Below are 144,179 nucleotides of genomic sequence, written 5' to 3' on the forward strand. Positions count from 1 at the left end.
AAGGCTCTGCTGGGGTCTTGTGAGAGCCACAGTGGTCAGGAGCCCTTGGGCAGAGGAATCCCCAAGGCCACACAAAAGGAAAATGGTCAGACCCACTTTCTGCTGCCTGACCCTGCCCTGCTCACACAAACATAAGAACCACCTCTTCCCCAGAGTAAAAATACCTAATATTTTCTGAGTGCCTGTTACATGTCAGGCACTGAGAAAAGCGTTTTCCATGGGTTATGTAAACGAATTTGTGTCTATGTGCACACACACGTATACATACACACACGTGTACACACACACACACACACCCTGAGGTGGGTACTGACAGTATCTCCTTTCACAGTTAAGAAAACTAAGACTCAGGAAATTTTAATAATTGGCCCAGGGTTACCTGGTCAAGGCAGGACACAAACCTAGGTAACCATCAGAAGGAAGTTTTAGACAAACACAGCAGTATCTTATTATCTACTTGGCTAAACGCAGTTATTTGAATAATGAACAAGAGAAGTACATGAAAAAATGTTTATTTCATTTAATTTGTTTCGTAGACAGTCCAGGTCTAATCCCAGAGACAGGAATACTGATCGATAACATTCCAGATGTCCTAGAAGCATTTTTTTTTACTAAAGTTTTTCTAAAAGGAGGGAATGGGGATGTGGTCATTGCAGAGCCAGTGGCTTGCTAATAAGGCAGCAGTGGGTACAAATCACAATTTATTATGTGAAACTCCTTCTTCCCCTACAAAACTTAAGAAAATTTAAAAGCCTCTACCTTCCCCTATGCAGTTTTAAAAATATATATTAGTTCCAATATATCAGAAACATATTTTCCCCTTCTGGAATTGACCACATTATCCTCCTACCCAGCTGGAATTACGCTAGGGAAAAAAATAAACGTTTGTCTCAATGGCATTTTCTTATTCAGCTAATTGATTTTTTAAAATAACAATAATGCTTGAACATCCAGCCGCCTAATTACTAGCAGCTTTTTATTTGCACTATCATTAACTTCACAGCTGCTTTGCCGGTGACAAGTGGGACCACAGAGATATCAGCTGCAACAGTTTGCTTCTGAAAGGAAGAATGCAGAAGCCCAGCTCCCCCTCTGCCAAGGTCAGTGAGGGCTTCAGGTACCCGACTTCAGATGGAGGAAACCACATGCAGAACCATGTTGGGTGGAAGGGACCTTGGAGGGCATCTGGCTCAGTCCTCTTCATTTATAGGTGAGGGGACCTGAGGTCCAGAGAGGTTAAGTGGCCTGCCTAGGATCACACAGCTAGTCACCTCCAGGCTGGAACTGAAGCCCAGGCCTCCTGACTCCTTAGATATTTTTTAAAAATTAACCTCAGGGACTTCCCTGGTGGTGCAGTGGTTAAGAATCTGCTTGCCAATGCAGGCAACATGTATTTGATCAGTAGGGGAAGATCCCATGTGCCACGGAGCAACTAAGTCCGTGAGACACAACTACTGAACCTTCACTCTAGAGCCCACGAGCCACAACTACTGAGCCCATGTGCTGCAAATACTGAAGCCCGCACACCTAGAGCCAGTGCTCCGCAACAAGAGAAGCCACTGCACTGAGAAGCCCACACACCACAACAAAGAGTGGCCACTGCTTGCCGCAACTAGAGAGAGCCCACATGCAGCAACAAAGACCCAATGCAGCCAAAAAAAAAAAAGTAACTTGAAGCCTACATACAGAAAAGTGTGCATATCCTAACTGTACAGCTTGAATAATTATCATTAAGTGAATACATCCATGCAACTGATGCCAAAAACTTGGCCTTTGTGCACTGGTGCTGAATCAAATCCCGGAAACAGAATTTTGCGTGAAGTAGGAAAGAATAGTTTAATTGCTTTGCCAGGCAAAGGGAGACACAGTGGGCTCCTGCCCTAGAAAACTGTGTGTCCCAACCTGGGAGGATTTGGTGAGGAGTTTTATAGCAATAGTTCAAGAGTGGGGTTGCTGATAAGATTAGGGTATGTGCAGAGCCTGCACTCCTTTAATCTGGTCTCAGGTAATATTTTGATGAGCTTCTCTGGTTCCTTTAATCTGGCCTCAGGTGGTCTTCAGAAAAATGCTGACATTTTCCATTTGTTGGGGGTTTAGTTCTAAGAGCTTAAAGATATGTGTAGCCCTTAAAGTGGGACCGTGACCCTGCCCCAAGGCTGCACACTTGTTTCTTGGCTGCTCCTCCCTTGTCTCTGCATCCCCTCCCTTCCCTGAGTAGCAACGGTTTGAATCTTCCCTTTTGAACTCAGGGAAGGTCATGGAGGCTGGGGTCTGTGCCCTATAAACAGGGAACAGAGGACACAGGAAGGCTTCCATGCCCAGGAGCCCCACAGGGTCCTGCCTGGGTTTCACAACTAGTACCCAGGTCAATAAACAGACCATTTCTAGCACCCCAGAACCGCCCCCCCCCCCACCATGCTCTCCCTCCATCCACTACAAACTCTCTCCTCCTCAAGGGTAACCACAGTCCTGACTTCTTACACAATAGCTTATTTTGGCTTGGCCCATGCTCTTTCAATAAAAAACTGTTTTATGTGGATTTTAGCTATTCAGAGCTAAAAAACAAATCTTCTGTTTTCTTGGAGTGCATTAAATGGTGTTTTAAGAAAGCATATCCTGGGACTTCTCTGGTGGTCCAGTGGTTAAGATTCTGAGCTTCCACTGAAGGGGGCATGGGTTCATCCCTGGTCAACGAAGTAAGATCCCACATGCTGTGTGGCCAAAAAAAAAAAAAAAAAAAAAAAAAAGGAGAAAGCATATCCCGAAAGGACACCCCCATACCCCTTAAGGAGTGTCTTCCTTGGGAATGAGGGGAATGCTAGGGAACTAGATAGAGGTAACGGTTGCACCACATTGGGGTATACTAAATGCTATTGAATTGTTCACTCTAAAATGGTTAACTTTATGTTGCGTGAATTTTACCTCAATAAAAGAAACTCATCACTTAAGTTATATGCATTTCATTGTATGCAAGATTAAGCTAAAAACAAACTATAAAAATATTCGACTCTTGGGGGAAAGAAAAAGGAGACAGCATATCCCTAACAAGCGCTTGTCAATACATTCTACGCGTCTAGAACTGGCCAGCGTGCCTTCGAGCACCACCTGGGTGTTTTCCTCTGGCTCTCTTTTCCTTGTTTTCATCCTTATCCCTGCACTGAGAGGTCCCTTATCAGGGTCATCTTGCCAAAGCCAACAGTCAGTTCTCTTTCCTCATTTTGCTCAACCTCTGGGCAGCATTCAACTTAAATGAGATCTGTCTTATTCTTCAAACACTTATCTAGACTCCTCAACATCGTGTTTGTCTGGCTTTCTTCTTACCTCACTGGCCCTTCTTCATGTTGATTTGCTCCTTATCTCCTCCTCTGAATGGTGCAGAGCCCAGGGCTCTGTTTTTTACCATCTCTCTTCTCTTCTTTAGTTGAGTGAACTCATCTAGTCCATCTATATGTCTATGACTTGCAGATAAGTATCTCTGACCTAAACATCTCCCCTGAATTCCAGATATGGCTAGCCAACTGCTCACTTGACATCTCTGCTTGGCTGTCTCACACAGTTGAGACAGAACTATGAACACATTCCTACCCCAAATCTGCTCCCCAACGTGGCTTTCTCATTTTGTAAATGGCACCATTATGCACTTAGCTGCTCAGGCTAAAACTTAGTCATCATGTTGAATCATCTCTTTTCCTTATAACTCACTTCTAACCCATTAGTGCACCGTATTGGCTCTGCCTCCAAAATATATCCTAAATACAACTAGCTTTATCCATTTCCATCTCTGCTGCTCCAACCCTAGTTCACAGCCCCTCTATCATGTTTTGCCTGGACCATTGCATTATTTCCTAATAGGTCCTTCTTACTTCCCTTCTGTCTTCCTTTAGACCAACCCTCACCCAACAATAAGAATAATGCTTTTAACTGGGACATTTTTAGAGACATGGATGGACCTAGAGACTGTCATACAGAGTGAAGTGAGTCAGAAAGAGAAAAACAAATGTCATATATTAACACATATATGTGGACTATAGAAAAATAGTACAATTCAACCAGTCTGCAAGGCAGAAATAGAGACACAGATGTAGAGAACAAACATATGGACACCAAGTGGGGAAAGCAGGGGGGAATGAATTGGGATATTTGGATACCAAATTGTACCCTCTAAATATATGCAGTTTATTGAAAAACCAAAAAATTAAAAATTAAAAAAAAAAGAATAATGCTTTTAAAAGGTAAGTCAGGCCCTGATAACGCTCCGGTAAGTTCCCATTGCATCCAGAATAAAACCCAAACTCTCACAAGGTCAAGGGGTCTGTGCCAAGCGGTCCCTTTCTAGTCTCATCTCGCTCCACTTGTCCCATCACTTGGGACATTCCAGCCACCTTCACCTTCTTTGCATCCCCTGAACAGGCCAGTTTTGTTCCTGTCTGAGGGCCTTTATATTTGCTCTTCTTTCTGCTGGGAGCGTTCTTCCCCAGTCTTTGAACAGCTGCCTCTTCTTAACACTATGACCTGAACTCAAATGTCACCTCCTCCGCCAAGAGACCTTCCCTGGCTACCCTCACTAAAAACAGCCTCTCCTACTCATGATCCTATTTAATCTTCTTGATAGCTCTTATCTATACCTAAACTTTTCTTATGTATTTATTGTTGACTTGTTTAATGGCTGTCTCCTCCTGCTAGAAGGTAAGTTTCTTGAGGGCAAGGACTCTATTTTATTCACAGCTGTATTCCTAGTACTCAGAACAGTATTTGGCAGTAGAAAGCACAACATAGGTTGACTCACTGGATTGCATCTGCTCATCTGAAAAGAAGGGAAAGCAAAATTATTTATCATAATATGGTCTCCATTATTTATCATTTCAGTGATAAATAATGACAAGTCACAAGCAACAGAAACCTAGTTCAGGATGTCTTAATAGTAACAGAAAAGGCTAGGTCTATATTCAGGCACAGCTGTTTCCAGAGACTCAAATTGTATTATCAGAATAATTGTCTTTCAATCTCTCTCTCTCTTTCAGCTCTGCTTTCCTCTGGATTGGTTCCATTTGCGGGCAAGTCCTCTTCACGCAGTGGTTCCTGCCAGCTCTTTGCTTACATTCTGCATTGTACAGCTCGTTAACCCCAGCAGAAAGAGAACTGCCCCTTCCCAGTAATTCCAGCAAAAATCTCAGAATTGACTTTCATTGAACCAACCTGGATCACATGCCTTCCCTAAACCAATCTCTGTGTCTATCCCTAAACCAATCTCTGTGTCTAGAGGGACGGAATATGCTAATTAGTCAACCAAGTCACTCACTCACTCCCATCCCTGGTGGGAGAGTGTGATTTGGAGTTGGCATCACCTGAGTCACTCGGTTTGAGGGCCAAGGAGGAGTGGTCTCCCAAAGGAAACTGCAACTCTATCACCAGGGGAAGAGATGCAAGTTGGGGGGCGGGGAATGTCCATTACAATGGTTTTTGTTTCAGGGAACTGAAATTTTTTGCCAGTTCTGGAAGAACCTTAGAACCTTAAGGATGAGGGACTGTCTGATTGCCGCCATATCACAGGGCAGCTTGGTGAGCTCATTCACCCACCGAACATTTACACAGCACTGACCATTAGCTTATCTCCAAGGTCTATGTGACACCTCCTACCCTGGCAGGGGTCATGCTTTGTCAGTCTCCTCTCTGTGAGATGGTGAGGAGTTTAATTACTAAGACTTGACCTCAGAACCATAGGGTCAATGTCCTTGACTCTTATTTCTCTGGTGTCAGGATTCAATGACACCTGCTCCCTGAAGCCCTCATCTCCCTAGGTCTAGAGTGTTTACCTTTGCTTTGCATCATCATTAATCTTTCCGATTTTGCCCATCAACTCATTTTATTGGATTGCTCCTTCCTACCCCACCTCTCTGGATTTGTTTTCTGACCAGCTGGCTGAATCATCAAGCCTGCTGCTGTCAAAAATCTGCCTTCACATCAGTCATTTCCCTCACCAGGTGGTCCCTTCTTTAATCTTCAGTGATGGCTGCAGTCACCCTCACCAGCGTTCACTACCCCAGAAAAGGAATGAGATCATCCTATTACATACACAAAGAGTACATCTAAGATGGTCTTAAATGAGAGTCTATCCTACACTAAAATATCTCTAAGGAAGCCCAACCCCCAGGTTAAGCTGGCACTGGACAGTCTCTAAGGGGAAGACATCCTCCATTTGCCTGCATTCATACAGAGGGAAGACCTGAAGATGAGCTGATTGCTACCTTTCACAGACTCATAGATTGACACTCACTAGGTCATTGGTTTTCCCTTCTCCGAATTCCATTCATTGATTAAAATCACATTTTCCTAACCCTTTCCAATTGTTACTCCCCATTTGGTATTCTGCAATTACCTGTCTTATGCTCTAGGGCTGAGGTATAGTAATAAGAGCTCTCTAGTTTTTCCTCTGAGTCATAAACTTGGGAATAAAGTATTCCGTATGATGCCACTGGTCATTTCCTTTTTCTTTAACTTCAGAAAGTTACTCTGGTGGTCAGGTGAATTCCTGAGCAGTGACCCTTGGGCACAAGTGTTCCTCTTCTAACTAAGATGGTTGAACCCACCTACTTACCCAAGCAGAAACGTAAAGCTTGTTTCTGCAGAGAAGCTGCTAACCTGACCCACATGTGCAGTTTTATTGCCACCAGGATATAAGATCCATGGTGACAGGGACTTTGTTTAGTTACTATATCTCCAGGGTGTGGCATATATAGGCACTCAAGTGTATTCATTCATTCATTCAGCACATGCTTATTGAGCATTTACTAAAGAGGGCATTGTGGCAGGTGACACCTGGGATTGAAGGAATAAAAGCAAGTATATCTGGGAGGATATTTCAGCCACAAGTAGCAGAACTGTTTTAAACAACTAGGTATTTATTGGTGCACGTACATGGAAGTCCAAATTTAGATCGACTCAGGTTTTTTGGACTTGCTATTAAGGATCCAACATTTTTCACAGTTTCATCCTAAACCTTTTTTCTCTGCTCTGGAAAAGGGGGAGAGGGGAGGGAGAGAGAGAGACCGTAGGGTGGATGCTGGTAACAGCTAAGGTAATAGCAGGAGGAAGAGGAAAGGGGAAGACCCTTCCCAGAAGTTTTTAGCACTCCTCTTGCTTCTCAGTGGCTAGAATTGGGCCACACACCCTTTCCTGAACCATGGATTTAGCCTCAGACCATTTAGTTCCTCACCTCACACTGAAGGTGGGGTGGGCTTCCCCTGAAGCAAGGGGACTGTGTTGAGGAGGGGTGGCCCTCTGGACATACAGAGGTTCTGTTAGAAAGGAAGGGAGTCGGAGCTAAGGGCTAAAGGTGGGGCTAGGGAGCCACCACTGTATTCACTTCAAGTCATAATTTACCATGAAAGTCTATAGTTTTTTTAAAAAAGTGCCTGTCAACATATTAGCTCATGTAATCCTTACAAGGATGGCAAATGGTAGTTCTCATTCCAGGGGTAAATCAGAATCACCTAAGCAGTGAGTTTGATTCAGAAACTCTGTGGTGAGATCTGGACATTTGTTAATTCCTAAAAGCTGCACAGGTGATTCTGATGCCCAGTCAGAGTTGCACACCAGCGTTACAAGCAAAGCACCAGCACCCCACAGGTGTGAGAATAAGAATTCAGCACCACCTCTACCCTGGAAATCAATCATATATCAATTAAGAGATTCTGACGTATGTGCCAGAGGAGTTTGGGGAAGGAAAAGCCCCCTCTAAGCCAGGAAGCTGGGGAAGGTTACTGGAAGAGAGTGGGACCTCCGAAGACAAATAAGACTTGAATAGAGAACTCCGGGAGCAAGGTAGCCAGAAGGGCAGGCACAGCATGAGCCGGGGTGGAAAAAGATGGAACACTTGTCAAATTCATGTGTCATGTTTGTCAGAGGACAGGCTGATCTCTGGTTTGTTGCTATATTAGTACATGACAAAGGGAAGTTTTCACATTTTTAGAGTTTTCTCATCTTGAACCAATGATTGAAGAAACTGAGGTTTGTTTCCAGAACTGGGTGAATCAGTGCTATCTGATATTCCTGACACTGTTGAAACTATTCACCAAACTTCCTCTTTGAGCACAAAGGGGATTTTAAGAGACAAAGATTGGGGCTTTCACATATTTGTGTTTTAAAAATCAGAATAATTGGGTGGAAAAACCCTATGAGATCACCTTTCTGCTCTACCCGACCTGTGGCAGGGGACGGGGCGGGAGATACACAGTGATCTCCTTAGAGAAAGAAGGAGGCATTTCAATTCCTTCTCAAAGCAAACTAAGATAAACCCAATAAAATCCAGCCATGCTGCAAAAGTGATTAGGAGGAAGGTTAGAAACAACCTGAACAGTATGGAGAAAGTTTGTAAATTGACTGGTAATCAGATTACATTTAAAGATTCAACTAATGACATATTCAGAATGCAGCTTCCTTTATTTAACTCCCAGGCAAGAAGCCTGGCAGTGTACTGATAGCACAGAAGGGGAGTCATGCAGCCCTGTCTCGCTCAGCCGGGCTTGGACAAATGTCACCCACTCACTTCGGTGGATGCACCACGTGCATAGACACATGTGGACAGATTTTTAAAAAAACGCTATCATCACTCACTGTTTTTAATAACTTATTTTCCCTCTTTGGTATACCTTTGTTGCTAGTACTTCTGCTGTATCTAAATTGTGTTTTAGTGAACTTTAAAGGGGTCTCTCTAAAGGAGTTTCTCAGAAATAGAGAGTTGGCAATGGACTTGCCATATGTGTCTTGGCTGGATGATCTTGAGGAAGATTGCCCCTCCCAGGTCTCAGAGGCCTTCCTATGTCATTATTAAATGGGTTCGGGGTGAGATCTCTGGGTAGGTCAAGAGGTAGTTACAGAATGTATTAGTGGTAATTAGCTTCGGCAATGAAAAACAAAATATATGCATATTTTTCAAGTAGAGTTCTTACTATAAACTTTACAAGAGAGTGGTTATTTTCTGGGAGCTCCTAGAAAGAGAACACCAGGTCACAGAGGAGAGGACTGGCAAAAGCCAGTGAGGGCAGAGGTAAGAGCTGGCTCACCTGGTTCCAGCTCTGTACCCAACCAGCTTTGGAAGATAGAAGATGCATTAGAAGCAAGAGCAGGATGTGCAAGAGGGCAGCTCAGGTGGGGGTGATGCTGTAGCAGAGGCATCCCTACAGAGATAAAGATGACTCACACCTGTTCAGCTGGGTGAGCCAAATCTTTCTGCAGGTTCTATCTTTCCTAGCTTGTGCTGGTCTCTAAGTTCAGGGAGAGTCATTTCCCTAGTATCAATTCTATAGTCTTCATGGTGGATCTGAAATCAATAATGCTGATGACCTGAAAATGATTGCAAGCAAAAGATAATATTTTGGAGAAATTTGGACCTTGTTTTGGCAAATGAATTGCTTAAACCCAGTCTAGATAGACCCATAAAGGGGCCCTACTGAATATAGATTAGAAGCAAAGACCCAAGGAATATGGATGGAAATGAATACTATTCCACAAAAGCAATATGAAAAGCAAATAAGGGAAGTCAATCACCTATAACCGGGGAGAATACAAAAACAATTTCACTGAAAAAGACCACTCTCCCAGTTTAAGTGCTAGTGATCATGCCAAGAGGTGATCACCTTAGGAGGTAAAATACTTAGCTCAAGTTTTCCTCTTGGTGGGAAAATAAGCCCAATATGCCTCAGTACCCTCAGGTCTCCTTACCTAAGCATGTGAATAAAGTTTCTCTCCTTGGGCTGATAAGAACTGGGGTTTAAAATAATGATTCTGGCAAATGAAAGAAGAAAGAGCAGGATGACAATGTAGGAGGCTTCCACGCTCTAAAAGGGATTGAACTAAGACAGCTGCTGTGAGGGGGAAAGAGATTTGGTATAACAAATGGAGTTGGTGTCTCACTGAGGTAGAGAAGAAAGGAAAGGATGAACTCAGGCTTCCCTCAGGAGAATGTGACAGGTGACATCATTTCTTGAAAAAGGAAATGCACGAAGTGAAGCTACGTTGGAGAAAAGAAGATAAACTCCATTTTAGATGTGTGTGATCTGTAGCTCATTTAGGTAATGGTCAGTTGATAGTTAAAAAATGTTTTCTCAGTAAAAAATGTATTGGCTGTGAGTAGAGGGACTGCAATTGTCTTGTGCGTTATTTTATCCCAGGGCCTAGCACAGAGTAGGTGCTCTGTATTTTTAAGAATCTTTTGCTCTTAGCAGTTTGAGTACTATGTATAGTTTGTTTTTTAAATTCACTTACTCTACTGGGCATTTAATAAGCTACCTGAAACTGTAATTTCAAGTCTTTCATCAAGTTTGGAAAAATTTTAGCCACTATTTTCTAAAACATTTTTTTTCTGAATTATTTCTCTCTCGTCTTCTTCGGGGGTAACAATTACAACTATGTTAGAACTTTCAATATTGGCACAGAGGTCACTGAGGCTCTATTAATTTTTTTCAACTTTTTTTTTTTCTCTCTTCAGTCTTTGATCACTTCTATTGACCTATTTTCAAGTTCAATGACTCCTTCATCTAACATCTCCAGTCACCTGTTAAGCTTTTTGAGTGAATTTTCATTTCAGATATTGTATTGTTCACTTCCAGAATTTCTGGTTCCTTTTTATAGTTTCTGTTCCTCTGCTGAGGTTTCCTGTCTATTCATTCATTATGAGTATATCTTTGTTTATGTCCTTGAACAGTTATAATAGCTAGTTTAAAATAATTGTCTCCTATCACAGACTTTTGCATCATTTTAGGATCAATCTCCATTGATTGTCTTTTCTTTTAAATATGGTTCCATTTTTATGTTTCTTTGATGGTCTCCAATTTTGGATTGTGCTTGCACATTGTGAGTGATACTTTGTGGAGACTATGGTTCCTGTTATGTTCCTCTGATGTAACATAACATATGGCACAGACATAGAAAACAAACTCATGGTTACCAAAGGGTAAAGAGGGTGGGGATGGGATAAATTAGGAGTTTGGGATTAGCAGATACAAATGACTATATATAAAATAAACAACAAGGTCCTACTGTATAGCACAGGGAATTTCATCCAATATCCCATAATAAACCATAATGGAAAAGAATATATTTATATTTATAACTGAATCACTTTGCTGTACACCAGAAACTAACACAATATTGTAAATCAAATATACTTCAGTAAAAAAGTTTTTAAGTCCCCCCCGCCCCCGAAAAAAGAGTTAACTTGATTAGACTATGTTTTTCTCCTCTGTGGTGGGCAAGGATTGAAATTTCTATTCAGTTCTTTCATCATTAGCTGGGCTGATTGAGGTCTGGCCCACATGAGTATTGTTCAGAGATCAGCCAGAGGTTTGGGAGAACAGTGCACAGAATATGAAGCTTCTCCTCTGTGGTTCTCTCCTTTCTAGGATACTTCCACCACCACTAACATTTTCTAGTTGCTGTGATAGCTTCACATTCTGTCTTCTAATTCCTCAAACTACTTCACCAAAACCTTAGGTTCTGTCCACATCCTAAAAGCGTCAACATGGAGTTGAATGGACATTGCCCTCAGGCAGAAAGTCATTTTTAAAAACAAACAGAAAACTCATATAGTGCCATTCCCTCCTTCTAAGTGTCAACTCTTCTCTAGTTTCTAGTTTGGTCACTCTTTAATGGTCACTCTTTAATGTCTTTAGGTAACCACCCCCCCCCCCCCCCGAGTTTATAATGATTATTTGCAGAAGGGTTAATCCAATATAAACTACCTCCTGTTAACAGAGATGGAATTCCAGGTGCCCAATAAATATTTGTTAAACAAATTCAAGCACCCACTTTATATTTCCATGCTAATCTCTAACGGATACCATACGCTTGACCTAGACCAAATTAACTAAACTCTTTTATTCCACCCCCCTCTCTCTCTTACTCCCACCACCAGCATACCTGCTCCTCCCCAAGTCTGCTTTATTTATTTCACATACATGAGATACATACATATCATATACACATAATATACACATGAATGAAATGACCATCACCCACAAAGTCACCAAGGCTCTTCTACTTCTCAAAGGCAGAGAGCCACTCTGCAGTTCTCACCTCACCTGATCTTTACAATATTTGACACCCTTTTATGGAAACTCCTCTTGCGGCTTTTGTGACATTAATCTCTCTTGAATTTCCTTCCTCTGGCTGCTGGGATCTTGGTCTATTTTACAGGATCTTGTTCTACCACCCGGTCTGTGAATGCTAGTGTTCTTCCCTCATCCATGTTTTCTTCTCACTCTCTTCTATTTAAGTAGCTTCAACATTCATTTAAATATTTATTAAACACCTTACTCCATGCCAGGCTCTTTTCTCAGTGCTAGGGATACAGCAGTGACAAGGCCTTGCCTTCATGCAGCTTACATTCTAGTGAGGGGAGATATCTATCCCTATATCATCTATATATCTATTCAGCTGCTTTCATGCCATTTCCACTGGGATGTATAACACACCCTTCAAACTCAACATGTCCCAAACTGGAACACTCCCACTTCAGAGTCTTTGCATTTGCTGTTCTCTCTGGATGGAATGATCCACCAGATGTTCACATGGCCCACAGTTCTTACTCCCTTCACATATCAGCCCCAAAGTCAGTTTTTCAGGGAGGCTTTCCTATTTGTTATAGAATGAACACAACCTATGCCCTCCTTCTGCACTACCCATGCCCTTACTCTCCTTTCTTTTTCTCCATAGAACTTATTACCATGTAAATATTACAGATCTGCTTTTTAAACTGTTGCTGTCAGTCTCCCCTCAGTAGATAAAGCCAACTTGCTCTGCAATGTGGATAAAACAATATGTGCTCCCATCAATTGTGCATGAGTGTTACCACTTTCTGGTGTTTTCTTTTCCAAATGCTTAAATTTTCTCCTATTTGGTAAGTTTTTGTTGACATATCCCTGATTATTCATTTTTTTAGATGGGACTTAAAAAAAGTAAAGTGACTTAACCCAGGGCACTTTACAAGTCACAGCAAAAATGAGAGTAAATAAACATGGGTTCTGTGTTCAATACTTTTCATAAAGCATAAGACAAATGGCCCCATCTATCTATATATTGTAGTCACTTTCTCGTCTCAGTTACATAAGTTTTGTTCTTCCACTGACTGACAGGTTAATTGGTTCTATTCACTCTGCCTGTGGAGAAAACATCAAACTAGGCACCTGATCAGCAGCACTGAAACACACAGACCCAGACACACACACACACACACACACACAGATACACTGATTGCTCATAATCAAGCAATTACAGTCATGTTTGTCCTATTTATATACTTACCAGCAAACACTAATGTAAAAATCACTTTCAACTGCTTGCAAAGAGACACATCATTAATTAGGATCAGTCAGAAGTTCCCTCCACTAAGAAAATGCTTCAAAACATTAACTCCTTATATCTTACTGTAGTAATAACCTTATGAGGCAACTGATAACCATGTGTCCACGTGTCAGAGAAAAATCATAATGCTAATTACAAGAAATCTTTAGGATATTCTTCAAAGTCAAATCTAACGTTCACTTCTATCAAAAGTTTGCTTTTGATAGCAAACTCCATGTTTCTCAAGGAGACGGAATTCTACTAGTGCCAGGCACAACTCAGCAAATGTTGATGCAAAAGAAGAACAAGATGCAGTCACCACCCCTTAGATATGATGCCTAGGGTAGCTCCATTCTAAATACCAATAGCCCAGGGTGTTCGTTACTAGATGTAAAATACTAAGGGAGCAGAAATGGCAAAGAGTTCTGTGAAAGCTGGTGAACAGTCACCAAAGTCCATCAGAAGTGGGACATTAAAGATATTCTTTCAGGCAGGAAAGTGGGGAAAGCATGTGACGTAGAACAGACACTAGGGGCAAAGCAGTCATGCATGAAAGAACAGGGTAGGTTCATACATGAAGAGTATGGCCAGTGCTCAGGATGAGAAGCAGGCTGTCGCCATGTCACCAATGGCCTTATACAGTGGCCTAACAAATGGGATTTTGTCTAGTAGGTATGCTTGGATTGGTGTTTCCAGAACTCAATCTGGTAGCCAAGTGTGGAAGAAGCATCTCAGGGAAGGATTCCCATTCTTAGGCTACTACATCAGGCTAGGTGAGAAATGCTGACAGCTTGGCCTGTAGTGCTGGGATGGAGAAGAGGGAATACATCCAAAAGACATTTAGTGGGCAGAATTAGTCAAATTACTATAAAGGGGAAAATTGATTCCTTTAGCTAAAACTGGAAAAAAAAAATTAAGAAGGGCATCTGTATCACAGAATACAAAAGAAAAGTCAGGCAAAAATAGAAAGTTTTAAAAACTTCTTTATAAATAGTTGATTATGTATTTTCTGCCTGCAAAGCGGCTATTTTCAGAACATATTTATTCCTCCTTTAAAAAAAAAACTCACCTTAATGGCTTTTCTTTTTATAAAATTGCCCTGTTGGCTTTTGATGTGCCAGAGTAAATAATCACCAATTGTGCCAAAAATTTTTGGAGCATCCTTCAACCATGGACACACTTAATCTTTGTACATGAGGTGCTTAAGCATAAGCAAGCTCACCTACAGCATAAAAAATATATATGTATATCAGAAATCGATTGGAAACAAACTACCTGCAGGAAGTGCCGAGGTATTTTTCCATTAGCTTTTAACACAAGGAAAACAAGATGAGAAGGTGACATTGTTTCATGGTTTCTAAAACGGGTAGCTTCTGCAAGAGAGGCAGCATCAGGGGTGCCAAAAATAGGGGTGCCTTCTTCCCTACTGTGGATGCTGGGTGCGCCGCCCGGGTTCCCTCTTCAGGACGGAGGTGCTTGTTCTCCCAGAGGCAGGGAGTGTTGGTGGCTCACAGTTTTCAGCTGAACTGCTCTTAGTCCCCTTCACAGGCGCAGCCCATATCTATTGGCTGATTATTTGGGATTAGGTGAGTATGAAGCCCTGGCTCCCTTGACTTAAGGTGGGGAGCATCTTTGAAAGGCCCTCCCAGCTACAGAGCTCCTACAGGACTGGTTGAGGACCTTGTTGCAACTGTGTTGCAGCTCCTTCTTTCTTCCTCTGCCCCATCCTGCTTCTGTTATCTCTCACAGGTGATGCTCCCAAGGGTACACCCCAATAAACCTCTTGCACAGAAATCTGAGTCCTTTACCCAAGGACCCAACCCAAGACACCTATCAGGACCACAAAGTGCCCTTTGTGATCACTAATTACAGAGAATGAAGGTGTCCCTATAAAAGCATGTATGTATTAAGTGTACTTGGTCTTGAACAAGATGAGCCACACTTCCTACTTATGTTTCAGCTTATGTTCTAAAACTGACAGCAGAGAGATGTTGTAAACAGCACACAAGTGCTCTAAAGGACTTTGCATATAAAGTTACTTTATTTTAAAAAATTATAGCAAGTACAAATAAAAATGTGTATATGAAAACCAAAAATAGGAGTTGAGTACAGATGACTAGCAGGCCTTCATGACTTGGATACTATAAATCATAGTTTTTTTAGCTGTTTGTTTTTGCCTGTCTCTTCCTCCACAAAGCTGTTCAGCAATGTTCCTTCCCTAAGGTTCCATCACTGGGAGCAGAGGCGGGAGTGGAATCGAACATCAAAAGATGCCTGTGTCCCTACTGCCACCTAGTGGTTCTTTGAGCATTAAGGTCTCCATTGTGTAGATCTTTTTTTCCAACTGCTGACACTATACCAATAAAATGGCTAAATGTGACCATATCAAACTATGGACCACTAGTCTTACTGTAGCAAAACTCTGGGGTTCATTCTGGCTTCTAGAAAAAGTCATGTTAACGGTCTCCTTTTTCCTCTTTACATTTGGAAATGTATATCCCCCTACCACCCATGGTTGTTTGGTATAAGTACCCTTTTAAAAAAAGATTGTTTTATTATCTATCCACTGTGCAATAAAAGTGATGTGGAATGCATTAGGCTTTTCCTGCTTTTTCAGTGATAAGCTTTTTCTAAGATAAATAAACAGGCAACATGAATATGGGGGTAGGAAACACCCAGATAAGGAGGGTAATTTCAGGGGCTGTGATGCAGATGAATCCAATTAAATCTGGGTTTAAAAGACCATCTTAAGACTACTGATGGAGGCTGTTATATGAGAAAGCCAAACAGAACCAAAAAAATGAAAAAAGCTCCTGTCACCACATCAGAGGGCAAGGCCCACTGGACTCTCTCCTGCATGTGGGGTAGTCAAAGTAATTTTTTCTCATGCTTTCCTTCCTGACCTTCAAAGAGCTCCTGTGACTGCTTCAGCCTCCACTGCCCACATCTTCCTGCTAAGCCTTGACCCATCCGGCTTTCTGCGGCCTTTCATTTCTGACAATCACATAAGCTCTTGTAATCTCCAATATTATTTCTGAGGTTGTTAAACTACTGCTAGCTTCTAGATTTCCCCTCAGCTATCTGCTGCTTTTCCCCGCCATTCCCCTCCAACACACACAACAACCGGCTAAAACTATTCTAACTAGTCTATGAACACTTTTCTCCATTTTTTCTTTTGAAAATTCTGAAACAATTTTTCAACAAAAAGTTGAAAGGCTAGCACAATGAACAAACACATACATTCTCCACAGTGACTGTTATTTTACCACATTTTCTTTCTCCCTCCATATATGTATGTGTGTATATACACACAATAAATTTTGCAAAATTTTATACAATTTTTTGGCAGATCTATTTGAAGGTAAGTCATAGATATAATGGCACTTCATCCCTAAATACCTGAATAGTACATTCTCCTAAGTAACTTAAGTAAATTTCATACCTAATAAAATTAACCATAATTCAGTATCATCTGACATTCAGTCTGTATTAAAATTTCCCAGTGTCCTCAAATTTTCTTTTATAGCTTTATTTTTCCAAATCAAAACCCAATCAAGATTTGCCCATTGCATTTAATTGTTACATATTTTGACTCATAATCTAGAACAGTACCCCACTCTTTTTAATGACACTAAATTCTGAAGAATTTAGGCCCACATTCTGGATCTGATTCTTCCCTCAGGGTCATTTTACTTGTTCCTCTATCCCTGTATTTCCTACAAACTAGAAGTTGGGTCAAAAGGCTTGATTATATTCAAGTTAAGCATCTTTGGCAAGGTTCCTTCATAGGTAATGCTGTTACTTCATGTTGCATCAAATCAAGAGGCCTCTAAAGTCAGGTTGTTCCACCATTAGTGGTGCTAAGTGTGATCACTAGGCTAAGTTAGTGACTATGGATTTCTTCATTGTAAGGTATATTTTCCCCTTTATAATTATTAAGTAATGTATGGAGTGATACTCTGACACTGTGCGAACATCCTCCTTTTCCCTACCTGCTTTTACCAGATGGGCTTTAGCTTCTCTTGATGATCTTTGCCTGAATTATTGGGGACTGCACAGGGTGGTTTTTCCAATTCCATAATTCCATCTCTGTTTATTGGCTGGCATTCATCTATAAAGAAAAAAAATCCCTTCCCCAACCCTTGATTTTGAATATCACTCTGGACTTATGGATTTATAAATGTATTTAATAATTTTATAATCTATCAGAGTCAATATTCTTTTTAGTGCCGTGATTGACTCATATTTGGCCAGTGGAGTCCCCTCAAGCTGGGTTCTGTGAGCTTTTGACTTGATCCTATTAGTTTTGGGGCATGTCCTTGTTTTCTGGCAAGATGTTCCAGGCTCACCTCTGTACTATTGCACTTTCCAGGCCTAAGAGCCCAAATCAACCATTTCCCTAAGAAATATTGTTTCTTTTCTGGAGAATGGTATTCAGATATAAAGATATGGGTACCTGCATCAGTCAGCATTCATTTAAGCTTGTTTTTCCATCAAACTTAAATGGATGATACCACCTAAGAGTCATCCCAGGATGTTTTCAATGCACTGTACCCCAAAACACTCAATAGGTGGAAAAAGCCAGTAGCTTGCCCTGCAACAAACCTCCATGCAAACATTCAAAACACCTATTATGACTAAAAAGGGCAAAGGGCATAGATAGTTATTATGACTATGTACACATCTCTAATTCATCACTTTAGGCATTTGTACAGATAGCAACAAAAGTAGGCAAATCTGGGACTACTTTTAGTCGAGAAGGGATACAATAACAGCTAAGCTAAAGAATGCAATCTCCCATTTAACCAACATGTATTAGTTTATTGCATACTTTTTTGCTCTGCAGTGAGTTGGTACATTTCCAAAGGCAGTGGCTATACTTTAATTTTCTTTAGTAGTGAAAGGAAATAGTTGTATATATGACAATGCGGATTCTTTAATTTTACTTACTTACCGAGTTCAATAAAATAAATACCAGGTTTAAAGAACTAGAGGTTTTAGATACTGTGCTTCTTTTTTTAAATATTTATTTTGGCTGCTCTGGGTCTTAGTTGCGGCTCGCAGGCTCCTTAGTTGTGGCATGCACGTGGGATCTAGTTCCCTGATCAGGGATCAAACCCAAGCCCCCTGCATTGGGAGCTTGGAGTCTTACCCACTGGACCACCAGGGAAGTCCCTAGTTACTATTCTTTTTGAAGAATAAACATGATTAAATGAGTGAGAATGTTTTAATATTTTGACACTTCGTGGTAAGTCAGAATGCCTATTTGAAATAACACTCAGTCAAAGCTTGTACTTGCTTCAGTTTTGTCTTTAAAAGCACACACTATCATACTGAAAAACAAATGAAAACATGTAAAGTGCTCATAATGGTGCCTGGTACACACAACTGTTACTTCTTTGTGAGAACGAATAACATTCAATATAATTTTTCTTTCCAAATATAATCTGTGCTGCACAGAGAGAGACATCAAAAGCAATTGTGAAAACAAAAGCTATCAGAAAACTACACTGAAGCTTATAAATATTTTCCTATTTTCTGATGTTGTGGGTTCATGAAGAGATCTTGAGAAATTTTTAAACAGCTGTAAAGTTTACTTTATATTCACAGACGATCCTCCTGGCGTTAGTTCTTAAAATACACAATTAAAATAAGAGCAGTTGTCAAATACCACATTGTGTTTTTAACAGATTTCTACTATATTAAGGAAAAGTACATCCTCTCTGGTTTGTCTTGCCTCTTAATTCTAGCTACACACTGCTGCCCTCTGCAGCATTTTCAGTTCTTGCAAGTTGACTGCCACTGTAAATCATCACAAACCCATCTGAGAGGAGGGCTTTCTTAAAGGTCCAGCAACAGACTGCAATCCTCAAAGGAACGTTCTTTCCTGGCATTCATATAGCCTCTTCGTGTCTCAGGCCTTTATCTTCTTTTTTAACTAGTTTTTTTTTTAATTGGAAAAAATTATATACGCATGGTTAAAAGAAAGGATAAAAAGTAAAAAGGATTATCAGTGAAAACATTTCGCTTCCACTCCAAATCTCTAGATTTGTGCACCCGTCCATAAACAGTATATATTATTGCAAACACAAACACTTAATACTCATTTATTTTTAAACATAAGTTGACGTATTCACACCACTCTGCTTATCATTCAAGATTATAACTTGGAGGTTGTCCCCTTCAGGCAGTATTAACATATATAACTTAATTAAAACCAGTAAGTGCTAACAAAATAGGTTTTTCTTTGCTTTTTTATCCCCGCCCCCTCCCTTTTTTTTTAACTGTACGAACGACCTTTATTGTTTGCAACGGGAAATGGAAGAGGCAGGGATACCACAGCTCCGACTCCTAGAGCGGCTCCACAGATTGGGTTATCGCCCTGGAAAAGTCAAATTAGGTTTTAAATAACCAATCTGCTCTCCAATAGGTTCTGCCGCAATCTAATCACTTCTTGCCGCCACTAAGACTTTTTATTATTCTATGAAGCGGTAGTTCTCAAACTTGACATCGGTATCACCTGGAAGACTTGTTGAAACAGGTTCCTGAGCCCATCCTCAGAGTTTCTCATTCAAAGGTCTGAGGTGGGTGTTGATAATTTGTATTTAAATTATTTTATTTATAGTAAATTATAAATTACTGTAAAAAAAAAACCAACAACCAGGCAATGCTGATAGTACCGGGACCACACTCTGAGAACAAACCGCTAGTATGAATGCTGTATGAAACCCCGTTCCTGCCACCACCCAGCACCCTGGGAACATCAGGAAGGGCCGAACACTACACACCCCTGAAATAACAACCCAGCGGATCCTCACTCGGAGCCGGAACTAAGATAAGACAAACCTACATCCGGCGCCTGGCGCATCCCATTACGTCATTTCCTCCTTACGAATCTCCCCCCGCCCCCACGCCACTTCACTCCCCTAACGTGATTAAGGGCCGGCGGCCTAGAGGGCGTACGAATCACGTGAGTCAAGCGACGTCTCGCGAGGATTTTTAACCTCTCGCGAGGCTTCAACCAGCCTCTTCTATTCCTCTTTCCAGTGCCCGGCTTTAGTCCTCTCCCGCTCACCGCCCAGTGAGGTGTTTTTTTCCCGAACCGAGTCGTCTAGTTGTCGCCGCGGAGATTTTTCCTGCTGTTGCCTCTGTCGCTCCCACCGCTGGGCTCATTTGCCCCGACCCCTTCCCGCCGCCACACCCCCAACCCCACACAAGGTAACAAACGCGATGAGGGTGAAAGGAAGGCCTCGCCGGGCCTCGGCCTCTCCCGAGTTGAAGTGGAGGCCTGAGGCCGAGGAGCGGGCCGCGCTGGAGAGGCCCGGGCGCTGGCCAGAGTGTTAGGCACGCCGGCCTTCTCTTCCACCTAGAGTTGAGCCATGAGCGGCCTCGGACGGGGTTGGGCTAGCCGCGGGAACCCAGCGAGAGGGATTGGGACGCGGGAGGCATCTTAAGGACGCTCTGGGCCTCTCCTTGCGGAGCCTGTTTGCAGGGGGAGCTCCGGCTCCAGGGTCCTCTGCTCCGTTCGTGTTTTCAGTTTCCTTGGAAGCTGTTTGAATTTCGACGTCTGAAATGGTCGAGCAAGTTGTGGCGGGCTTTGAGGTGTTGGGTGACTGAAGGAGAGCAGCCTGGCCGGCTCTAACCCTTTTGGAGTCCTTCCAGGCTCTTGGGCTGTGGTTGGACGGGGAGCGTAAGGCAGACGGGTCCTTGGAAACCCCGTGTGTGTGCTAATAAAGCGAGAAAGAATTCTCTCCTATCTTATTTTCGGGAGGAGAACCAGCCGGATTTGGTCAAAGGCACGTTCCTTAGCTTGCCTAAATAGGAGGATATCTGTACTGTGTCTTTTACTGTAGAAAATGCATCGGCAGTATTTAAGTGGGTGAAAGATTTTTGCTCTGGAGAAGTTTCTAAACACCCTCGTATTAATTGAATAGCTCTCGCGGAGAGAGTGTTTTTGTGTAGTTAATCCAAAAGCCACTTATGTTTGGTTTTGGAAGTATTTTTTTAGTGCTTAAAAATCGGAAGCCTCAACTGTTTGAGCAGTTTAGTGCCTTTTTTTTTGGTGAAGATTTAAGTCCTGCTAATTGAGCTTGTTTAACACAGTACCTTGCCTGTTACAGGAGTTTAAAGACAATTAGAAATTCTTTTTCCTCATAGCTCTTGTTTTCTGTTTCTATATGGAGTTTGTTTGACATGTTTATAATTATCAGAATACTTGAAGCTTGTGTTTGGCTCATAGCTTTTCTCTGAACTGAAAGTAAAGTAGTAGTGATAAATTACACCGCCACGGATTATGATAAGGAGTTGGGAGCAAAATCGGTAAGGGTTAATCCAGGCAGACAGGGAAAATTATTTTTTATGGTTTTTTTGGTTCCAGTTTTCATGACCTTACTCTTTTTATTTTCCTCAGATGTCAGAGGATCTAGCAAAGCAACTGGCAAGCTACAAAGCTCAACTCCAGCAAGTTGAAGCTGCACTGTCTGGAAATGGAGAAAATGAAGATTTGCTAAAATTAAAGAAAGATTTACAAGTAAGTATCAGGGGACACTTATAGTTACATTGCTTGAAAAGAATGTTTCTGTGTTTTGTAAATGATCTATTTAGAATCTTTGGATATCTAGAACACCTTTTAGAGGGAGTGCTTTTCCTCTTTACACCCCTTGTGTGTATAAGCGTGTGTGCACATAGATGTACATGGCTTCTAGGAGTAAGGTTGCTTTCTCAGTTTGTGTACATCAAAATGATTGAAGCATTGTTCCTTGTTAAGTCAACCTTGCATGCTCATATAATTTTTAAAAATAAGAGTTAATTTTAGAAGTCACTGTCAGATCTTCTAGAGAAAGAGGTACATATAACTTTACAATGAATAGCACTTTGTTTTTAAAGACCTGGAAAAGGAATTTTAGTTCAAAGGGTAACTAAAATTAAAGGAGGAAAATATAACCTGACTAAGATTCTTTTTAATGCCATAAGATTCTTTGAAAATGAAATAGAGCAGGCGCGCCAGAGATTGTGTGTGTGTGTGTGTGTAACAAAGCTAGCTTGTGTTGAAAACAAATAAAAATACCTGAAGAGATGCTTGTTGTTTGTGTAAATGTTACATAATATTTGAACTTAAGGTTAGGTTTTACATGTAGTTGTTGACAGTTGTTAGGAACTTGAAATTAAACCAAATCTATCTGAAAAGGAGATCTAATTTGTTCTTTTTGTCATGGAAGAGCAGTAAGTATGAAACCTGCTTTTTAAAACTTGCTCTGGAGTTTCAAGACAAACATAAAGCCATAATAGTAAATATCTGTTATTTCTCAGAACACTAAGTTGATTAATAAAAACACCATATGTGATATTTGTAAATATGTATGACTTTTCATCTTAGCAAATTTGTGAACTTAAAATTCTAAACCTGATTTTTTGGAAAGTTTTAAAAGGTGTTTTGATTAGATGGTCTGTGTTCATTGATTCAAGAGAAAACTTGAATCATCTTCATCCTAAGTAATCCTTTCCCTCCCTTTATATCATTCTCTTGCCCATTAAAATTATTAATATTTTAGGAATGTTAGAACTGCAAACAAATGAAATTTATTTGAAATGGGGTCCAGATTCAGGATTCCTAAAGAGCTCACCTGGGCATAATTAAGATGAGTTAACTATTTTCAGGTTCAAATTCTGGATTTAGGATAGACTTTCATGAAGTTGCAGTAGTATGTTATTTTTTAAAAAACACAAAAACCAGGGCTTCTCTTTAATATGTAAAAGTCAGGCCAGTGGATTTCAGGGAGCCAGTCGATAAGAAAAAGATGTTTTGGGAGCAGTTTCTCCCACTCTGAGGCCAACTTTCTGCTTGTCTCAGTGAGAGAGCCTGACATGCCCCATCTCTCGCTCCCTCTTTTTTTTTAAACCAACTTGAAAGCAGTCCTTTTTTTCTTTGAAGAAAATAAAACATCGTCTGCCAGTGTTGTATATATTGCTTCCTGGGCAGTAGGAGGGAGGAGTATCTGTGGAAGTGGTGGAGGACGGAGTTGGGAGTGAAGATTGAAAGCATTATTATGAGGTCTTTTTATTATAGTATTTATAGAATACATTGTCACACTCTGGGCAGAATTGTCTTATTAGGACATGATCTATAGTGGAAGTGCTACTGAGAGAGAGAGACCATTGTGGTAGGCATTGTAGTAACCAGGTAAATGGTTTACTTAGGGTTGGTTCAGTTAATAATGGCCTGGGGGTTGTTTATCTGTAAAATGTCCTCCTTTCTGTAACCATTTGGAAAAGCATTGCCCAGTAGAACTTTCTGTGGTGATGGAAATGTTCTGTATCTGCTGTGCAATATTATAGCCACTAGCCACATGTAGCTGTCAAATATTTGGAATAAGACTAGGATGGCCAAAGAACTGAATTTTTAATTTAATTAAGTAGCCATATGTGACTACCATATCAGATGCCATGGATTTAGAGGCATAAGTTCTAACACTTCAGTTAGCAATAATAGAGAATGTTTTTCCTGACCAGTCTTGACCTCGGATTCTTTTCCTCTTATTCTGTCATGGAAAAAAGGTCATTTTGGTTACTAGAAACAGGTTTGTTTTGAACTGAAAACTACTCAAAGATAGAAGGCATCATTTAAGTTTAGATAAAATTCTGGAAAGTATCTGCTTCCATCTAGTAATTATCTCCACTGACTACAGCTACAGCTTCTATTTTGTCATTAAGAAAAAATCCTTTTCCTTCTCTGCTTTCTGGGATATACCTTGTGCCATTGATATTTAATTCTGCCTTTTATATTTGCTGAAAAGTCTGTTCAGACTGATGATTGAGTTTATGGCCTCCTTTATTTTTTTGTGTTCCTTTTATGGAATATCCTCACTCTGGTTAAGAATTTGTTTGCCCTTTCATTTATGCAAAATGCTTTCTGCATTTTTTCCAGTGATTTTCATTTTGCCTGTAAGGCTTCACGTTTGTCTCTTTATGTACTGTCTTTCAATATAAAGTTACTCAACAGGCAGCAAATTAATCTACTGAAGTCCTAATTGCCTTTCTTTTTTCACTTAAAAGAAGTGGGTTTAGTAAAATCCAGGCTAGCCAGTTGACTAGCTCCCGAGGCAGTCTGTGATGATCACAAAAAATAATCAATTTATTAGGCTGTTTTGCTGAATAAACTGGTTCTAAAGGAGGCAGGGGTCAAGTCACTTGTCTCATATATTACAGTGGCTCTCTGCATCCCCGAAACACCTTCCTTCAGGAAGCAGAGTGCTTGAGTGCACCCCCTTTGACCTGCTGATAGTAGATCACAACATCTGATGCTTCCTGGAATTGCCGGTTACTGTAACTGCTGCCCATCTGTCAGTGAAGGAGCAGTTTCAGAACTCAGACTTGGGGGAGGAAAAGTAATTAATGGTATGTACCTTTAAGAACTCCCTCATACATAAAATAGTTTCTCTAATACTTTGGTCCATATACACATGTGAAGAAAAAGAAAACATTTAGAAGGGTCTTCATAGTTGTTGGGAGGGGTATGTAAAACATGGCAAAGTGAAAAGACAGCTAGAGATAAATGCTCCGGATTTTTTAAAGTATCATTTCAGTACAGGACTCTGGAAATTATAACATGCACAGCTTTTCAGGACCCTTTTCTTTGGTGAAAATGTATTTCCTTATGAAAATATAGTGGGAAGACGTTTTATTCTAAGAGAAGTAGAGTTCTAAATCTTGAGACTTACAAACGCAGACTTCATGTTTGTGCTTTAGCAGTTAAATAATCCCTAGTTATATGGAATTATTTAATGATAGGGATTGTATGGGCTCTTGAGTCAGGCTTATTGGATTACATTCCTGGCCCTAAAAGTGGTTAATTAAAAACGTGACTGGATAATTTACTCTCCTTCTTTGTGTAGTATATGATCTATTTATTTGGTGGTTCTTTGCTTATTTGCAAAGGATTGTTCTAATTAAAAAGTATTTAAATGGCTATTTGGCACCTAATAAAACTTCATTAAAGATATTAATCTACTGAATTTTTAACTTAAATCTTAGCCTTCTAGTTTTTGTAATTCATAAAATTGATCTTTCTCCAAGGGCTTTAATTTTTTTTTTTTTTTAAGGCTCAAATATATGTTTTTAAGAAATAGCCAGGAAGATTTAAAATCTTTAGGAGAGAAGTAATATTTAACTTTCTTGGCTATTGAATCAGAACTACTATTATAAAACCTCAGTGGGAGCCAGAAGAAACTCAATACAGAGTATAACTGCTAGTTTTCTCCCAAAACATACAGTGTGATGTTTAAGGTATTTTGTATGCAACAGCAGAGGAACAGGTATGCAGGTTCTTAAAATAAATCAGATAAGGTGATGCATAATATGAGTCTCCATCAAAGTAAAAATATAGCTGATCAGTAGTGGAATCTATCAATTTGTTCTATTTCTTAAGGTTTTTTTTTTTTTTCTTAAGTTTTTTAATCAACCCTACCAAACACCTTTGAATGAAGTCAGTAAGTGTAAGCCTGAGTTAGAAAATATATTTGCCACACAGAAAGGTTTTGTCTGTGTGTGTTACATTTATTTTACTTTTTCCTTTTAAATGAAGCTGTGCTAATGTGTTTAACATTAAGGTTTTGGAATATTTTAAATCTGACTTGGTAATTTGCTTACCCTTACCCAGATGGCATAAGTTTTATAATAAATGAATAGAAAAACTACTGGTTTTTTTTATATGCCTACAGTATTTTAGTAGAAATGTGTATAAGCAGGAATATATTAACAAGGCTGCTTCAAGTGTTTGGGGGGTTTTTTTGAGGGGTGAGCGCACCTGAGACAGTTGATACTACTGCCAGGCAATGTCCTGTAAAAAGTACAGTTGCATGAAATATATGTGACAATGCGAGATAAAAGTGATCTTGAATCTATTTTTTGACTTACAGTTGACTGTTTCTCTTCTATAGAGAGATCTATGCAGTTAAAATAGGTGCTTAAATATAATGTACAGTGTAAATTCAAGTCTACCCTATTTCTGTTATTATTTGAGGTTAATTAAATTGAAAGGCAACTGCTGGGGTGTAAATCCCAGCACCACTGTGTAAAATATTGTATCACAGTTTCTACATGGGGATAATCACAGTATCTACATCATTGTATTGTTATGAACTGCAAATAAATATGTGTAAAGTACTTAATGAGTGCTATATGGTATGAGAGCTGTTATCAAAAACTGAAAGAACTTGCTTGTTGAAAGTAAGTGACAATGTGAATTATAAAAATAATGTTAATGATTTTTGTTTTTCCTTTTTAGGAAGTTATAGAACTAACCAAAGACCTTCTGTCAACTCAGCCTTCTGAAACTCTGGCAAGTTCAGACAGTTTTGCTTGTACTCAGCCCACTCATTCATGGAAAGTAGGAGACAAGTGTATGGCAATCTGGAGTGAAGATGGACAGTAAGTGTAGAAAAAACTGTAACTATAACATGAAATAGTAAAGTACAATGGTAAGGTGATTTTATTCAGCTTGAACTACTGTATTTCAATCTTTCTATATAGCCAGTATGACTTACAGAACCAATTTGATTCTTGGGTGGTTACCTTTAATACAGTTTAGTTTTTAGCTTTAGGTTAAGTTTTAGGGCAGAAGAATGGCTTGGATCCTAGCGGAAATAAACATGAAAGTAGAGGAATATGAATGGATATTTTTTTAGAAGTCTAAATTCTTTTTTCCTTGAATTGAAAATTTAGTAATGGTTAGCTATCATATACTTCTGTGAAGCACATACACTGAAAGTATTCCTTATAAGAAGTATCTTTTCTCAAAGAGATTGACTAAAGCGCTTTTAGTAGACATGTAAGAGACTTCCCTGGCAGTATTTTGATTAGGACTTCCTTTTCTAAAAACAGATGGCTAACTCCAGCCACTCTTCTGTATTATCTTTGCCAAAAGGACATTTGATCATAGAAGTTTCATTTTAGACACATTTGATAGTTGAATCACTGCAGTATAAGTCTTGTAGGCTGAGTACTAAACCTTTACTCACCTGCTTACAGCCATGATATCTTTACAGGTGTTATGAAGCGGAGATTGAGGAGATAGATGAAGAAAACGGCACTGCTGCAATCACTTTTGCTGGCTATGGCAATGCTGAAGTGACTCCACTGTTGAACCTGAAGCCTGTAGAAGAAGGAAGGAAGGCAAAGGAGGACAGTGGCAACAAACCCATGTCAAAGTAAGTGACTGACTTTAGCATTTCAATTGTAATTTTCCCCATTTGAGTATTTGAGGTGTCTGCAGAATCTATGCAGGCTAGATTAGGGTAAGAAAGTTATACTGTTTACCATTATTTCGAAGATTAGCAATGTATGGTCAACATTGTCTATGTATGTATGCCTAGGTAAAGTGAAGACATTTATTAAATGCCCACTTAGGCATTTAATAAATATTTATTAAGAGGATACTGTGTATTGGGTTGGCCAGAAAGTTTGTAATATTCGTAATGTCTTACAGAAAAACCTGAACGAACTTTTTGGCCAACCCAGTACTCCTTACTAAACGAGGTTCTGGGTTCCACCACAGCAACGAACACCAAATTAGGCCTTGTCTTAACTGAGTTTATAGTCTAAAGAACAAACACATGTTTAAAGAAGAACTTTAATAATAAAGTGTAGAAGTAATGGAGGGAACATAGTGGGTACTTTTAGGGAACAAAGGAAAGGTTCCTAAACTGCATTTTAGTCCTCAGGGCAAATTTCTTTGAGGAAATGATGTGTAAACTGAGATTTGAAAAGAACAGGTGTTAGCCGTTAATGAGCTAGTAGGTTATGATCTTGGGCAAGCTGTATAACTTCTATTTCCTCATCTGTAAAACAGGAACAATAGTTATTTCCATTATGGGGTTGTAAGGATTAAATGATAGCATGAGTAAAACATGTAGCACAGTTCTTGACTTGTAGTAAGATTTCACTCAGTAAATATTTACATTTAAAAAAGAAAACAAGGTGGGAACATAGAGGTAACAAATTGCTTTGGTAAAAACTTGGGGCTGGAGGGTGAGTTGTTTGACAAGAGAAGAGGTTAGAGAGGTAGAGGCCAGATCATAAAGAGCTTGAAAGCCAGTGATACAGTTCAAGTAGAGAGGATTTGATGTGTTCAGATTTGAGCTTTTGAATGATTACTGGCAGCAGAGAGAAGGCAGCTACTGCTGTCATCTGGGTGTAAGATGATTGTGACCTGAACCCAGGGAATATCAGTAAGGATGGAGCCGTGTATAGTTTGAGAGGTATTTAAGAGATAGAGTTAACAATTTTTATTGTGTTGGCTAAAAAGTTTGTTCAGGTTTTTCCATAAGATGTTATGGGAAAACCGGAACAAATTTTTTGGCCAACCGAATAGTTAACTTCTGCGTATTTGCCACAGTTTGCTCTCCTTTGGATTTGTCAGGAGTCTTCAGACCTTTAAGTTGCTACATAAATATATTTGAATTGGGAAAATTATATCATCTATTAAAATAACATTTGATTTACACATCCTAATAAGGAAATCAGATTGTAAAATAACATAACGTTTCTATTTTTAGTCTCTGATATTTGTGTAATAAAAACCACACTTCATGGAAGTGATTATATGATACAGAGGAGTCTAGATCACATTGCCTCATTTTTAAAGACCTCTTTCTTCATCCTTTTGGTGAGAAGTCAGTGTTAACTGAGCAGAAATTATTGAGAGAGCTTTAGGCTCTGATTGGAAAACCTTAGTTGTTTTTGTTTTAAGAATTATTAGCTATGATTTCCCTTTGTGCTGCTGTGCTCTTCCAATCTAGATGAAATAGTTTTATGTGCATTGAATCTCTTCATACACTTTTTCCAAATGCAGCATATCACAACTTGCTAACTGCCCATTTAAAAACTGATAAATGTTGATAGCTTTTATTGTTGAAACTCATCTTATTTCTAAAACACAATTGACAAAAGCTATGTAAACGGCAAATTAAAAGTCATAGTTGAAGTATTTGATTTAAATGGGTAATAGATTACTACAGTTACTTTCAAAAGCTTCCAAGGATACTGTATATTTCAAATAACATTTATTTCTTAGTAGTTCTGAGTGATTGGCATTGATGTTAGTTCTTTTATTCGTGGGTGGAAGAGTGTGTAGGTTCATTAGGTTTGGGGTTTCTTTGTGTGTTGCGGGGGGGGGGGGGGGTTGCACTGCTAAATACTCTCCAAGGAAGTCATCTTTAAAATTTGAGTTAATATTTACCTGTTCTGTCTACACAGAAAAGAAATGATTGCCCAGCAGCGGGAATATAAAAAGAAGAAAGCTTTGAAAAAAGCACAGAGAATAAAAGAACTTGAGCAAGAAAGAGAGGACCAGAAGGTGAAATGGCAACAGTTTAACAACAGAGCCTATTCTAAAAACAAAAAAGGCCAGGTTAGTAAATCCTTTCATCATACTTTGTAAATTTGCAAAGTGCAACTGTCATTAAATAACTTTAAAATGTAAAAGGAGGTTCATAGATTTAAAAAAAAATAGTAACTGGATCCTGAATTCAGAATCCTCTTTAATCTTCATTTTGACTTATTGAAAAAATCTCCAGGGCTTCCCAGGTGGCGCAGTGGTTAAGAATCCGCCTGCCAATGCAGAGGTCATGGGTTCGATCCCAGCTCCAGGAAGATCCCACATGCCGCGGAGCAACTAAGCCCGTGTGCCAAAAAAGAAAAAAAAAAAAAAAGAAAAAAAAAAAGAAAAAATCTCCATTAGCCACTGTCTCTGCAGTTGAAGCACTATGAATGAGTTTATATCAGGAATTACAAAGGATCTAGGTTATTTCCTTTTATTAAACTAAAATTTGAAAACTTATTTGCTATCTTAAATATACTTAGAGTGTATTGAACCCTACCTGATTTGTTAACATATGCCTTATGTTGTGTATTACTAGTGGATTTTATGAGAACTCAAGTTCCCTTGATGTACTTTTCCTTACAGGTATATTTTGGAATTTTAATTTTTTCCAAAACTAATCAAGAATTGTTTGTTTCATTTCCCCTAGGTAAAGAGGAGTATTTTTGCTTCACCTGAGAGTGTAACTGGCAAAGTTGGAGTAGGAACTTGTGGAATTGCTGATAAACCTATGACACAGTATCAAGATACCTCCAAATACAATGTTAGGCATTTGATGCCTCAATAATCAGAAAAACTGTTGGATATCATCTCTGCAGGGCTTTACATTTACCTTTTTATCCTTATATTTTTCTAAAGGTAAATTATTTGTTAGATGAGTAAGGAAGATACCATTGTCATCATTGTTTGACTTCAATAGAATGAAACTTGAAGAAATTGCATTTGATAACTGCTATTCATTTAAACTTTTTCATTACTACTACCAGTTTCCTCAGAGTTTGTTGGATAAAGCAATTTTTCTAGATAGATGCTGAGTAAATACAGCATTTAGATGAATTATTGATCTTCCTAGTATCAGGCCCCCACCCAATGGATGGCATATACATTTTGTAAGGTTCTAACTGGGAATTTTCAGATGTTTTGAACTTGCCACATATTCTAGCAATTCACTGGAACATCAAGGCAAAACACCAACCTGCTAAAGAGAACTCTTCATTTGTTTTCTTATCTTCAACTTAAGTCTAGCTGTTGCCCAGTTAACCTAAAAGTAAGTTAATTTGTAAATGGCAAAGTGTTTTTTGAGGTTTCTCTCATAACTCATTTCCTAAGCCTATTAGGCCATCTCTAAAATTGATCCAGCTCTTTATACTTTTCATTGAATTTTAGTTTTATGTAAGAAACCACATTTAGGACCAGCTACCGTTTCTAATTTTTTTTTTTTTTTTTTTGTACATTTGCTTTCCTCCTGTGTTGATTTTTCACTTATGGTAGTGGTACCATTTTTTGGATGTGTAATGTTTATATGAGAAAACAAAAAGCTGATGTATAGCCCTGTATACAATGTAGATACTATTTTTGTAAAAAAAAAAAAACCAAGGCTAAATTAATGAACAAGAGTACTGAATGTTTCATCATTAAAAATTTACTGTATTTCTTGTGCATTAATCTGACCATAATTTCCCTGTATATTATGTTCATGTAGCTGAGTTTGTAATTTTTATTAACTAGATCAAGTTGTCAGCATTTGTTGGTGAACATCACAATTATCCTGAGTTGAGTGTAAGCCAAATATATGCATAGAAAAGGGTCTTCCTGTTAATGGAAGATGGTGATTTTTAAGATGTGTGTTAATTTCAGTTTTTGTATGTTTAACTTTTATTAAATAAAGTGTTTTTTAAATCTCCAGGGTGTGTTAACAGAAAGGTGAAGTCTTAGCTGCCAGCATTGATACAGTGATTAAGCATATATCATTTCCACAGAAAAAAATATTGAGTATGTAATAAACATTACAATAAGCCTTTATGTACTTCTTATATTGGACATAAGAAATTGGATCCTAAAGGACAAACTAGTTTTATTTGAAGGGTTGTGCTTGCATAGAAGTGTTTGTAAATTTTTGGTAGAAGGGGAAAATTAAAACTTTTATTTCATGAATTTTAATTTTTTTTGTAAGTTAAAGCTTTCAAAAAATTTTTTGGCCACGCAGCCCAGCATGAAGGATCTTAGTTCCCAGACCAGGGATTGAACCCGTGCCCTCTGCAGTGAAAGCTTGGCGTCTTAACCACTGGACTGTCAGGGAAGTCTAGTAAAATGAAACTTAGGAGGACAGTGATGAGAGAGGGAATTCCTTATCTTTCCATCTCCCTCCCAACCCAGGAGATCACTGTTTTTGTTGTTGTTGTTTGTTTTCCTGTAATTTATGGTGAAAGGGTAGATAGAGCACATAGGACAGAATGAAAGGTGAAGTATTTTTTCAATTCAAGGCACAAATTATAGAAGAAAAGGGGCTACTTAGCCCGAAAAACTTCTAAATACACTAGTGTTCTTGTTACCAGTATAACAAACTTTAAATCAACTGTATCCATAAAGGATTGCAGGGGAACCCTATTAATTAAAAAGCACTGGAAAGATATTTGGTATAATTCTGTGGCCACACAAAATGGTTTTTGGTGAGATTATTTTGACATGTTTGTTGGAGTAATAGTTCACCTGGTGTTTGTGTAGGCAAGACTCTTGTGTTGAGACTTGTGCCTCCTTTGACTCTTTGGGCCTTCCTTTCTGCACATTAATTTTCCCAGAGAAGAGAAAAGGGGGAAAAAAGTGACCATGTTATAGAAAACATTTTTTACAAATAGGTATATTGCATGAAATCAAGAGCCTTTGTGTCAAAGACCTAGATGTTGTGGCCCTTTGAAAAGTCCTGTTGTCAGGATGATGATAGTGTCTCTGGACTAAACTTAAAAATTAGGAATCCTGGGGAGTCCTGTCTCAGTGTGATGCTGAGGTTGAGAAATGGTTAATGAAAACATGATATCAATGGTATTTTACAAATGCAGGTGGTTAAGCTCTCAATATTCTAAAAAAATATGATATTTGGTCTTATGAAGGTTATAAAATTTAATGTAGAACTTACCCTCTTGTCAAGAAAGGAGACTTGAAGCTCTGAATCTGACAAACTCAACTGTTTTTAATGGCCCCCACATGGCTGTGGTTGCATTTGTCTTGTCAAAACTTGACATTTGACTTTGTTATTGACTGTTTCAGGGAAAGAACAGTCCTAACACCCCCAAAAGAAACAGTTTTAAATTTTAATATTAATCACAGATAACTGTTTTAATTAATATGTAGAAAAGCGATATTGGAGGAGCAAGGACTCTGGAGCCAGACTGCTGTGTTTGAATCCTGGCTCCCTCATTTATTATCTGTATGCATAGTTCTTTGCCTTAGTTTTCTCAGCTGTAGAATGAAATTAATATCTGTTTCATTCCGTTGTAAGGATGAGTGAGTGTAAAGTGTTTAGTAGAGTACCTGGTATGCTGTAAGCACTATAGATAGGAGAGTTTGCTACTACTGTGCAGAGGTAATGGTGACTGATCTTTTTTCCTTAATTTGTACAATAACAATTCACATTATAATGGAAATAATACTATTGCTTGTAAATGTACTACTGAAATGTTACCAAATTACTAAAGTCATAAGACATAATTAAGTAATCCTGGTAAAGGTTTAAATTTTTGTATTAGAATATCTTAGGGTTTTTTTCTTAATGGGAAGAGGAGTATACTCCTAGTATAAAATCACTCTTAATTCGTTTAAAATGAGAGGGATTCTTGGATCTGGTTCCTACCCCAGGCCTATCCAGGCCAAGCTACGTCTGTTTTTTGACAAACGCCACAGGTGATTCTGATGTGCATCCCTGGCTGAGCACCGTGCTTTAGGTTAAATGTGGAAACAGTTTGATATTTGAAATGAAGGAAAAAAACTTCCTTTGTAAGTGGCAATTTTCTGAGCCCAATTATGAAGACTTAGGCACCAAACCAAAATGAAATGCATCCATTTAATGTAACATTTTTTTAAATGCTTGTATCTTTCACAACAAAGGGTGTGCGTGTGCGTGTTTCCATTACAATGCAGTTTTAATGCTGTGTCTGCCTTTAAAATAGCAAGGGAAAACCATTAGGTAACGAAATTCATAGTTTTGTAAGTTGTGTCTGTAGATTGTGATTATATAAGGTGAAAAATACCACTTGCAAGTAAGCCAAATATTTTTAAAGCTTTGATTTGGCTTTTTGTCTCAACTTGGTATTAACTGAAATACAAAAAAGGAAGAAAATCTATTAAAACCAACAAGGTTTTGTATTTGTTAAAATACTTAAGAGAGTTCAATAAACATGTGCTGAACTGTATCAAGTATTTGTATTAAACTGTGAAACAACCAGTTAGTATAAATGGTAATTTACAAGTTCAACAGTAAATGTAAACGTTCTTTATATCTAGGATTTTTGAGTTGCAAGTTAAACTGAATTTTTACTGCAGTGGAGAGGAAGAGCATAGCAGGCAAAATAACAGGTAATGCCATATTTTAAACAAAACAAAAGTTACTGAATCCCCTTATACTATGACTTTTTAAAAAAGCATATCTAAAGATATATTCTTAGGAAACATCTCGAGGCTCAGAAACCAATATTGACGTTTTAAGAATTTGTTTTGGCCTAGCCCAAAATAGTAAAACAAGAAAAGAAAAACAGATGAAGGTGTTAATTTCTGTGAGGGTCCTCACTTGCCTTTTCTGCCTTTTAGCTTATGTATATAAAGGTTTTTTTTGTGGCCTTGAGTGGGGAAAAGCAGATCTGAGAATAATGCTGGGTTTGTGGTAGATGACAGCTAAACTAAAAATATCAAATTTTGGATGCTTAAGTCATCTTAGTTCCCAGAAATAAAAACTGGCACTTTACTTCCATCAAGCATCTCACCAGTTCATTTTTTACAAAACCAGTACAGACTTGTTACTGGAATTATTAAAATTGTAACTTGTTTCCCTACTTTTTGTTTTTTAAAGAGCACAGCTAAAGCAGCCATGGTTATGCTCATTGGAAGAAAAGGTTTGTTTTTGTGTGAAGAGCTACTTTATCAAGGCCTAAAGATCATGGTTATTATTTTGCTGGCTCATGATATTCCTTTTTTGGAGAAACTGATGTGCTTTTGTTTTTTCCCCTTTCAAGCCCTGTACTCACTGTAGCAAGATGCAGTGAATTTCTGACCAGAGAAACAAAAGAATTCAGGCTTGGAGGAAACATTTGACTCTATATCCTGGGAAAACTAGAGGCCTGAGATCTGCAGCTAGGCTAGTCTTTAATATATGATAATTGTCCAGTTGTTCATTGCTCAGAAGTATGCAAGGAAGGAGTAAGTATCCCTTTGGTTCTTTTGCCTAGAATCTTTCCCTCCAAAAGCACTGCCAGGTTTAGTTGACCTAGCTTTCAGAGTGAGTGTGATGAAGCTCCTAATTTAGAAACAACTGACTTAAGTTTGCATTTCTCATATACATTTTAGAGAGATGTTATGGCTTTTGTTATGTTTTTACAATGCTGTTCTGTGCCCTGGTGTGAAAATCTAAAATATCCCAATTATTGTCCTACTAGTGAAGATTTTAAAAGCATTCCTCCATAGCTAAGAGCTTGAGAAAATGGAAAATATTCCAAAATTATAGTAAGTTGGCAGTACTTTAGAAGAGCTCCATTTAAGCCACTTCCCCTAATAATTACTGTATAGAAGGTAAACAACTGAAGCTGTCAGCCAGCACATCTATTTTGAGCTACACTTATTATTTACAAGAATCAGATGTATTATTCTACAAGAAAACTAGTTTCCTGTGAGATCTGGTACATAGGCCAATAAGATTTTTTTTCATGGCCAGGCCAGCACTAATGCTCAAGCTCAGGTCTTTTCCTTTTTTTAGGAAGACCAGGTAATCACTAAAACAGATGATACATGAACCTTATAAAGCCTTTATTTAAAAATTTCTATAGGATGTCAATATTGACTTCTTACAATGTATAACCTGCCACAGAATTTTGTGAAAATGAATCATTTTATTAATAGAATGTCTTTTTCTGCAAGATCCAGAGTCAGAATAACTAAAATTCAATATTAAGGACAAAGAGATTAGAAGGTTGCATTCATCAGAGAAAGTTAGGGAAGTATATACCTCTTAATTTCCTTTCGGTGCTATAAACTCCTAGATTGTGCCGGTGGAGCAGATTACATGTCAGTTTTAATCCTTAACAGTCTTTCAAAATAGAGGTAGTATTTCTGTCAACTTTTCAGGAGGAAACAGTCTCCATGAAGAAATTTAGCAACTTGCCTAGGGTCCTTAGCAAATGTTAGAACTGCTATTTAAATGGAGCCAAAACCCTTGTTCTTCCCCTATTATGCTCTTTTTGTGAGGGAGTATGGAGTTTTTGAGGTGGAAGGATAATAAGAGAAAGGGCAGCTAGTTGCTTCTTCAAGTGAAAGAAAACAAACCCTTGAAAAAAACCTTCCCCGAGAGGGTAAACAACTTCCTCATGAGAAATGACCAAGGATGCAGTGTGGCCTTTAGGTTAGGAGCCTTCCCTTAACAGTCCTCACTGCCTTTTAAAATCCCTTCATAATGCTAAAAGCTGTCATTGTTACGGCCCTAGGAAAGGCATTTCTGCTGGAGTTTCTCATACCTATTCTAATCAGAAACTAGAGTCACAATGACTTAATCCCACTCTCCTTTGGTAATGATAAGCACAGAAATAAGATTTACCTGTACCTATTAATACATCACTCAGACATTTTACATAGGGGGGGCAACGTTAACTCAGGTTAGTGAGGACTAAATGGGAACTTCCAGGCTGGTTTACAATTTGATTAATAGTATAGTCAAAGGGATTCCCTAAAAAGTTATTTGGAGGACAGATAATAAGAATGACAAATAGCTTTGTAATTTGAAGAAATTATGGTTATTGGGTACATTAAACCATCTGCAGTTAGGTTACATGGAATTGTCAGTCAAGAAGGCACCTGTTGTAAATTATACAACAGGAAATGGCAGTGATTTAAACTGCCATTAATTCAGACCACGGAAGTAGTATCAACATAGACATTAAGGAGATAGTTGCCTCTCAAGGTATGGATGCTTATTCATATTTTTTCCTTCACAGAGAAGGGTGGTACAAACAGCACTCGGGTATTCTTCATTCACAATTTTTATTTCTTGCAGTTAACTTTTTGTATCTTCAAAGTTGATTTGTCTTTTAAAAAAATTAATACTTCTTATTGATCATACAATCCATCCCCCTCCCCCAAGGAAAACCAATTCAGGGAAGGAGTAATTTAGGGGGCAATTGAAATAGGTACTATAGATTCGTGACAAAGGCTTCCCAGCCCACCATCCTGTACATGTACAACAAAATGGCAGCACCTCAAGTTCACCTAAATGAAGTCCCAAATTCCAGCCCTCAGCAAGTGATGCAAGTGAATGCCATTGGAATAACAAAATGGAAGCTCAGTCACTGGCTTCCATTTACTTTCCATGGTAGTTAGCAGAGTCTTCAAACTGTTTCCCTTGGGAAAGTCAAAAGTAAGCAAATATATAGAGCAACATTTTGACCTGGCCAGAAGTAATTATAAATGAAACCAGAAATAATTTACCTAGGCCACAGAAATGAACTTCTTTTATCATGTTTTTCATTAAGTCCCCAGCACCTGAAGTAGCAAGTTCTAATAATGGGCTTCTAAAGGCATGCAGTTTTTCACACATCTACTTCAAAGAATTTCTTCCACTCAAACATACCACAATCAAGGACAAAATATTTTTGGAGGCACAGGAAGAGCACAAGAACAAGTAAGTATATGATGAGGCCTTGTGTATAACCAAGATGGTTCACTTCATACATAGAAGCAGTGAGAGCTGTTAAAAGTGCTACTTACAAAGGATAGTCTAACATTACACACACAACTGCACTGCTAAATATGGTTGTCTTTATTTTCTTTTTCCTTGTCCAGCCCTATCTAAACAAAATAAAACTATAGGACTGAAATTAACCCATTAAAATCAGCAATAAGTTATGAAAATCATAAAGCTGTTTTTTTTCTTTTTTAAGTAATTAAGGATAGTTAAATTATTTAAGGTATACAAAGTCCAAAGAGCCAGGGTAAAGTCTCTAAGGCTTCCCGGGGTAAGGGAGAGGGCCAGGGAAGAACCTAAGAGTTTGAAAGACAAAGGGAACACATGACATCAAAGTGCAGGTTAGAAATTTCACTTAAAATAACATTTTGGAAAATATTGACAAGAGCAACAATAGCACCTGCACGATGGGATTGTGAGGAAGGAGAGAGACTGCCTGTAGGAAAATGGGAGCAAATCTTTACATTGAAATGAAACAAGTGCCAAACTTAACTATGTTAACTATGATAGTGTGTCTACTATAGATATCAGATGGTTAAAAGATGGTAAAAGGTAATGATTCTAAAAGAAAACAAAAACAGCATTGACCTTTTTTCTACTTAGCCCAGACCTCATTCAGTTTGTGCACTATAAAGAGGTGTGAGGTGTTTTATCATTATCAAATGCTGCATCAAAATAGATGATTTTTTTCCCATGTGTTTTTCACTATAAAAGACGTCTATGTTTTTTATGGACAAGCTTTAAAAAGATGTCATTTTGGTTTTCAACACATACAAACAGTTATCAAAATCTGAAATAAAAATGCTGCCGTGGCTCAGACCTTGGCCTGCTAATCTGCGTGCACAACTCTTCTGGCCCACGCAGACACAGAGGCACATGGAGCTTTTTCCTTCTGGCCCCTCAATCCAAACTCAGGCCCTGTGTGGCAGAGGCTGTCATGCACACAGACTGCCCCATGCTGCCTAAGGGCAGCTGACTGTAGAGCTGGCGGCTGGGTGCCCTAGTGCTAACAATGCAGGATAAGGTTAGCTTGCTTAGCATGGAATCCAGCAGAAAGCTGAGCTGCATGATGATCCCTTTCAAAAGGCTTCATGGGAGTCTCTCCTTTTGCAGAGCATGAAATGAGCTTTTTTTTTTTTTAAAGAATTGATCATCCACAGGCTTCATGATAAGCTGTGCCAGGCTGAGTTTTAATAGCTCTTTAGTTATCCAAGACTAATGCCTGATTATCTTGTCTTGTCATTACTATAGATTTGGTTTTTGTTTGTTTTAGGACCAAAAAGCTCAGGAGGCGTTCATAATCCCATCCTTAAATGTGTCTACTCAATCAATGTAGTATGAGCAAACTAGACAAGAAAAAAAGGATGGTATCTCCAATGTCCTCTTTCAAATCAACTAAATCAAATTGAGAAAATTTCACACACATTTTCTGCTGCCATTAGAAACTGTGATTTTCAAATATGAATATTATGAACATTTGTTCTGCTGGGGAGGCTCTGCCCCACTTTTTTGCTAAGTATTTGCTTAAATAGAGGTCTCTTGACCCTTTTGTTCAAGTATAGCTTTGTGTAGCTTTAAAGAGGAGACTGCATCATGAACCCACTTTAAGAGATTGTTTGGATTGAATTGGCCCAGTGAATATTTTGCCCTGCACTGTTATGTCATGCTGGGTTCTAGGAAGTGAACGAAAGTTTGACACTGGCACTGGAGTAACCCTCGTCACTCCCAATACTCTGCAGGCTGCTGTGGTCATCAATGTCACTGATGCTGGTGGTACTGATATTGTCCACTTCTCCATGGGAGAACTCTGTGCTTTCAACATCCACTTCAATCTCCTCTGTCAAAGGGAAAAAAGGAAGAACATTAGTAACCTAGTACATGTGCACTTTTAAGAACTAACAGGGCATGAAGAAAAGTAGTTACCTTTTGTAGTATAAACCAATTGTTATACAAACTATTTATTATAATACTAATTGTTATATAAACTGTTATGTAAACTAATTTCTGTAGTATAAACTAATTGTTATACAAACTATTATCAGTGGTCTCTAAGATGAAGAGACACCGGGATATATTTTGCGAGGGAAATGTCTGGGTTACAGTGGTGGTCTCAATTTAGGCAACAGGTTTACTAAAGCTTCTGACGCCAGTCCGTCTAGACCTCCCACCAGAAGCACTTGACCTATGTAGGAATTAGTGCTCAATATTAAAAGATCACATCCCCAAGTGGTTTAACAACATCTGTTTTGCATTAAACTACAAACTAATTCTCAGTGATGTTTATTAAGCAGAGTTGCCTTAAAGGGCGAAAAAATGCATAAACTTAATATAGGTGAACTAGAAAATGTATCCATCTGGGCCCTTTGGTGGTATCACTCTACAGATAGTTCTATACAGACTTCTAGGATTCATCATAAAGATCTCTGACTTGTCAGAATGTAAGTTGGTACAGCCACTATGGAAAACAGTTTGGAGGTCCCTTAAAAAACTAAAAATAGAACTACCATATGATCCAGTAATCCCACTACTGGGCATATACCCAGAGAAAACCATAATCCAAAAAGAAACATGTACCATAATGTTCGTTGCAGCACTATTTACAATAGCCAGGATATGGAAGCAACCTAAATGTCCATCAACAGATTAATGGATAAAGAAGATGTGGCACATATATACAATGGAATATTACTCAGCCATAAAAAGGAATGAAATGGAGCTATATGTAATGAGGTGGATAGACCTAGAGTCTGTCATACAGAGCAAAGTAAGCCAGAAAGAGAAAAACAAATACTGTATGCTAACTCATATATACGGAATCTAAAAAAAAATGGTACCAATGAACCCAGTGACAGGGCAAGAATAAGGATGCAGATGCAGAGAATGGACTGGAGGACACGGGGTTGGGGGGGAGGGGTGCGAAGGGGAAGCTGGAACGAAGTGAGAGAGTAGCATAGACATATTTACACTACCAACTGTAAAACAGACAGCTAGTGGGAAGTTGCTGTATAACAAAGGGTGATCAACTGGATGATGAGGGATGCCTTAGAGGGCCAGGACAGGGAGGGTGGGAGGGAGACGCGGGAGGGAGGGGATATGGAGATATATGTATAAATACAGCTGATTCACTTTGGTGTACCTCAAAAGCTGGTACAAGAGTGTAAAGCAATTATATTCCAATAAAGAGTTTAAAAAAAAAATCTCTGACTATTTGGTAACCAAAATTAGCCAGTCATTATAAAGTGTACTCTGAGAGATCTGTCTTCAATTTAATTTTCTTGCATCAAATATAGCTTGAAATGAAGGTGAGGCTTTAAAGTCTCTGAATTATAGTGAGATCTATAGTAAAGATTATAGTAAAGGCATTTTATTTTAATACTGGTGGTATTTAACTTTACTTCAAAAACTAAACTTGACAAAAAAATCTAAGATACATATATGACCCAACTATCTATAAATATTTTAATTGTTAAATACTACATATACAATCACCAGTAATATATAAAAAGCAATATACATTTTTTTTTTAAAAAAGCAGTTGAAAGACTATTTTCTCTCCTAACAGCTAGGATGGACTCAATATTCTTCAATTCTCTTAAACTCAAAGCTTGATGTTTCATATTTGACACTGATTTTAACTGTTTACACTGATCACACAATCACTTTAGGAAAAGCAGATTCTAACTGAGCCCAAGAAGACAGAGTAAGTTATTTTAAAGAGCATAATTTTCAAAAGGGCTTGTTGCTTCAAAACGTTTTAGCAATCTGTTTTTAAAATTCAGGCAGTTGTCCAAATAGGCTGTACAAATAATCCTATGAGTTCATAACTATTTGTTTCATATCCATAATGCTTCACAGGCTATTTATTTAGTGTTTCCCAGTATCACAGAGCACTCATTCAACCTACATTTGGGAAACAAAATCAAGACACCCTATCCAACAGAGCGTGCCGAACTCAAAGTAAAATGAGAGACTGCTCTAGCCAAATGGACTAGAGATGCTACTAAAAGTCCCTGGGAAAAGGGAAAGAGGGCTGCCAGAGAAGAACGAGAATGGTACTTGATAAAGTACTTGCACTCTGGGAATACTAAAAAAAATGAGAACTATAATGATGAAAACATACTCTCTCTCTGAAATCTGGAGGTGAAGCGGGTACAAGGAGGTGCCCACTTTTTGGTTATTTGAGGGTAACCAAAAAGTTGATGAGGAAATGTTCTCTTTAAAGAAGAAAGAGTTTAACACAAGAAGAATGACAGAATTAGAAAATCACTATTTTGTAACACCTAATGAAATAATGATCAGGGCAACAATCATCAATGACTGTTAAAACTATTAAGTGAAAGGCTGATATATTTGCATAAATGTATCAAGATGCCAAACCCAGTGACCCATGTTATCACTATGGTGGGACAATTAAAAATAACACTGATGCAACAGGAAGTACACAGCACCACCCATGAAGCATTCTTGCCTCAAAAAAGAACCTGAAGGGGACTTCCTAGGTGGCGCAGTGGTTGAGAATCCGCCTGCCAATGCAGGGGACACGGGTTCCAGCCCTGCTCCAGGAAGATCCCACATGCCGCAGAGCAACTAAGCCCGTGCGCCACAACTAGTGAGCCTGTGCTTTAGAGCCCGTGAGCCACAACTATTGAGCCCATGTGCTGCAACTACTAAAGCCCACGCGCCTAGAGCCCGTGCTCCGCAATGAGAAGCCACGGCAATGAGGAGCCCGCGCACCACAACACAGTAGCCCCCACTCACTGCAACTAAAAAGAAAGCCCGTGCACAGCAGAAAAGACCCAACACATCCAATAAAATAAAACAAATTTATAAAAAAAAAAAAAAGAACCTGAAGTTTATCAAGCCCCTAGATCTACCAACCAGTTTACAAGCAATATGAGGGACAGAACATGTTAAATAACATCATGACGATTCATTCAGCCAAATCCAGAATGTGAGAAACTCTATTAAAAAACAACCCAGTTTCCCAGGTTCTACAAGAAATAAATGGCATTGAAAAAAAAGTGAGAAAGGAAAAACTATTATAGAAGTATAGGTGACCCTTGAACAACATGGGGGTTAGGGATGCCAACCCTCCACACAGTCAAAAATCTGAGTCTAGCATGACAGTGAGCCCTCCCTATCTGCAGATTCAACCAATCATGGATCGTGTAGTGCTGTATTTATTGAAAAATATCCACACATAAGTGCACTTGTGCAGATCAAACTTGTGTTATTCAAGGGCCAACTGTACCTTAAAAGGTACAAACAAATGTAATTTGTTTGGATTCTAATTCAAGCATACCAATGGTAAGATGCCATCTTTGAGAAAATCTATCAGAGACTGGGTATTAGATAACATTAAATAGGATTATCTGATTTTACTAATTTTGTGGGATATTATAATAGTATTATATATTTTTAAGTCTTATTTATTAAGGACACATACTGAAGTATTTAGGAACAAAATGATAATGTTACTTGAGATTTGACTTTAAAAAACTCCAGAAAAAATGGTGAGGGGGTAAGGGTGGTAAAGAACAGGTGAGAACAAGAATGACAAAATGTTGACAGCTGTTCAGGTTGGATGATGGGTACATAAGAGATCATTATTCTATTTATTTTTGTGTATGTTTAAAATTTTCCATAATAAAAAGTCGAAAGAAATTTTACAAAATTTTCTTTTTTTTGTTTTGGAATCCTCAAAATCTTGTGAGCACTGAAGTTCACCTCTGAGATCTTTTATTGTGGTGTGAGGCCTGATGTAGTGGGAGCTATAAATGAGCAGATCAGTAAGATTCAAACAATTTTTTTCTGGTTGTTTTTTGTTCTTTAATTCTGCCAAAGAGAAATGTTCTGGGACAGATGTTAAAAGAAGTAAAGGGTGTGGTACTTTAAAATATAGATATAAAAAGTAACATCACCAGTAATAAAACATATCAACATCATGTATCTTCCTGATACAATGAATTGAGAAGGGCACAACATCACTTCTGTGATATTTCTTCCCCCAAATGTATAATACCTCAATCTAATTAGAAAACAACAGACAAACCCAAATTGAAGAACACTGTATAAAATAACTGACCAATATTCTTCAAATGTGTCATGGTCGTGAAAGAAAGACTGAAGAAATATCTAATGCAATATAGGATCCTGCACTGGATCCTGGATCAGACAAAAGGCATTACTGGGAAAAATGGTGAAATTTGAATAAAGTTTACAGATTAATTAATAGTATTGCAGGGACTGACACACATACATTGTATTGATACCATGTATAAAACAGACTACTGATGGGAACATACTGTATAGTACAGGGAACTCTACCTAATGCACTGTAGTGACCTAAACAGGATGGAAGTCCAAAAGGGAGGGGATATCTGTGTGTGTATGGCTGCTTCCTTTTGTTGTGCACTGGAGGCTAACACAACATTGTAAAGCAACCATACGCCAATAAAAATTAATTAAAAAAATAGTATTGCAAGAATGTTAATTTCCTGATTTCAATAACTGTACTATGGTTACATAACATATTAACATTAGGGGAACCAGGATGAAGGGTATATGAGAACAATTTTCTACAGAAGTCTTACAACTTTTCTTTAAGTCTAAAATTGTTTCAAAGTCGAAAATTTGCAATATATATATATATAATCAAGAAAAAGAATTTTATAGTTCATATAGGCATTACTAGACAATGTTGTGATTGCAAAAAATCTAGAATGCTTACATACAGTGCTGGTGAAAAAGAAGGAAGCAAATACAGTGCCATCCAACCTACCTTCTCTAAACTCAGATAAAGGGATGCTTAGTGTCTCATCAGGGAAGAAGCTCACGGCCTACCTCGCTCTGAATCAGAACGATCTGAAGAAATAGTTGATCCAATGCTGTCCATTCGTATTCGTTCCATCTCTTGAGGACCCTGCAGCTGTTCCAGTCGCCGCTTTAAAAATCTCTGTTCTCGTTCCAAATTCTCTAGCTGATGCTGGCTCTTCCTTTCAGCTTCTTCAAGTTTCTAAAATGATAAAGTGATATTTACGTTTGTGTGTAGTATAGTACAAACAATAGAACTGATTCCTACCTAACATCTCAAAAAATTTCTTTTTTGACAGGGAAAACATGAATGACTATACAAGTATATGTGTGTATATATAAAACATACATAGGTTTGTATTTTTAAACATCAAAAATAGTTCTTTCTTCACTTTGTGTGTGTGTGCGTGCATGTGTAATGAATGCTACATTACAAGAACAGTACAGAATTCTCAAAGTCTGTCAAGTTATGCCACGAAAGAGAAACTTGCTCTGCAGTATAGTCTGATGGAAAAATACTGAGGGACACAGCCAAATGAAGTCATCTCCACCAGAGGGCACAACTGCCTTCCTTCAGGGTATCAGCAGGGTAATTGTTATTTTCCTAGTATTCTCAGCTCTTCAAATGGCCATGCTGTCAAAACAATTTAGTGTAATCAGGTTATGTTGCTCCCATCAGATTAGCTGATAAGTTTTCAGAAAATTTCTCTTGAGGTCAGTTATTAAAGGAGGGCATTGTGTGCTAGCTAATATATATGAATAGGAATCACTGCTAAAAAGAGAGCAGGACTGAGAGAATCAGGTGAAAATATGACAAAAAAATTCCTACCTTGATGTGCGCTTTGGCTTTGTTGAGCAAACCAAGTGTTGTGTGCCTGGTGCAATCTGGTCCTAGTGGAATCAGAACTTTTAAGCGTTCTAAACACAGGCGAAGATGAGCTCGTCTAAGACAAAAAAGTCAAATCAGTACAGCCTGAATATTCTGTTAAAAACTTCCTAAAGCCTATTTTAAGACAAAAAAGAATCTGCACATTGTTCAGTTTATTACCATGTTACAACCCTAATTCTTCAGTTTCAACAAAGTATCTGCATGCAAATGCCAGGTGTGCCTCCTGGTTTTCAGTCTCTGCCATTTTTGTTGTACTCTGCAGGCATCAGTCACTTCAGATTATTATCCCCAATGGTAAACTCTGTCAGAGGTGATTTAATTTTAACCTGCCCCATAAACTGTCTCAACTATATTACTGTGGAAGTAGGAAAACATATTTGGGCAACTATTTGATTTTGAATGTGTAAAACCACAGGCTAGAGTAGAGGTTTTCAGTTTCAGAGTACCCCAAAATGCTCACAAATTTCCACTTCCTCCCTTCCACCTTTCACTCACACACACATACCCCTCTCCACAATTGTAGGCATACTACAGTATTTGTTATTATGTATTAGGTTGAATCATATAAAATTTCTGATATTCAACCATTTCTCACTTATAAAAATTGCAACTTCATATGATCCAACACAACAGAAACAGCAAAACTCTGTGGCCAGTGAGGACAGGATTAGGCAAAATTACATAGCCCTGAGGTCAATTCTAGCCACTGAAACAACAACCCCCAAATAGTCCCCTGCTTCCTAATATCTAAGTGTACCAGCTATCATTAGCTTTTCATTTTTGTTTCCCTCTCCCCTCTCTCTTACTACCTACCTCCAATTTTCTACACATGGAAAAGAGCCAGGTGAAGAATTCTTCACTAAAAGTCACTGTATTCTTCAATACACCCATCCTGTGGGCAAGTTAGGGAAAATTTCTCCTGGAAACGCTAGCAGAGAGCCTCATGTATTTACATTCCCTGTACCCTGCAAGGAACTATGATTACCATGGTGAGAGTTCTGGGTACATAATTTTACCCTAAAACAATACCAGTTCACATATCTGGTCCTGTGCTTCATAAGGTATAACATAATTCATCAGTTAATAGTATATCTGAAAAGAAAATCCACAAATGGGTTCTATTCCTTAAAGAGCTATAATTGAACATTCAACAACGGTCTCAACTGCCCCACAAAAACACACCCTCCATTTTCTCCTCAAGGAGGGTCAAAATGGTTTTACTAGCTCACCTACCAAACTGCTTTCTCTGTCTTAATACATAGGAAATAATGTCAAGAGAAATTCTCAAAGGCTAGCAATTTCAAAGAGGGATAGAAGAAGGCAACCAATTATGTCACTGATAAGCAAGGACGATTTAGGGTAGTAAGGTCAGAGATTTGGCTGATGAATTGTCAAGATTTTTCTAGTACCCACTAGCCCAGCTAGAGTTAAAAGTCCATTAGCATTTCCATTCCAAATCTCTTTACTGAGTTCAATAACTCAAACCCACTAATTGGCTCCAGGCTGAAACCTGACATACCTAATGTGGATAAAGAAAATTTTTAAAAAATTTCCCTAGGGCTTCCTAGGTGGCGCAGTGGTTGAGAGTCCGCCTGCCAGTGCAGGGGACGCGGGTTCGATCCCTGCTCCAGGGGGATCCCACATGCCGCGGAGCAACTGAATCCGTGCGCCGCAACTGTTGAGCCTGCGCTTTGGAGCCTGTGAGCCACAACTATTGAGCCCATGTGCTGCAACTACTGAAGCCCACGTGCCTGGAGCCCGTGCTCCTCAACGGGGGAGACCACGGCAGTGAGGAGCCCGTGCACCACGGGGAAGAGAGGCCCCCACTCATCGCAACTAAAAGGAAAGCCCGCGCACAGCAAAAAAAAAAAAAAGACCCAACACAGCCAATTAAAAAAAAAAAAAATTTCCCTAAAGGTTTATCAGTGGATTCTCCTTAAATGAGATTTAACAACTTTAAAGTCACTCTCCTCCCTTGCTGTGCTACCCCAAATCATAGAACCTTTAGCAGAATTTTCATTTTTAACTGGAAAATCTCTTAGGTGAGGACTCTCACATGATCACAGAGTGCTCTTGCTGAACAGACTAAAACTAAACAAAATGAAGTTCACAGTAAAAAGTGCCTTTAAACTCTTCATTAGGATTATTATAGCATATGCCTAACACCTGAACTCATATGATATGACTGGAGGATGGAGAGAAACTGGTGTCTCTCTTGCAATAATTAGCGGCTCCCAAGGGGGCTCTGAATTCAGTCATCTAAAAAAGTTAACAAAGCAACTAACTAGTAAAGTTAACAACTATTTTGCCACAGGGATAACTTGTCAATTTTGTTTAAATTATTTGACCCAGAAATTCAGTGCATATACAGGAACTTTTAGCTTAAGAAACTTCACAATGACTCCTTACCATATAGTTTCATATCACGAAAAAAATGGGTTGGTCAATTTTCTGTTTTGTAAGAGCTAAGTTAAAGTCATATTAAAATCTAAGCAGAATTTGCAGCAACATGGATGCAACTAGAGATTATCACACTAAATGAAGTAAGTCTGAAAGAGAAAGACAAATACCATATGATATCACTTATATGTGGAATTTAAAATATGGCACAAATGAACATATCTACAAAACAGAAACAGACTCACAGATATAGAGATCAGACTTGTGGTTGCCAAGGGGGAGGCGGGGAGGGAGAGGAATGGACTGTGAGTTTGGGGTTGGTGTATACAAATTATTACATTTAGAATGGATAAATAACAAGGTCCTACTGTATAGCACAGGGAATTATATCCAATTCCCTAGGATAAATCATAATGGAAAAGAATATTAAAAAAAAGAATGTATATATGTGTATAACTGAGTCACTTTGCTGTACAGCAGATTGGCACAACATTGTAAATCAACTATACTTCAATTTTAAAAAAAGATAAAAAAAATAAAAGTATGCTTTAACGTGGAAAAAAGTAAAATCTAGGCAGAAATAAACAATATTAAAATGTCTTTTTTTTTCTTTTTTAAAAATCATTCAGTTGTATATTTATTACATGATTTGTGTACTCAGCAATGTTCCAGACACTTAAGAGTAAGAGAAGTAAAAAAAGAAATGTAAACTTTAAGAGCTTATAATCTAGACTGTAGAATGAAACATATTGTCTTGTTTCATTTGGTTCACAGTGAAATGAGTCATATAGATACCAAGGGCAACAGAATCTGAATAAAACGAGAGATTATAATTGGAGAGGGTAGCCTTATAAAAGAGGTTGAAACTTGACTTTGAACTTGAGGGATACTGAATTTGTTTATGAAAAAAGCGAGGATTTTCAAGGTAATTAAAAGAGTAAAGGATTCAAAGTTCACATAGTGGGACCAAGTTTAAATTTAAAATTAAAAATACCTTAGTTTTTTTCATTCAAGAGAAAACAACTGAGTTGTAATTCTATAAGGAAATATCAACCAAGTTCAGCATCTGTGATCTACAATAGCACTGTCAAATCAGGAGCTGCCCAGGTCAAAGGAGTCAAGGTGTAAGTAATGCCTAAATGAACAGGTAAGGCAGACTGCCCCTCTAAAATATTTTTTTATTAGCCACTATTGAACATTTCTTCAGCTAAGTCAATTTTTTAACCATTTCTTTAAACTGAAATACAGTTAATTTACAAAGCTGTGTTAGTTTCAGGTGTACAGCAAAGTGATTTGGTTTTATATACATACATATATATATATTTCAGATTCTTTTCCATTATAGACTATTACAAGATCTAGACTATAATTTCCTGTGCTATACAGTAGGTCCTTGTTGTTTATTTTATATATAGTAGTGTGTATATGCTAGCCCCAAACTCCTACTTTATCTCCCCTACCCGGACCCTGCTATCCCCTGTGGTAACCGTAAGTTTGTTTTCTACATCTGTGAGCCTATTTCTGTTTTGCAAATGAGTTCATTTGTATCATTTAATTTAGATTCCACATATAAGTGATATTATATGATATTTGTCTTTCTCTGACTTCACTTAATATGACAATGTCTAGGTCTATCCATGTTGCTGTAAATGGTATTATTTCATTCCTTTCTATGGCTGAGTAATATTTCATTTTATATTTAAATACACCCCCCCAACCCCCCGCCCCACATCTTCTTTATTGATTCATCTGTTGATGGACATTTAGGTTGCTTCCAGGTCTTGGCTACTGTAAATAATGCTGCAATGAACACTGGGGTGCATATATTTTTTAAAAATTTTTACTGAGTTATAATTTACATACCATACAATTCACTTGCTTTACTTGTACAATTCAATGATTTTTTGGTATATTTACAGAGTTGTGTAACTATCACCACAGGCATAGAGGTTTTTTTGTTTGGTTTGGTTTGGTTTTGGCCACACGGCATGTGGGATCTTAGTTCTCCAATCAGGGATCGAACCTGTGCCCCCTGCATTGGAAGTGCAGAGTCTAAACCACTGGACTGCCAGGGAAGTCCGCATGTATCTTTTTGAACTAGAGTTTTCTCTGGATATATGCCCAAGAGTGGGATTGCTGGATTATATGGTAGTTCTGTTTTTAGTTTATTAAGGAACCTTTGCAGTTCCTTATATGGAACTTTACAGTTTTCCATAATGCCTGACCAATTTACATTCCCACCACCAGTGTAGGAGCGTTCCGCTATTGAACATTTCTTCAGTCAAGTAATTTTAAATGTGCTTCAAGATACAGTTTATACCAAGAAAACATACCCTAAGACATCATGTCTCACAAAGGTCAGTGATGCCATTTTCCATGTTTTGTAAACAGGGTCCTCCAAAGTAGATAATATGAAGGATGAGTGGTGAATGAGGTACTCTGCTCTTCTGTGGGGACGGGGGTATGTGTGGGAGCCAACTGTCATTTCCTCCAGTTTTTGTACTTCGTGAATCAGGCATTTGGAGAATAAAATAACAAAGGGTTAATGGAAGTTAAAGGATAGCAGCTGACCAAGGCGGAGCCACGCTTTTCAGCTGCCATTCAAATACTGCACACAGTTTTTCATATATGCTTATATGCCACTTTTAAGTAAATGCAATGGATTCTCTGTGACTGTAAATTGGAAAGTTAAATCCAAAAATCCATTCTCTTCCATGTGTAAGTTTTTTCTCTCCAGCAAATTACAAAATGAACTGTATGGCAAAATTCTTCTTCCCTTACAATGGTGCTCTCCACCCTTTCCCCCATAGTCTCCCTGCTGGTAACCAGATTGCAAGCTTAACTACCAATGACCTAGAAAGGCATATCTTTTGATGCCATCTGGTCCTTTCTTTTCTTGCCTTCATTCTCATGTGACTGGTGGCTCAAGAGTCTCCTGTACGGAGCTGCCAAATCATGAACTGTAAGACAATGGGGGAAGAAAAGAGGACGAGACAGAAAAGAAAAAAAGCTTGGTTTGATTTGAAAATCTTTATGTACTGAGAAAAAAATTGCAAGTATCATAAGATGATGTTTTTCAAGTCTTCAAGGAGTGGAAGAACTGACATAAAGAAGAAGGATTCATGAAAGGCAGGGTCCTGTACCTTTAGTCAAAGTAGGGTAAGAAGGTTGGGGAAAGTTAAGGCTGCTGTTCTGAGTATTCTGATGAACACTAGACTAACCACCAATAGGAAAAAACATGACATTATAAAGCTTACATAATTAGACTTGATGGAAAAAAATTTAGCATCCTAGTTAGTATTTACTTAACTTTCCACAACACATCAATAGCTCAATAAAAACTGCACAACTAAAATCTTTGCTAATTTAGCATGAGTGACTATAAAGCAAAGTTAGGATTAGACATTGCAGCAGGAGGTGGCTAGTGAGAAAACCAGAGTCTCCTTGCAGAGAGGGAGGGGGCAAGACAATGGAGAGACAGCAAAGTACTTTTATTTTCAAAGACATTTTGAGGACTGTTTTAAAATGAGATTAAAAGTGGGTTTTACCCAGGGGAAGAGGCAATTCCCAGTGACTAGCCCCATTAGAGAGAAGGTCCTATCAAAATTCCCCACACCTTCAAAAAGGGCAAGCCCCTGGTAGAAAACAGAACAATTAGAGTCTGTTTGGCTTTTATTTTGGTGGATTGGGATCATTTTCCCCTGAAGGAACCAGTGCTGCTTTTGATTTCAAACCTTGTAAACGCTACTGCCAAACTGAAATATCACAGAACATGAGCGGAAATGATTTTGCTATAAAATGGCCCCTGCTAGTAGCTGTGATATTTTAAACCATAGGTATATCAACCAGGAGAAGCACACAATATTGAGGGAGGAGAGAGGAAAGAATTCCCTTTCAGAAAAAAATCGCAAGTATCACACGATGATGTTTTCCAAGTTGTCTCTTGAAACTCTAATCCCTCTGCCCAACAACAATAAGAAATTTAACGCCTGCCCAGCCTCACAAACCACCGATTGGCTGACGCCCTTGGAGGCATGGTCCTTCACTGGAACTTGCTTGTCTTTCATTCCTCCACTACGGGATACCAAGACTTTGCCAAGGAACTAAATAAAAATGGAAAACAAGTGATAGGGACAGTACTTGTATTTTCTTCTCTGTTGAACGTTACGCAATGGGCTGTGAGTCCTCCCTTGAGCCACATTCTTCAAAGCTGCAGTGGCTTGTGGCCAGGTTTCCCAACTCCCTACACAACACTTTTGCACATGACAGCAGCTAGCTGCTTATCCTACACATTTTATATTCCAGCATTTCTCTAAAATGTAACATGTAGAGAATGTCTGAAAATCTCCAAAGTTACCAAAAAACAAAACAAACCTGCCTGCCTCCTTTTCTTATTAAAAAAATGGCATTAAAAATGGATCCAGATACCAAGCACAATCATGCTACTCATGAATTTTATTTACAAAAACAAATATGATCATATTCTGCTGTTCAGCTTATTTGTGAAATAAGCATTAAACAAGCTATTCCCATAAAATGGCACGTGATAATTACATGTTTCATTTACAACTTACATATTACCTACTTGATAAAAAATAAACAGACTATTAACTTCCAGTGAGTAACTTGGTAAGTGGCATTTTCCTAGCGTCAGAATTGACTGTGGTGTCATAGGGCTTAATGACAACAAACTTAAAACTTAGGAGAATAGCTAGGACCCTTTTCTCACTTTTCAGAAAAAAAGCTGCTTTCGTTAACATTCCTCTTAATTCAATACCAACTGAAAATAACCGGCTTGTAAAATAACCGGCTAGGAATATCAACAAGTGTTAAAATGAAGTTGTAAATTATATAAACTACATAATATTATAATAGTATAAATTATTCCACAGTCACATTATCCACTCAGCACTAAAGGGCTCATCTATATACAAGATAAGAAAAAACATCAGTAAGGCTGAGATATACATTACTCATTCTTCAAACCCTTTTTAAGGTCACTTTCTCCTAATAAAATCAGAGTAGTTCTTAGGGTAGGGAGCCAGAGACTATTTAAAGCCAGAAAGTTAAATATAGTATGCCTTCCAGAAGTCATAATTTTCCTCAAAGATTTGGAAAAAGAACACTATTTTATATAAAAACAAGCACAGATAATGCAAAGTATTTTTTTAAAATAAAAGAAGACTTCAAATAAATCTTACATTATTTCATACTGCAACCCAGGACCTCTAGGAATCTACGTTAAAACTATTAGAGCACGTTACTACAGATCACTATCAGAGCTCGGGACTTTAGAACATCAATTCTGAATTACTGTTGGGATTATGTCTTTCAAAGGTTTAGCGAGAGAAAGAGTGGAGAGGTGGCAAGTGAGCGGGGGAAGAGATGTGGGTACTCAATAAATTAATGATATCAAATCGTGACATATTCTTTTAAGAACTTTTATTGAGATATAATTGACATACAATAAACTGCATATAAAGCGTACAATTTGATGTATTTTTTCTAATTTATTAGTAATGTATACATGGCAATCCCAATCTCCCAATTCATGCCACCTCACTCCCCCTCCCCAGCTTTCCCCCTTGGTGTCCATATGTTTGTCCTCTGCCTCCGTGTCTCTAATTCTGCCTTGCAAACCGGTTGATCTGTACCATTTGTCTATATTCCACATATATGTGTTAATATACAAAATTTGTTTTTCTTTCTGACTTACTTCACTCTGTATGACAGTCTCTAGGTCCATCCATGTCTCTACAAATGTCCCAATTTCGTTCCTTTTTACGGCTGAGTAATATTCCATTGTATATATGTACTACATTTTCTTTATCCTTTCATCTGTTGATAGACATTTAGGTTGCTTCCATGACCTGGCTATTGTAAATAGTGCTGCAATGAACATTGGGGTGCATGTGTTTTTTGGAATTATGGTTTTCTCTGGATATATGCCCAGTAGTGGGATTGCTGGGTCATATGGTAATTCTATTTTCAGTTTTTCAAGGAACCTCCATACTGTTCTCCATAGTGGCTGTATCAATTTACATTCCCACCAACAGTGCAAAAGGGTGCCATTTTCTCCACACCCTCTCCAGCATTTATTGTTTGTAGATTTTCTGATGATGCCCATTCTAACCGGTGTGAGGTGATACCTCCTTGTAGTCTTGATTTGCATTTCTCTAATAATTAGTGATGTTGAGCAGCTTTTCATGTTCCTCTTGGCCATCTGTATGTCTCCTTTTGAGAAATGCCTATTTAGGGACATATTCTTTCTTAAACTACACAGAGTCCGTGTGGACTGAAATTTTATTTAGTCTTTACATCTCAGAGATATGCAGAGGATGAAGTGCCACTCAGTCAATAACAATGACCATCAGGAAACAACGAGCTACACCCTATTATGCCACTGAATTAGATGCTGTAAAAATTTTTTAAAGATGCCAGTAGTAATCGTTATCTGTGTGAAGATGCTATAGTTTGGCCTTCTGCCTACCAGCTTTCCAGCCCCACTTACCATTATCCATTTCCTTTTGCAAACCTCTTCCACAAACCACAGGTTTGTATTCATCGATTTCTCTACCTGGAATACCCTTTCCTCCACTATCCACTAGTAAGAATCTAATTCATTTGTCAGCCCACAGCCAAACTACTGTTTCTTCCATGAGGCCTTCCTTGCCATATCCTTTCCTCAGATAATTAATACTCAATTTTTACATTAATAACATTATATTTTAATTATCCTCTAGATAAGAATGAATCCATACTTTTTAGTCATTTCAGTTCTTCCAATAACCAAACAGAATGACTGGCCCACAGTGGGGAGAAGGGATGTAAATATTTCTAGTGGATATTTCTGGACCTCTCTAACTCACCAAAGTTGAGGTAATTAATACAGGGGCCTCCAAACAGTATAATCAGATGGCAGGCCAACATTCATGAGAGATTTGCTTATAGATACTTTGGTGTGCAGCTGAGGTCACCACAAAAGATGACTACATGTAGAGTAACTGACAACTCCAACCAACTCTTCTTTAGAGTCGACATCTCTTTTAATGGTTAAGCAGAGGGTTGGGAATTGCAGCCGTTACAACAGAATGACTTATTCAAGTATTTACAGTGATGGAGGACTAAGTCAACAATGTCAAATAAAATTCACAGATAATTTTTTCCTTTCCCATGTTAGGGAAGTTTTCAACTATAATCTCTTCCAGTATTTTCTCAGGTCCTTTCTTTCTCTCTTCTCCTTCTGGGACCTCTATAATGTGAATGTTGGTGCAATTAACATTGTCCCAGGGGTCTCTGAGGCTGTCTTCAGTTCTTTTCATTCCTTTTTCTTTATTCTTTTCTGCATCAGTGATTATCACCATTCTGTCTTCCAGGTCACTTATTCGCCCTTCTGCCTCAGTTAATCTGCTATTGGTTCCTTCTAGTGTATTTTTCATTTCACTTATTGTGCTGCATATCTCTGTTTGTTTGTTCTTTAATTCTTCTAGGTCTTTGGTAAACTTTTCTTGCAACTTTTCAATCTTTGCATCTAGTCTTTTTTCAAAGTCCTGGATCATCTTCACCATCATTATTCTGAATTCTTTTTCTGGAAGAGTGCCTATCTCCTCTTCATTTAGTTGTTTTTCTGGTGTTTTATCTTGTCCCTTCATCTGGTACAAAGTCTTTTGCCTTTTCATTTTCTGTGGCTGTGATTTTCAGTTCCACAAGATGAAATACTGCTGATACTGCTTGATACTGCTGTCTGCCCTCTTGTGGAGGAAGCTGTCTAGAAGGCTCATGGGTGCTTCCTGATGGGAGGGACTGATGGTGGGTTGGGTTGAGTGGGTGGAGCTCAGTAAAACTTTAATCTGATTTGGTGGGTGGAGTTCAGTGACACTTTAATCTGCTTGTCTGCCAAAGGATGGGGCTGTGTTCCCACCCTGGTGGTCCTTTGGCCTGAGGCAACCCAGCACTGGAGCTTACAGGCTCTTTGGTGGAGCTGATGGTGGACTCTGGAAGGGCTCACGCCAATGAGCACTTCTCAGAACCCCTGTTGCCAGTGCCCGTCTCCTCGGTGAGCCACAGCTGCCCCCCACCTCTGCAGGCAACCCTAAAACAAAACACCAACAGGTAGGTCTGGTTCAGTCTCCTATGGGGTCACTGCTCCTTCCCCCTGGGTCCTGGCGAGCAAACTTTTTTTGTGTGCCCTCCAAGAGTGGAGTCTCTGTTTCCCCCGTCCTGTGGAGGTCCTGCAATCAAATCCCACTGGCTTTCAAAGTCTGATTCTCTGGGGATTCCTCCTCCTGTTGCTGGACCCCCAGGTTAGGAAGCCTGATGTGGGGCTCAGAACCTTCAGGACTTCTGCGGTATAACTGTTCTCCAGCTTGTGAGTCACCCACCCAGCATTTATGGGATTTGATTTTAATGCGATTGCGCCCCTCCTACCGTCTCATTGCGGCTTCTCCTTTGTTTCTGGATGTGGGGTGGTTTTTTTTGGTGAGTTCCAGTGTCCTTCTGTTGATGGTTGTTCAGCAGTTAGTTGTAATTCCGGTGCTCTTGCAAGAGGGAGTGAGGGCACGTCCTCCTACTCCGCCATCTTGATTCTTCTCCCAAAATTCACAGATAATTTTTTAAAATCCAGTCTTTTGGTCACCAATATCAACTTTCTGACCTTACTGACAGGCCTCCTAGCAAGCAGAAAATCTGACTGATTTAAGTTTGGCCTTTGTTCCAGCTGTTGTTCAAGAAATGGGGATGATAACAAGTATGATGACAGGAAGGCAATTACGAAGAAGAAAACAGAAAAAAATAAAAAAGCTAAGAAAACCCAGGTATGAGAGGGAAAGTCTAAAAAGAAATACTCCACAATGCAAGGGAGAAAAAAATTAAAAGAACAGTTTTTATCTCATTTGATGAGATGAGAGACTCACGTCTGTATAGTTTTACAAGCTCCCAGGACTGCTGATCGCTTGAAGCCTACAGTACAGAACGCATAAGTTATTTCCTTTTTATTGTCCTGCATTCACCTCTAAGGGGGACTTGACTTTTGACGGCCTCATTTGAAAAAAATAATTAAACTCTGGTTCCAGAGGCATATGTTCTCTACTGAACTCCCACAAGGAACCCAATCTCCAAAGTGATTTAACAGAAATTGCTTACTTGATGTCCATTCTGTGCTCAACTTAGTTTCTATGCATATGTCTCATTCCCTCTCTTATCTGTTTACGAGGATTTGGTTTAAAAAACAAACAAACAAAAACAAAAAAAAAACCCTTGATCATTCATTCACCATATTTCTTCTTTGGTCATACAAGAACTTTCTGTATTTCAAGTTTCAAAGTCTGGGAAATAGGGCTACATCACTGGTGAAAACAGTGGCAATTTGTTCTAAATACAAAATAGCTTATTTTCCTTTGGGAATTTGCCAGGGTTTTGGGTGGAGGGAAAGGATACTCCTCTCTGGAGAGATCAGGCTCTGAACCTGGCCTACTGTCAAAACTTAGCTGTGAGTGGGAGAGATTTTTTTTTTAATTATTTATCTTTCACATCAATTTGGAAACTGATTAAAGATTTTTGCATTATTAACAGTTTTTCTGCTCTTCAGTCTTTTGTTGGTGTTCATCCCTATTCTGGCAGCCCCATTGGCTGATTTAACGGTACCAAGGGGCTGAGAAGTGTTGCTGTCCAAAAGAAAAAGCATTCTCTCACAGGCACTGGGAAGGCAATCTGCAATCACAACAGTAGCTACTTGTTAATTTTCTATTTGAAACACAGTGATGTCAATAGTATTGTACCCTGCCAGCCACCATGGGGTAAAGTACATTTTGAAACCAAAACAAACTTCCTACGTGCTGGCAAGTCAGATTTGAGACACAGTGATAGCGTTCTGTAAGACACTGCCCTAGTTTTACATACAAAATGCACACAACAAGCATGAGTCTATTATTCTATAATAGTTTAAGTCTAACTCTCACAGCTCCATTCCTACCCCCAGCCCAGTCCATTTTATCAAGTTATAGTCCAGGATGGAAGAGGGAAATGAATAAATATTGTTACTGATCTCTAACAAAATGGCGATCCTACTTAGCACAAACACACTCTAAGAATGCTTTGTAATGTAAATGTTTATTTAGAAGCATAAAATGAAAATAGCATAACACCTTTAAAAATAGCCCCACTATTAAGGTGTGATTAGTGTTAACAGCTCACTTTGAGGAGGTGTATTCACTTAGGAGGAGAGACACCTTTTCTTAAATGGAACAGAAACACTCTGGCCTAAGAGTTAATGCACCCCTGGAAGATGAATATTCACAATGTGTACTGAATGTAAGTAACCTGAAATAGAGAGCTAAATGGTTAAAACTGGTGACCATGCTTAGTGCTGGCAGACAGCAAATGGTTTGGCAACGCTGGACATCTGCAAATTTAGTCAATCCAGCCAGGGATTATTTTTAAAGCCCCATTTTAGCAAAATTTCCCCAAAATCAAAATGCAGGGTTTTTTGGTTCTGTTTTTGTTTGGGGGAGGTAAAATTTGGGACAGGAACAAGGGCAACAAAGAGCAACTGTTGGCCAGTGTGTAATCTAAAAAAAATTAATCCTGAGGTATTTGCAGGGCACTTGGAACCTCTTAAAAAATAAGATTCACAGAATTTTAAACATGCCACAGTCCTGACAAAAACAAGAGAATTAATGTTCTTATTTCAAAGTTACTTAACTCCTCTGATCTTTCTCTTTTATTATACTGTATCACATTTTTTTCTGACCACAAAGGGCCCCACTAAAGAGTAGTTTTTGAGAGTTACTTTTGGAGGCAGCCTCGCCTATCACCTGGCACCAATCCTGAGCATGCTCTCCTCTGATAAAGCAGAAATGTGCACTGACAGAAGAGCATTTTTAGGCAGGTTGAAAGTGAACGTGCCTTAAGAACTACTTTACTTGAAAAATCCTTCTGAAAAGGAAAGGTATTCAAAGGATTAACAACAATTACAATAGTCTCCTAAAAGGAGACTTTTGTCAGTAAAAGACTGGGTTCAAATTAAGACTGGGTTGCACTACTATACTTTGGGGCTTGTTTCTATTTATATTCGTCTAAATCTTAGTTTGACTCTCCTCTAGATAAGCACAGAAAAAAATTAAATGAGAGAAGAATCAGAGATATAATATTTATTTTGTATGATTCCAGCATCAAGGCAATACCATTACAGTTTTCTGTTCAAGAAGGACGGCTATGAAAGTGCCATTACACTTTGATTCCAAGAGAACAGTCTTGAAAAATCTATATTGTTCTTTGGATTTGAGAGAAGGAAAAGCCAGCTGAGGGAACATGTTCCATTTTGTTACCACTGCCAATCAAAATCCTGGCTGTTCATCAGGGAGGTTGTATAGCTCTCTCGCCTAAGTATATTCCAACAACAAGAACATAAAAACTGTTGCTTCAACCAAAGAAGGTGGTAGAGTTTGAAGGTTAAGTTTGCCCAACTTGGCTACAGTTCCTTTCAGATATTAGAAACATCACAGGGTGAAAGTCTCGAAGCATCTTCCAGGATCACCAACATCTCTAATATCAAGGAACAAAAGATATATGAAGGATCCTTTGAAATAAAGGAAAATAAGACCCCAAATTTATTCAGTATTCTTCTAGACACACCAATATTTCCTGAATACTGCAAGCCAACAAATACATGTTTCTTCCTTCACCTGACCCAATACACACAGTAGTAAACTCCAACTGCTTTCAAGGGAGTTCTAAGAGCCCAGTATCACCAAATTGCTCTTTAGGAAGAGCCTCCTCCATTTCAAAAACAGCAATCTTGCAAAGTCGTTCAGCTCCATCTAAACTGTGTTATGTTTACAAATGTTTTAACTGCAAAGACAGAATTTCCAATTGAAAAAGAACCTTATTTAGAAGGGACCGATTTTTTTTTTTTTTACAGCTATGCCAAATACAAGCTGTTCTGTAAAGGAATAATTGTGAATCTGGCTGGAGTAAAGTGAATCAACATAGAAAAACCTTACAGACATTACAACCCTAGAGAAAAATGCAATAATTGGTCGCACCAATGATTCAAATGCCAAAAAATAAGTTTTGTCAGTGACACCAACAGGCTCAGGGAAACCATATGGTTGTCCTCCATGACAGTACACATATATTACAGAGACATATCCCTAACATCTTCTTACTAAAGTCCAATAGCAATGTTTTTTCAAAGAACTGATCTAAATTGGTTTGATTTTATCTTCATTTTTTATTAGGGTAATAAGTCCCTATATAGTTATTTAGCACTCACTGTGTAAAGCAGGACTGTCCTTTTTTTTTAATTCAAAAATTTCTCCCTCAAGCTTTCCAAGCTTCAAAGGAGTATACTTCTTAATTCTAAACCGTTATGATTTTGGTGAAAAAAATCTTAGTTGTATTCTTTCTTAATTTCTAGATTTCGCCCTTGTTCTAATTTAGCTATTGCATTTCCAGATTAGAAAGATCATATTCTTCTCATTTAATTTTAGATTATTTTAAAGGTTTAGCATTGCTTTAATTACTATGGGATAAAAGTCTTGGAAAATAAAAGATTCTATAAAAAACAGGTTTTTTGGTAATGGCATAAAGTCCTATATCAACCTCCCATATCAGGCAAACTTAGAAGCGACAGGTTGTATGTGGAAATTTTTAGAAGTCAGTGATTTAAGGCTGATGTACTAGAGCAGGCATAAAGTTTACAAAGGCACGGGATTTCTCACAGATATATCTTATTTAGGGTTCTCTATTAAAGGACAAATTGAGAAGCACTCATATGAAATATAAGTTACAAGGGGAAATACATGATTGCAAAAGTTACTTGGCTCTTCAATGTAAAGGGCTTACTGGAATGAAATGAACATCTTCAACAGTACTCCAAAACAAAATGACATCTAAGAGATTCTGGAGAGCTAAGAAAATGGGCCTTTGATGTTATCCTTTTTTTACCTGAAGATACAAGCAGATGTATCTGCCCAGTTGAAGCTTTTAGCTGTTTGCACAAGACACTTGGGCATTCACCTACACTGCCACTACAAAAGAGGGAGAACCCTAGTAGACACCCCATCGTAGGGTAAACACGTCCATTAAAAATGACACTGTATTTTAGCTGTCATTGGAGACAAACCAGGAAAGCAACTATAGATTAAGAGAATAAGAAGACTTTATCATAGTCTCTAAATGAGAATGTAGTCCCAGGCCCTATCTATCTTATCCACGCTGAATAGCTGAAAGTCCACCTTCTCCCCAGAATAAGTGACAACTTATACTTTAATGACCGAAAGAACAAAAAAGCTTCAGATGCAGCATTTCTCCTGAAAACCCTTTCAAACATACTGACAATGTTTTAAAACCAATTCTGGCAAACTTCTACAGAGAGTCATGCAAGTTGCAGGAATAATCAGTCATTACTAAGTTGTTCATACAGGCTTCGGCCCATGATAAACCCCGTACTTTGAGTTTACCTCAACTCCCATCTGGGATACACACAACTTAGCAGTTAATTGTAATTTTGTCTTCTTTATAATTTTGTCTTCTACCTAGTTAGACTATAAATCCTCAAAAGCAGGGCCTGGGATTTCTCCTTCTTTCATCCTATCTCCAGTACCTAACACACAGTCAATGCCTAATAAATGCTTGTCAGTTGATTTGTAATTACCTTTAGGAGTCCTTTGTCAGTGCCAGGAATTAAGCCACTTCAAATGAACTTCCATTTCCACACAAAGATTTTTAAAATGATCTTGGGGTTAACAGTATGTAAGACTGTTAAGAGACATTAGCATAGACATCTGACCATTACCAATAACTTGTAAATCATTCTAGATTGATATTCAAAGGAAGTTCAAAACAAATTCTAAATTTTCAAGATCAAGGAAGCTTGAAACAAATTCCAAACCTAAATTTTCAACATATTTCTGAGTTAAAAGGAAAGTGCAAAGGGTGGGGGGGAGAGAGAGAGGTCAAATTGCACCTTAGTGAAAACAGTAAAACTGCTGCTAAAAGACAAAATTATTTATGCCTAACCACTATCTGCTGGACCTGTACTAGCATCCAACCAACCCTTCAAAGTACTCAAAGCTCCACCAAAAATGCTGAGAAATCTCCAATTAACCTTCACCTGCCAAGCAGAGGTAGGGCCATTTTGCAAATTGAAGCTGCCAAATCAAACACACGTTTGCTAGGTCTAAATCAAGAAATCCTAGAGAGAAGTAAAATACAGTCTTTTGTACCATTTCCTAAAAAGTTTCTCCATAGAGGACTACCATCTGAAAAAAATTATATTTAAATTAAAGCACTAACCAGAAAATACCCTGAAGGCTAATGTTTAAAAATCCATTTTTTGCTATTCCATTCAAATATTACTAAACTATGTTGACTACAATTTTAAAATAAAATGAACTTTATTGTAGCAAATTATAAGGCCAATTAAAAGTTTAGAAAATGACAGCAAATATTTATTAACTTTATCATAAGTAAATTAATCTACATATCTTTGTTAGTGTGAAAATAAAAAAATCTAGGCTCTCAAGAATAGGGGAAAACTAACCACTAGTATCTTTCCTTCCAAGCAGAGCAGATCAACGAGTGCTAAACATGATTATTTTTAAAATTTCTAATAAAATGCTCAACAGAGCAAGTTTTAATACACCATATCTGAAATTCACTGAAGTAGTTACAGATCACTTTCTATTTACTAAACTTTTTATCTCTACTTTAACTACTTTACAGCTTTCAAATGAGCCAAACTCACATCTACTTTTTAAACAAATCCACACAGGCGCGTGTGCACATGTACACACCCACCCACACACTTCTAAAGTCTGGCATGAAAGAAATGGCCCTAGATGAATACCTATGAGCACCAATTGACCATTTCAATAACAATCTATTTGGCTAGAAGCATTTATAGAAATTCTTAGCATTCTATGATGTTTTCCTAAAGCTATTAATTCTAAACTAAGAGAGACATTAGCCTTCCAAAAAAGAATGTCTTTAGAAGAAACCTAAATGTCCATCGACAGAAGAATGGATAAAGATGTGGTACATATATACAATGAAATATTACTCAGCCATTAAAAAAAGAATGAAATAATGCCATTTGCAGCAACATGAATGGACCTAGAGATTATCATATTAAGTCAGACAGAGGAAGACAAATATCATATGATATTACTCATATGTGGAATCTCATTTTTAAAAATGATACAAATGAACTTATTTACAAAACAGAAACAGACTCACAGATATCGAAAACAAACTTATAGTTACCAAAGGGTAAATGTGGGGGGAGGGGAGGGATAAATCAGGAGCTTGGAATGAACATACACACACTACAATATATGACAGATAACCAACAAGGACCTACTACATAGCACAGGGGACTCTACTTAATATTCTGTGATAACCTTTAAAAGAATCTAAAAAAGAATGAATATATTATATATATATATAACTGAATCATTCTGCTGTACACCTGAAACTAACACAACACTGTAAATCAACTAAACTCCAATAAAATTAAAATTAAGAGAGAAAAAAAAAGAATGTGTTCCCAAGGTGCCACCCAAGAACAATGTCCTAAATGATCACGGAAACTTTCATGTCATAATCTATTTAGATAAGTCTACAGGCTTTTCATGATGTCAAATTAAACAGCTATCAGAATAAATCAAGTTACCAAAAAATCAGAAGCAAAACAGGATTAATACTATTGCAGATAAAAATTATAGGGAAGAGTCTATATCTCAAAAAGCAAGCTAATATGTAATAAGATGTTAATATCTTAGAGCTATGTAGACAGAACAAGGTAACAACACATCAAGGGCAAGACACTTGTATAAATTCTAAACATTTTGAGGAAATGTTTTCATAACAAAAAGATCTGTCACAGCTTCTTGCTGTTTATAGCAAAACTTTATTTTAAGTCACAATTGAGTTTCTTGGTCTGCTGTTCTCAATTCAGATACAGAGAGACATGTACTTGCATCTGTAAAACCATCACACTCAAGAGGCATTTTCCCATGGTACAACTTCAGCAGAGGTTCCATTATGAAGCACAATCATCACATATTTCCTAAGTGGGTCATATTACCTAGAATATCCTATGAGGACAAATTGTTCTCTCTGAAGCAGGAGTGGAGAACAAAAGTATTTTCCTTGGAAAGGGAAGATATTTTCAGGATAGCAAATATCTCACTATGTGCCTTCCTAAAATATTTTCTATCTTGAAGTGGCAGGTTTCAAAAAAAAAAAAAAACAGCTATTTATTTGACTTGGCATTTAACTTTTTTTCTTAATCTAACAACGTGCATAGCCAGCTACAAAGATCAAACAAAAATGTAAATTACTAATTCACTGACCATGTGTTATGTGCAAGACACTGGTCAGATATAAAGACAAGCAAGTTACAGTCCCTCTCCACATGATTCAGAAAGGAAGAACATGACAGTATGAGGTAGTATGGGTTAAAGTTCATATAAGTGACACAAACAGGGAACAGACAGGAATTTAGAAGAGATATCATTTTGGACAAACAGAAAAGACTTTGTGAAAAACATATTTTAGCTACACCTTGAAGGCAGTGTGAAAAAATTCTGCTTTGGGAATCAGAAAATCTAGATTCTCATCCTGACGTTGTCATTAGCTCAGTGGAGCATAAAACTTGGAGGAACTTAGTTTTCCTTATCCATTAAATAAGAATACTAGACTAGATGATTTTCTAAGAATCCTTCTAGCTTTGTTATCTATGGAAATGTATAGATAGAACTGCATTTACTGCCTTTCAAAAAAATCTTTGAGTTCACAAGTAACACACTCTTACTACAGAAATTCTAACAAAATCAGCATAATAGTTTCTCCCTGACTCTCACTCCCTTCCCCAGAGGCCACAAGTGTTTCAGTTTGACATGTATCTTTCCAAAACTTTTCCAATGTATTTACACATTCGATTGTTATTTTTAACATAAGTGAGACCATACTGGAAATACCATTTTTCAATTTGCTTTTTTTTACTTAATATGTCTTTGAAATCTCTCCACATACACACATAGAAATCTATATCATTCTTTTCACCTGATACAGGTACAGATGTATTATCATTTATTCAGCCATTCCCCTTTTGATAGGAATTCATGTTACTTCTAATTTGGGTTATTCTAAACATTTTTGTTATTCTTATTTATACCTCTCTGTGCATTAGAAGTTCAAAAAGGGAGTGTGGGGGCGGGGGAGGGTGGGTGGGGTGGAATAAGGAGTTTGAGCCAAAATCATAAAGGTAGAAAATAAAAAGGAAGATGAAGAAGTTCAAACCAGGAGTTCTTACTTTCAGCAAAGGAGGAAATAGGAGTCACAATATACTGGAAGTGTCTTTAGACTAGGAATTGGGAGATATGGGTCCTAGCCCTTGCTTCACAAACTAGATCTGACAGTAAAAAGTGGAATTGGGTATTGCAAATCTCATAATATTTTTTTGGACTAGAAGGGATCTTAAAGATCATTTACTTATACCACCATATTTTAGAGAAACTAAAGTCTTATCTGTAAATTAGAATGTGATTTTGATGACCTCTAGCTTTGAGTTTTTACCCCACACTCTGCTGAAAACATTTTTTTAAAAGGGTTTGGATAGTCACTGTGATAAATGCTATAGAGACACAATAGGAAGTGAGAATAACCAATCCATAACATTACATTTAAAGACAAAATAAGTTTACAGTGGACCCAGTCAGCATAGCCCTGATTTCCAGCAAACCTTAACAACTCTGAAAAGATTAAAAAAACAAACAAAAAAAAAACCAGTGGAAACGTCCCAAAATTATGGATGGGTTTGGCAGACTGTTAAAGCCGTGAGGACATTATTGAAAAGCTACTCTGTCCAAATGGTAAGGAAAAAAGACCCCAATATACCGACCTACTTCCTCTTCAAATTGTTTACAGACAAATCTTTTAAATAAGCTAAGCTGTCCTTCCCCGGAGTTTTGTGTAACAGCAGTGTGCTTTTCCTCCTGGTATGGCACCCCTCATCTAATGGTCACTGGGGCCTATTAAAATGACTGATTACATATGGCAATACAATACAGTTAAAACCATAAAACCAGATTTCTGGAGCCTGAGCAAATGTAAACTTAAACTTGGCAGGGAATAAAAAAAAAAAAAAGTGACCAGCGTTTAGCACAATAATGTTTACAGATTAACTTGTTACATTTCCTTAATGAGTCAATGGTAAGTATTTTTCTAAAAGGGACAAGGTCCTAATATTCATTCGTATTTAAATCTCAGAATTCATATCTATATTTATGTGTGTATACAGCTTTATATGTGTTTATATCATGTATACACACAAAGACACACATGCTTCTTAGGGCAAGTTCTAGTTTTATAGAAATATTTACTACTTATCATTATAAAATAAGAACTTATTACAAAATAAGCTTTCATTGTAGCTATAGCACCATGTGTTATAATAATCTTTAGATATTTTACAAAGCTCAAGTTTGAATAAGATGAGGTTCTAAGCTCATTTTTCCAGATGCTCTTTAATTTTGTGTGTGGGGGGGCATTTACATACATACATACATATGCTCTGGAGACAGCAGAATAATATTTAAGTTTTTAATATGCCTGAAAGTATTGAACTTAAAAATTCACAGAACTATAAAACTTTTCACGTAGGAAGGGAATCAGAGATCATCTAGGTCCCCTCCTTTTTACAGCCAAGGAAAGCAAGACACGAAGAATTTATAGATAACTTATATAACATCCACAACCTACCAGTAGTAGAGATGAAAAGAAAAATTATTCTACCAGTAGTAGAGATGAAAAGGAAAACTATTATCTTCTAACTTCTGGTACAATTCTCACATCAATGCATCACATATCCCCAAATAAGTCATCTATGTTGGATTACAGGTATCCTTTTTTACAATTTAGCTCTTAAATCATGGTTAGTATTAAAATCTACCTTTCTCTATTGGCTTTCCCCAAAATAACAACAAAATACAGAAATCATTTATATTTATTAGTTCATAAAGTTTCAGCTTTTCTTGATTTAGAAGATATGACTATAAGCAATATGTCATGTGTTTGTCCCTGGGCTGAATAAATTATTTTCCAAGCAAATTTGTCTTCAAAAACTGGTTAGCGGGCTTCCCTGGCAGTCCAGTGATTAAGAACCCTTGCCTCTACTGCAAGAAGCATGAGTCTGATCTCTGGTCGGGGAACTAAGATCCCACAGGCCACGCGGTGTGGCCAAAAAAAAGGTTGGCAAGTAACCATATTAGAAAATTCTATTCTTATTGCTAAATTCTCCTTTAGACCTGTGGTTTTTCACTCCTAACATCCATGGGACTTGCAACTGGCATTATTCACGAGAATGCACAGAAGAAGATAAGCACGTACAAGATAACTACCCTCTTACCTGCAACAGCTAAAACATATCAAAGGGTCAGAATCGCTTCATTTTTAAAAGCAAATAAATGGAAGATACTAAAGAAGTATCTCATGTAATAAAAAGATGTCTTACTGATGTACCTCCTGGTATCCTTTAACGGCCAAAATTTGTACCAAAATAGAACTTTCTTTATATAAAGAAGATGATAGTTTAAAAAAAAGTATCTGAATTGCAGTTATTATTGTTAAACCAATATTTATCAGAGCATTTACACTACATTAATTACTGTATGCAACAAAAGGATTTAGCAAAATAGCATACTGCCTTAAAATCTAGTGAAATTCTGCTGCTGTATAATTATTATGAACATCAGTGTTACAGGTTTAGCCAGTTTTATGGATCAAACACATTCCTTAAAGCTGATATAAAATAAATGTTTGTATACTGCAGCATCTAAAAAATATATCAGGAAAATCTATTACTTTAACTATTCCTCCTTAAATTATAAATGCGTAGTTTGAGAGGAATTGTTTTCCTAAACAAGTTACAGTTGCACTGAGATACTCTGCAATTATTTGGATAAAAAGCTACTATACCTTCACTATAATATTCACCATGTCAATTATTTAAAGTCTGACATTTATTTATAGACATAATTTTAGAATCTAAGTTTCAAGCTATGATATTTCTTCGTTATTTTTAAAATCTAATGCTCTCAACCCTTCCCAGGTATCAGCTGTAGAACTGATTTAAACTTTAGGAATTGGATAACTGAAGTTCTGAGAACACTTAGTTTCTAGAATGCAACCCTTGTCTGAGTCAGCCTCTGTCACCTTGCAGCCTGGGTCAGGGAATAGAAAGCTTAGCCTTAATGAGCTATTTCGGACAAAAGTCAATATAGAGGCTGTGAATCTATCTAGACACTGCTGCAATGACTTCACTGCATAGGCTGCATGTTAGACGTGTAATTTTATCCTGGTTATGCTTCCTCTATCAACCATAAATTTTATCTCCAAAACTCACCCATTACTTCATCTCTATCTCATATAACATTCAATTCTAACAGGTGCCTATCTCTGCACTTTTGACAGCTATTTTTAGTTTGTCTAGTTTTCAGAATTCTTACCCCTATAAAGCTACTTTTTTTAAACTACAAAAGTTAAAATATTCACTGACTTGCACACAACAAGTGCATCAATCACATCTGACAAATGATGATGTTACTCTGCATGCTGTTTGATAATGTTAACTTCTATACATATCTGGTTCTACATTTTCACAGTCAAATTCTATTAAATACGTGTGCCCTACTTTCCAGTGCGTAGCTACTTTTTTAGTGTTCTGAAGTTACCCTTGATAACTCAGTACTGTAACTGGACTCCTACTGTCTGAAAAATTACAAAGAACAAAATTAACCTCTTCAGGGACCTATACATGAATTTAAAAAATAAGCGTGTCAGTTTTCCATCTTTAGGCTAAAAAGAGGAAACAGCCATCATTTTTATTTGCCTAATCAGAAAACTAGATCAGTAGCTACTTCCTGGTCTCCGGACAATGCCCTTTCTCCTTCCCCTCACAGCTATACTTTTAAAATTTTGTTGTTCAAAGCCTAACAGATACAATCAAGTTATATTTTAGTATACCTTAAGTGAAATTGATACAATTACTATATTCTTTCAATATATGGTCTTAATTTTGTTAGATTTCATTGTTAATTAGAGGCTCTTAGAAGTCTTTAAATACTCCCTTTTCATATGCTACAGAATTCAATCTTTCTTCATTACTAAGTGCTGAAACCACATTAGGTAGTAGCAGCATATAATATATTGAAAACTTATCTGTGGTTAATTACACATTTTAAGTAGTTGTAAAGTGTTGAGTCATGTGTGCAATGCCATCAGACAACGATGAAATCAGCACTTTTTAAGTGCCAAACTGTGAGGTCTGGGCTTTTTCAGACCTTTTCGCCAGCCCATGGTGACTGGTGTGATGAATGAATGACCACAAAGTTGGTGAGAAATTAGCCATTTTAGTGAGGGTGGAGTGGTATCTCAACAGTTTTGATTTGCATTTCCCTAATGATTATGATGTTGAGCATCTTTTCATGTGCTTATTAAGCATTTGTGTATCTGTCTAAATCCTTTGCCTATTTTTATATTGGGTTCTTTTTTTACTGTTTGGTTGTAAGAGTTCTTTATATATTCTGGATACAAGTCTCTTATCAGATATATGTTTTGCAAGTATTTTCTCCCATTCTGTAATTTGTCTTTACTTACTTGATGGTGTCTTTTGAAGCACAAATGTTTTAAATTTTGATAAAGTCCTATGTATCTATTTTTTCTTGTGTTGCTTGTGCTGCTGGTGTCTTATGTAAAAAACCATTGCCTAGGCCAAAGTCACAAAAATGTACTCTCAGGTTTTCTTCTAAGAATTTTATAATAGTTTTAGACCTTAAATTTGGGTCTGTGATCCATTTTGAGTTCATCGATGTATATGGTGTAAGATAGGGATCTAACTTCATTATTTTGCATATAGATATCCAGTTGTGTGAGCACCATTTGTTGAAAAGATATTGAATTGTCTTGGCACCCTTGTTGAAAATTAATTTATCATAAATGTGAGGGATTATTTCTGAAATCTATTCCATTGATCTGTAAGTCTGTAAGTGTAAGAATACTTAGGCCAGTACCACACTTCTTAGTTACACAGCTTTGCAGCAAGTTTTGAAAGTGGGAAGTATGAATCTTTCAACTTTGTTATTTTCAAGGCTGTTTTGGCCACTTTGGGTACTATGCATTTCCATATGAACTTTTAGGATTAGTTATAAACCCCTGCTAAGAAAGAAGCTAAGATTTTGACAGGGCTTGCACTGACTCTGCAGATCAATAGGGGGAGTACTACAAATATTAAGTCTTCCAGTCCATAAACAAAGGATCTCTCTTCAGCTATTTATGTTTTCTTTAATTTCCTTACACAGTGTTTTGTAGTCTTCAGTGTATAATCTTTCACCTCCCTTGTTAAATTTACTCCTAGGTATTTTATTCTTTTAGATGCTATTTTTTAAATTAATTTATTTTTATTCTTTATTTTATTGGGTGTGTTTGGTCTTCGCTGCTGTGCACCGGCTTTCTGTGGTTGCAGAGAGCGGGGGCTACTCTTTGTTGCAGTGTGTGGGCTTTTCATTGCCATGGCTTCTCTTGTTGCAGAGCACGGGCTCTAGGCACGCAGGCTTCAGCAGTTGCAGCACATGGGCTCAACAGTTGTGGCTCGCGGACTCTAGAGCACAGGCTCAGTAGTTGTGGTGCATGGGCTTAGTTGCTCCGCGGAATGTGGGATCTTCCCAGACCAGGGCTCGAACTCATGTCCCCTGCATTGGCAGGCGTATTCTTAACCACTGCACCACTAGGGAAGCCCTAGATGCTATTATTAATAGAATTGCTTTCTTAAATTCATTTTCAGATTGTTTACTGCTGACCTATAGGAACACAACTGGTTTTGTGTGTCAATCCTGAACCCTGCAACTTTGTTAAATTTTTTAATGAGCTCTAGTTTTTTATGTGTATTCCTTAGGATTTTCTATACATAAAACATGACTATGATATCTGCAAACAGAAATGGTTTTACTTCTTCCTGGTTTTACTTCTTCCTTTCCAATCTGAATGCCCTTTATTTCTCTCACCTAAATGCCTTGGCTAGAATCTCCAGTACAATGCTGAGTAGAAGCCATGAAAGCAGACATACTTGTCTGACTCGTGACCTTAGGGGAAACAACTTAGTCTTTCACCATTAAGTACAATGTTAGCTGTGGGTTTTTCATAAGTGCCCTTTATCAGGCTAAGGAAGTTATTATAAGGTATTTTCATAATGAAAATATTTATCTTAGTAATAAACCAAGGCTAAGAAAAACTTTCAACTGAACTTTGCAGAATTATCAGACCCAATCTAAAACTGCAGACTTTTGATCCAGCTGCAGTTATATATTTCAAACATACAATAAAGGTTTAGTTTCCTTAATTCCATAACTTGTTTTTAATGCAAGCGAATATCCCTTAGGTGCTATTAATTGAAGTAAGAGTTTTAATGAAAGTTCTGCCAAACCAATCTTGCAATTTGTTTTTTCTTCCTAACAAATGCATTTTTCTAGAATGTGTACACTGTACATAAAAGCGTACGTTCTTTTTAAACAAGTGTCATTCAAGCACCCAAAATACGCAGCTAAAACCATTTAAGACATGCGCTTCCTAACAAAGAATCCTAAATAGTCAGGTGATATACTAAGAAACAATTGCCTAACCCATGGTCAAAGATTTACTCTGATGTCTTGCTCTAAGATAAGGAAAACCAAAACAAACACTCTGTCAAAATGTCCATGTCAAATGAGGGCATGTACATAGTCTAAAAAACATACTGTATTCATTAGTATGTCCAAACCACGGGGATAAACATAACTAACATATCATAAATTCTAACATAAAAAGTTGAAATTATTTATGATATTCTAGTCTCCAAGTATATATAAATCTGTACCTCGAAAAATGTTTAACCATTCTCAACTCATGTAATAAGAAAAGACCTCACAAGTGGAGCACAAACTCCGTCAGGTAAACTGCTTCCCTTTACAAAATTACCTGTCTTTTTTTTAGTGTGCTATATGATATCTTAATGAACTAAAAGAATCAATTAGGCTCTTAAAAAAAGTTACTGATTCTCTTCTTATGAGCAGGATAAAGTTCTACATGGTAAAATCCTTTAGTATGTTGCCAGTTATGAAGTTTTTTTCATATAATTTATTTACATTTTGAGTTCACTGTTTTCCACTTATCTCCTATGAAATTGTCTTATTATAATAATGTCTTTTGAGCTCTCAAGAGTATTTTATATATTTGTCATTTTTCACTTGTCATTATAATTCAATAAATAACATATTATTGATTATAGCTATGCTCAACAGCACATATAATCATTTTTTCATTCAATGAACATTTACTGCATGACTGCTATGTGTTAAGGGTAAATAAGACAAAGTCTCTACCTTCCTGAAACTTATATTCTAGTAAAAGAAGTCAACTCAAACAAATAAATAATTCATACAGAGATAAATGTTAAGGTGACAGAACAGGCAATGGGATAGAGAGTGACTGGGGAGCAAATACTGTTCTCTAAGAAGATGACCTGAAAACTGAGAACTAAATAATGATGAAGGACTAGAACAGGGGCTTTCCAAGCAGAAGAAACAGCAGGTACAAAAGCCCGAAAATGGAAATAAACATGGTGTATTTGAGAAAAAGAAAGAAAACAGTGTCAGCTGAACCATAGGAGATGAAGGATAGCATGTAGGATTTTGTCAGCCATAGATTTTATCTAGTTGCAACAGGAAGCCAGTGGAGGACTGTAAACAGAAAAGGCATGACCTGATATATCCTTTAAGAAGATCACTCTTGCTGCTGTGTAAAGAATGAAATGTTAGGAGGAATGAATAGTAGCAGTTAACAGAAAATAATATACTTTCCTTACACTGTTTCTTAGTCTTCTCTCTCCCTTTGTATCCCCAATTCCATCAACTGAATGCTGGTTCTTATAACCTTCTCCTACCTGGGCTACTTTGAAAATATCCAAACTAGTCTCCCTGGTTCCACAGCTAGAGTATGTGTGTGTATGTGAATGTATGTATGTATGTATGTATGTATGTATGTATGTATGTATGTGTGTGTGTGTGTGTGTGTGTGTGTGTGTGTGTGTGTGTGTGTGTATGCTTTGGTCAAAAGTCTCAAAAACTCACTACTACCAACAAAATAAAATCCAAATTCCTTGACATTCAATAACATTGCAGTCTAATATCAAACCACCTTTTTGGCCTCATTTCCCACTACTAATTTGATAGACTCTACTCTTCCACTCTATATGGTCTACTCACTCTTTTCTGGACAGAGCTTAAGATGCCACCTTCCTGCTCCACGGCTCTGACCCCTTTCCTTATTCTTTCCTTATATTCAAAGTCTCTCTCTTCTTCGTGGCTCAGGATACATTCTCCTTGACTATCCAGGCAGTAGCTGTTTGACTATGAACATAGCATTTGATATCATGACCCAGTATACACAAGTTTCACAATTCCACATTTAACTTTACTTCAAGCAATGAACTTTGGTATCTTCTATTCTATTCTATTCCTTTTTCAAATGATTCACTAAAATGACTGCATAGACTACTTTATGGGTTTCAACCTTCAGTTTGAAAAACACTTTTAATACTCTTTCTAGACATTCATTGTTAACTTAACTAGATCCTGGTATTGAAAGGGGAGACTTATAAATACCAAACTACAATGGCCTTAACCTTATGGATAGGACAGGGTATCTCATACTTCATTTTATCTACCACGATGCCAAACACAATATTTATTAATCCTTACTGAAGAAAAAAATATTACACTATTACACTGATATTACACATAGCTATCATATTTACAATCAGATAGGATCATGATTAGGACCGTTTTGTGTACCCATCATCTTGTTTCAAACTGTAGTTATGATAGTCAAAATGGCTAGTCTTTAACAGCACTTTATATTTTCTGCCTTCCTACCTTATGCGATTAAATAATGGCTTTGCATAGTGGGAGAACACAATAAGTACTCAACTAATGCTCATTTCACCTTTCCTTCAGAGGTATGAGAAAATCTCTATATGGAGGACACCTATTACCATTCATTGGGCATGCTTCTCTTTTATCACAAATACTCAGGTACATCTGCTCTATTTAAGAAGGCATTATAAGTCCTGCGTCCTCATGTGGTCCTTTTAGCTTTGCCAAAGTTGGGATAAGAGTAAGCCTTTTGTTTCAACAGAATGACAGCTATTAAGGTTGAATGGCCTCTCCTGCTGTCAGCACTAAAATTCTTGACCATTAAAGTCCTATTAAAGTTGTTGACTCTTTAAAAACATCTTCAGTAATCTGAATTAAGAAAATGAAAACGCAATGAAGTGATCTAAAATCTGTACTGAATGGCTTCTTCTCTGGCAAGGGACCCTACTTATAAAATAAGCCAATGGGGCAACGTAAATTCTTAATTTTTAAATCTCAAAGACTCAAAGGTAAAATTAATTTTACCATGAGATGATTCACATGGGCTCCTGAGGAATGCAGAACATCTAAAGGTATTCTATTTCCCTTTACTTCTACCTCCCGAGCCTCTTACAGGTTATGATCTCTTGTAGGTCTAGAGGGACAGGGTGAATACACAAGTAACAAATGTTCTGTACCACCTAGACCAGGCTCAGTGTAACCATTGGGTTTTAGGCAGAAATAAATCCCCAGGACCTATCCAAGAAAGAATGTGAATTTCTTGATCAGGTCTGAAACTACCTAAAGCTCCTTAATGGGCTGTAGGCATCCTGGGGTAATTGTGGGCCAGAGCAAACTACTCTGTGCTCACCAGACCCTCTGAAATCTGGGAGTATGAACCTCAACATTTGTTGGCTGTTGTCTCCTCAAGGCCAGACCTAGGGTTTCAACAATCTTAGAGCTTTGTTTAAGATAGCCATCTGGAATTACTCTGTCATCCACTAACAATTTAAAATCATCTACTCTAATTCTCACTGCATTGCCCCAGTAAAAAAATCACTAACTCAGAGTAGCTTTACATGCAAGATTTTAGAACTAAGCTAAAAAAACAATTTTTGACATGAACATATTATATGTAGAGTGGCAAAATTTTAAAAATATGACTTGCTTCAGGAATACCTTTTCAGAATGAAAACAAAATCAAATCACTCTTCTGACAGTGAATTATTTTCCTCATATAAGCTCACACTCAAAAGCAAATGAAAGGTAAAGCCAAAATTCTACTTATTTTAAAGAATGCCAAATCTAGGTTAACTTTTTTTTTTTAATATGTCAAATAAAAATCATGTCTTGGGAAAAAAGGACCGTTAAACAGAACTGCGTAGGCGCCTAAAAAGTGTAACAGGCTTAAATATTATAAATACTTTTGTGCTGCTTTCCTGATATTTGGCCAAAACATCCCCTCCTCCCCTTAAATCATCCTGTGTCTACCAATATTTTTTTGTTTGTTTTTTGTTAGGTCCACTTTTCAGAAGTGGAGTACAGGTTATTAAACTGGATTCTTCCTTTAGTACTCATCCTCTGACACATTCCACTAAATTAAAGATTTATTTATATTGGTAAATATCCCTTTTAAAAACAAATATATGTTGAAAAGGTGAATTTATATTACCTTTCAATTCTATATTACCTTTCAACCTCAAGGAAGAGAGGGAGGGAGGGAGAAGAAACAGGAGGGAAGATGGAGACAGAAGACATAATTTGAGAAATAAAAATATCTAGGACTATCAGAAGAGGACAGGAAAGGTGAGTGAACCATGCCTTAAGAGAGGTAGGGCAAGAAACCAGCCAGAAAGTCTTACACCTAAGTAAATAAAATGGGAACAAAAAGCCTTCACTGGAGACAGTAGAGATCATGTACAGTCCAGGAGATAAAAGCCACGCATATTACACCAGTGCTATAGACAAATACTAGATTAAAAAAATTTACAGGGCATATCAAAGTAATACTATGGGTGATAAGGTTATCAATAAGTCAGAATTGATATAAAGAATGCATTAACAAGGTTTACTCAAAGATTTTAAAAGCTCAATTCCAAATAGTTTAATAAAGAGTCTCTTTAGTGTTAAACAAAGGTTTTTGATAGATTTCCAATGAGGGTCTCCCAAGGACAACATTCAAGTGGGTGAAATAACTATAAGAGCCACATATTTATCAGTATTTAAAACATATGGCCCAAAATACACTCTGTGCTCTAAAGGTCAATATAAGGTTTTATTTTTAGAATCTTCAAAGTTGTCACTTCTTAGTCTTTTTGCCATGTTTAAACTAGCCAGATACTTCTTTTAATATACTAGAAATATAAAGCAGAAAAGAAATTCTTTAAAATAAAACATTTCCTGCCAAACTGCTTTGCCTAAAACCAGCAAAACATCTTTGACTAGACCAAAACATCTTTGACTACACTTTGACTAGACTAAACTTTGCTCCAGTTTTATCCTTCACTCAATATTAAAGCTATCATCTATTATACATGAATCAAATCCCAGACACCAAGGATGCAAAACTGAACAAAACAGAATCCCTACCTTTGAAGTAGTCACAGTTATTTGGCAGAAAAAGACATTATATATAAACAGATAAGACTACCTGATGAAGTTTTATAATAGGCAATATGAACAGAGCATTGTGCAAATAAAGTAGTAAAAGCCACTAAGTCAGCCTGGAGGACTATGCTAAGCCTCTTCAAGAGAAGCTGACATTTAAATTCATCTGCAATGAGGCAGTTGGGTTAGTCAATCTGTAAAGGCCCTTCTATTTTAAAAAGGGCAGGACAAAAAGTTGAAGGTCATAGATCCTGTTTGTCAGAAATGGCTGGTGCACCCAGCTATTCTACTTCTGGGTATTTCTCCAAAGAACAGGAGAACACTAATTTGAAAACATATATGCACCCCTATGTTCACTGCAGTATTATCTACAATAGCAAAGATATGGAAATAACCTAAGTGTCCATCAGTGGATGAATGGATGATGTGGTGTGTACACACACACATATACACACATGATGGAATACTACTCAGCCATAAAAAAGAATGAAATTCTGCTGTTTCTGACAACATGAATGGACCTTGAAGGCATTATGCTAAGTGAAATAAGCCAGACAGAGGAAGACAAATAACTATGATTTCACTTACATGTGGAATCTAAAAAGCAAAACAAACAAAATAAAACAAAAACTAAACTTATAGATACAGAGAACAAATTAGTTGTTACCAGAGGGGAAAGAGGTTGTGGAGAAGGGTGAAATGGATGAAGGGGGTCAACTGTATGGTGATCACTTTTTAGTGCATAGAGATGTCAAATTACAGTGCTGTACACCTGAAACTTATATAATTTAAAAAATGGCTAATGTAAACAATTCCAGATTGTTGCTTATTAATTTAACCTCTGTATCAAAAAGAGAATATTTTACTCATACAATCCTTATCTTCTCTTCCAAACTTGTCCTCTTCCTATATTCCTTTTCTTAGTAAATGGTAATATCATTTAAAACTCAACCTTCCGTAACCAACTAATCACCAATTTCTGTTGATTATATTCCATACTATTTCTTTATTCTGTCTACTTCTATTTCCAATAGCTACCACATCTCTTACTTTGTAGGCTTCCAATGGCTTCCAAAAGAGTTTTCTTGTCTCTGAGATCCCTTCCAACTGATTCTTCACACTGTAACCAAAGCGATCTTTCTAAAACACAAATCTGATCATACAACAACCCACCTTAAAATCATTCAACTGCTCCTTACTGCTCTCAGAAAAAGTCCAAACTCTTCAGCATAATTGTCAACATCTGGCCTGGCTTGCCTCAGGCTACAATCTTTTATACTCATATTGAACATCTTACAGTTTCCTCAATAAAAAGTGCTCACTATCCTCTGGAAAGCCTTCCAAGACTCCCTCAAGAGAGAATTATGTGGCCTTCAAAAATGATCTTTCAGGGACCTCCCTGGCAGTCCAGTAGTTAAGACTTTGCCTTCCAATGCAGGGAGTGCAGCTCCCTGGTGGGGGAGCTAAGATCCCACATGCCTTGCAGCCAAAACACCAAATCATAAAACAGAAGCAATACTGTAACAAATTCAATAAAGACTTTAAAAATGGTCCACATCAAAAAATCTTTAAAAAAGATGATCTTTCAGCATCCTCTGCTTCTCCATCACCATACTTACCACACTATACAGTATTGTAATTACTTATCTGTCTCCCCCAGAAAGCTATAAATTCCTTAAGGTCAGAAACTGCCTTACATTGTGACAACCTAGAGGGGTGGGATAGGGCTGATGGGAGGGAGGCTCAGGAGGGAGGGGATATGGGGATATATGCATACATAGGCTGATTCACTTTGTTGAACAGCAGAAACTAACAAAACATTGTAAAACAATTACACTCCAATAAAGATAAAAAACACTAAAAAAAATAAGCACTGAAGTAAATATGACAAAATGTTAACTTTAGGCGGATTTAGGAAATGGATATGTGGATTTGTTTTATTTTTCTCTGTACTTTCCTACATTTATGAAATAATTCCTGATTAAAATTCTTATGAAAATGAAGAAAAAGTAAACTGCCTTACACATTCTTGTATTTCCTATGTAAAGCATTACACCTGCCTGGCACTGACATATAGATGGTGCTAGATAAAGATTTGTTGAATGCATGAATGAATGAATGAACTGCAAAGAAAGAGAAATTTCACATCCTACAATTTGCCATAATAGTTGTTAGTTATGTTACATAAATCTAATCCTTTAGCAAGACCATATTTAAGCCATAAGCTTAATTAACCTGTTTTCAGAGACAGAAATAAAGAAGGCTCAACATAAACTCAAAATTCAAATAAACTTAAGGTGTATTTATGTCTTCCAGTTTAGACAGCATAAGCTTACTACTTTTTGGAGAGAATACACATATATCGGAATCATATTACACATGTAAAAAAGTTATAACTACATATCAATATTATATTTTCACAGGTCAAATGTTGAGTTTGCTTTTTAACATATATGAAAGCTGCACCTCATCACCAACTCACCGATTCTTTTCCAGCTCATTGTGTGTAGACCTAAAAGTGGGGGGAAAAGGGGAAAAAAGAGCATTAGCCATGTTTTGTTGCTAAGGCTATAGAAAGGGGGTTAATTTAGGTACCGTTAAATAAATTCACCCAGTGAATTTATTTAACAATGCAATACATGGTCAGACTTCTATCTATCTCACTCATCCACTCATCAAGAAGGAATACTCTACATTCATTAAGACTGTTCATTCAGATATAGTGTTTTCAGTTAATTCTAAATATTCTAAAATTAGGATCTCATTGTTATTTTTAATGAACTTAATACTAGCACATGTTCTCTTGCCTACTTTTAGGGTCCTATGTTTTACTGATTTGTAAACATTATGTTAGAAATTTTAATTCAATTTTTGGTTTGTTTTTTTTTAAAAAAAGGTATATGTACTTGTGGGTCCTCTTCTGTCTTCACTTACTCACTCCTAAACATAGGGAGAGAAAAAGTTTTGGCCACAACAGAAGCTGAAACAGGCTTGCCTTATTGCTAAGTGATACAGACAAATTCAACCCTTCTTTCCCTGAATGTGAAACATAAACCAAAAAAAGTTATAAAAGGAAAAAAAAATAACATGAAGAGAAGAAGATATATTAATAAGATAAAAAACACATTTTTAAAAGACTGGGAGGATACAATTCAAAATGCTAACAATGGTTGTCTTCTTTTTGTGACTTTTTTTCATTTTACTTATCAGTATTTGTTATAATAATACTTACCATCTATTGAACAAGCCGAGTGTCTGCCAACAGGTAACATACATTATCTCATTTTATCCTCCAAACAACCCTTGTTTTATAAACAAGAATTCTGAGGCTCAGAGAGGTAAAGAGACATGCTCTTGTAGACCAAGAGTATAAGTTGCAGCCATGATTTAAGCCCACGTCTTTCTTACTCAAACACCAAGTTCATTTGGTGACAAGCAATACTGAAGAGAGGTTAAGGGCACAGACTCTAAGGCCAGACTGCCTGGGTTCAAATATTGTGTGGCCTTTTAAAAGTCCCATCATTTCTCTGCGCTCAGTTTTCTCATCTACGAAATAGGAAAAGTAACAGTACTTGCCTCATATGATTGTTATGAGGAATAAACACGTTTATGTTGAACAGCAAAATATAACAAACTCCATCTAAAGTTAGCTACTATGAGAATTATGTTATACTAAGTTCTCCTGAATAAACGTATTATTTTTACAATAATTTAGCATTAACATTAATGGAATTTTGTAAAGGAAAATTTAGGTTCCTGTCATCAGAACTAAAACTTTAATCATTTAGTATATTCTGGTTAATGTCAAAAGCCTTCAGAATATCATATTACTGATTACTTTAATCTGATTTATTATTCTAATGGATACTTAATAATCAAATTTCTAAACTTTAACAATAAGAATATTTTTGTCAATCTCATAATTTGTGGAAATTTTATCCACTGTCTTAAGTTCAAGAACCAAAAGCCTTCTTTGAGTTACTATCTACTGTCCCCTTTTTGCTTTCTTAGCAGCTTCATAAAGTCCAAGTGAGACAGGATGAAAAAGACTGATGTTCATTTTCAAGAGATTATCTTAAGAAAACATCTCTCTCAAAAGAGAGAGAGATGTAAAAAAAAATCTCAGGATGCTTTAAGAGTTCAGCCAAATTAATGGCAAGGATATGTATGACTCAGACAGGAGAAACAATAAAAACACAGAACTTTTGGTATAAAACAGACTCAGACTTCAAAACTCAATAAATAAATTACAACCAACTCTACCACATATAAGTGTTTATAAAAAGGTTTAAGTTCTTTTTTGTTTGAATGAAATGTCAAAGTAAATAAATAAGTTAGAAGAGGGAAAGGGTATATTTTAAAGAGATTTAAAGCAAAAAAGTGTTCAAAATTTGAATGGGTAATCAATAATAAAATTTCCCACCCCCTCCTAGTGAGTAAGTTTTGGTTTAATTGCCTTTATCTGAGAAGAAAATTCAGAACAAGTAAGACAACAGCAATGAAATACTACAGTAAGTAATAAATGGAAATAATTTATTTAGTGAGAAGAAGACTATGTAACATATACTTATTCCAAACAGTCTGGTAGCCCACATATGGCACTAAATGCAAAAGATATATACACAAAGATAACCAATTGCTGAATTCCAGTATTATACTGAGCCTGTTATCAAAGCTAGCACCAAAAGAACATAATCTGAACCACTGCTGTGAACAAAATTAAAACAGCAGGTTATTCCCACCCCTCTCAGATTTTTCTTTATTATTTATCTTCTTCCTAAAAAAATATAAAATAATAGCTAAGAATATAAACTTTTTCACCAAACCAGAAAAGGCATGCCATATCTAGTTATACCACTAGTAAAATTTAACAAGATTTCCAAATACCAAGAAGCAAAAATGATCATATATGCACTACTCTTTATCATATTGCCAAGTTCGTCCAATTTTTTAAAAAATGCATCAGTAGTGTTCATTCCTATTTTGATGACTTTTTTGCCTCTAATATCAAGTCAACAAACAGTGTATCTTCAATGTTCAAAACTGTCTTAGACTACAAGGAATCAAAGATTCCTAGCTGGTAGATTAAGACATACATAGAAATAATTATAACTCAAGGCAAAATAAATATATGAAGAAAGGTACAAAGTGTTGTGGGAGTTTAAAGGAGGCAGAGTGTATTTACAAACGGGGCTATCATTAAATGGGGCTTTAGAAAAGGGAGCATTTGGTCTGGGGTTTACATGATGAATACATTTGCTACTACTAGAAACTAGACCTGGTAGGGAGAAGACATTCCAAGTGGAAAGGATATATAGCATAAGCAAACAAGCAGAGTTGTGAAGTCCAAAGCAAACGAGAGATCAAAAATGGAAAAAAAGCCCTGAGTTTAAATATTATCCCTATCATCACTCACATTAGCTGTGGAACTATGAACAAATTATTTAACCTTTCTAATTAACAGTTTTCTCATTTGTAAAATTGGAATAATACCACATGCCTTGGCTAAGTTACTGTGAGAATCAGAGAATAATGTAAAAGCATCAGCACATAGTAAGTATTCAGTAAATGTTAGCCACTGCAAATATTCTTATTATTTTTAACAAGTATGAAAATATACTACCTGAAACAATGTTAAACATATTACATTGGGAAACAAATTGAGAGGTTCTCAGTAACACTTGGAATTAGCCTGGAAACAAACAAACAACCATAATGATTAAAAAAGAAACTGAAGGAAAAGATAGGCATTTTGATCATTTAGTCAGTGGTGAGGACAGTATAAGATTTAAGGTACGACACCTAATTATACGTACACAGAGAAAATAATGACCCAAATAGTGCCGACAAACAGAGTACTGAGCGCACCACATCCCAGCACACTCAGAAACAACCTCTTTGTTTCCCTGAGCCTATGTGTCCAACCAAGCCCTTCCAACAATATGCCATTCAAATAATCCAATATGAGAAATTCCCTACAAGGCTGAGATGTTCTAAATAATCCATCTGGTTAGCACACTTTTCTCCTCCAAACAAAAATGCACCTCTGAGAGCAAACACTATGAACTGTCTTCCTTTCAGACACCCTTACTCTGAATGCTTAACAACTTGCAAGGGCAGGGACAAAGAGATTTCTATCATTTTGTCATCAAATCATAGGTAATCTTTTTCACAAATAACATCCCTTTAAGAGACATGCTAACGCATTCTCTATTTAAATGGGAGTCATTATCTTAACCAGATCTGTGATTTTTCATTGACTACAACACTGCTCTAATACATAAACTTTTAATTCTTTAGAGTGCAGCTTGGTGGCAGTCAATGAAATGAAGCATAGAATTGAAACTGCACAAAATGGTACCGTTTGGCTCAAGAGTAGTACTATCATGGAAGGAAAATAAAAGCCTTCATTTCCAGAATTAATATTCTCTTGCAACAAAAGACCTCTGTATTTGTTGGGTTAATGAGCCAACCCCTAATTTGTTAACATTTTCATTTCACTTAGTTTCTAATCCTAAAGTGCCTAATGGATGTTGTCCTCCACAATGAAAAGAACACATTCTATGACACTAAATGAAAATTTTCTAACTGTATCCTAAAGTTTATATTTCAGCTATATTAGAGCAGGGGTCTCTGAAGTATATACCTACAGGGGGTTGAAAAAGAATTAGCTGAAGAGTAAAATTTCTATTTATGTTTATTATTCTTCTTAAATTTTATTCTGTATTAATAAAATATTAGTAAAGTAATACATGTATACAGTTATAAACACATACAAATATATTAGGTATGTATATATTTTTTGCTGCTAGTAGTATATAATGAAGTGGTCAATAAAGTTTGAAGAACACTTTAATAGAAGAAAATCCTGCTTATTGCCAATACAGTAATTCTTTCAAAGAAGTAGTTTTGTGCATTTGTTTCTATCAAAAGTACGTATTTTTTAAAAACCATTAAACACAGTAAAACTTGAATACTGTACACTTTTAGGAAAAATGCCTTACAAGAAATGTACTACTTCTTCCATAATGATAACAAAAACAACCACCACAATAACTAAGACCACAAAAAAGCATGCATAAAAACAATGCATAACAATAACTACAATTAATAAGTTTTTCTTAAAACTTACATGTCAAAGCTGAGTATATGCATACCTTATGACTCAGCATTTCCCCTCACAGGCAGACACCAAACTAATATATATGTTCACCAAAGGACATACAAGAGAATACTCATTTTTTTCATACTGGCCAAAAACTGGAAACTCAAATGTCCGTCAATAGTAGAATGGATGTATAAACTGTGGAACATTCATATTGATATAATGTAATACTACAGAGCACTGACAATGTAAAACTACTATGCAATAACAGGGATGAATTTTCATAATTTCAACACAGTGTTGAATGAAAAAAGGCAGACACAAAAGTACATACATACTGCATAACTCCATTCATATAAAGTTAAAAACTGGCAAAACTAATGGTATCAAAAGAAGACTGGTGGTTACCTCAGGTAAGGTTGACAGTAAGTCTATAATATTTTATTTCTTCACCTTTGTGAAAATTCATCAAGCTATACACTTAGGACTTATATACTTTCCTGAATATACATTTTCAATAAATAAGAAAAAAAAAGAAAAAAATTGCACATGAATTGAATTCAGTAAAAATTCTTATTTCAAATACAGCAAACACTAATTTGTCTCTGGTAAATCTTTTAAAATACTACATAAACATCCCTAAGTTATGCACATTGTAAAGCAAAATTTTCAATAAATTTAAGTATTAAAATCATACAGTGTAAGTTCTCTAAGCACAATGGAATTAAATTAGAAATCAATAACTAAGATAACTAGGAAAATAGCAATATTTGGAAAATAAGCGATAAATCAAAGAACAAATGACAGAGAAATTAGAAAATATTCTGAACTGAATGATAATGAAAACATAACATGTCATTATTTGCTGGATGTATCTAAAGCAGTACTTAGAAACGTTTAGCTTTAAATTCTTTTATTAGGTTAAAAAAAAAAAAGTTAAAAATCAATGGTCTAACTTTCATCTTAAGAAACTACATAAAGAAGAGCAAATTAGGCCCAAGGAAATATAGGAAGGAAATAAGAAGTCACGGGTTAAAGAACAAATCACAAAGAAAATAGTATCTTCAGCTGGATGATAAAGAAATACAGCATTTCAAAATTTGTGGCATACAGCTAAAGCAGTGTTTAGAGAAAAATGTTTCTAGCTTTAAATCCTTATGCTGGGGTTGGGGGCAGGGGTGGAGTCCAAATCAATGCCTTCCACCTTTAGAAGGTAGAAAAAGATGCAAACTAAACCTAAAGAAGGTGAGCAATGGATCTCCAACTGTGGGCTATTTTTCCCACCAGAAGATATCTGGCCATGTCTGGAGACATTTTTGGTTATCAAACGAGGGAGATACTACTGGCATTTTGTAAGGAGAGGCCAGGGATGCTGCTAAACCATCCAGTGATGCTCAAAACAGAATTATGTGGCCCAAAATGTCAACAGTCCTGGGGCTGAGAAACTCTGAAGTAGAGGAAGAAATAATAAAGCTAAGAACAGGAATAAACAAAATAGAAGACAGGAAACAACAGAGAGTATCAATAAAACCAAAAATTGACTTAAAGAAAAAAGACAGGACTTCCCTGGTGGCGCAGTGGTTAAGAATCTGCCTGCCAATGTAGGGGAGATGGGTTAGAGCCCTGGTCAGGAAGATCCCACATGCCGCGGAGCAACTAAGCCTGTGAGCCACAACTATTGAGCCTGTGCTTTAGAGCCCGCAAGCCACAACCACTGAGCCCATGTGCTTCAGTAGTGAAGCAAGTGCTTTGGTAGTGAAGCCCACGCGTCTAGGGCCCATGCTCCAAGACAAGAGAAGCCACTGAAATGAGAAGCCCAAGCACTGCAACGAAGAGTAGCCCCCACTCTCCACAACTAGAGAAAGCCCCCGCGTAGCAATGAAGACCCAACTCAGCCAATAAATTAATTAATAAAAAAAGACAGTAAAACTGATAAATATCTTCTAAGACTGATGAAGAAAAAAGGCAAAAATTACCAATAAAAAAAAAATAACCAATATCAGGGATGAAAAAGAGCACATCACTACAGATCCTACACACATTAAAGGGATGATATAAGAGAATATTATGAACAGCTTTATGCCAATAAATTCAACATTTAGATGAAATGGACAAATTTCTTGAAAGATACAAATTATCAAAACTGACTCAAGAAAAAACAGAGATGGTTAGAGTCAGCCTTGCATCTATCACAAAAATTGAATTCATAATCAAAAATCTGCCCACCAAAAAAACCTGCAGACCCAGAAGTATTCATTGGCAAAAATTACCAAGCATTTAGGAAATAAATAATACTAATTCTACAGAAAACATTTCAAAAGATAAAGGAAATGGGAACATTACCCAATTCATTTTAAGGCCAGTATTACCCTGATACCAAAACCTGGCAAAGAAATTACATTGAAAAACAAAACAAAACCACAGACTACCATTTCCTCAAGAACATATACACAAAAAATTCTTAACAATATTAGCAAATTTATAGAAACTACCAGTTTTACTATAGAAAACTTGTCTGGTCTTTGTCCAAATTTCCTGGGATAGAGCTTCTGAAACTGGAATTTCCTCAGTTATAGGAGTGTCTCTGTTATTCATGGTGGGCCCTTGGACCACGCTTGAGTTTATGCTAAGGAGATGACTTAAACTGGGGGCTGGTCATGCCAGAAAGACCAACCATGTAATTAGAGGATCCGGGCTTTAAGTAACTTATATCAGCCAATCTCTGGGGAGAGGAGGGTCACGAGAGATTGAGTTCAAGCACATGGTCAATGATTCAATCAACTGTGACTACATAATGGTATGGAAATAAAAACTCTAGAATCCAAGGTTCAGGTGAGCTTCCTGGTTGGTGAATATATCCATCTGCCAGGAGGGTAATGCATCCTGATTCTACAGGGAGAGGACACAGAAGCTCCATGCCCAGGATTCGCCCAGACCTCACCCTATGTATCTCTTCATTTGACTGGTTCTGATTTGTATTATTTATAATAAAACTTGTAATCATAAGTATAGCACTTTCCTGAGATCCATGAGTAGTTCTAATAAACTACTGAACCTGAGGGAATTATGGGAACCTCTAAATTCATACCCAGTTGGTCAGAAGTGTGGGTGGCTTGGGGACTCTTGAACTTGTGTCTGATGTGTAGTGAGGTCAGTCATGTTGGGGACTGCACCCTTAAACTTGTACGGTCTGTGCTAACTAGAGATGATTAGCGTCAGTATTGCAAAATACAACATGACCAAGTAGGGTGTATCCCAAGAATGCACGACTGGTTTAAGGTTCAAAAAAAATCAATCAATGCAATTAACCATATTAACAGAATAAAAAAGAAAAACCACAGTATAATCTCAATAGATATGGAAAACCCATTTGACAAAATTCATGTATCCATTCATGATAAAAACATTCAGCAAACTGGGAAAGAAAGGAATTTCCTCAACTTGTTAAAAGGCATCTACAAAAAAATCTAGAGTTATCATACTCAATGTTGAAAGAATACATGTTTTCCCAGTATCAGAAGCAAGGCAAGAATGTTCACTCTCATCAGCTTCTACTCAGCACAGTACTAGAGGTCCTAGCCAATGAAATAAGGCAAGAAAGATAAATATCATACAGAATGGCAAGGAAGAAGTAAAAATATCTTTATTGTAAACAACATTATTTAGTGTCTATTTAGAAAATCCTAAGGCATATACAAATTACTAGGACTAATAAGTGAGCTTAGCAAAATCAGTTTACAAGATCAATATACCAAATTCAACTGCCATTTACAATAGCATCAAAGAATATTAACTACTTTAACAAACATTAACTAATTTAACAAAGTATGTGCATTACCCACACTCTGAAAAACTACAGATACTGCTAAACATTACAAACATCTAAATAACTGAATAAATGGGGAGACATACCATGTTCATGCATCAAAAGACTCAATGTTGTTCAGATGTGTCACATCTCCCCCAAATTAATCTATAGATTCAATACAATCCCAATCAAAACTCTAGTAGGCTTTGTTGTAGAAATTGACAAGCAGCTTCAATAATATATGTGAAAATGCAGAAGACCTAGAATAGTCAAAGGAACTTCTGAAACATAAGAACCAATCTGGAAGACTTACACTACCTTATTTCATGACTTATTGGAAAAACTACAGTAATTAAGACAATGTGGTATTGTAGTAAAGATAAATATTTTGATCAATGGGACAGAACAGAGAGTCCACAAACAGATTCACACACACGTGGTCGATTCATTTTTACAAAGATGCCAAGGCAATTCAATGTAGAAATGTCTTTTCAGTAAATGATACTGAAACAATTGGATGTCCATTCACCAAAAAATGAACTTCAACCCTTATCTCACACCTCCTACAAAAATTCATTCTAAATGAATCTTTGATCTAAATGGAATACCTAATACTATAAAATTGCTAGAAGAAAACTTAAGAGAAAGTTTTTGTGATCTTGGATTATGCAAGGTTTCTTAGGACACAAGAAGCATGAACCATAAAAAATAAACATGTAAACTGGACTTCATCAAAATATACAACTTTTGTTTTTCAAAACACACTGTTAAGAAAATGACAAAGGCAAACCACTGAGGAGAAAACATTTGCAAACCTTATATATATATAATAAAGAACATGTATCCAGAATTTACAAAAAAACTCTTACAACTCAGTAAGAAAACAAACAACTCAATAAAATAAAAAGCAAAAGATACAAACATACACTTCACCAAAGAAGATATATCAATGGCAAACACACACAATAAGATGTTCAAAATCACTACAAAAAAGCAAACTAAAACACAGTAAGATACTATGACACACCCACTAGAATGGCTAGCCTTTAATTAAAAGACTGACAATACCAAGTACTATCCAGGATTTGGAGCTACTGGAAGTACCCTACACTATTAGTCAGGATGTAAAATGGTACAGCCACTTTGGAAAATGGTTTGGTAGTTTCTTTATAACGTTAAAGACACACTTACTATGTGACCCAGAATTCTATTCCTGGGTAACTAAAAATGAAAACATATGTCCACAGAAAGACCTGTTCATAAAAGTATGTAGCATCTTTACTTATAATAGCTAAAAACTATACACAACCTAATGTCTATCAACTGGTAAATGAATGAACAAACTGTGGTAGATTCATACAGTGGATTCTGCAATATAAAGGACTTTCCTGATTCATAGCACAACATGAATGAATTTCAAACAACAATATGCTAAGTGAAAGAACTCAGACACAAAATAGTATATATATGATTTCATTTATATGAAATTCTAGAAATGGCAAAAATGTAGTGACAGAAAACAGATCAGAAGGTGGTGACAGGAAAGTGACTATAGAGGCATGAGGTAATAATGTTTTGAGGTGATAAAAAAAAGTTCTGTTTCATAATTGTGTTGGGGGTTGCATGACTGTATACATGTCTAGTCACTGAATAATACACTAAAAATTGAAGAATTTTATTGTATAGAAATTACACTGCATCAAAACTTTTTTTTAAAGTTATAAACCTCATCCTGCAATTGAGGCAATACTCTAATCTACCACAAAGTACTCAGGAATGAGACTAAAACATCAATTCCTTATTCTAGAAGACTAATAATAGAAATTACTAGAAAGTGCATAATTTTAAAACATAAATGCTTTGGGGAATATCTGTACTTTCATCTACTTAAGTTTTTTTTCCCCATTTCTGGCATATGATTAATCTGCTGTCAGTCAAGAGTATAGACAGTCAAATCTTCATCTTCAAAACAGGAAATCAACAGATAACAAGCCAGATAAGTTTCTAATCTAGAAATATGAAAGCAAACAGCAGAAGAAACTGTTAAATTACATTACTGGAAGTGGTAGCCTCTAGGAAGCAGAAATTGCATGGGGAGAGATGAGGCAGAAGAATGTTATTTTTCTTTACAAGCCATTTAGTATTAACTATATACATATATTACTTTTTTATTAAAAAAATGTAAACTAAAATAGCTCACTCTCTATTCTTAGTGCCAGAAATTAAGACGCATCTAATACTAAAATTATCAATATTTGTGAAATAATCACTTCTTAGGTAAAAGAGCAATATTGGGAACTAACAGAGAATTTTGAAGATTAAAATTATTGCTCTTAAGCAAATCTTCAAAAGTTAAAACAAGACATTTAAAAAGACAAACCAGTGATACCTAGACTGTTTCATTATTTGATCCTATTACAGAGCAACATCCTAAAAATCTTCAAAAATGGAAAAAATATCAGTGATTTCCTAAATCACCTGACTTCCAAATTGTAATTCGGTATTTTAGGAAGGAGTCAGGCATGAAATAAACATTCAGTAGATACTTGTTGAAGGGAAAAAAACCCCAAGTGGTACCATAATAGCACTACTTATAATATTGGGTTGGCCAAAAAGTGCCTTTGGTTTTTAAGTAAAATTGAAAGATACATTTTTCATTTTCACTAAGAACTTTATCAAACAATGTATTCACTGTTTTGTTCCACTACCTTTTGCCATTTTCCAGGCAACTTCATAATTCCATCTTCCCAAAACTTATTATCTTTTTAAGCAGAGAACCGTTTTAGGTACCTTTTACAGTCTTCCAGGTAATTGAAATTTCTTCCATTAAGAGAATTTTGTAAAAACTGAAACAATGGAAATCCGAAGGTGCAATGTCTGGTGAATACAGCACATGAATCAGAACTTCCCAGCCAAGCTATAACAGTCTTTGCCTGGTCATCAAAGAAACATTCAATCTTGCATTATCCTGATGGAAGATTACAGAATTCCGGATGCTTTTCGTCCACTGCTGCTTTCAGTTGGTCTAACTGAGAGCAGTACTTGTTGGAATTAATTGTTTGGTTTTCCGGAAGAAGCTCATAATAGAAGACTCCCTTCCAATCCTACCATATATACAACATCACCTTCTTTGGATGAAGACCGGCCTTTGGTGTGGTTGGTGGTGGTTCATTTCACTTGCCCCAGGATCTCTTCTGTTCTACATTATAGTACAGTATTCATTTTTCATCCTGTCACAGTTTGTTTTAAAAACAGAATGTTTTCTACTTATGTTTAAGTAGAGAATTGCATGCAGAAATACAGTCAAGGTTTTCTTTCGCTTATCTTAACGTGGAACCCAAATATCAAAGTGAGCTGGTGCAAATGATTTTCAATGCTTGATTTGGGTATTTTGTTGGCTATCTCCTGCATGGTATAACATTGATTCTTCTCAATTAATGTCTTGATTTGACTGCTATCAACTTCAACAGGTCTACCCGCCCATGTAGCATTGTTCAGCGAGAAATCACCAGCACAAGACTTCGCAAACCACTTTTGACACACTTGATCAGTCACAGCACCTTCTCCATACACTGCATAAATCTTCCTTTTGCGTTTCAGCTGCATTTTTACCTTTCTTGAATAAAGCCTAATAGGCCAAAAATGTTGCTTTTTTTCTTCCATCTTCAATATTAAAATGGCTACACAAAATTTCACCAATTTTGATAATTTTTTTAAATGCACGCTGATATGACAGCTGCCACAATACAATCTAACAAAATTGTTTTAAATGAAGTTAAAGACAACCAAATGCTACTAGAGGCTTCTTATGGAAAAAACTGAACGAACTTTTTGGCCAACCCAATAGAAAGCTCACAAATCCTAATTTTCATTGTTAATATACTCCATTCCTCACTATAGTACTAGGAGCAGACACAGACATTATATGTATATCTATTTCAAAGAATCTTACTGCCTAAGGGAAATATATCACATACAGAAGTGATTCTCAAAGGGAGTGAGGGAGGAGAAGTTGGCAGGATAGCTGAATTGCTTTGGTTGCTGCAGGAAAGTGGAGGTGACTTCTAACTGAAGGAATCATTGCTGTGGTGATCATTTTGTAATGTATAGAAATAACAAATTCCTATGTTGTATACTGGGAACGAACATAGTGTTGCTGGTCAATTATACTTCAAAAACAATCAAACTCATAGAAAGAGATCAGACTGGTGGTTATCAGAGGCCGGGGATGGGGGGAGGGGTAAGTGGATGAAGGTAGTCAAAAGGTATAAATTTCCAGTTATAAGATAAATAAGTACCAAGGATGTAATGTACAACATGATCAACATATTAATACTGCTGTATATAATACATGGAAGTTGTTAAGACAGTAAATACTAAGAGTTCTTATCACAAGGAAAAAAACTGTTTTTTCTTTTTCTTTTATTTTGTATCTTTATGAGATGATGGATGTTCCCTAAACTTACTGTGATAATTACTTCATGATGTATGTACATCAAGTTATTATGTACTACACCTTAAATTTATATAGTGCTGCATGTCAATTGTATCTCAATAAAACTGGGAGAAAGAAAAAAATAAAGGAAACATTGCTTAATATTCATTCATTCATTCATGCATTCCACCTTTAGTTCTTTTTAGCATTTATCATATGTCCAAGACCCTTCATTACCTTACTGCAATAAATGAGATAATCTTTTTTTAAAGTTTTATTGATACATACTATAAAATTCACCCAATTTAAGTGTACAATTCAATGTGCTTTTGTAAATGTATGTATTTGTGTAACCATTACCACATTCCACTTTTAGAACACTTCTATCACCCAAAAAAGTTCCCTCATGTCTATTTACAGTCAATCTCCTTCCACCCCTCACCCACCACTGATCTGCTTTCTATCTCTATAGTTTTGCCTTATATATGTAAATTTCATATAATGGAATTATGCAATATGTACTCTGATGTATCTGACTTTGTTTACATAAGTTTTTTGTGGTTCATCCATTTTGTCATATGTATGAGCATTTTTCTTTTTTATCGCTGGGTAGTGTTCCATTGTATAATATACTATATTTTGTTTATTCATTCACTAACTGATGGATATTTCAATTGTTTTCAGCTTTTGGTGATTATGAATAATGCCATGACCATGCATGTTCAAGTCTTCCCGTGGACTCTTGTAGAACATGAGACCTTCATCTTACAGGACAGTGCCTCACACTTGTGACACATTTGTGAAAATGGCCAACAGCATGAAGCACATAGTGATACTTAATAAGTTAATATTCAATTCCTACTGATACTTAAAATGTTTGTTAAAAGAATAAAAGAAACATGTTACTCAGCTATTTCTAATAATATCGGTCAACTTCAAATGCTAAAAAAAAACCAAACATAACCTTGTCTCCAAATGAGTTTACCTGCTACAAATAAACTGACAAAGAGAATAAAGATATTAAATATCCCCAAATCATTTTCATACAAAGCAATCAATTAAGCCTAAGTTTCTCTAAAAGTCTTCTCAAAATTATGTCAACATTTCATTAAAAAGTACTTTCAGGTCTACATAATTGTGCTCAAAGTATTCAGCAATTCATTTACTTAGTAAGTATTTATTGAACACCTACACTGGGAATATAAGTACTTTAAAATTTCAAAGTCTCTTCCCTCATGTAGCTCATATTCCATCATCCATTTTTTGCAAAAAGTAAATAAATGAGGCAGGACTTATTAAAAAAACTGCAACTATATATCATACACTATGGCACTATATTCTTACAATGTTACATAACCACCACGAAATCCTTTTAAATTAATTTCTATGTACTTAAAAATGTTTAAATTTTATACAAATAAATCATTTTGTTCCTTTAAACAACCAGTGGATTAAATATGGTGTTTATGATAAATTTCATTAAAATCTTAGACTTGGAACTTTTGGTAACCCCATCCCCCCCAATAAACAATGATTCTATAGAAAAATGAGATTCAAATACTTCTTTTTGACTTATAATGCTATTTCCAGGAATGTAACCTGCCTTCCAAAGGGCAACTGACTGGGTAACATGTTAAAATAATAAAATTAAGTACACCAAACCTTTAGACAGGCCTAGAAATCTAAATTTTAAATTGCAACCTATGTGCATTTACTGTTGCCAACAAAGGCTACAAAAATCAATCCCACAGACTAAGTATTAATGACAATACATTATCCAGAGTTTTTGTGGAGACTGAAGATCACTTTTGTTCTGTTATTCATATAGAAGATATATACTACCACACAGGACTATGGTGATCAAAATTAAAAACCTGAAATTTTACTTCTTCTAATAACAAGGCAAACTTACCACATTTTACTCTCTGGCCTCTTTTATTACATGAAAGGGAAGGTTCTTTTTAGTTCCTCAAAGAGAATCCTAAATTGCCCCTGTCTAATTAATCAAAATAAGAGTAAAGGAAAATCAGTTGCTTTATCAAAATAGATGACTGACTAAAGACTAAAATTATGTTCTTCTATAATTTAAAAATGCTCATTTCAAATGGCTTCAAAGCTCTTGTCATGTGGCCTGCACAAATGGTGTTTACATAGTGTTCTCAAAAGACTATCAAAAACATTTCCCATGATAGACAAAGACAAGAAAATAAATACCACATGGAAACCCTTTTATCCAATGTCATAAAACTAAATAAAAAGAAAATTCATAACACTTTCCCCTGAAATGTATGCAGTAACATTGATAACAAAACTATCTACTAAACCAAGTATTTTCTCTAAGAAATTCATTACTTAGATAAAACATAAGGAATTTCACTCTAATACTATGTTAATCCCTATATCTCCTTGAATGCACATTAAATTTAATCAGTGGATAAGTTTATACTATGAATCTATAGCATTACAATAACCTATTGTAATCTTTTTCTATAAATGTAAGTAATTTACTCTCTGTACCATCATCTGACATAAAAATGGCCCTGTCTATAACATCTTACTGCCTTGTATTCCTTATCAGTTTTACCATATACACTGTCTTTCCAAATACACCACAAACTCCTCTATGGTAGGGAAGCATGTACAGCAACCGTTCTATGTACATAAGTTCAATATATTTGGTACAAATTACTTTAAGAGAGTAGTTTCAATAGCTAGCAAATAAGGAAGCAAATTGCAAAGGATAAAAAAGAGCTCTGGTGGGAAGGTATTAAAGCAGCAGGTACAGACCACACATTTCAGGCATTTCCCAGAGCAGAAAAGGAGAACACTAAAACACATAAATTTCAGGTTATAGTCACTGAGTCTTAGTTTTTAAGTAAATTATTACTAAGGACTGTTTGCTGATTCCAGAGACACAAACTCCAGGGATTTCTCTCATCTTCTAGTTGTACCTGTAAAAGTCACTTTGCATACCAGTCTAGCTTCCTTATCAAAAAAAAAAGGGAAATAAATTCCACTTCACCTCACAGAAATGTTCTGAAATTCAAAAGAAACAATAATGTATATTAAAGGGCTTTGTACACAAGTAGTATTTTAAATGCAAGGTGTTACTGTTACTATTATTGAAGATGGATTCTACCCTTTGATCCAACAATTCTAATTCTCCATGTTTATCCTAAGGATCTAGGTGGACAAATGCACAAAAGTATCTGTACAAAGATGTTCACAGTAGCCCTGTATGGAATGAAAAAATAATGTAAAATTAACATTTTAAATGTCATTAATGGATGGTTGGCTTAAATTATAGTACATACATGAAGTAGATTATCATGCTGTAATTAAACACGACTTAACATATGTGTATGAATTTGAAAAAATGTTCAGGATAAGTGAAAGCAAGATTGCAAAGGTTCACAATCCTGAGATGCCTTCTTTCATCTTTGAAACTTGATCCTATGGGACTTCCCTGGTGGCGTAGTTGTTAAGAATCTGCCTGCCAATGCAGGGTACACAGGTTCGATCCCTGGCCCAGGAAGATCCCATCTGCCTCTGAGCAACTAAGCCCATTTGCCAACACTACTGAGCCTGCCCTCTAGAGCCCGCAAGCCACAACTACTGAGCCCATGTGCCACAACTACTGAAGCCTGCGCACCTAGAGCCCATGCTCTGCAAGGAGAGAAGCCACCACAATGGGAAGCCCACAGAGAGTAGCCCCTGCTCTTTGCAACTAGAAAAAGCCCGCATGCAGCAATGAAGACCCAACACAGCCAATAATTAATTAATTACTTTTTTTGGATATTTTATTTTATTTTTTTTAAACTCTTTATTGGAATATATTGCTTTACACTCTTGTACCCGTCTCTGAGGTACACCAAAGTGAATCAGCTGCATCTACACACATATCCCCATATCCCCTCCCTCCCGCGACTCCCTGCCACCCTCCCCGTCCTGGCCCTCCAAGGCATCTCCCATGAAGTTGATCTCCTTTTGTTATACTTTTTTAAAAAAAAAAACTTGATCCTATGATCTTCATAGGATCCTCCATTCTTCCTCTATTAAGCTCATCATAGTTTTAAATAATGTATTTATATATTTACTTGATAACATGTTAGATGATAATGAAGATTGTATATATGTGTGTATACACACACACAGGAAAAAAAAGTCTACCAGTATTATAAGATGTCAGAAGCCAAAATGAAAACAAAAACAATCTACAAGAAATGCATGCTTAAAATTACATTAGCACTATTGAACAGAAATGGGATCTGGATACTTATTTTGTCAAACCACACTGCAAAACTTATTTGATTAGATTAGTATTTGGGAAACTGTCTTCACTTAAGAAATGACAAACAATTCATGCTACAGTATGTCCAAAAGGAGGCAATGTTGTTTCATTTGTAAGGAGAAATCTAGAAGAGAAAGCTTTGTTCAGGTCAACAGTCCTGCCTGGTTAGAATTATGTATATACTGCTTAAAATGTAGCTTGATATGAGACTCAATCATCACTTACAGTTATAAGGCTTGGGCAAATCACTTAACTATCTCTCGGCCACATGAACTTTAACCATAAAATATATGATAATCTTACCTTCATAAAGCACAGAGCTGTACAGATGAAATCCTGAATTCCCTTCCTTGATTTGTGATCGTCTATATTATAGTATCACAACATCAATATTCTGGCGAAAGGCCTCTCATCAAACAGGAATAGAAGCAGTTGTCCTACCAACTTACAAGCCACGATCATCCAAGTCTGCTTCAAATGATACTTCCATAGGGGGACATATTCTTAAGAAATCCAGCAACAACAAACTTATGCTTCAATGAAGCACTTAATGGAAAGTCTGAGCTTGTTGAGGTACATAAGTAATTCTTGAGAATTTTTCATTTAAACTTGATTTCAGTGGAAGCCAGAATATCACAGAATACATCAGATCACATCACTCAACATCTGGAAAGTACTTGAAGAACAACACTAATATCATTAAGAGTTTAATTGCTACTAATTTCCACTTTTGTTCTGAAACTTTGAGAGTTCTCTGTTGGACAAAGACCCAGTAACTAGTTCTTTAATAAAGAAAAATTGAAAAATATAGACTAATAAATTTCACAAAAATAAAAATAAGGGCTTCATTCAATTATTCTGTGAACAGATATGTACATGTTTAAGAATAAAAACAAAAGATATAACATATCTCAAATTATTTCCACTGGAAAAAAAGTCCTCTACAACTATACTAGAAAAAGAATTCACCCTGCTCCTGGTGGGGGAAGAAAACAACTAATAATCCATGAAGAAGACAGACAAAAAGGATATAAAGCTGAAAATATAACAATACATCATTCCCTCTCAAATAAGACTAGAACGTTTCATTATTCCATAGTTTAAGAAAACCTAAACTAAAGCCTTACAAGCAAAAGGAAAGTTGTTTTGTTTTTTATGTCCTCAATCATAGCAGATAGTATTAAAATACTGCTGCTGTTGTAAGATTCTTTAGTATCTATACTAAATAAAAAACATTTTTCATCAACTTGAAATTCAGCCATAAATTGGTACAGGTATACCTCGGTGGGTTTGGTTCCAGACCATTACAATAAAGCAAATATCACAATAAAGCAAGTCACACAAATTTTTTGGTTTCTCAGTGCACATAGAAGTTATGTTTACACTATACTATAGTCTATTAAATGTACAATAGTATTATGTCTACAAAAAACAATGTATGTACCTTAATTCAAAAATATTTTAGTGTTAAAAAAATGCTTACCATCACCTGACAATGTAGGGTTGCCTCAAACCTTCAATTTGTAAAAAACACAGTATCTGTGACCCACAATAGATGCAAGTGCAATAAAATGAGGTATGCCTGTACTTACTACTCTCTAGATCAGCTTAAAATAATGCAATTACTATATGTGTGTCACAAGCTCATACCAATATTTACTGCCAATATTTGACAGACTTATGGTTCTTTTGCACATACAAGTTTTGATATCATTTTATTCTCATGACACAGGATGACAATAGTGTTCTTTAAAATCAATTGTAGCATTCTGTAGTCTACTATAATATACTTGTTTAAAAGAACTGGCAGTTTGAAGATTTTTATTCTTCAAATACTACATATTGTTTTTCTTTCCAAATGTATTATCCTTAATATCCTTCAGAATACAAAGTAATCAGAGTTTGCCAAAGCAGGAGTTGCACATTCTTCCATTATTTCCACTTACAGAGTCTAATATAATACCTGGCACAAAAGAAAAACTCAGTTTCAATTTAGGACAGTCTACTTGGAGTTTGAAAACCTTCCATTCTTCAAAAACATCTACTGTGTACAGAGCACTATGATAGGTACTGGGGATATATCTTTAAGCAGAAGAGATTCAATCCTTGTCTTCATGGAGCTTTTAGTCCAATAAATGAGACATGAATTTATCAAACAATCAGATAACTGTATTCCTACAAACTGTGATAAACACTGAAGGAAAAGTAGAGATGCCATGAGGTATGTGAATACCTGATCTACTTTGGCAGGTGAAGAAAGGCTTCCCTGAAGAAGTTGTTATTGAGCTGAAGAGTGTAATTAGATAGATAACTTGGCAAAAGGGGAAGAAAAATGATTCTCAGAAGAGAACAGAGTATGTGCAAAGACCCTGAAGTAGGAGGAAACATGGTGTATCGAAGGCACTGAAGGAAGGCTAGCCAATATAATTCATCAGAACTGTATTTGGTACAAGAGTGGCTGCAGAGATACCAGTTAGGAGGTCACATCAGCTGTCCAGGTGAGAAGTGATGGTATCTTGGATTAGGAGGGTAGTAACGAAGCTAAGAGAAAAAGCAGGTTCAAGAGGTATTTAGGGGGAAATCGGTGTTACACTGAAGCCATGTAGAGTAGTGTTAGTAGAGTTTTAAAGATGACAGATCTTGATATTTTTCAGTTGTGAGACCAAACAGTAAAGAAGCTGGGAATCTGAGCTTATCCGATACTACTCAGTAAGCCAGATAGCAAGTGCAGTCAATTCTCTAATAGCAGTAACATCTTAGTAAGGGTGATTTTAGGAAGTGTGCCAGAAGGCCATGAACCAAGACTACAGTAAAGTCAACCATAAATTTTAAAAATAATTATGTATTATAGATCCCACCTCCTAATTGTCAAAAGGATCCCAAATGATAAAATTACTGGGATTTTCAAGGTACATGCTTTTAAAATCACATTACATCGCTCATTCTCTCTCCTCTATACTTCTATGAAAGTAAGGTTCAAAGACTTGGGAGAAAGCAAGAATAAGAATTTATAATATTATGAGTCAACTCGGCATAAATTTATAAAGTAACATTTTATATCAGGAATATCATATACCTGAGAATATTAGGGGGGAAAAGTCAACCAGCATTATATCTTAAGGATGCTACAATGTCAGCGAAACAAATTTCACTTAAGGACATACAAGAGATCAATGTTCAAGACGTATAACAGGAGCAGCAACTTCCATATAGGTAGCTTTTTGATCAGGAAAATAAGACACATATATTCATCAACTCTATTCCTTTCCTTGTTTCAGATGACTAATAAATGAACATTTTCACAAGTTTTCTTTCTTTTTGCTTTATGCAACCAGTATAATAAAATCTTTATTAAATCGAGTAATAGGCTTAAAGTTAACAGGGAGTCTACAGTGTTCCCTCACAAATGAAATAACAACACTAACTCCTAAGTACCCCAGTATTAGAATTTGATCCTTGGCTCCCTACTCCATGAAGCAGAAATCTTAAATGGTTAGGAGAAATAATTTCTAGTGTTCCACTTTAACATACTACTTCTCATCTAACGGTCCCAGCCTAAATCACACACACTGGGTGGACCTTGAGATAATATATCCTAAAATTTCTTTTTCTTTCTCTCTCTCTTTTTCTTTCTTACTATTTATATTCCCATGAAATATTACTTTACTTAGTCTTAGGTGGTCCAATGTACATGTAATTATTTTCCCTTGGGTACTAAGAATAAGGTGGCTTACTTGTAGTTTTATTAGTTTTCTTACATGCTGTGCTAAAATGCACAGTAATTAGCAATATGGTCCCACACACAGTAAAGTAGAAATTCTAACAAGAATACTAGCATGAAAGAGAAGCATCACTTAGTCAAAACCCCAAGCTAAGCAAAGTATAAGTCAATGGATGACAAAGACATTAAATGACCTGTACTATAACTGGTAAAATCTAGAAATACAGATCTTATTTATACCTCTACAATCCTTAAGTTGTTAGTAAAAATGTCACATCTGCAATGATGGGGTGGTGTACTGAATAACCAACATAGTAACTGATCTCTAAAACTGTCAATAAATCAGTGTCACAGAACTTCAGGGGAAGGAGGGACCTTGGTGAGTATGTAGTTCATCACCTCCATTTACTATGACAGCAGTAAAGAACAGAGGAAAAATGTAATGAGATCATATACTTGGTTTCTAGACAGTAGGAAACAATCAGTAAATACTTGTGGCACCGCAGAACCCAGGTTTGGTTTCCTATCTGGTACTCTTCCCATGTCTCGAAGTTTTAAAAAAAAATTCTTTTTTTAATTTAAAAAAATTTTTTTAAAATCTATGCATGGATCGGAAAACACGTAAATTCCCGAATACAAGTTTTAATTGCTGATACCTTAAACAGAGAAACTATGAGGGACAAAAAAATTTACATGTCTTTTTTGTTTAATGCTGCATATCAACTACACATTTTCATCCCAAACCTACCATACCACGACAAACCCTCTAGACCCACACACAAACATAAATACAGCATATTACACTTATTGCTAATTATTGTTATAATTTTAAAGATTGTTTAAAATATACACAATAGTCTTAATGAAGAAAAGAAGCCAAAAAAAGAAACACAGCTTTAAAGATAAGTCAAAGAAAGAAGAGTGAATGCTAGTGATTTACCTCAGTAATGTCAGAAAGGCAGAGTAGGAAGATCCAACAATTTGAGCTCTGTTATCTACAGGAACCTCAGGTTTTCTGCATCAATGAGTAAGAACCCCTACTCCTGCTCCCTCCTCAACCGACCTCCCCAAGTGCTACCTAACTTCCTGTCTGGAGTTCTCCAAAGTCTTCATGCAAGCCTAGTTACCCAGAGATTGCTCTGTGCTCCTCCACAATGAATGCTTATATTCTCTAGACAAAACTTTGGAAAAAATATCTCATTAATTCCTCTTATCAATGGAAAAGGCAAGCATCTGTTGATTTTTACTTTCTTTTAAGACTGGCCTTTTGAAAACTTCATATGAGATGAATATTTAGAATTCACTGGTCCTCTAGAACAAAAACACTGAAGAGAGAGTCAGACACCATCGAAAATTTTAAGAAATATTTAAGTCAACTATGTCTGAGTACATCCAAGTAAGCATTTTCTAGGTAATCTGTTTAGATTGAAGAATAAGCATCCTCTTTCCTTTCCTTTATTTTCTCTTTTTTCTGTAAAAGCTCCCTTACCAATTCAATCTTATCATCCTTAAACAAAAAAATAGACCATGCCCACCAACTTCCTACTCTACCTAAATATTTTTATTCCTTTAACAAAACCCTTGATTCTTTTTTATATCCTGCCAGAGCTACTTCTGATTTTTAAAAATTCTTGGATCATCCAAGTTTAAAGCTGGCCTGAGATTACTTTCAGCATGTGGCTGCATGCATGGACACGAGCTGCCAGGTCTCTAAACATACTATCCCTCTCAGTCACAGACATCTTCACTTAATAATCTCCAGCAAGAACTTCTTTGGTTGTCCTTCCAGATTCTATTCCTTCCCTTCCACACAAAGGCAGATAATGATTCCCAGACTTTATTATTTTAAAAGGGTCAAATCCCAAAGATTGGTGGGAAAGGCACCCATTTGGCTGTTCAGCATTGCTTTAGACTTGGTATTAGAGAACTGAGGTTGGTTGGGCCAGCACTTCTGCCTGAGTATGTGCTCCCCCCCTCAAGCTGCCCTTTCTAAACCTCCCCAGCTTGCTACCTGTTGGCAGTGCTGGTGTTGCTGCTCCCGCTGCTGTGTTTCTGTGCCCGGCTCAACCTCCGAGGGGGTTTTGAATGCTGCAGCCGGGGGCTCGGCATGGAGGGGAACGTTGAGGCGTAGCCATGTTCACATTCTAGAGAAATGGCAAGAAAAAAAGATATGATAAGAGGAATATACCCAAATTCATGGATCTACAGGTCTCAAGTCCTTGAAGTAACAGGTTGTTGAAAACAAGAGAAGAAAAAGATGTAAATTTTTTCCACTCTTTCTGGTTGGAAGATAAAATTCCCAGTCCTTGCTGGTCATCAATCCCCTGACATTATATACAGACCCAACTCGCACCTGGAAGGTGTACCAACACCTCCTCTAAACCAAGGCACTTCTCCCTCCTCTCCAAAAGCCTTTTCTCCAAGAATTCTTGACTCAAACACCCTCATATCTGAGACCAGTTACCATTCACCTAAATATTTAACTTGCCTCAAAATCCCCCTTTTCCTTTAACTATCCCCCTTGTAGAAGGCGTCTCTCAGCCCCACATTTTTGTGTACTTCAAATAATCCAATCACCTAGTTTTAGGAGGACGTTTTCTCTCTTGACACCACAATTTCCAAGGGTTGTCCTCTTCATATCCCAATCCCTTTACATCTCCCTTAGTCTCCATTCCTAAGGGGATCCCATAGCATCACATCACACCTTGGATTGGCAGAGATCCCGTCACCACAAGTGTCTGTCCTCCTCCCTGCTCTTCAGCAGGCATTCCCTTCCTTTGCTCTCCGCCTTGTCTCCTCCACCCCTACCCGCACTGCTCCCACCCTCTTCCTCCAGTTCTTTGCATCCTCTTTCTTTCCAGGTCCTCAGATCACCTTCACTCTAAACAGCATCCTTCCCCTCCTCTGGTCCACCTCCACTCTGGGCAGTTCCCTGTTCCAGCCTGACCCCTCTCTCCATCTCCCCCAGGGGACAGGCTCCTCCCCTGCTCCCCTTCAGTAACATACACACACCCACATGCGCCCCCTCACACACATGCACCAGTGATACTCCTGCCCTCACAACCTGCTGCTTCATGCACCCCCCATTCACATGCCCACCCTCTCTCACACGCACCCCCCTCCCAGCGCACCCCCTCCTCACACACGCACCCCCTGCTCACACACACACCCCCTCCTCACACACGCACCCCTCCTCACACGCACCCCCTGCTCACAACGCACCCCGTCACACATGCAGCCCTCCTCACACACGCAGCCCCTCCTCACACACGCACCCCCTCCTCACACGCACCCCTCCTCACACACGCACCCCTCCTCACACACGCACTCCCTCCTCACACGCACCCGTCACACACGCACCCCTCCTCACACACGCACCCCTCCTCACACACGCACCCCCTCCTCACACACGCCCCCCTCCTCACACACGCCCCCCTCCTCACACACGCCCCCCTCCTCACACACGCCCCCCTCCTCACACACGCACCCCTCCTCACACGCACCCCTCCTCACACACGCACCCCTCCTCACACACGCACCCCCTCCTCACACACGCCCCCCTCCTCACACACGCCCCCCTCCTCACACACGCCCCCCTCCTCACACACGCACCCCTCCTCACACGCACCCCTCCTCACACACGCACCCCCTCCTCACACACGCCCCCCTCCTCACACACGCCCCCCTCCTCACACACGCACCCCTCCTCACACACGCACCCCTCCTCACACGCACCCCTCCTCACACACGCACCCCCTCCTCACACACGCCCCCCTCCTCACACACGCCCCCCTCCTCACACACGCCCCCCCTCCTCACACACGCACCCCTCCTCACACACGCACCCCCTCCTCACACACGCACCCCTCCTCACACGTACCCCCTCCTCACACGCACCCCTGTCACACACGCACCCCCTCCTCACACACGCACCCCCTCCTCCCACGTACCCCCTCCTCACACGCACCCCTGTCACACACGCTCCCCTCCTCACACACGCACCCCCTCCTCACACGCACCCCTCCTCACACGTACCCCCTCCTCACACGCACCCCTGTCACACACGCACCCCTCCTCACACACGCACCCCCTCCTCACACACGCACCCCCTCCTCACACACGCACCCCCTCCTCACACGCGCCCCTCCTCACACGTACCCCCTCCTCACACGCACCCCTGTCACACACGCACCCCCTCCTCACACACGCACCCCTCCTCACACGCACCCCTGTCACACACGCACCCCCTCCTCACACACGCACCCCCTCCTCACACGTACCCCCTCCTCACACGCACCCCTGTCACACACGCACCCCCTCCTCACACACGCACCCCTCACCCGCCGCACCGCACTCCCCGCGCGCAGCAGGAGTGCGCGGGCTCTGGTAGTGGAAGAGGCGCCGGCGTCCGGCCGTTACCTCTGTCCCGGCGCTCCAAAAACTCCGCCGCCTCCAGCAGGCGCTGCACGTTGATCATCCGCACCTGCTCCATGGGCACCACAGGCGGCGGATAGGGGCCTCTCCGCGCTCCCTTCCCCGGCCGACAGGAGGCGCCGCAGGCGGCTACAGTCCGGCACCGCCCTGGGACATGTGCGGTGGGCGGGCGGGCAAGCCCCGCCGCGGCTCCGCGCGCCCTACACCGCCCCCGCCGCCCCACCGCCCCCGCGGCTCCGCCAGTAGCCCGCGCGGGGTTTGTTTACCTCTCCGCGCGAGCACGGGGGAGGGGCGGGAGCAGTGTCGCGGCCCGCCCCCTCCCGCCCCTTCTTCTGCCTCCTGGGAAATGTAGTCCCGCCCCGCCCACTGCTCGCCGGGAGTCGTAGTACGCACGCCGCCTCAGTGCGCCCGCGCTCTGCCAAATCCCGCAATGGCCGCCGGGAGACGTAGTCCCGCTGGACTTCAACCTCCCAGGTGGAAAAGCTAAGAAGTTCTCTGGGCTTTGCTTCTCAGGGGGAAGGATTTGAGCGAGCTGTGAGTCTACTCCCGAGTAGCCCTTTTCTCAATAACTCCCGGCAGGTGCCTAGCAGCTGGAGCATGCTTGATCCGCAGTGCCACACTCCCGTTCTCTATCTACTACTACTTTCTCCTGTTAATTGTGTGCTTTGGTTTCCCCATCAGCAGAATAATACTTGAGAAGCCAAAAATCCCTGTTCAGGAACAAGGGGTGATCCCATCAGAGCCAGAGCGGGCTCCCATAAGGCCCTTCTTCCACCTCAGTTTTCACAAAGAGGTAGTGTTTTGCTTTTTTAATCTTTTTTTCAAAAACTCCTTTCCCCTCCCTCAATAGGGGAAAAGTCTAGAAAACCTCGTGATTTTAGAGGCTAGAAAACCTCTCTGGTGCTGCAAGTGAAAGATAGAATTCAGTGGGTAAGTGATTTGGTGCTGGAGTCACACAGGGCTTAGCTCAAATTCAGACTCTGCTACTTAATACTAGCTGTGTGGACTCTTCAGGCCTCATTTTCCTCACATCTATATCGGATATAATTACTCCATTTATCCAAACATTGAGGGCCTGCCATGTGCCAGGCACAGTACTAGACATAATGTGTACAGTAATGAGAGAAACAGACATGGGCCTTGCTCTCAAGGAGTGTGTAGTCAGTAGGGCTTATTGTGAAGATGAAATAATTCCAGCACTTAGTATGTGGCACTCAATAAATGGAAGCTATATGATCATTTCCTCTCATGTTCTCCTTGACAGAAAGGGAACTGAAAGCAGAGGCTAAAGAGAGTAGGACCACATTAAAAGACTGTCAATGGCTGCCCTCACCACCACCGTCTTTCCAAGTCCTCAAAGTCTAGACCAGAGTTTCTCAACCTCAGCATTATTGATATTTTGGGTGAATAATTCCTAATTTGGGGGTGGGGGTGGGTTGGAGACCTGTGCATTGCAGGATATTCAGCAGCATCCCTGGCCTCTACCCACTAGATGCCAGTAACACACCACCAACTCAAGTGTGACAACCAAAAATGTTTCCAGACATTGTCAGATGTCTCCTTGGACAGAAAATCACCCCTGATTGAGAACCTCTGGTCTAGGGCAAGCAATGGCAAGAGGGTCATAACTGTTGAAAGCTCTAGGAGCAAGCTGGGAATTGTGTAAACATCCATAACTTTTCCCCACCCTGATTATTTTAACCTGCTGATGGACATCCAGAATAACAGGAAGCTCTTGGTGAGGGGAGAATTTCCCCTTCCCTGTGGTCATTCCAGTGGCTACTGCAGAAAATACCATCTCAAAATGAAAATGTTACTCTCAAAAATGTCATGGGCTTCATGCTGCATTTTAATATGCTGTCCCTCCTTTTTTTTTTTTCCAAAGTGAACAAGATTTCCAATGAGGTCAAAATCTGCAACATTCAGCCAGCCTTTTTAAATATTACACTTGGCACCACATTTAAGAACCAAAGAGATGTTCCATCAAATACAGGGAGACCCAAAATGAGAGATGTTCACAAGCCGCAGGAGAATTTTTTTTTTTTTTTTTGTAAAGGCTTTGAAACAGGAACTGTGCTTTTTCAGCTGTTGCTTCAGATCTGGGCTTTTCCATTGGGTGTTGGTAACAACCACTCTCCACGTTCAACAAGGGACATGTTGGGTAGGGGAAAAATGGAATTATTTAGAAGAAAATACCTATTCACTCGGAACATCTGTAAGTTGAGGGTAGAAATTATTAGGTTGAAAGTTTCTACCACTTGCATAACCCCTTTAAGCTTTAGATCCCAAATTGCTAAGGGCTACCCCAGGAACTTAAAAGAGGTAGTTTTATAACAAATAAAAGTCTACCCAGTGGGAGGCAAACCATGTGACATGCAATCAAGGAAAAAAGTACAAACTGAAAATACACATGAGTTCAAGATGGATTTTGAATCCATACATCATAAGCCCTAGCAGGTTATTAAGAGAAAGCAGGATGCTTGGTACACATGCCTGGCCTTTCACAGTTGACCTCCAGATGAATTAACCAACCCTTCTTTTAAAGCCATGGCCAAGAGGGAGATGAGGAAATGGAAAGTAGTGCGAGAATCACCGAAAGGCCACCTGCATATGTTGAAGAAAAGAAGAGGTGATGGTGATGGTGGCCAGTGTTAAAGGACTGGTTTCTGTACAGAAATATCTAGCCTCTTCTAACAGCAATTGACCTACTCCGGTTGACTCCCGGAGTTCTTCCGTGAACATTGGCCACAAGGGCCTCCTACAGCACAAAGCTTGGGGCTCTACCCTTGGGAGACTGATGCTGCCCACAAACCATCCCTCAGCACCAGTCCAGCCTGGAGGAACCCAGAGGCAGCCATGGCCTTTCTTCTGCAGATAAATCCAATCTGCACTACAAATGCAAATCGGGAGACTGAGGAAAAGCAAGACTTCCAAAGCTTACTGAGAAAAGAACCTAGAATCTTACCCATAGTCTTTGGTTCTTCTGTCCTGTCCCTAAAGTATCTCACTCAAGGGAGTCTCATTTGAAGATGGAAAAAAGTCCTCCAGAGTCCCCCAGCCCTATAACAAACACAGCCTGAATGGGGACAATCTGCCTTCTGCCTTCTGGAGGAAGCAGGCAAAGCTCTCCATCCTTAGGGGTCCTTTCCCTGCACGGTTTACTTAGTGTAAATTTTCAAATGATTTATAGCAGATCCATGAACAATGGAGGAGGCTGGTCTGTGTTATATCCTTTCTGCAGACAGGAAAGATGAAAAGAGGGGAAGGGGCCATGAGGTTGAGGTACAAGTCCAAAGTCACTGTGTTAGTGACACCTGGTGCTTAAGAGAACTTCCCTGAAACTGCAGAGTGTTTACTGCTCAGGGCACTGTTTTCCAAAGTTACCTTTAAGGGTGGGGGTCTTCAAGGTTGGGAACAGGGGAGGGTGAGTCCTGAGCTCCTAAATTAGAACCGTAATAGTTATACACCTTTCAATCCTCCACCCCAAAATGACTCCTCCTCGCCTCTCCCCTTGGAGCCCAGAAACGTGAAAAGCAGCAGAAAACCTTTTCTTCTGCCGAGTGAGTCAGCCTTGCCTAACTTCATGCGTAAGCTCTCCTCGAGTCAGCGGCAGCTCAGAGCTGCGGGTCTGTGTGCAGCGGAGATAAATTTGGGTCTAGAAGAGATGACGTAATGCTAAACCCGAGAGGTAGCTGCCGCCTCCCATGGCTCCAGTCGCCAGGGCTGCCGGCTGACATCCCCACCACACGGAAAAGCACCACGACCCAGGTGCCTGAGATGGGGAGAAAGGGAAAGAAAGGACATGGGGGTGGGAGGAAACGGCAGGGGGAGGCAGTGTTAATCTGAGATCGCTGAATCTGGAAGTTTGTTGTTTTTTAACTTTGGTTTTCTGGTGAGATCAGGCCACTGGCAGAGGCTCAAACAGCTGCACTTGACTTCCATTCTGGCCTATCTCTTCCCTCTTAGAAAAAGGGGTTCTTACATGTTATTAAATGGCCCTCATAACAGCAGCCTATTTCGGTGATTATAATGGATGTGTTAATCTCTCGAATGTCCTTTTCCTTCTTTTTTGCATTAGCTTGGATTCAAGAAGAAATCTGCATTGCAGGACTCAATTAATAAGCACATGTAAGACTCTTGTTTACCCCAGGAACACCCCATTTGGGGGTGCAAGTGATAAGATATTCAGGAGGATCTTGCTAGGGCCCTACCAAGTGAATATTCCCCCAAATAACATTTCAGGTTTGTTTCATAGAAGTTTGTATCATTAAGCTTATTCCTCAGTCCAGCCTCCACTTTTCAGATGAAAAAGTGAGGTTCAGAGAGGTATGGTAACTCACCAAAGTTCTGTCTGTTCAACTGATGGCAAGGTTAGGACTCAGTCCTACAGACTCTCATCCTATGCTCTTTACCCATCTCATTAATTCTTTTTCTAGTTGATTTGTGGTTTTAAAAATAAATAGATAAAGTGCAGTACATTTTCTGGTCTTTAAAATTTATGGAGCCCCATTCCTTTAGATATCAAGATCAAGTTACATTCTAAAGGAATCCAAAGCCTGTTCTATTTTGTTTTCCCCCCTTCCCTAAGGAAAGGGAAGAATCAGCTCCTCTGCTGGTGATGACTGCAAGCCATGGGCCCAACCTTACTTTGATTAAAAGACCGGCACAGGTAAATGCTCTTTGTTGTGTGGAAGTAGCTTCCTTCATTAGGAATGCCTCCTGAGTACTTTTTTCAAATGACATTTCACCATGTGTTGCTATAGTCATGTATTATTCTCCTTTAATTTGTGGTTATAATCATTTATACGATAGATTTTGTGACTTTCAGCCATCTCTGGCATACATCCTGGTCAGCCATTGTATGTTGTTCTTTAAAACTGCTCATTCCATGAGTTAATGTTTTGTTTAGAATGTTTGCATCTATATGTAGAAGCAAGAATGCACTGTAATTTTTTGTTGCACTTATCAGGTTTGGGATGCAATGACCTATGCATTCAAAGTTAGATGCAACTTGATTTTTAAGCCTTAAAAAAAATATTACCAGAGGTCTTCCCCTGCTGCTAAGAGGATACCCCACATTCTTGCCACAGCTCTGGGTAACCCTCCCTCCCCTGCCAGGAGCCTGCCTACAGTTGCCCTGCCTCCACCCCTTGGCATCACCACTCCCTTCCAGGCAGCAGAAACTTGTGGAGGTCACTTTTAGGCCCAGCCAGGCCCTGGACACTAAATCACACACCCAGCCCTGCTGCCTTGTAGCTGAGTTCTCAGCCTTAGGTGCACTATTTAGAATAAAACACCAGGCCCTTGGCTGTCCAAAGACGTCTGTGATCTCACCATCTCGTCTAGTTCCAGCATTCTGATTCTAGGATTCTGGGATCCTCCAGAGATCCTGGAACAAGATGTGCCATTTGCCTACTAGCAGCTATATGAGAGCCAACCGACTCCTACAGTCAGTTCACTTAATCCTCTACACACCACTGAGATTCCTGTTTCCCAGGAGAGGCACAGAAAGGTTAAGTGATTTGCCCAAGGTCACATAGGTAGTGCGTGGATTCGAACCTCGATTTCCTAACTCTAGGATCCCACAGCATACATCAGGGTACGCTCTGTCAGACAAGGTCAAACAAAATTGGTTAGGGCAGTGATCTCAACCAGGGGTAATACCATCCGCCTAGGAGGCTTTGGAAATGTGTAGGAGTGTCTTTCTTGAGTGTCACCATGACTGGGGAGTTCTACTGGCATTTAGTGAGTAGCAACCAAGGATGTTAAATCCTGCAGAATTCCAGACCATTCTGCTCAAGAACTGTCTCATCAATAGCTCCCTTGTTGATAAACTCTAGGGCAGAAGGTTAAAGGCAGGGAACTAACTCATCATTCGTTCAGCAAATATTTCTTATGCCAACATCATGTGCTGGGCACTAACCTAGATGCTAAAGAGAACAAAGAACAAAACTACTTGTGGTCTCTGTCCTCAAGGTGCTTGTATCCTAGCCTGATAGACTGATGACAAGCAAGTAAAATCATTGTAAACTGTGATAAGTAGGATAAGGGATAAATAGTAAATGAGGTGGGGTGGTAGGTTTAGGTGGGTGGAGAGATCAGTTCAATCACAAGGGCTGTTTAGGCCAGCTTCTCAGACTTTAATGAGTGCACAGATCACCTGGGAATCATGCTAAACTGGAGATTTGGATTCAGCGGCCCTGGGCTGAGACCTGGGAGTCCCATTTCTAACAAGGTCCCAGGAGACACCAAGGCTACCCATCTTCAGACCACACTCACGTTAAACAGTAAGGGTGATTGCCATGCAGGGAATTTGGATTTTATTTTACGTGAGATAGGAAGGAAAGTATTGAAGGGCTTTAACCAAGTAAATGACATGAACCTAGTTATATTTAAGATCAGTCTCATTTCCTAGACCTTGATGGAGGAGAGGAAGAGGTTGGACCTACGCCGTTTGACCGGAACCAGCTGGCCCACGCTGGCAAGGTGGCAGCCAGGGCCTAAAGCTCATCTGTGCGGCTCACATTTGGCAAACAGGGGCCAGACCAGTTGCCCTGCAAGCTCAGGCGCCTTCAGGAAACCTAGTGGAGCCTGATAGGGTGTGGATTCACACCCTCGACATCACAGCAGGCAGAGCGGCAGGAGCCCTACTGGTTGGGTGAGTTCCCCAGGGGGTGCTGGGCAATGTGGTTCTGCAAGGGCAAGTGGCAACACCCTAGACCATTGCCTTCCAGAAAAAGGGCCCTATCTGGCTTCAGTGTCAATGCCTAAAGAGCCCCAGAATGTTCTGGCTGCCTTCTCTCTGCCCTAGGATGAGTGGGAAGTAAAGTCACTCCAGGGTACAAGGGGACCCTCAGCCTGAACCTCAAACATTCCAGATTCCACTTCTTGCCTCTTGCTCTCTAACGCTTCTCTCAGAGTCCCGAAGTCTCCTAGGAAGAAAGAAAAATCTGGTTTTGAGTCTCAGCGCCACTCTTTGTTAGCAGGTGGCCTTGGGAATGTTAGTTAGCCTCGCTAAGACTAAGGCTTTCCTCATCCATAAAATGAGGATAATGATAGCGCCCTCCTATTGGATGATTGTCAGGATTTAATATAAAGCACTTAGCATCATGCTGGCACATAGTAACTGCTCAGTAAAAGGGCACCATTATCACTACCCCTTAGGAAAACAGAGACAACACTGTACTTGTCAGCAGCCCCCTTGGGGACAGGCTATCAGACTCCTAGGAGACAGGCAAGCATTATTTACTGGTCTCTATTTGTCTATCACTTCCACTGGAATGTAGAACTAGAACTGGAGATGGTACACACTGCACTTTGGAAGCACCAAGCACAATGCTTTGGCTCCTCACAGGTGTTAGAGATTAGGTGCTGTATTGACCTAAATTTTACAGCTGGTGGAAAGATGGAAAGAAAGTTGTATGCACGCAGAGTCTTAGGAGTCAAGAAATATGGTAGAAATGGTCAGGTGTGGTGGAGGTAAGAGGAAGGTAATACAGGGACACCATAGGGAAGTTCTGGGCCTCTGTAAAAATAAAAACAAAGGCCACATGAGCTCACACCTGCCACCCATGGCCAAAAGCAGAGCAGCCCTGGGCATGCCCTCCATCTTAATACAACAGTATTAAAATGCTCCCAAATCATCTGTATTCAAGTATCCTTGCTAATGGCAATAAAGACTCACAGTAAACTATCTCAAATAGCAGGTAATCCAAATCCCCTGTTCTTAGCTTTAAACTTTCCAGTCTTTCTCTCCCTCAGGACACTGTGTTTATCTTTTTCATTTTGCTGTGTTTAAATTTCCTTAGCAGACACCGGAGCTGGATATTAGAGGTATGGGGCCAAGAGCATGCTGTATAGGAGAGAACACTGGTGTGGACAGTCGTCCAAGTGCAGAGTGCCCCAGTCCCTGTAAAGAACTAAGAGTGGTATGTGCTTATTTACAAGGTTGCTTACATAGTACTCGATTTCCTAAGCTCAGGCAGCTTAAAAAAAGAAGAAGAAGAAGAGTCAGATCTGTAAAAGTTACAAGGATAAACACAAAACACAAAGGATTTTAAACACCAGTTGGGGTGGGGTGGGGGAGTGGCAGGGTGCATGCAGGGAGAGGTGGGACTATTCCTTTTTTTGGAAGCCTAGCATAAATTTTTGTTCTATCTGTAATGATTGCTAGAACCAGAGACACAAAGCCCAAGTCAGATGCAATCCCACACTGTTGGGGTTTACTTTAAGACAACTGAATTTCTAAAATCTGGCACTGGAATAGAGTAGAACTCCATGACGGCAGGAACTGTACCTCTGGATCCTAACACAGAGCCTGACATAACACAGAAGGTACTCCTTAAATACCAGTTTGATGAATGGATGAATGAATAAACTCACAGAACACATTTAGGGAGAATTCCTGGCATACAACATAAATCCATATTTGCCGCAGGGGCCTTTTAAAGAGAGGTTCTCTAACCTAAATTTTTTAAAAAAGAGATCCTATTTGCATATATTTCCTGAAGATGTATTGCTCAAAACAAGGGTCACCTGAACTTTCAAAATATTTCACAAGCAAGGGGCCCTGTACAGCATTCTGCCAAGATGAGGAAGCAAAGAAGGAAGCTCCACCTCGGGAAGATGGTGGCAAATGCCCATTCGTTTTGGCTGGAGACATCAAGTCAGCCGCTGACAGCTTTAACACCTCCAGCCAGGCCACTCAGGGACAATAGTATCAGAGAAAATTACTTCCTTTTAGTTTAGCAGAAGAGCCAGAGAGCAGGTGTCTGTCCCTGTGGAACTGAAGCTTCTCTCCAGTGTGACCCAGAGCTCCACCCTCCACCCCCAGAAGGAGGCCCCTCCGGGAAGACTTGAATTCCTCCTCAGTTAAGGCTGCGTAGCCATCCTGTCACTGTCACTGCCTTCAGGCTCCACCCACTCCCCCCACCCTAAATGCCAAAGAAAATGTTTTTCTAAACGGTGAATGCAAATTAGCTTAATTTTGAAAGACTATTGAGAATGTTGCAATGACCTTTGCAATAACCGGACACACCCTGGGATCAGTAAACCAGGGTTGAGAATTGCTGACTTTATGAGCACCTGACCTGTAAAACTAAAGCCCAGTTTGGGGCTCTGCCGGGGACCTATTCTCATGTCAGGTGGGAGGGAACACAGCTCAGAAGGACCTGGTTCTGCCTCTCCTGTGTCATCTTGGGCAAGCCACTGTCCCTCTCTGTGCCTCAGCCTCCCCATCTGTATAGTGAGGATGATGGATGCTCTGTGACCTCTGGGGCTCCTTCTGGTCCTGCCGCTCTGTCTTACCACCTGCCCCTGTTAAAAACAAAACCCAAAAGGGAGTGGAAGGAAGAATGGGTAAGGGAAGACAACTGCTTCGGAAGGCCAGGCTACCATAAACCTCCCCCGATTTCTGCCTGCTGAAAATGGCTTTATTCATTCTGCAGGAAGATTCCCATTTATTGCTGGGTTATTGCTGTTTATACTTCTGTTTCTTTCTCTCTCTTTTTTAACTTAAAAGCCACAAAACCACAGCTTACCTCCCCAAAACAGGTCCTTTGGAAGCCAGAGCTGTCAGGTGTTAGGTGTCAGGCCTGGCATAACTGGTGGTATCTAAGTGAAGACCAGGCCAGGGCAACCATGTGCTTCTCCCCCAGAAACCCAGTTTAAATCAATATTTATCCAACTGTATTTATAGAAAGTGGTGGTGGTAGGGAAGAGGGGGTGGGGTAGGGAGGCAAAGGGATCTAAAACAGAACAAGCCACAGTGACTGATGCAAATCCTTGTGGCCAATTCGTTTCTGCGGGGCCAGGCTTTTTTTTAAAAGGCAAAAGACCCGGCTTTTGACGAACCTGCTGTTGGCCCCAGTACCATAGCAACAGCCCCAAGTCCTCTAACATGTCCAGAGGACAGACAGGAAAGGCAGCAGGAGCGGGGTAGTGTTTCCTAGGAGCCTAAACTTGAGTTAGGGCCAGCAGAGTTGAACAACTCTGAAAAACAAAAACAAAAACAAAATCTCTCCGGTTGGCTCTTCTGTCTCCAGCTTCACTTCTAAACGTTTTCTAAGCAGGGTGTGTGCAGGAAGACCTTGGACAACCAACAGGGTGTTACAAACATTGCTCTGCTTCAGGGTGTTGGGCGACCTTGAGCAAGTCATTTCACCTCTCTGGACTTCATTCCTTGGCTGGAAAATGTATACAGGTATATATGGTTAAAATTGCAGGCTCAGTTAGATCAGAGGCCTAGGTTCAAAACTCAGCTCTACCATTATTAACCCTGTGACCTTCAGGCAAGTTACTCAGCTCCCTGTTCCTCAGTTACCCCCTCTGTAAAATGGGGGTAATAAAAGTGCATATGCCATGGGGTTGTTGTGAAGATTGGAGGAGATAACACATGTTTAGCCCCATTCTTTACCAAGTATAGTCAGTGCTCCATAAATGGTTGCCAGTGTTGATATTATGCAATGCAATTAGTTGCTGCTGTCACATGCTGGCACCCTCTTCATTTCCCTCAGTTCTACCCCCAGACTTTTGCCAGCCATCCTCAGATAAAAACCCCCATTTCTAGGCTCGTCAGTGGGAGAGTGTTTTGGTCGGAGAAGGCAGGTAGGTGAGTGGCTGTTGTTTTGCCTTGGATCTGATGGAGCTTATTTTCCCCCCAAATCAGGAATGGCTCAATTCAGCTTCTCTAAGTTCCTAAGGCGGATGCTTTTCCTGGGTCCCCTCCACAGGTTACCCAGTCCCTGGGAGCTCTGGGACTCTGAAAGCCACAACAGTATCCTCAAAAATCTACTTCTGGCATTTACCAGTGGGCAGAGATCATATTTAAAACTGGAAACCGACTTGAATCTGAGGAACATAATTTAGGATGCAGAGGAAATAGAAGCCTGATTTAAGAATGCTCTTTACACAACTCTACCAAAAACAAATACCTCACTCCACTCCCATCATAAATCAACCCACAGAGTTTTCAGAAAAAAAGCAATTGCACATAGTAAATGCTCAATGCATATTTGTGGAATGAATGAATGAATCGTAAGATGCCTGTCATGCAGAAATGTGACCTGCATAAGCATTAGCTGCTATCAAAGCTCTCAATTTTAGCATAAGTTGCCCTGGTTTCCTGATCTCTAAGCCAATAACTGATCCATCTGTAGGGTCCCAGCCGATGCAGTTTCACCTCTCCAGGCCTGACCTACCTTCTCCTTGTAGGCCCTGGTCTTTACAGCCCCAGGGCATTCTACATTCATTATGGGAGACATCCTCCCTCCTTGGAAGAGATCAGTATTTCTAACCCTTCTCCAAGTCTTCAGAAAGTCTGTCATGTGTGCCTTGGCCTTCAAACCTGATCACTGTGCCATAACCAGTAAATGACAAACCCAACCAATCAAAGGATATATATTAAGTGTCTACTGTATGCCCAGTATTAGGCAACAGTGACATATACTGAAATACTGTAAGTGACCTCCTTAAGATGCTAATCTTCTCCCTGTGAGGATAAAGCTAATGCACAGCAAACAAGTAGAGAATTGCTGATTATCAACGCTCAGAGAAATGACTATTTATTAAGCACCTACTATATTCCAGGTACTTTAAATGGAGCACCTCAGTTAGTTGTTCAGCAATGGCAGGAGTCTGATGCTATTGTTATCCTCGTTTTACAAAATAGAAATGAAAGGTCAGAGAGGTTAGGTAACTTGTGCCCGAGGTCACGCAGCCAGTAAGCAACGAAGGGGGAATTTGGACCCTGCTCTGGGTGACTGTAAAGCTGTCATTCTCTCAACTACCCTGACTTAAGAAATATCCATGGGAGACTTCCTGGAGGAGGTGGGAACTGACCTAGGCCTTGAAGGATAGGTAAGACACAGGTGACCTCAGGGGAGTAAGAGAATGAGGGCATTCTAGACAGAGGGAAGAGCCTGAGTCAAGCACAGAGGCATGGCTGTAAAGCCTGCTAGCTGGTGGACCTGCTGGACAGGAGCAGAGGAGATTAAGTCAGGAAGGCAGGGTGGGGCCGAATGACACCACACAGCAGCAGCTTACTCTATCAGGAGGAAGAGGCTGCTCTTTGGCCTGTCCATGCCCCTAGGAAAGCACCTCACCCTCAAACCCAGGTGATGCACACCAGAGAGCCACCCATGGCTTCTACTCCCATTTAATCATTCTTTTCTCGCTTAAGCATTGCCCCAGAGCCACCTTCCCTAGACACTGGGAAGCCCTTTTCCATCCTGTAGACCTTACCCATTACAGTAACTGCCACGTGCCTGCTGAACAACTTTGATGCACAGAACACCCTTTCGTGAATTTCTTTCTTTTTCCCTTTCATTTTTAACCTTTTCCAAACCAGGAAGTAAATATTTTTTTCTACTCATCAGTCAGTCCTAAACTGCTCCCCCTCCACTGGACCCCAAATGGGTATGGGTGATATGTCAGAAGTTTTTACATATAATTTCTGAATTTATGATAACGGGGTCACAGTATCCATGATTAATATTTCTGGAGGCCTTTAATTTGAGATTCTTAGGGATTCACATCATTTGGAACTTCGCGTGAATGTACCTGCATCTCCTAAGGAATCCCTGCCTTGCAGAGAGCAGTCAATACTGAGTGACTTAATTTGAACACCCCAAGAAAACTCATCATATATACTGAGAATAAGTCAGTACTGTGGACACTCGGCGAGCTCTCCTAGCACGGAAACCTCAACAAAGCAGTGAAAAGCAGTTCTGGTGACGATGGAAAATAAGGCAAGCTCCTGCCAAGTAAGTACTTTGCAAACAGTAAAAGCGGAACGTGTGAGCTCGTGACCAGGGCCTATCGGTGCACTCCGAGAACGTCTCACAGAACCCGAAATGGAGAATTGTGGCTCAACACCCACCTCAAGGGGAAGAGCGTCCCTTTAAGAAGGGATTGTACCAGCTGGCCGCACTACAGCTCCCAGAGATTTTCTGGCTTGCCTCCTGGCTCCACCCCCCAGTCTCTTCCCTCAGCAACACGTGACGTCAGAGGGAGCTACAGCTGCCGATTGGCTGAGCGACGCTGCTAGGTCAAGTCCAGTCAGAGGAAAGAAGTTTGTCTCCATGTGGAAACCATGTGTCTCTAGCTGGGAGGGGGAAGAGGAGGAGGCGGAGAAACTGAGATCAAGTGATTACAGGAGAACTGGCTGAAATGAAAGCGGGGAGGTTGTGCACCTGAGCCGGCCAGTAATGCCCTCTGCAGTACTGACCTAAAAACAAAAACAAAACCAAAAAAAACCTTGCCCAACAAGCAAAACTTGAGCATCCCCCATCATAAAAGGATTTAAAAAGCTAGGGTCTTTGCTTCCTTCCCAAAACCAGGGACCCGAGAGATGCTGGGATCCTATCGGAACGCCTAGATTCCCCTCCCTCCCCCAACGACTGAATGATGTAAGCGTTTCGGAAAGCGGGGCTCTGAAGCAAAACAAGCCCAGCGCGCGCGGAGGAACCCTCAGTGCCCGAGCCTGGCGCACGCACGACCCGCCCCCCGACTCGCGTTATTGCTGTGCACACGCGGACCGCCGTGACGCGCGGGCATTGTGTGCAGCGAGCAGAAAACAACGGCGAGCGCCGCCGGCGCGAAGAAGCACCCCCAATAAAATGAGGCAGATGTAGGGCCCGCTGTTTTCCGTATCGGGAGACCGAGACTGGGCGGGACGGGGGCGAGAGTGGGGGAAATAAAGTGGCCCCCATGGGCCGCTCCAATTTGCAGGGGAGATAATAGAGGACTCTGCGGATGATCGCCCCATAGTTTGCTGGAGGTCACCCTCGCCTGCGTGAGCTGTTGGGGAGCGCGCGAGGGCCTAGAGCGGGGTCCCTGCTCTCGGGAAAATCTGGGGGCCGCTGGCATCACGTCATGCTGAGCCAAACAGCCGCTGCGAAAAGAGGCAAGAGGGCTAAAAATACTCCCGCGGGGAGCCGGCCGGAGGAGGGGGGCAGCGGGGCCGAGGGGCTGATCGTGCACACGAAGTTGACTTCGACTGGAGCGCCCAGGTTCCCGAGCCTCTCTCGGGGGCTTGCAGCGCGGACGCCTCGGGAAACGGACCCGGAGGAAGACCCTTGGCTTCCACGGTCTCGGGAGCCCGGCTCCGCTGCCGCTGGCCCGCCCGGCGCGGGGCAGCCCGGCCCGGCGCGCCCGGCCCTCTGCTTACGTGACTGGTGGCCACGCCGGAGCCCAGGCACCGGGTAAACAAGGAGGTGGCGGCGGCCGGGGGAGTGAGGGTGGGGGCGGCGAGGTGGGGAACGGAGGTCTCCAATTGTCTGCGAGTGCGAGGCGCGGGGGTCGCAGGACGTGGTGGAAGCTCCAGCAGCCTCCTTAGCACACCCCTCTGTAGAGGGGGGTTGGGGGGCAAACCAGGTTTGCCACATACTGCCAAGGTGCCCTCTTTGGGTGCACCCCCCGCCAGAGCCGGCGCCACGGGACAGACTCAGGGGAACGGGGGACCCAGGCGGGGGATAGCGTAAGAAATCACGCCCCTCCCCCCGCCAACAAAAGCAAACACACCAAACAAAACCACGTCTTCACCCACCTCCCACCAGCTCTGGCTTTTCAGAAACTACCCTACTGACGAATGTACACTGCCCCCCCCACCCCCGCCAAAACCCCGTGAATAATCGCTAACTGATTCAGCTACACCGCCGGCGATGCGCCTTTCTCGCAACCCAGGGACTCCGAGAAAACAGGAGAGAAGAAAAGAAAAGAACGCACCACCGACCTCCCAACACAAATCCTTGTTTTTGTCTTAAGCTACTGCACGATTTTTCTGCCATCACACGGTTACTTTAATCCCGAAGGCCTGGGGTGTCGGTCAGCTAAGGTGTTTTTGTGTTTGAGGGTGGTTGTTGTGTGTTTTTTTCCTGGGGGGGGGGGGGGTAGTAGGTTGCAAGATCTGACACGTTGCAATCGGACCATTTTTTTCCTTCTTTCTTTCTTCCCCTCTCTCTCTCATATCTCATTGATCTTCCTACTTGTTCGGACAGATTAAACAGCCTGCTTTTCTCTAGTCTGTCGGTCTACCTGCCTCGGCCCCTTCCCCCTTCTCGCAGCTATTATTTGTGAGGACCGTGCTGGAAACGCCGTACACCCGTGCCCCTGTTACGGCGCTGAGCGACTGCCTGGGGAGGACAGGGGGACCCAGCTGGCAGAGGCAAAAATGAAACAAACAAATACAAAAAGGAGGCCAGGCCGGGGTGGGGCTCCCAGCAAACCCCCCCCCCCCCAACACACGCATCGGTCTCCACCTGAATCTGGGGTGGGGGTGGGGGGAACAGTAGAAATCCGCCAGGAAGGCATCTGCCTTTCTCGCCCAGCGCGCTCATTCGGGAGCTGTATCCCAGAAAATAAAGAAACCGCACACAGCAGCCCACACCTTCTTCCATAACTATTGTTTCCTGCAAGATCCCAAAGTTTCCTTCTAGCTGCGTCCCCCTCGCCAAGTTTCCCGGGCGCAGGACGGCGGTCCGGGGCGAGCTGCTGGCGGTGCTTGGCTTTGCCGGCCTGTTTTTTTTTTGGGGGGGGCACCCCAGGGCAGCAGAGGCGCAGGGGGACTGTATCAGTGGACGCGATGGCCCGAGCCCAGCCTTGCTTCGAGAGGAGAGGAAAAACCAAAGTAGAAGAGGGAGAAGCAGAGCAGAGCCAGCCCGAGCCCACGCCGTGGAGGGCTGTTTGGTTGTTGGTATCGCTGTCGTGTGTGTCTGTGTGTTTTCTTTCTGGAGCCGCTGAGCTCTGCCTACAGTTTCCAACTTTCGGCTTCTAATCCCCACCCCACCCAGGAACAAGCGACAGAAAAACAACACTTGTCTGCCCGAGAAGGCTCCGGGAAAGAAAAAAATGAAAAAAAAAAATAATAAAAAAATAAAAAAAGGAAGAAAGGCGACCTCGAAGAGAAGAGCTCTCGGCTCAGTTGTCAGCAAACAACAACACTCCCCCGCTCCTCGGCCCAGCGGTCCTCCCAGCCTCCGGGAGACGGACAGACGGACTCACAGACAGGCACCCCCCGCCCCCCGCTCGTCTTTGTTACATCTTTAGCAGCTTTGTGCGTGCGTGTCCTTTCTCCGGTGTCATCGGCTTTACTGCCGAGGGCTGGATGTGTGTGTGTTGGGGGGAGGGGGGCCGAGCAGGCGACAGGAGTCACCCAAATGGGCGAGGAAGAAAGAGCCGGGCGCCGAGGAGGAGGCAGGGCCCCCAAACTTACTTTTGTTTTCTTTCTCGATCTGCTCCAGGTAGCTGGCGGCCTCGAGCAGAATCTGCACGTTCTGCAGAAAAGTGTTGATGTGCTTCTCCATCGAGTTCTCGCTGGTGTTGAAAATGTCCGAGAAGGGGCACCTGAGCTTGGCCCCCGCGGGCTCCTCCGGCTGGGCCGGGGGCTGGGGCGCGGTCACGGCCGGGGGCGCGGCGGGGGCCAGCCCCGCGCCCTCGCAGCGCGCCTCCTTGCGCGGCCGCCCGCGTTTGCCCATGGAGCGAGCGGGGTCCGCCGAGCTCGTCCTCTTTTGGGGCTGCGCGGCCCGGCGGAGCTCCGGGCCCCAGGGGAGAGCCGGCTGGCTTGAGCGAAGAAGGCACCGAGGCGAGGAGGCGACTTGACTTCCCGAGCCTCGCTGCGTGCAGTTGTGTGTTTGAGTGTGTGTGTGTGTGTGTGTGTGTGTGTGTGTCCGTCTCGCAGTGGGTCTGTGTGTATGGGAGATTGAATGAACCTACAGGACAGACGGAGGCGCTCTGGCGCCTGGGTCCTAGTGCGAGCCTGTCGCCATCGGACCGGTCAAAATAAAAGGTGGAGACAAGAGAGGCAGGGACCGCCCCCTGGCCGTCACCGCACACTTCCCCGCCTCTCCCCAAATCTTACCACAATGTAGAGCATAAGATTTAAAGCCGAATGGAAAAAGTACTCGAAGGCTCTGAGCTCACCGGCATAAAAACAAACTACTAAGCTATTTTTTTTCTTTACATAAAAATAATACCAATGCCTGGCACATAGTAGGTTTCCAACAAATGGTAGCTGCTATGACTTAAAAAATAACTAAAAGCCGAATCCAAAAAATCATATGTAACCTCGAGTTCTCGCCCCCCAATGCGCACGCGTGTACGCGTACACACATACACACACACACTCACTCACCCCCAGAGGCACCAGCATATGCCTTCACAGAGCTAAAGGAAATTCCCAGGCCACCAAATCCCAGTTACAGATTTACTCACTCTTTCTTTCTCCCTTCAAATGCAAAGTTATTTTCCAGGAAGGGGGAGGAGATGTAAGCATCTCACTCCACGTTCCTCTTCCCAGCCTTAGTCCAGCTGTGCAAAGCTCACAGTAGGGTGCCTCCACACGTGGCTCTCTTTATTTGACAGAAAAGCATAAGTGGCAGCCCAGGAACTTTCAACCCCTACCCCAGCTGAATTCCACCTTTGGATTCTGAAGACCCCTACCCCAATTGACATTGTTTCACGGCTGCTGCAGACCCAGTCAGGGTCTAAAGGAGCCATGGGTGCTTTCCAGGCCTGGGAAGTGTGCTGGGAGCCAGGGCCCTTCAGGAGTGCCTGAGAGAAGGATTCAGGCCCCAGCGCTGCTGCATATAGACCGCGTGTGTGCCTGGGTGAGTCCGCTAACCTCTCTTGGCCTAAGTTTCCCCATCCGTGAAACCTCTGATAAGATTCGTGTGCTCATTAAATTATATCTGCACTTAGCACTCTGCCTGGCCCCTAGTAAGATCTTTTTCTTCCAGTAGTCTATAGACCTAGACAAGAGCCTGAGTCCCCTACTTGCAGCTAAGGGGGGAAATAAATTGCAGGAAACAAGACTCTTCTGCACTTTGTTGGAAAACATCTCTGCAATAAGCCCATTTAAATATTGTCATCTTGTGAGGTCACCTGCAGTTTTCCTCCAGGGATACCATTTACATAGAACAGTGAATGCTGCCCCCTGGAGTTGTGCGACCCAGCCACCCTGCTTAGGGACAGCTGCATGCACATTTGTCAGGAAAACTTTTCCTGGAGATGAAAACTTTTTGAAAAAAGGAGAGAAAGTACATTTCTTTGTAAAACACTCACTATGTAAAACAGAATACGCACACCCTCAACAAAGTCTTGTGTATTTTTAGACTATAATAACATGCTGCTGATATGACAGGAACAATCAGTATCCGGCATTTTAAAACCAATATATTCACATTTTGGACCATCCTATAATCATACGACACATACTCTCTGCTCATTTTCCACCTTGATTGATCTCTGCCTCGTTTGGCTAGGGTAGAGGAGGAGCTCCTAAAAGATATGAGGTAAAAGTTCACCTTCCACAATCAGAAAAACTACTTACTTTTTGTTCTGTTGGAACCACAATCTGAGTTACTCATGTTTAAAAGTCTATAAACATCTAAGGACTTCAGGAAGTACAGTTTCAAAAGAGTTTTATCCAATGCCATTTTGCAAAAACTCGTGCTTGTGTGAAACAGTCCCGATCTCCCTTGCCCCAGATGAAAGCTAATAGTGAGACAATGAACCACCTAAGCCCAGAGAAAACCTTGGTCACTGTTTAATTCCCCGGTGGAGACGAGGACCAACTGTGCACATGTGCAGTACTGCGACCTGCATGTATGTATATATACACCCGCCAAGATAGGCATACCCGACACATAAGTGCCAGGGCGGGGGTAGGGTGTTTTATCATTGTTTATTTATCCCTATTTCATCTCTCATAGGTCTGTGAGCTTCAGAAAGCCCAGTGGGAATCTTCAAGCTGGGCCACGGATCTGACCAAAGCCAAAATAAACAATGGCTTGAAGAAAATCTACAAAAAAGTGCTGATTTGCACTATTCCCACAGTCAGCACAGCCCCCACCATCATTCCCATGGAAAACACCACTGCTGGTGCCAAATCAAGTCCTCCCCCCCACCATCATAGTGGCATTGTTTTTTGTTATTATGTGAGTTCTTAGGATCAGACAATGGCACCACAAGAGACACAGTGGAAGCAGGAGAAATGCCTTTTTGTTTCACAAAGTCTATGCTATTGTGCCCCAGAGTCTCACATACAGTATAGTTGCATATATTCATTTTGGTAACATATCTGTGAAACGATGAATGTACTAAAGCTCAAAGGCCCTTCCTTATTTTTTTCAGAGCCCATCAAGTGTTAAATCATGTTAGCATCCCTTCTCCCTCACCATCCCCCAATTAAGAGTTCTCTAATAAAGTTAGCCCCAACAGAAAGAATGGTATCTCAGAAGCCACATCATGGGACGGCATCCAGGATGCCAGGTTATAAGCTCAGCTCCATTCCTGATTACCTTAGCTTCCCAGGAGGAGCCGTTCAAACCCTTTGCACCTCTTTCTCCGGGGCTTTGACTTCATACATAAACAGGTCTCTTTGGAAACTTGCTGAGAATTTCTGCAGAGGACAGGTAGCGGATGAGAAGGCAACCAGCCTGATAAGAATATGTGAACTCTTTGAAAGGAAAGCAGCAAATTTTTGCAGTGCCCGGCCAGGCCAGCCAGGATGCTCCCAAGGGCCCTAGATGTCTTGGGTGCCCATTCAGTCTGGGTCTCGTTTTCTCAAACTTCTGTTTCTTTGTTTGGCCTATTTGCCTGTTTGGTAATATTTTTCCATCAACCTTGTTTGCATATTAAAGCAAAATCACTCTTTCTTTTATTTGCCCCTCTTTTCACCCAGACTATACTACACTCTTACATCAAAGGAGTTGTTTTGCCTGTAATTATGTCTTTAGGTACACAGAGGCTGGTTAATTACTGAGGCTGTGATATGACAGTTGCCCCCAGACCTCCCCACCTTGCGTTGGTATGGGTTTCCCTTCCCCATCCTGGACCACTTTGGCTCTCCTGGGGTCCTTAACCCTGCCCTTCCTCCTTACCTGTGTTCCCCTCATGAGCACTTTCTGCCTAAGTCTACCCTCCAACATCTAGCTTTTCCTTGGACCTTGTCAGCACCTTGTCAGGTTCTCCTCTGCCCTTTGACCTGTGGTCTTTACACTCAGGCTCGGTAAACATCATCAAAACATCTTCTGTCCCCTGCATTGTCACTTGAATCCTAATCCTCAGGGCTTTCCTAGCCAAGTTTTTCCTGGGCACCTTTCCCTTTGGAAAGGGATTGTCTGGCAATGATCTGAGGAGCTGCCTCAGGGCTCCCTCTCTCCTTGGGAGCCTTTATCTTGCCTTCATCTGTTAGGAGGGGAAAGTGGCTTCAAGGAAAGCCCAGGAGTTGGGGGTTAGGGACTGATGAGGCAGAAGCAGAATGGCAGGAACAAGGAGAACTGTGGGACTCTGCCTCTCCCACTGGATCCTGCACGGGCTTAAAGTGCTGACCAGGCCTCCTTCAACCACTCCCCATGCCCCCACCCCCGCACTCACCAGCAGGTGTAGACACGGGCAGAGGAAAAAGCGCCTCCACCCTACATTGGAGCTCACCCGGATGTCACCTGCCCCTGGGCATTATCTCTGCTCTTCTGGACTCTGCCCTTCTCCTGGACCTCTGAGGCTGGCAGGCCCTTCCTGTTTCAGCCAGCTCCTGGGCTTCTCCTATGCAACACCCAGTACTTACAGGGTTCATTAGACTATGAGCTCATCGAGGGCAGGGAGCATGCCTCGCTCCTCTAGCATCCCCAGCTCCTGGCACCCAGCGTGGCACAAATCTGGCACAGAACAGAGGCCTAGGCTATGATAGTCAAAGGGATGAGTGACCTTTCTTTGCCTGGCCAAAACCTTGGTGCTGGCCCTTCATGGCTTCCTTGCTCCAGCATGGCAAGAAGAGGCCATTTGACACTGCAAAACTGTTCCTGAGTCACTCACATTAAAGTTTAAATATCAAAATGCTGCCTCTGTAGAGAAGTCAGAAACCCATTGAACCAGATGGTTGAAGTTCCCTTCCCCAGAAGTGCAGAGGCCCAGCCACCCTCTCCCCTGTTCTTATTGTTCTACATATCTGGTGACAAGATGGGTCTCCAAGGTAATAAATTGCCTCTAACGGAGAATCTTCCAAAATCACCAGGCAGTGAAGGCAGTGGCCTGAGACCAAAGTTGGGAATCATACAAAGCTTCTCTTTTCACATATTCTTATTCTAGGGTGTACCCTGGGGCGGGAGTGGGGGTGCCTTCAGGCCTCTATTTTCTTTAATGTCTCCATATTTTTTTAAATGAGTTCAATAAAGATTCTAAATCCGGGTGCTTTTTTAAGAAATTAATTAATTAATTAATTTTGGCTGCATTGGGTCTCTGTTGCTGCGCACAGGCTTTCTCTAGTTGCTGCGAGCAGGGGCTGCTCTTCATTGTGCTGTGCAGGCTTCTCATTGCAGTGGCTTCTCTTGTTGCGGAGCACGGGCTCTAGGCGTACGGGCTTTAGTAGTTGCAGCATGCAGGCTCAATAGTTGTGGCTCGCGGGCTCAGTTGCTCTGCAGCATGTGGAATCTTCCCAGACCAGGGATGGAACACATGTCCCCTGCATTGGCAGGCAGACCCTTAACCACTGCCCCACCAGGAAACTCCAAAATCCGGGTACCTTCAGGTACCAGTGTCTGACACTAGCTCAAATATGATCATTTCCAGATGCATTTGGAATTAAAAAATGGCCAGTGCCTTCAGCTACAGGAATACAGTTCTAATGGTGAAATGTTAAGTACCAGGAGATGGAAGGGAAAGGCAGTGTGTAGGTGGCAAAGGATCTTCCTCCTGATGATGAGCTGGCTGATTGCGTAAGTCACTCAGAGTCTCAGTAGTCCCATCTGCAAAGTGGGGAGAACAGTGTTTGCCTAGCCAAAAGTATATATAAAGGAACTTTGGAAACTGTGAAGAGTTGTGCACCGATACTACTATCCTGTGCACGTCCGGATAGTATTGGGCTAAGAGTCCTGGAAGATTTTCAGGGAAAACTAACACAATGGCAAAAAGATGGGAGCAAGAGTTAGAACCCCAGAGTTTGGGGCCAGTGGTTCTACTGCGCTATTGTGTAATTTTGGAGAAATAATCTCACCATCTGCAGTGTCAGCGTCCTCACCTACGATGGGAGAGTTCCATTGGCACACAGTCTACCTCTCTCCCCCCGTTCCAAAAATCATCATTAATTCATCTCCCCCACGGTCATTAATTACAGATGGGGATGTCACTACCCATGGGGGTTTTGGATCAACATGGGAGAAACTGATGACCCCACTGAGCTGGTAAAATTCTAGCCAGAAGTAAAGTGGCATTTCAGGTCACCCAATCTGCCTTACACCTGGGAAAAACCTGCTTCCCTTTGATCCTCTTTTTGGAAAACAAACAAAAAACAGTTGGAGGAGACCCATTCCTGTCTTCAAAGAGGTCTGGGGGACAAGGACCTCTGTCTGTGAACCACTAGACTCAATAACCTGGGAAGCAGCCCCCACGTTGGGGGCCGCACAAAATCTGCAGGGAAGCAGCATCCCAGAATGGTGCGGCTTCGAGTTCCTGAACTTCTGCCTGGACACCTGTCCACGACCTATGTTCTCCTCCCCTCTGAAGCATTTTCTTCCTCTCTCTTCTTTTTTCCATCTCTCCTGCCTGAGGCCTGCGAGTTGCCCTCTCTCCTTCCTGACCCAGAGCTCGGTTCTCCCGTGCGGAAAGATTGATGAACACGGGAGTGGATATATTTCTCAGGGATAATAGACGCATGAGCACAAACTCAACCTATGGATTAATTCGTTCCATCAGAAGACATAGTCTCCCATGTGTCAGGCTTCTTCTCGGTGTAGGGACACAGCAGTGAGCAAAGAGCCAAAACTCCCACCCTCACGGGACTTATCTCTTAGCCAGGTATACACGTGACCTAGGACCAGTGGCATGCATGCAGGTATACACAGAGGCACATACATGCACCCCAAAACCCTTTACTCCCATGTCTTTCAGAAAATGAAATATAAACTCCAAGTTGAAGCCAGAGTAATAGGGATTCATACTGAGGGACTGTTACATCCTCTTACATATCACAGAAGCAGTCATAAAGGAGAGTAAGGAAGGGTTTGCATTCACTGGAAACCCTTTCTCTCTTCTTGCTTACGTAGGAAATTGACTTTTGTTTGCATACACTGACCTTTTGCATGTTTCCTCACAGTCAGGCATACTACATTATGTATCAGAATACTTAAATTAAAAAATGTTTTTCATATGTTATTCTAATTCACAGAGTTCCAACAATCTCACAGATATGTGTGGCCTGCCAAAGTCACGTCAAAACAACTGTCTAAAATTATAACTTACCTGGTAAAGTCAGAAATGTAATCAGAGGCTGTTTCCATATAACTACACCTTAAAAACACCTATCCCAGACAGGCTGGCACATGAGAATAACATGTTGGCATATAGTTGCAAGAATCTGCTTTAGACTTTTGATGCTTAATTGCATCATTGTTAAAGTAGAATTGAGTAGAAAATTCCAAACACGGAGGCTAGAATTGGGAAATTCTTCTCCATTTCCTGGTTTACTTTTCAAAGTCTTGGAAGAATTGGACTCTATCAAATCTTAGGCTGAACTGATACTAAGGAAATGTCTTCTCATCTTGTTAGTTTAATTTTTCATCCTTTGGACATGAGCAATTTTGAGTGTACTATACATACATGTAATGTGGTCCCATGTTGTCTTAGAGACACTATAAATATAAGAACTGGTGTTCACGGAATGCTTATAATATTTCAGGCCCCATCCTCTAAGCACATTTTATTTCATCCTCACAATCCCTCTATGAGCTATTATCATCACCCCCATTTTATAGATGAAGAAATGGAGACTGAGGAAAAATAAGTGCCTTGTTCCAGATGGCTCAGCGAGCATGTGGCAGGGCTGGGGTGCTCCCTGGTTTCCAGCTGAGAACAGCAGGATGTTCCTTCTTCCTGTTTATAACCCACTTACCTTTATCCAGTTCTGTCCAGCCCATGTGGTTTGACTGTAAGTTTATGCAGTCTCACTAGCTGGGTTTATGTACATAAAAAGGTACTTGTTGCAAATCCTCATTAGCTTGTAGACTGAATATTTCTCCAGTAAAGGAAACTTGGATTCTCCCTTCCCAGGCTGTGAGTTCTTACACAGCATCCCCTGCAGCGCCTAACAAGTGCCCTGCATAAAATAACTGCAATACACATTGTTCAATTAGTAGAAATTCTGCACAGGACCAACTTAGGGTATAGGCAGCACATTCAGTGTTATTTATCAGACACTGCCAACCTCCCCTTGGCACCCAAGCTAACTTCTCATGATCTATCTGCCTTTTCACACGATTATTCCCACTGCTGAGCCAGAGGACAGACATGGTGCCACCGAAGGCCCTAAGAAAACACACGTATTTACCGCCCGTGCCAGAGATTGTGAAGCTGAGTGCAATACATAAGTGCCCTTAGAAGGATTGTTGATCACATAGGGAAGAGGTTCTCAGCCTGGGCCTGTGCTTTAGAAAGACTTGGAGATAGGATTGCCAGATTTATCAAATGAAAATACAGCATGCCCACTTTAATTTGAATTTCAGATAAACAACAAATAATGTTTTAGTATAAGTATGACCCATGCAATTTGGGGGACATGCTTATGCTAAAAATTATTTGTTGTTCATCTGAAATTCAGATTGAACCAAGTGTCTTGTATTTTATCTGGCAACTTAATTGGGAAGCTTAACCTAGTCAATTAAATTAGAATCTCTGGGGAATTCCCTGGTGGTCCAGTGGTTAGGACTCCACACTTCCACTTCAGGATGTATGGGTTTGATCCCTGGTCGGAAAACTAAGATCCTGCATGCTGCGTGGTGCAGCCAAAAACAAACAAACAAAATCAAAGTAAGAATCTCTGGAAATGGGGTTCAGATACCAATAATTTTAAAAGGTTCCCTAGGTGATTCTCATGTGCAACTGGGCTTGAGAATCACTGCTAGAAGGGACCTAATATCGTGGAGGGGAAAGGAGGGGAAATGGGGTTTGGCCCAGGGTAGGTAACCCCCGAGCAGAAAGTGGTGGAGACATGTGACAAACTTCACTTACCCAAGGGTCTGCCTGCAGGGAGCTCATCTGGGCCACATCCCCACAACCAAGCCAGGTAGAGTCAGAGTGGAGCTGGACTGTGCAGCCAGCATCATGTCTTCAGAGCCACACCAGGGTGCCCAGAACCATCTCCAGGGAGCTTGGTGCCCTCCGGAGACACCAGCCTTCTCCCTACTACCTCCATCCTGATACACCCTGATACAGCTAAGCTAGCAGGTATCACATTTTATTTCCTTTGTATACCTGAATTAAGCAGGCATCCAAATTTCTACGATGACTTAGGGAGCTCAGAGTATAGTCTGCCTTTGAGAAGTGACACAACACATGGGTTAAAAGCTTAGGGTTTAATGCCAAGCAGAGATGGCATTTACTCAGGTATATAAGCTTGGGCAAGTTACATAACCTCTCTGAACCTCAGTTTTTCATCTGCAAAATGGAAATGACAATTACACTTACCTCACAAGGTTATTGTGAGGATCAAATGAGATGATGCCTGTAAAGTGCCCAGTGCCTAGCATGGAGGAAGCATTCAATAAGTGGCTGTTAGTATTATTTCATTGCTGCTACCTTTCCCGGATGCCCCTGCAGATCTTCCTTTCCCAAGCCTTGGCAGCAAAAGAAGATCATATAGGTGGGGCTACAGTACCGTCCAACCTAGAGCTCCCCAAGGAGTCCAGAACATGAGCTCAGACCCTCTGGTTCTCACACTTCTGGCTTTGAGCCCTTGACCAAGCCTTGTAAGATAGGATTACTCACAGCAAAAGGGAAAGGGCAGATTACACAGAAAGGACCTGACTCCGTGAATTCCACTTGTGACTTTGACACTAACTGGGCATGTTCTTGGGCAGGTCATTGCACTTCTCAGGGCTAAGTTTCTTCGTCTGTAAACTGGATATAGGCCAGATGGTCACATCTAGCCATAACGCTCTATGATCAGCTGGCTTGTAGGAATTCTGGCCCTGACTTCCTAGCCACTCTCCTCAGAGAATTAAGATTCTTTTTCCAGCTTTTCCCAGGGTTCTGAAGTAGAGCTTCGGGGTTCACGCAGGGCAGAGAGCTCTGAGAGTTGTGGGTCTCCTGCCTTCTCATCAGGTACATAAACACTCTGCTGAAAAGTCCCATATACCCTCCCCTCTATGTTTCCCTTCCAAGAATGGAGGGACACTTCAGCGTTTATTCTGTCCTTTGCCCTTCCTAAAGATGACCCCACACGCACCACCACTTGCCATTGCCAAAGTCCATGGGTGCAAATGGAACTGAAATATGAAGGGGTGACTTTGAGGGTGTCATTCAAAAGCTAAAGTGCCCCCTCCAACTGGAATACCCTGGATACACCTTCTCTTTTTCTCTTAGGTAGTCCCTTACTAATCCTCTTTTAAATTTTACCTGCCATTGAGAGTCCACTGCTGTTGTCATTTTTAAAGGACAAACCTGTTTTTCAAGTGATAATTGCACTGGCCATCTGTCTCCATTAGCTGTCCCCCACCCACCATCTTTCTGCAAACCCCTAAGTGACTGAAATAATAGTGCAATAAAAGAATCTGGTTGCAACAGACAGCATTTTGTCAACGTGTGTTCAATATTAGGATGGACCTACAAATAAATCAAGTAATAACAGAAAAGTCCTCTTTGGTTCCCCCAAGTTTTCCTGCCACAGGGATCAGAGCTGGAGAAACAGCCAACTCTCACCTCTGATGAAGAAGATAACCCCAAGGAGGGGTTGTGTTCCTTTTTTACAAGGGGATGTAATTGGCTAACATCCTCGCTGATGGATAGAACACGCCTATATCCATTAGTGCTTGAGATAAAGTCCTAATCAAAGTGGTCATGAACTCCTTTGAAGCTGCACAGGAAATCTCTGGGAAACACAGTTTAAAAGACTCTAGTTCAAAGGAAACTCCTCCTTTATTAATAATATTCAGAGATTTGTTCCTGATTTGGTTTTGGTTACTTGCTGTGCTGAAAGAAACAATAGGAATTTGGGCAATATCTCTGGGAAATCAAACCCAAAAGGTTGGGAGGGATTACAGATAATTTAGGGGGATCTTGTCAAGAACCATGTGGCGTTTTGGCATGGTGAAGCAAGACCAAATAGTTCATCATGTTGGTGCTTTTAAGACAGCCATTCTGGGTATTAAACTATCTCCACCTCCACCCTTTGAACTACCAAAATGTTAACATCCTTTGATGGGGTTAATTTTACTCTAATAACAGATTTACCCAGAGAAGATACTTGTATAATTCAAGACTGATTATCTCTTTGGAAAGATGGGCCCAAAATATCTCATGGGGATATTCTATTAGCAAAGGACTTTGATCACTTAAAAGTATTGGTAAGTTATGCTAAAATTTAGCATGATACTGAAATTTCAATAGGTTTTTGCTTTTGTTAAGAGATGGAAGTAAACACAGGGAGGAAAGCACTTCTACTTCTAGGAAGACGAGGTAGACATAATCTTCTTACTAAGCACAACTAAAAACCTTGGACATTATGTATATAACAAACTTAAGAGGACTCCTAGAGGTGGAAAGAGAAAGGCAGACCAGCTAGGGATCTCAGGGCCCAAGGAACAACACAGCGGTGAATTCTCTGGGTTTTATTTTTGCCTCATTTATCCCAGTTTGGAGGTGAAGAAGCCAGCAACCTGGAAATGCCAAGTGCAGCCAAAAGGGAAAAAAAAAAAAGACAAAAGTCTGTCTTCTCTAGCCAGATGATCAGGAAAGGGGCAGCCTAGCAAGACAAAAAACTTTTAGATAATAACCACTCTGCTTCAGCCAAACACCACAGAAAAATTGTGACCCCACCCACACCCACACCAGTAAAGGCCAAGTGGGGAGACTAGACTTCCACCCTAGGCAGGCTGTAACAAGGCTCCCCAACATCGCCTGCCATAATGGTCCCAGAGAAGGCAGAACAGGGAGCCAGGACTTTCACCCCTACCAGCTGGTAAAGAGGGCCCTTCCCCTGCAGCGTTAGTGCAGATCACATGGGGAACTCCTGTTTCTGCACAGCTTAACAAAAGGCCATACTTGTCAGGTATCGATTGGGATGAGAGGGGAACCTGGACTCCTATCTCTACCGAGGAGTAACAAGACAGTGCCCCCCCACCACTTCTCCTCCACAGCGGTGTCAGAGGAACCCACATGAAACAGAAGGTTGAAATAAGATGCAGAGTCTTATAATAGGAAAATGTCCAGATTTCAATGGAAAAATCATTCGTCATTCCAAGAACCAGGAAGATCTCAAACCAAATGGAAAAAGACAACCAAAGGATGCCAACACCTAGATAACAGAGAAATAGCCATGATGAAAGTATTTCAAGGAACAATTACAAACACTCTTGAAACAAATTAAAAAATGGAAAGGCTTAACACAGAAACCAAAGATCTACAAAAGAAGCAAATGGAAGTTTCAGAACTAAAAAGTACAGTAACCAAAATAAAAAGTTCAGTGAATGGGCTTAATAGCAGAATGGAGGGAACAAGAGAATTAATCAGTGATCTAGAAGGTAGAATAGAGATTATCCAGTCTGAACAACTGAGAGAAAATAGAATTAAAAAAAAAAAAATGAACAGAGCCTCAGAACATGGGACTATAGCAAATTGTCTAAGATTAAAGTAAGTCACTGAAATCCCAGGAGGGGAGGAGAAAGATAGCAAGGCTGAAAAAAATACTGGACAAAATAATAATTGAGAAATTCCCAAATTTGTCAAGATATAAACTATTGATTCAAGAAGCTGAGTGAATTCCACACAGAATAAATCCAAAGAAATCTCTAACAAGACACACCATAATTAAACTTCTGACAACTAAAAACAAGGAAAAAATCTTGAAAGCAGCCAGAGAAAAGTGCAGATATAAATAAGATTATCCTAAAATTTATATGTAAAAGCAAGTGAATTAGAATAGCTAAAACAATTTTGGCTCCATCTGTTTGATATCTGCAATATAAGATAGCATGAACTCTATCTTATACTACTCACAAAAATTAACTTGAAATGGATTAAGGACTTATGTGTAAGAGCTGAAAACATAAAAATCCTAGAGGAAAACATAGGGAAAATGCTCCTTGACTTTGGTCTTGGCGATGATTTTTTTAATATGACATTGAAAGTGCAAGCAAAGAAAGCAAAAATAAACAAGTAGAATTATATCAAGCTAAAAAACTTCTGCATAACAAAGGAAACAATCAACAAAATGAAAAGGCAACCCACAGAACGGGAGAAAATATTTGCAAATTGTATGTCTGTAAGGGGTTAATATTGAAAATATATAAAGAACTCATATATCCCAATAACAACAAAGAAAAGAAAAGAAAAGAAAAGAAAAGAAAAGAAAAGAAAAGAAAAGAAAAGAATTAATCTAATTTTAAAATGGGCAAATGTCTTAATATTTTTCCAAAGAATATAGCAGACAGGTACAAAAAAGTGTTCAACATCACTAATCATCGGGGAAATGCAAATCAAAACCACAATGAGGGCTTCCTAGGTGGCGCAGTGGTTGAGAATCCACCTGCCAATGCAGGGGACACGGGTTCGAGCTCTGCACCAGGAAGATCCCACATGCCGTGGAGCAACTAAGCCCATGCGCCACAACTATTGAGCCTGCGCTTTAGAGCCCGTGAGCCACAACTATTGAGTCCATGTGCCACAACCAATGAAGCCCACGTGCCTAGAGACCGCGCTCAACAGCAAGAGAAGCCACAGTAATGAGAAGACTCCGCACCGCAACAAAGAGTGGCCCCCGCTTCCTGCAACTAGAGAAAGCCCACATGTAGCAACGAAGACCCAACACAGCCAATAAATAAATAAATAAATAAGTTTTTTAAAAAACCACCACAATGAGATACTATCTCACACCTTTTAGAATGGCTATTATCAAAAACATAACAAGTGCTGGTGAGGATGTGAAAAAAAGGGAATCCATGTGCACTGTTGATGGGATTGTAAGTTGGTACAGCCACTACAGAAAATGGTATGAGGACCTCCCTGATGGCACAGTGGTTAAGAATCTGCCTGCCAATGCAAGGGACATGGGTTCGATCTCTGGCTGGGGAAGATCCCACATGCCGCGGGGCAACTAAGCCCGTGCACAACAACTACTGAGCCTGTACTCTAGAGCCTTCGAGCCACAACTACTGAGCCCATGTGCTGCAACTATTGGAGCCCACGCACCTAGAGCCAGTGCTCCACAACAAGAGAAGCCACTGCCATGAGACGCCCTCACACCACAACAAAGGGTAGCCCCTGCTCATTGTAACTAGAGGAAAGCCTGCGCTCAGCAACAAAGACCCAGCGCAGCCAATAAATAAATAAATTAATTAATTAATTTAAAAAACAAAGAAAATGGTATGGAAGTCCCTTAAGAAATTAAAAATAGAACTACCATAGAATCCAGCAATTCTATTCCTGGGTATATCTTAAGGAAATGAAATCACTATCTCAAATAGTATCTGCACCTCATATGCATTTCAGTGTTATTTACAATAGCCAAGACATGAAAACAACCTGTGTTCATCAACAGATGAATGGATCAAGAAAATTACATATATATGTTTATATATGTGTATACACACACACACATATAATGGAATATTATTCAGCCATAAAAAGAAGGAAATCCTGCTATCTGCAACAACATGGATGAATCTTGAGGGCATTATACTAAGTGAAATAAGTTACATAGAGAAAGACAAATGCTGTATGATCTCATACATGTGGAATCTAAAAAAACCAAAACCAAAAAAATCACCTGAACCCATAGAAACAGAGGGTAGATTGGTGGTTGCCAGAAGAAAGGTTGGGGAAAATGGGTGAAGTTGGTCAAAGAGTGCAAACTTCTAGTTACAAAATGAATAAGTTCTGGGGATCTACAGTACAGCATGGTGACTGCAGTTAATAATACTGTATTATATACTTGAAAGTTGGTAAGAGAACAGATCTTAGAAGTACTTACCAAACATACATACAAAAAAGGTAACTATGTGAGGTGATGATGTGTTAATTAACCTGAATGTGGCAAGCAATTCACAATACACATGTATATCAAATCATTACACTATATACCTTAAATTTACACAGTGTTATATGTCAATTACATCTCAATAAAGCTGGGAAAAAAGAACCATAAACAGATACACACTCACATGTTTCTTGTAAGAAGTTATCATTGGGGGGAAACCAGGTAAAGAGCAGACAGGATCTGTAATTATATTAAAATAAAATATTTAATTAAAAAATAGGAGAAAAAAGGAATCAGAGCTACCCTTGGAATACATAACTGTCTGCCCCATTCATAAGTGCAGAATATATGTGTATCCAATGAGGGGGTCACATGGCAGTCTGGCTGAGGAGACCACGTCTGCCCAGAAACAATCTAGCACATATCTACACAATTGCCCTAAGGAGACATGATTACAGAAAAGAGGGCCTGGCTATTGGTAGCATGTATACCAGGGGCCCAGGGAAGGCCACGGGCACTGTCCCTGGGAGACCAGACTGCAGATGAGATTTGGAAGCAACACCCCTCTCCTCCCTCCCAGCTCTTGGGGTCCTCTAGCCATCTAGCTTGGATTTCTTTTGGTCTTTCCCCCCCAATAACTTAAAAAAGTTTAAATAAGTAAGTAATTAACAAAAAATACAGAGGAGAAAAAAATAATAAAAACCATCCAAATCCCAGCTGCTACGTATAATACCTTGGTTGATATACACACACAATTATACCTACTTGACCCACTTCAGGCCCTTAATTTGTACCACCCTTCCCTCTACAGCAAAGTCAAAGCATGTTAAGTGAAAAAGCTATATTATCATCATGCAGAAACATCCTGCATAAGATCCTATATTATATGTGTCTCTAGCAAAGTTTTCCCTAAAAGAATATTCTCCCAAGCTACATTTTTTATATATATACTTTTTTTTTTTAAATAAAAAATGAGACCATACTGTACAGGCTGTTTTGTAACCTCTTTTTCACTCAATAATGAATCATGAACATCTTTCCAGGTCAATAAATATGCTTTTATAATATTTTAATGGCTACACAATATTCCATTGTATGACTGTACCATAATTTATTTAACCAGCCTCCCAACGGTAGGCATTTAAATTGTTTCCAAATATTTTTTGCTGCTGTAAACAATGTTACAATAAACATTCTGGAGCAAAATCTTAACACATCCCTAATTATTTCCTTAGGATACATTCCTGGAAGGGAATAGCTGGGTATGCATTTGCACATTTTTAAGGTTATTAACAGGGTTTTGTCAAATTGTCCTGCAGTTACTTTGCTCCCTTTCTCTGTGTATGGAAATGTCCCTCCCCTCTCCCCAACACACACACAGCATCCCCAATACTTGGGTGCCATTCTAAATTTCAAGGAGCTGCCAACTAATCCCTGATTAGTTCTTAACTGATGCTAAAGGTTTAAGCTGATGACAATGTTCGGACCTTGGCAATTTGCATTTTAGATGTGGGTGTCTGTGAGGGTGGTGTGTCCCTTTTAATGGACCCTGCCTCTGTAACATCTGCTGCTGGCACTCAGAGATCAGAGGAGGTACTTTTGCGGTGTCCCCACGTATTATCCACCACATTGGAAGGCAGTTTGCTGAGTGCACCCGTCTCTCCACTCCTTTTGGGCAGGAGTGCATCCCTGAAAAAACAGCAGAGCCCAAGTCTCTCAAGGTGCCCACTCCCCAGGGCAGACTCATGTCATCCCTGCTCAGACGCAAATCATAACTGCTTCCGGGATCACCAACTTCTATGGCAGCACCCCCTTCTAGGCCATCTCTAGTTTCAAATTCCACACAGGCTGCACCTTGCCATCCTCCCTCCAAGTAGACACGTGGTCCAGGTCCCTGATTGTCTGGCCAGGCTGCCTTTGAGCCACATGTAGAGGAAAGAGCATTGGTTCTGAAACCAAGGAAATAGGGGTCTTGGGTCTCAACTCTCTAGCAGGGCAGCCGGGGATATGGAGTAAAACCTCTTTTCTTTGTGTCATCCATCCTGGCAGCAGGGAGAAGGGATGTCCTGTTCCATGTCTCCTGCAACCTAGCAGGACTGGACAGTGGGCAAACGTCTGGTGAGAAAGCAGACTTTGTGCCCTCAGGACATCCTTGCCTTGTGTGTATTCTCATTGTTATGGTGAATAGTCCTTAATATCTAGCAAGTACTGACCACCACGGGCCAGGCCCTATTGCTTAACAGGTATTAGCTCATTTAATCTTGACAAACTCTGTGAGGTAAGTACTAGCACTATCCCCATTTTACTAATAAGCAAACTAAGGCCCAAAGAGGTGAAGAGAGTGCCCAAGTCCCATAGCTGGTAAGTGAGGGAGCTGGAAAACTGACCCAGGTGCTCTGATCCAGAGCCCACGTTCTTAGCCACCATGCAGAACTGTCTGTATAAAAATCATAGTGCTATCAGCTACCAGCCACTGAGCAGATAAACTGGGTAGCTGGCATGGTGCTGAGAACTTGAAATGCAGAGTCTCACTTAATCTCCTCCACCCCTGGTGAAGTGGGGATTACAGTCACTGGTTTACAGATGAATAAACTGAGGTCCTGACAAATCTGATGACTTGTCCCAGGGCCAGGAGAGCCCTGCCCACAATCGCTCACACACCACTTCTCCAGTGGCCCGCAAAGCCCTGATCAGCAGTGACCACGGGACACCAGGACAGCATCTGTGTACTCGCTCCCCAGGACCCCTGGCAAACAACACCCCTCCCACTGCTCCCTGGCTTATCTCCTAATTAAGCATTTTGTCAGGGCAAGTGGTTTTTTGTCCTCAAAACAGAGCTTCTCTTTCCTACAGAAGAAAGCAATCTCCTCCATGTCAAAGTTACCAATATCTTTTCATTGCTGATTCCTGGAGTGGGGGCCTTGGTGACACCATCAACAATGTAGCTATTGCAGGGCCCATGGCCCTGCTACCCGCTTCAGCCTTCCCGGGGGCTCTGGTCTCATCTGCAGGTAGAGCATTATTAGTTTTCAAAGCCAGCAGGCTTTCTCTATTTTCAGAGAGGAGAAGGGAGAGTTTTTGGGCCCTGGATCCATTTGGGATGCCAGTCCAAACTTGCAGCTGAAGCAGCCTTCAAGGGCCGATGGAATCTCCCCTCCACTGGGACCTGTGTTCTGAGACCAGCTGTGGCCTTGGGGTCTCAGGGTCCTTTCTTAATCTAAAAAGTTATATATTTTTACACATAAACACTTTTGAAATCATGCAGAAGTAAATAGTGTAAAGAGTACACTTCTCATTCATCCTATCACACCCCCCTATCACTCACCACAATCCTTCCAGGTTTTTCTTCATATATTTGCATTCATCTGTGCAAATGTAAATATATTAAATATTGTAGATGTATGTTTTTCATGCACAGAAATAATATAGCATAAATTATGATGATTTTTCACATAAAAATATATCTTGATGTTCCTTCCATCTTTTTGAATAGGTATATAGTATTCAATGGCATGAATGTGATTTTTTCCCTGCTCTATTTTATTTAATATTTAAATAGTTATTTTTATTCTGAAAGGGGAACTTATGCATGGATAAATTAAAACAATTGAAAGGGCTGTATATTGTGTGTCTGTCTTGTCCACTGATATATACCCAGGATCTAAAATGGGTTTTGACACATAGTGACCCAGTAAATGAAGGGTGTCACCCTCCCACTCCTGGACGGCCACTACCAGCCACTTGGTTTCCTGTGTATCCTGAAGATACTCTGCACACACAAGCATAGCTGCCAATACAGTCTGATATACATACAGCCTCCATCACCTCCTTTCTCCCTCCTCCTATCCCCATGCAAGCTGATGGGGGACAGAGCTTTGAGGGAGAGAGATAACAACCCACGTGAGTGCTGGTCATCCCACAAGCAATAAGATTGGTGGAATCAGTTGTGGCTTTGGCATTAGGAAGATGGATTGGATGCCAACCTCCAAGTTCATAGTTGCTTCATGGGTAAATGTGGGGGACAACTACATGGACCACACCCGGCTGTTCTGCGGAAGATGTGAGAAAATGTGTGTGAAAGCAACACACACATGGTAAGTACACAATCAGTTGGAATAGGTGACAGGATGCCAGGCAAGCTGCTCTGTGTACTGCCCTGATGTGGAGCAGCCCAGTTTTTCCAGGAGGTAGAGGAGAGGTCAAAGTTATACTTCTCTGAAATCGAATGGGGCTTTAGAGCAATCTATTTTTAAACCATGGTTTACTGCCATTAATTTGTCAATTAAGACTATATTTGAGGGGACTTCCCTGGTGGGCCAGTGGTTAAGACTCTGCACTTCCAATGTAGGGGGCCCAGGTTCGATCCCTGGTCGGGGAACTAGATCCTGCATGCATGCCACAACTAAGAAGTCTGCATGATGCAACTAAAGATCCCACATGCTGAAGATCCTGAGTGCCGCAACGAAGACCCAGTACAGCCTAAATAAATAAATAAATATTAAAAAACAAAAAAGACTGTATTTGAGGAGTTACCAGTTACCGTGCATTGTACTAGATACTTGAGATGTAAAGAAGGAAAAGTTTCGGCACCAGGATTCCCTGTTCTATCGGGGAAGAAAGACACAGCCATTCAACATATATTTCTTGAGAGACTACTCCAGGCTTTGTATAAAGGATACAGTAGTGAACAAAATGGACAAAAATGCATACAATCTACCTCAGAGGCTCAAATAAAGAGAGAGAGATACACAGTGGCTGGGAGAGGGGGCAACTAGACCAGCTTGATGGGGTGGGGAACACCTGCACGTAGGGACGAGACTTGAGATCAGTCTTGAAGGACAAGGGGAGTTCACAAGCAGCCAAAAGGGGAAGAGCATTTGAGTCAGAGGGAATAGCCTTTGCAAAGGCACAGAGGTGTGAAAGAGAACAGCATGTTTGAGGGAAGTCTGAGTGACTGGAGGGCTGAGAGGCTGGGCAGGTATGGGAAGGGGGTGTCACCAGGAGGTGAGATTGGCAAAGTAAGTCAGGGAAAATCTATGAAGGGCCCTGTATTCATTTCCTATTGCACTTAGCACTTCATGGCTTAAAACAACACAAATTTATTATCTTACAGATCTCAAGGTCAGAAATCTAAAATGGATCTTACTGGACTAAAATCAAGGTGCCCACAGGGCTATGCTTCTTCCGGGGGCTCTAGGGGACAATTTATTTCCTAGACTTCCAGCTTCTAGAGGCCACCTACATTTCTTGGCCAGTAGCCCCTTTGTCCATCTTCAAAGCCAGCAGAGTAGCATCTTTAAGTCTCTTTCTCTTTTACTCTCTCACCTCCATTTTTCATGTGTAAGGACCCCTGTGGTTACATTGGGTCCAGCTGGATAATCCAGGATACCCTCCCATCTCAGGATCCCCAGCTTCATCACATCTGCAAAGTCCCTTTTGCCATGTAAGGTAACATTCACAGGTCCCAGGGATTAGGATGTGGACATTTTAGGATGCATCCTCTATTCTGCCCACCACAGGCCTTTGAATTAAACCATGTCAGAGACTTGGACCTGGCTGAGTCATGGATGGAGCCCTGTTTGTAACATGTGGTTTTGGAGAGTTCATCTTGGTGGGCTTGAGTCAGGAGAGGCTAAATAGGGGAAACCCCTCAGGAAGCTGACTCTATGGTCCGGGAGAAAGAAAGGGACCAAATGAAGTGAGTAGAGTGAATAGTGGACTTGAGAGGAGATGAGAACTTGAGAAAGATCTTTCTAGAAGTCTAGTGAAGGATGGAAAAGGAAGATGGAGCTGAGGGAATTATTTCTTGTATCTGCTTATTGGTTGATATTGTTTTATCTTTGAAGATAAAGTGCTTAAGTGTGATTTTGGGCCGAGAGCACAAGACAATGAATGAGAAGGGAGACTAAAATTGAACTAAATATTACATAACTGAAAAATATTTTCTCATCTGGGGAACCACCTTCATTTTCTTTCATTCTGCCCAAAACTTCTGGCTCTAAGATAAATATTCACTAGAGAACATTTCTAAATAACATTCACCCAATGTCAGTTTCAGAAGAGGCAAGCTCTTCCTTTATATATTATTTTAAATCTTTTTTTGTATTGGCTTCTTCACAAAACATTTGAGGTAAAGATAACTCAAGCCCTCTAGTTCCAGGGCTATGATGACCTCAGAGCCTTATAACCAGTTTACTTTATGAGACCACCTCTGACATCTTCCATAGCAGTGGGAAGAGCTCTGGAATTGGAATTGAAGACCTGGATTCGAGGGCTTCCCTGGTGGCGCAGTGGTTAGGAATCTGCCTGCCAATGCAGGGGACACGGGTTCGTTCCCTGCTCCAGGAAGATCCCACATGCCACGGAGCAACTAAGCCCGTGCGCCACAACTACTGAGCCTGCACTCTAGAGCCCGCAAGCCACAACTATTGAGCCCACGCACCACAACTACTGAAGCCGGCGCAACTAGAGCCTGTGCTCTACAACAAGAGAAGCCACTGCATGAGAAGCCTGCACATCGCACTGAAGAGTAGCCCCCACTCGCCACAACTAGAGAAAGCCCGTGAGCACCAAAAAAGACCCAACACAGCCAAAAATAAATTAATTAATTAAATTTATTTTTAAAAAATGACCTGGGTACAGCTCTTGGCCCACACACCTATGTGACCTTGGACAGGCCCCTTTTTCTTTCTTCCTCTCTGTGAAACAAGAATAACTATAATACCTGCCCACTTACTTCACGGTGTTGTTATGAGAGAATCAGTTGCAATAGTCCACAAAGAGCACTGTAATTGGTAAAGCATCATGTAATTTTGGGGCACTATTATTATTATTTCTCATGCCCAGACTTATTCTGTTATTTTTCCTGAAGATTACATTCTATTCCATCTATAAGTAGGGAGAGGAGCTTTGAGCAAAGCCAGGTAAGTCTCACCTGGCCATAGGGGAGGTGGAGAATGATATGCCATTTGCTCTTGCTCCCCTTTTCCAGGAGGGGCTCTTGCTCACCCCACAGAGCTCTCTGCTCTGGGGGGGGTGGGGGGGCGGGGGGGATGGCTTACAGTCCAGTGGGGGAGGGGAGAAATTAAGTGACAATTACCACCTGTTGTGGTAAGTGCTGCAGATGTCATCTGAATCTTTGGAGACCAGATTCTCCCAGAATAGAAAATCTGATGCTGGGGACTGGTGGTCAGGGATGGCTTCCAGGGAGGCGAACATATGCTGAGTTCAGACAAACAAACAAACAAACAAACAGGTAGGCAAAAGAAAGGGAAAGGGCATTCCAAGTGGAAGACACAGCATGTGCAAAGGCATGGGGGTTTTCAGCAATATAATAGGTTCCGGAGCCTTTGACGGGACAGCCAAATTCACAAGGCTGTTGCCAACTCATACTTTTATCTTATGAGCTTTCCAAAGCCCAAAGTCCATCTCAGTTTGCTCTGATCTGGCCTGACCATCCTGTAGGTTGCATCCCTGCCCTGGAACAACTCCACAGAGTTATGGAACTCAAGGAGCTCTCAGCTAGCCAATCAACCTTGACTCCTTTTCCCTAGAAGTCTTGGGTTGCGGCTTCATCTCCTGGAAAACATTTGCCTTGTAAAGAGCCAGTCTGCCACGAGTTTCTCACTGAAGGCAATTTTGTTATTAGGAAGGAAAAAAGCCTCTGTCCACCCCCATCCTCCCCCAACTCCCTGACGTGAGTCCATGCCATTAGTTACTCGCTTTGGCAGTTTTATTATGGAAATGACATATTGAAATACAAATTGGGACGCGTACAGTATAATTACTAATACTGCATATTCATTTCCTCCCTTTGTTGCTGTTGAGTCCCCATAAAGCCTTCTTACCAGCCACATCCCGATCCTGTGTGCAGTTGGTTCTTGTCTCTTTTCTTCTGAGGGCCAGGCGCGGCCGAGAGGGGAAACGCAGCCAGAGGAAGTACCTGCCTTCCCTGAGAAGGGCTATTTTTGTGACAATGCTGAGCTGACGCTGCAGTTGGGGCCTCCGAGGTCCAAGGGCTTCCCTGCTCTTCCCAGACGAACAGATCGCAGACCGAGCCAGATACGGGAAGTCCCAGCCAGGGGACCTTTCTAAAAAATTAAAGGCAACAAAACAAACATTTTCAGTGACATGGGGGCTGATGGTCCAGGCTGGATTCTGCCGCCCTCCAGGGGCCCTGAACTCTCTTCCCTCAGGAGCTTCTCAGGAGAAAGGAGGTCACATAAGTTGGTTAAATGGACCACCTGCTAGAGCTGCACAGTTGGGCATTCAGTGCCTTGTAGCCTGTCCCATCTTCCTCCATGTCTGTGGTGCTTGCACCCCCCCACCTCCCAGGGGAGCACCATGCTGAGAACACACCTCATTGTGACACACAGTCTCTTCCCTCTCTCACTTAGCAGATGCATCACTTTGGGCAAATTTGCTTAATCCATCCGTGCCTCAATGTCTCCATCTGCACAGTGGGGCTACTAACAGTGTCCATCTCATAGAGGTGTTATGAGGATGAAATGCCATCATACAGATAAAGCACAAGGGACAGAACTATTGTACCATAGATTTACTGCACAGATGGCCTCAATTAAGTCCTTTGCAACGTGGCTTTGAGAAGTAACAGTGGGCCAGTTCTAGGCCTCAGGAGGACTTACCCACTTCTGTTCTGTTGGAACCCTGCCTCTGCCATGAGAGCAAGCTCAGGCCAAAGACTCAGAGCTGAGTTAGCCTTCTTTTCCGAGGCCCCAGACATGGGAGAAAGCCCAGCCATGATCAGCCCACAGGTGGCCCACGAATGACCACAGGAGAATAAGTGCAGCTATCTTAGATCAGAAGAAACACCTCATCAAGACATAGGCTCGTGTGCTATTTATTTGTTTTTTATTTTAAGCTACTGAACTTGCAGGTGGTTTGTTATATAGCCATAGCTAACTAAGGCACATAGTAAGCTAATTAGTGTACTTTTACCCTCCTCTCATACTCACTGTCTGTATAGCTTGATTTATTGTCCATCTAAAGTCCCCAGGGACAGAGAGATAGTAAGGTACCAGGGCAAGAGTATAGGCCCTGGGGTTGCACAGTGTTCAAATCCCAGCCCTGGCATGAATAGAGATAGGACTTGTAGCAAGTAAA

The 144,179-nt window shown here is 39.9% G+C and overlaps 2 protein-coding genes across 6 annotated transcripts; one reads left to right on the forward strand and one right to left on the reverse strand.

The window, feature by feature from the left end:
- The first annotated feature begins 20,356 nt into the window (after positions 1 to 20,356).
- SMNDC1 (survival motor neuron domain containing 1) lies at positions 20,357 to 30,692 on the forward strand. 2 transcript variants are annotated; one of them, XM_057737295.1, is made up of 7 exons: positions 20,541 to 20,556; positions 21,749 to 21,868; positions 24,544 to 24,732; positions 26,621 to 26,763; positions 27,381 to 27,542; positions 29,590 to 29,743; positions 30,363 to 30,692. In XM_057737295.1, the coding sequence occupies exons 3-7, from the start codon at positions 24,730 to 24,732 to the stop codon at positions 30,498 to 30,500; spliced, it is 600 nt and encodes a 199-aa protein (XP_057593278.1). In that variant the 5' UTR covers positions 20,541 to 20,556; positions 21,749 to 21,868; positions 24,544 to 24,729; the 3' UTR covers positions 30,501 to 30,692. The 2 variants fall into 2 exon arrangements, with proteins under 2 accessions (XP_057593277.1, XP_057593278.1); XM_057737294.1 differs by lacking the exon at positions 24,544 to 24,732 and having other exon boundaries at positions 20,357 to 20,556.
- Positions 30,693 to 36,935: 6,243 nt separating this feature from the next.
- Positions 36,936 to 120,818, reverse strand: MXI1 (MAX interactor 1, dimerization protein). Of its 4 annotated transcripts, none has more exons than XM_057737289.1 (6): positions 120,309 to 120,816; positions 101,676 to 101,808; positions 78,787 to 78,816; positions 45,292 to 45,406; positions 44,493 to 44,664; positions 36,936 to 39,486 (listed from the first exon to the last, which is right to left on the reverse strand). In XM_057737289.1, exons 1-6 carry the CDS (start codon positions 120,568 to 120,570, stop codon positions 39,323 to 39,325), a joined length of 876 nt encoding a protein of 291 aa, XP_057593272.1. In that variant the 5' UTR covers positions 120,571 to 120,816; the 3' UTR covers positions 36,936 to 39,322. The 4 variants fall into 4 exon arrangements, with proteins under 4 accessions (XP_057593272.1, XP_057593274.1, XP_057593273.1 ...); XM_057737291.1 differs by lacking the exon at positions 120,309 to 120,816 and adding an exon at positions 104,084 to 104,367; XM_057737290.1 differs by lacking the exon at positions 78,787 to 78,816 and having other exon boundaries at positions 120,309 to 120,818.
- Positions 120,819 to 144,179: the final 23,361 nt, after the last annotated feature.

Source organism: Hippopotamus amphibius, chromosome 5, assembly GCF_030028045.1.
Source record: "Hippopotamus amphibius kiboko isolate mHipAmp2 chromosome 5, mHipAmp2.hap2, whole genome shotgun sequence".
Taxonomy (NCBI): Eukaryota; Metazoa; Chordata; class Mammalia; order Artiodactyla; family Hippopotamidae; genus Hippopotamus; species Hippopotamus amphibius.

What these genes read in the sequence shown, in the direction of transcription:
- MXI1 (XM_057737289.1), bottom strand. Translation starts at nt 120,570, where the DNA reads ATGGGCAAACGCGGGCGGCCGCGCAAGGAGGCGCGCTGCGAGGGCGCG. An exon ending in AACACCAGCACTGCCAACAG is followed by an intron (nt 78,817 to 101,675) that starts GTAGCAAGCTGG and finishes CCCCACTTTTAG; the next exon opens with GTCTACACACAATGAGCTGG. An exon ending in AATGAGCTGGAAAAGAATCG is followed by an intron (nt 45,407 to 78,786) that starts GTGAGTTGGTGA and finishes TTTTTGTCTTAG; the next exon opens with ACGAGCTCATCTTCGCCTGT.
- SMNDC1 (XM_057737294.1), top strand. Translation starts at nt 21,749, where the DNA reads ATGTCAGAGGATCTAGCAAAGCAACTGGCAAGCTACAAAGCTCAACTC. An exon ending in ATCTGGAGTGAAGATGGACA is followed by an intron (nt 26,764 to 27,380) that starts GTAAGTGTAGAA and finishes ATATCTTTACAG; the next exon opens with GTGTTATGAAGCGGAGATTG. An exon ending in GGCAACAAACCCATGTCAAA is followed by an intron (nt 27,543 to 29,589) that starts GTAAGTGACTGA and finishes CTGTCTACACAG; the next exon opens with AAAAGAAATGATTGCCCAGC.